The sequence below is a fragment of the Nycticebus coucang genome, chromosome 18 (assembly GCF_027406575.1).
Source record: "Nycticebus coucang isolate mNycCou1 chromosome 18, mNycCou1.pri, whole genome shotgun sequence".
Lineage (NCBI taxonomy): Eukaryota > Metazoa > Chordata > Mammalia > Primates > Lorisidae > Nycticebus > Nycticebus coucang.
The window spans coordinates 2,762,382-2,906,560 of NC_069797.1; the positions used below are offsets into that span (position 1 = coordinate 2,762,382).

Below are 144,179 nucleotides of genomic sequence, written 5' to 3' on the forward strand. Positions count from 1 at the left end.
GGGCCTGGCTGTAGTTTTGGGTGCCCCTGTCACAGTGGAAATATGCATATGCCCTAATGTCATTTGTTCTGGTTATATGCAAACGTAGGTAACTAACTAGGGGAAAAGAAAATAATTATTATATCTCCAAATTAAGGGTAGTGGGCAGCACCTGTGGTTCAGTGGGTAGAGTGCTGGCCCCATATACCGAGGGTGGTGGGTTCCAACCCAGCTCCAGCCAGCTAAAACAGCAGTGACAATTGCAACAAAAAATAGCTGGGCATTGTGGCAGATGTCGTAGTACCCGCTACTCGGGAGGCTGAGGCAGGAGAATCACCTAAGCCCAAGAGTTAGAGGTTTCTGTGAGCTGTGATGCCACAGCCCTCTACCCAGGGTAATGAAGTGAGACTCTGTCTCAAAAAACAACAAACAAACAAACAAAAAAACCCAACAAATTAAAGGTAGCCAAATATAGACAAAGGTAGATTTTGAAAACTCATACTGTATTACTTAATGTGGTTTCGGAAAACTCGTGATTGCTTAGGTTTTCACAAGTATGGGGTCAGAAAAAGAAGGAAACTAACTTCCCAATTTTAACAAGCAAGATTTACTTGGGGTTATCTGTCCCAAACCCAGAACATGTTGAGGTCTTCAGAGCATCGATTTTCAACTGGTGGGCACAGTGGTCGAGGAGGCTCTTAGGTGCATTGTGAAAATTTTTAATGATCTTTAAATTATTTTCAATAGAAGTTCAAAGCACGGTGTATTCTTTTTTTTTAATCTTTTTATTTTTTCAACACAATTTAAGTGTGTTATATGAGTTTAGCTATAGATTTAAGTGTACTGTGTCTTAAAAAGGTTGAAAAGCACTGCTTTCAAGGTTCTGGGGAAGGTGAACATGCAAAGTTCAAAGAACCAGAGGAGCTTTGATCTTGGGTTGGGGCAGTATTCATTTTCAACAGTAGAAAAATTCTGGTATATCACTAAAACAATTCAAGGTTAATTATCATTGTATCATTTTATCCTGATAGCATGCCTGATAGGGGAGAATGTGGTAACCCTTACTGCAGCAGAGAAAAATGTGGTAATTCTGAAATGACTTCCTAAAATGCATGAAAGAAATAACGGATATGGCCAGATGTAAGACCAAGTCTTCTGACTTTAGAGTCTTATCTTTTAGAACTATTCTTCCAAAAAATAATACCTAGAATTCAAGAAAAGTAGAAATGCTTTTAGGACTTTAGATCATCTCATTTAAAGGACATATTATTTGGCCTATCAAAATCTAGAATAGAGATGTACTTTCTCTTACCTTCTGGAAAAATCTCTTCTCCTCATGTTTAACATGGAATGCATTAGGAATTCAATGAATGTGCTCTTTTTAATAAACATATGTGCTACTACAGTAGTGGCAGGGGGATACTTGTTTCAAAAACTAGTAATGAAAAGATAAAAATATAAACAATATTTTAAAACTGGCATGATTTCCTTCTGTTTTCTTTTGTGTGTATGTTTCAGTGGTTTGGCATTTTTTCTTTCGTATTAGATTTGAAAATTGCAAAGTTACTGTACATCTGTTTGCAATCTCATTTTGAAGTTTATTCCATTTGTAAGCCACCCCTAAAGAATAATTCTTACTTTGTTTCTTCAGGATATTGTGTGTGTAGGACTAGGTATATATAATCCTCTTCTCTAAGATTACCAAGTGATAAAGAATACTATTTGGGGGCGGTGCCTGTGGCTCAAAGGAGTAGGGTGCCGGCCCCATATGCTGGAGGTGGTGGGTTCAAACCTGATCCCTGGCCAAAAACTGTTTTCCAAAACTGAAGCGTGAAATAGTAGTAGCTCTCTTCTTGGTACTCAAGACATCCTGATTTGATGATTTCATTTTAGAAACTTTACTGGAAAAGGGTCTGAATTTACACAGCAGGCTTAATTTCTTTCTCGAGAATAGGCCCTAAAATGCTGTGGAATTTTATTGATTTACTCTGAGAATCACTGCACTGCCCTTCAGGAAATCTGAGCTGAATTGAGAGGACACAGTGCGGTTGCTTTGTCAGACTTAGAGCTGTTTGTCTCACAACATTACACAGTATATATCGAGACTGCAGATACAGTTTGCTTGTCAAAAATACAGCTTTTATATTTAAGTCATTTTAATGGCAAGCTAGCATAAAAACTGATAATGAGATCTTCTGATGTAGATTTTATTGTGACAGGTTTATACTTTGCTTGGCATCCAAAATTTGATTCCTTACACAGATAGCCCTTGAGAGAGTGTTATTTGGTTATCCAAATCAGTGCTCATACGTTTTCAAGAAATCTTCTTAAAAAACCCAGTTCCACGCAGTGTGCCGTATCCCATACTCCTAACTTCCTTTAGCTTGGATACTTCTCTCTAACGTTTCCAAATTGCATAGTTTCCCTGCTCCCCTGGTTTGGGCCTGTTAGAGAGACTGAGTCTACTTAGAGGTCACAGCTTCTGATGTGGGCTTGGCCTTCCCACGGGGATGGATAGATACTTGACAGGCCCATGTCTTCACTTCCCTACTCACTGGTGAGGATTTCAGAATTGATGTGAAAATAACTGACCTTTGGCACTGATAATATGATTTTTAAGAGAGTTTATGTGAGAATAAAGAAAATGTAATATCCCAAAGTTATAGGTCAGCTTGGTCAAGCTGATTTCAGTTAGCCAAATTTTATTTAAAAAAATAAAACAAAGAAAAGCATAGCGGGCTAGAGACACCAAAGAGGGACTCTTTGCACTTTATGCGAACAGCTGGTAGGCTGTGCTTTCTGCTGGGGACACCCGCAACCCCACAGCTCACATGCTCCCTCCAGGAAGTCCCCTCTGAGTCCTCAGCACATCTGGCTCCACCTCCCTTCCTGGCTCCACCCCAAGCTCAGTGCTGCCTCTTGGCTGCTTGTTACTCAAGCTTTTCAGCACCTGGCAGGTACCTGGCACACAGCTCTGCCTAAAGCTTGGTGAATCCGGACCCTGGGGCGAGGCAGGGAGCCTCAAGAGAAATCAGATGTATTCTGAGAACCACCCCTTGAAGGCTACCACACATCCTGAATTCCAAATGCTGAGGGCCTGGGGACCTGCATTTTGTCTCTCCTATTGGATGGTTCTTATTCCCAGGCACTGGGGAAATGCAGGGTAAAGGACACACACCCAGGACCTTCTGCTACTGGACCTCTCAGCAGCAAAATCTCTAAAGGGGACAAGAGGACTGGGCCATCCTCCACTACTGAAACTTCCAGGATTCCTCAGAGCTCCTTGTTAGCCCCCTGGGCTCCTTCAAACCCTTAGACCCTTACTGCTTTGGGGTTTACTTCTGATTTTTGTTCTCTGGCCATCTGTTAGTTAAATATTTATTCAAAAATAAAGAGAAATGCATGCCAAATATTTAACAAGTTCCAGAATATAGTTGTAGGGTGGCTTAACCTTCTTAAGCATAGAGCCGGTGGAAGAACACATGATTTATTCTTCCATACAGATGAAAGGGTGGAGTGACGTTCCAGGCCTCAAATCCCACTGCAAGATGGCCATTCAATAAAAGCTCAGGACTTTCTTTATTCATTCATTGGCCTTATTTTTTATTTTTGAAAATTAATACATCCATGGGATGGGTTATTAATAGCTCTTCTCCTTAACCACTGCTCCATAAATGTCTCTGAAAAAGGAATGATTTCATAGCCACAGCTAGACTACTGAGTGAGGCCAAGGGTGATGAAGAGAAAGAGAGCAGGCAGAAGTGTCTTTATTGGCTGCCGCAGGGACCAGGGATACTAGGGAGGGAGACCAGGAAAGCCTTGGGCTGGAGGCCCCAGGTGTTTTTGCCCAGAATGAGTGTTGCTCCTGCAAAATAGTTCCTCCCTGCATGGGGGAGGCTGAGCCCTTGCCAAGGGGGTGCCGGTAGGCCCGTGCTTGTGAAGTGGCTGTAGAAGGCAGTCTCAGCAGGAAAGCCAAGGGCAGGTATATGTCCACTGCTAACAATCTGCAGACTTGATTGGCTTTACTAACCCAGAGCCTCTGAAAGCTTGAAATTGGTGGTTGATGTTTAGAACTCCAGGGATTTCACATAAAAATATGTTTCTGGCTTCTTGGGAAATTTCAAAAGGCTTTGGGCCCTCAAGCTGTTTGGCTGACGACCCATGGTCAGCCAGAGCTGCTGGCCTTGTGACAAAAAGGGCCTGGCTCTGGGTGCCGAGTTCCCCCCAGACCAGGTCAGGAATCGGAGTTACATGCTATATGCTTTGCTGGGTGGGCTTCCTACCACCTGAGCATCTGGTCTTTCTTCACCCACTGGGAAAGACTCAGACTAAGGGGAGGCAGGGAAAGCCAGGGAACATGGGACAAGGCAGGGGTGGATGCTGTCAGGTGGAGTAAAGGAGACACTCGCAGGTCTAAAGGCTCAGGTGACCATCCTGCTCTGCTCTGTTATGCCAGGAGCAAGAGGGGAGAAGGCCAAGACCCATCTGTAGACTCAGCTGTCCCTCAAAGACATTTGACAAATGTCTTTCTACAATCCTTACAGATCCCTAGCCTGCTGGGGGGGCTCTCCACCCCATCCCACCAGTGCAAACCCCAAGGCAACCTTAGTAGATCTGGGACAAATAGGCCTGTATCCTTTAAGGACAGGCAACATCTACTTTAAGGAAGTGAGTGCCCAGGAGGGTCATTACTTGGTTTTTCTGAAGAAAAGGAACCCAGAAAGGTCCTGATTCACCAAGCTTTAGGCACATCTGTGTGCTAGGTCCCTGCCAGGTGCTGAGAAGCTTGAGTAACAAGCAGCCAAGAGGCAGCACTGAGCTTGGGGTGGAGCCAGGAAGGGAGGTGGAGCCAGATGTGCTGAGGACTCAGAGAGGACATCCTGGAGGGAGCATGTGAGCTGTGGAGATGCAGGTGTCCCCAGCAGAAAGCACAGCCTAACAGCTGTTAACATAAAGTGCAAAGAGTACCTCTTTGGTGTCTCTAGCCCGCTATTCTTTTCTTTCTTTTAATAAATTTTTTATTTCAAATTAATATGAGGGCACAAATTTTTAGGTTATATTGTTCTCACTTCCAAACTAAAGTTCAAGATGTAGAGGAACCTCTCACCAAGGGGGCTTGCTAAACACTCTATCATTGTGCACATTAGGTGGGATCCACCAAATACCTTCTCTCCTCCCATCAACTGCCCTTCCCACATCCCCCTCCCATTTCCTTCCTCACCTCTCCCCCTTTATAGACTATATTTTTCTTTTGTCATTTATACAAGGATGTAATTGTTTATATATTGGTTTCATATTGGTACTGAGTACATAGGACTTATTTTTTTGAGATACTTTACTAAGAAGAATGTATCTCCATCCAGGTAAACATAAAAGATGTTAAGTCTCTATCTTTTTATGGCTGAATAGTATTCTATGGTATGCATATACCACAATTTGTTAATCTGTTCATGGGTTGATGAGTGTGTGGGTTGCTTCCATGACTTGGCAATGATGAATTGAATTTCAGTAAACACTCTGGTGAAAATGTCTTTGTGGTAAAATGATTTCATAGATGCCTAATAAGGGGATTGTGAGATCAATGTGAACCTCCATAGAGTTTATATTAGTTTGTAATCCCACCAGCACTGTAAAAGTGTTTCCTTTTCTCCACATCCACACCAGCATCTGCAGTTTTGGGAGTTTGTGATGTAGGCTAATTTTACTGGAGTTAGGTAATATCTCACCTGAGTGGTTTTGATTTGCATTTCTCTTATGATTAAAGACGATGAGCATTTCTTCATGTGTTTGTTGGCTATTCATCTGTCTTCTTTAGAGAAGTTTTTGTTCAAGTCTCTTGACCACATAGAAGTGGGGTTGTTTGCTCTTTTTTGTGGTGTTTAATTTGAGTTCTCTATAAATTATAGTTATCAGGATTTTGTCAGATTCATCACAGGAGAAATTTCCTTCCATTCCTAAGGCTATCTGTTTGCTTTGTTTGTGGTACCCTTAGCTACACAGAAACTTTTAGCGTGATCAAATCCCATTTATTTATTTGTAGTGTTGCTAGATTTGCCATGGGTATATTCCTCATATAGTTTTTCCCAAGGCCAATATCTTGAAGTGTCTTTTCCTCAAACTCTCTTCTAGAATTTCTATTGTTTTATGTCTTAAATTTAAATCTTTTATCCAGCGAGAATAAATCTTTTTCAGTGGTGAGAGGTGCTGGTCCAGTTTCAGTCTTTTACATGTGGCTGACACGTTCTCCCAGCATCATTGGTTAAACAAGAATTATTTTGCCAAGTGGGTCCTTTTTTTAGGCTTATCAAGATCATATGGCTGTATGTGGCTGGGTTCCTCTTTAGATTCTCTAATCTATTCCATAGATCTGAAGGCCTCTTCCTTGCAAGTTTTAGGGCAACACTCTGCCTGGCAGATGCTGGTGGTGTTAAATGGTTTTCTTGAGCTTCTATCTCCTATTGTCATTTTTAGGATTCCGAAAAGCCAGCCTGTTGTCTGGTTTAGGAGGCTGGAGACTCCTGCAAACTTTTCTCATTTGATGGCTCCTAATTACTCAGGAGCAGAAGTGGCTAAGTCTTCAAGGTCCCTTTCCATCCTATAGTCGCTTGGTACCCACCCCCGACGGCATTTCCACTGTGTGAAAAAGAATAGCACCCTGGGAATCCACAGTGGTGTCAGCCAAGCCAATATGGACTCTGAGAGTCATTAACTGTGTCCTAGAGGAGGCTTTCCTGAAGATGTGGTCACTCCACTGTGTCTTCTGTAAGTGATTTATTCATAATTGACCATGAAAAGAAAATGGAAAAAGGCAGGGCAGTCCCAGAAAAGTAGAGTGGAGGGAAGACAAAAGAGCCTGTGTGGCCTTTTGTGGCCTGCTGAGAAAACCAGGAGGAAGGAGCTTGAGGACCACCCAATGCAGACAAGCCACATCTTCAAATCCCCAAGCCATGGGTCTCACCTACTCCTAACCTGGGCAGTCAGGGGATCAAATAATAATTGGAACTCTTAGAACACTCCCAAGTTTTGGGGTTGCCCATGATCCCACCATGAACTGAGGACTGGAGGCAAAGGTGTGTTTCCCCAGTTTAGAAGGATGTATCGAGTGATTATAAGATGTACTGAGAGTTGCAGAGACAGGTGGCTTTTAATTCCATCTTTTCTCCCTTATTTGTAAAATACTAATTACATTACATCATGTCTTTTGATTAGTGAAACTTATTTGGAGTAGTCTATCTGATCCTTCCCATCTCAGGAGGGCAAGTCAGTCCTTCCCACTGACTTTTGAGAATTGAGAGATTTCACTTAAAGCAGAAAAATAGGCCCTTCAGCCAGGAAATTGTGAGTCTGTGATTCTGTGGGAAAGGAGGACTTCACAGAGCTGAGTATTAAAAAAGACAGGCTTCCACCCAGGCCATGCGAACACTGGGCTGCTAATAATGCAATGATCAGACCCTGCAACTTCTTTTCATTCTTCATTTTGTCCCATTTTTGAAAAATCTTACACATATTCCTGACTTGCAAAAGAGTATGTGAAACAAAATTTAATTGAAATAAATTACACATTGCCACATTCCCACATAAAGGTTGTGAGAAGCCAGTGAAATCCACACTTTGATGAATTTCAGCTCTCGCTATGCCAGGAGCCTTTTGCCATGTACAGGACAGGGCATCAAATGGGTGTTTTGCCGTCCTCATCCACCATGAGGAGGTGTTTGTCCTTGAATGCTGAATTAGCAGCCAATATCATGGCCATAGCCACAGATAACGGTGTTGGTCTGTCGGACCTGGCCTCTGTTTCTGAGAAATATGCAAGCATTAGTACCTTTGACAGATGAGCAAACTGAAGTCTTAGCATTAGGAGCTTGCTCAAGAGCATGCAGCTGTTAAGTGCTGGAATTGGAGCTGTCTCCCAAGATGAGAACCAGGTGCTCTCCTTGCTCCTGGGAATCCACAATGGTGGCAGCCTAGCCAGTTCAATCATTTGAATCTGTTTGAAGTAATTTGGGGCTTCAAGCTAATGCTGGACATGACATTAACCTGTTGTTTTGAGATGTTTATCCTTGATGCATAGTATGCTGAAAACTTGTCTGTGTTTGCAGAGAGAGGAGATATGATAGACCTTACCCAGCCAAAAAAAGCCTTTTTTTTTTTGTTTTTTTGGAAGGATGCTCATTGCTCTTTACCCATTCCAGTTTTCTAAACTTCTTTGATAGGGGTGAGGGGGAGGAGTTTAGAGAGTTTAACCATTTGGGTAAGATTTCTGAATGGTTGTGGTCAATGCTGCAACAATATGGCTGTCAGATAGGAAATAAAAGAAGGACAGCATGGGCCTTGGTCAGGTACATGGATACACTTGTGTGTTTGGAGTGACCATCAATGACCAAGATCAGACTTCCTGAGGCTGCATCCCTGTGCATCATGCAGAAGAGTGTGTGCAAAAGCTCTTAGCAAGTGAGACAGCAGGGTGCTAATAGTGATGGTGAAAGGAAAAAAGACATAGAAAACAAAAAAGAAAGGCTGACATGCTTTTTTATTCAGGGCTTCAAGGAACAGAATTGGGTTTTTATTTCTAGATACTAGAAAGTGAAAATTTCAGTGTGGCTTTTTGTTTCGCATGTATTTAAAAAATAAAATAAACTACTGGTTGTTTGAAAGCAAATGAGGCTCCATCTGTCCTTCCTGAAACATTTGCCCATCCCCAATTTTAGCCAAACCGTGTGTGTAAACAGTGTCTTAATTGACTTCAGGTTAAGGAAGTCTGGAAAATAAGTTAAAATTTATAAAACCATAATGGACATCCTTGAGAACTCTTCACAAATCCAACTACAGGGATTTATTTACCAACCACAAACTGGGTGCAGGATGTTTGCTACATATTCAGTGGGTGGAAACAAATAGCAGAAAGATTGGACTAGTGTGCTAGAGGACTACATTTGGGGAGAAAAGATTCTCCCTGCAAAGCAGAGGGCCTGTCCCAGATGATCAACAGATGGTCCCAGATGATCAACCCTCACAATGAAGTTGGTAATGGAGGCTCATTTAGATCTCTTTCATGTCTAATCTCTCTCTGTGTTTAGCGTTGTGTCTATTTTGAGATTCAGAAAAGAAATATTTGAATTTGCAAAGTAAATTGTCTTTTGGTTGTTTATTAATGATCATGTACACTTTTCTGTTTGATCCCTTGGAACTAAATCTCGGCCTTTAGGTTTCACATGTAAAGCGGGATCATGGACTTCTTTGGTAGTTCAGAGAGGCAGCATCTGGAGCCACAACGCCTGGTTTCAAACAACAGCTGCCCCAGTTCCTGCTTCACCTGGGCACATTACTCACTGTCTTTCCTCCTCAGTTTTTGCACCTGAAAAAGGGGAGGATCATAATGGGACTTACCTTTAGGGTGGTGTGAGGGCTGAATGACACACAATCTCTCATCCCATTCTTAAAACAAACAGATAGCATCTGATTAAAAATAATCTCTCACCCATGAATGATTTTTTCCCCCTTTTGGCAATGTTGTATCTTCTTTCCTTTTCATTTTAGTAAATCATTTTGAAGGATTTCCATAGCTTGACTGAATATACTTGCTGGCTACTAGGAGTTTTATGACCTGGGGGTGGGGGTCAGTGAGGCTTCTTATAACAGTCTGAGTTAAAAAAGGTAGAAGAACATGTTTGCAGAGGAGTTTAGGGGGCAGGTAGGGGAGATCAATTTGTGTAGACTAGATGCCTCCTGAACAAAATCCCCAGTATCTTAGAAAAGCAAACTAATCCAGATGGCTGACTGGCTGGACAGGCAGAGTTTAGCCGCCTCTTTCTGTAATAGGAGGTCACCTCTACTGTCCCCCACTTCAAATACACATGCCAAAAAAGACAGACTTAGCATCTGGGACATTTATCCCAAAATTTAACATTTGTAGTGCTCCACGACGACTGCACATTGAAAAGTTTATGCTTCCCCATCATCCCTTTTTATTTTGTAATTGTCTGTTGTTCACAGTACTGATTTGTAGAATTGGGCATGATAAAGAGTAGCTATTTTAAATTTCTCCAACATGCCCATCTATATGTATATATACTGCGGGTATGGACCAAAGTGTCTCATTTCTTTATGAAAGGAGAGATGTGCCATTCCCTCTCACACATTCTAGACTGACGTAAAAACAATACAATGGCCCTGAATGTTGGTAAATGTGACTGCTCTTGTGATACTGTTTTTGGTGAGATGACTGCAATCCATATGGGCTCCAAGAAATACATTAATGTTTTCATGAAAGATGTTCACAGGTAGTAAATTATCTGCAAATAACCTTGGGTATCAGCTTTCAGTGGACTGTATATTTATTTACTTAAAGCATTTCGTGTTGGTGGTTTCATAGGTCTGCTCCTACCTCACATGTCATTTTGGAGGAGGCAGTGCACAGCACAACTTTGGCAAAAGCCAAGTTACAATATTGGCTCCCCTCCCATTTTAAAATTGTATGATGAAACAAACTACAATTAAGGGTTGGTGTGTTCATTTTAAGTGACACAATGCAAAACAGGAAATGACTGAACCAGTAGAGATCACTCACTAGTTTATTTAACTGGGTGTGTACGGGCAGGCAACTCCTCTGCTGAGAGAAAAAGCACACAAAACATCACCCAGTCCTCCTGACATTGGTATTTAGACAAGGGTGCTACAAAGCAGAGATTGGAAACACTTAACACCACAGATGCCTGGCTGCTGAAGACCAGCAGAGATGCCTCTTGGATGCCAGGCAGCACTTATCACTAGGACCTGGCACTGTGGTGGCTGTTTCCAGAAAGTTCTTGCCAGACCTTTTCATTTCTCAGGAGAAAATGGACATCCATTTGGTTATGTGATTTTTTTTTAAGTTAATTTGGGCCATTCATTACTTTTTTTTTCTTTAATAGTTTTGGGGACAGAAAAGTAAAATTAAATGTGTGAGTGTCTCCAGCTTATAACTTTTGGAAAGGATGGATGCATTTATGTGTACAGGAGTGATGGGATCTATGATACTGCCACTGGGCCACCATGGGGAAAAGAATGTGGACTTTGGGGACTCATAGTCAGATTGGGCAGACCCATCCCTGCCCCATGAGGAAGCGTTAAGGTGGAGGGAGAAAGTAGTGAATGAAAAGGCAAACAGACCCTGATTTGCATTCTCTTCCCCATCCTCTTCAGCACCCCCATGAGCACATAGGCCTTGCAGAAATGGGCTATTAAATAAACATATTCTGCTGAGACAGGGGATTAGTCCAAAGTTACAGCAGATCCTTGTAAAAGGGCATTCCTATCCTCAGTTCCCCTGGTAACTAACCAACACCCAACCCTGTAAATCTAACCTGGCAAAGGCTTGCTTTTCTTCCCCATCCCAGCTGAAAGAAAGGTATAAAAACTCTCTTCTTTTGTCATGCAGGTGCAGAGAATTTTCAGATGTGAACCTTTTTTGGTCATCCAGCTGATAAAGGACCTAATACTCAATTGAAACAGTGTGTTGGCTTTTTCTCTACAATTCCACTTGCATTGGGTACAGCATTTGGAGGCCCCAGTGAGATCTCGCTAGCTGGAGTGTCCGAATACATGTGACGCCCCCTGGAGAGGGCAGAAATTAAGGTGAGGCACATCCCTAGATATTCCAGGCCCTGCAATTTCCTGAAATCCTCTTGAGGGCTCTGAAGAAACTCAGATGGATTCCACCAAAATCCTGGGTCTGAAACTCTCTCTCAAGAGGTAAGTGTTCTTATTCTAAGTGTAGTTTATTTATGTTCAGGAAGTAACCTTACATTACCAAGAACAGGCCACCGAATAGTCACAGAGACTCCAGTGCCCTGGGGATGCTGCTAAGTGCCCCAGGGAGCCACGTTAGTGCACAGGAAGAATGACAGGCACCCAAGAAGGAGGCACTGGGACTCCTGAATACTGCCCAGGAGAGACCCATGAGGGAGAGACAGGAGCTCCTGAGAGTTGGCTCATGCTGGATAGACCTGTCCCAGGTTCCTGAAAACAGCAGGATGCCAGTGGGGAGACTCAGCCTCAGAGGCACATTTGATCTGTTCTTTGTTCATGAGTTTGTTTGTCGTTATTGTCATCAGTGTGCTAACTATTCTTAGTGTCTGTTCTGATTTCTATTCTTTTTGATTGGGTTCACAATTGTGGGAACTCAATAAAGTGAACACCTGACACCCCTCCAGTGCATGTTAAAGAACTCAGTGCTGGCTTCTCTGATGATTATGGAGTCCACTATTCTAAGAACCATCTCTGAGTCCTCTGTGAAGTTCAATGGCCCAGATTCAATGTAGGGTGGCCTTCTAATGGCTCCCTTGACCCAACTCTCATGACTGTGGTCCATCAAGTGGTCACTGGGAAGCCAGGTCATCTGGACCAGTTCCCATACATTGATCAGTAATTGATTTTAGTCCACAATCCCCTTCCCTGGCTTTGTGTATGTGCAGTGGGTACAACAAAGCGAGACCACTCAAGGAGAGAATAGGCTCAGATGCACCTTGTAGCTACCAACTGGCCGGAGGAAACTGGCATCTGCCCTGGGAAATATCTAAGACAAAGTAAAATCGATGCAGGGTCCCCACTATTTTAATGGAATTAGGTGTCTGATCAACCCCTGGATGTTAGATTGCTGGCAGGACTGGTGAGAGGTGTAGGAGAGTGTGTGTGTGTGGTGGGATTGAGACTGGACACGAAATGTAGATTTCCCCATTTCCCCTCACAAATCCTAGGAGAGTGTTGGTTTACCTTCTGTGGCTAAGTGACAGTTTGTGTAAGAAATCGAGGGTACCAAGGTTAAGAAATGTGTTGGAATTGTGTGCATGTGAATGCTTGGAAACTAACTGAGATGGGTAATAATAGGCAGGAGGAGTTCATGCCCCCTTCCCCTTTTCGTAGGGAAAATAACTGTGTGCTGGCTGCTGTCTGTATCCCTGTATATAAAGTGTTTGCAGTTTGTCTGAGGGAAAGGGATGAGAAGCATGTGGAGAAAGGCTGCCCTGTTAAGAACTGTGCTGAAAGATTTTGGAAAAGGGCTTGTGGAGAGACTACTGCAACATGTCTCCGGGAAGACTGAGAACTTTAAACAAGAATAACTTACATGCCCTGATGTTCAGGTGATTGTGGCATTATTTAAGATAGAATTTGTTTTAAACCTGTTACTAAAGTTAAAATGTTCAAAGTTTATAGAACTGCTACCTCTATAATATTTCTAAGCTTGCTGGATTTGACCATGAGCTTGTGTTCTTGATTTTAAATCTCTGAATTGGGTGAGCTCATTCCCCTACTTAGGCCAGCAACTGCAGGGCGCAGATTAGCCCACATGACTTTTTTCTTCCCTGCTCCAACTTTTCCCACTGGCTATTCTGAAAGAAACTGGATGTTCCAGGTTTTCTGCTTTCTGTTTTGGATGCAGATCCTGTCCTTGATGGCCATCTTTACTATGTGGCCATGTTTGACTTACGGGGACAATGAAAAGACATCAGAAAGAATACTTATGTTATGGTATTGTTGCTGGAGTTTCTTTCTTAAGTGAATACTTAGTCTCATGGTCTAAGAGTTGAGCCTATGGGACACAGATGAATGATAAATTGTGATTTTGTTGGACGGAGGTGCAGGCAGACAGAGTGAAAAATGCCAGAGCTTCTGGTCGTAGGGAAGAGGCCCAAGACAGAGGTCTCCTGAATGGGTCCTTTTTCTAGGATTAATATTGACACTAAGAGAAATTTTGACCAGGCTTGTTAGATGGGAAGACGCCTTTAAAGCTGATTGAGTGTTTTAATAAATGAATGAATGCAGTCCCTTCACTGGGGCAAGGTTATTAGGTTTTTGTCATAGGGAGGGGATTAGGATATTTACTCTTTGTTCAGGCTGCTTTAATCCTGGATTTGCTTAGTTCAGAGGGTGTAGTCTGCAGGGTGCAACCTGTTTGTGCCTAGAAATGGGAATGTGATTTCTGAGCTCATCTGAGCCTAAAAAATGGGGTGTCCCTGTCTAGCTCTGAGTGGAAAAATCCTGTATCAATATTGTATTCCACAAAATGTCTCTCTTTTGTAAAACATAATAATTTGATTATTTAAATTATTTGGGAAACTAAGTCTTTGTCAAAGAATAAGATTCTTGCCTTCTAAATTTTCTAATTATTAGTTTCGCCAAGTAAATAATTAACTTCATAGTAAACTGTGATCTTGTTTTCTATTAAGTAGTTTTTTTGAGAGTAAAAAACAAATAGGCAGAAAGGAAAATAGCATTGTGTAAGAAAAGGATCTTATGTGGTAAATTTTCTCCTGAAACAGAGTGATTATTTAAGAAAGTAATAGGCAGGAAAATTTAGAACATTTAGAATGTTTTCAATTGTCTGTGCTGGATTGAATACAGTTCATAAAATTATTATTGAAAGAATTTACATATAATCCAGATGACTATCCAGTACTGCCCTTAAAATCTTTTGACTTGTCATCTTGTTAAAGAAATGTTTTCAGCCTGTAATATTTGACAAAACTTCCAAAATAAAAAGTTTAAATTTGTTCTTTTTGAAATATCAAGACCATTGAAAATCTGAGAAAGACATATTAAACTTACTCAATATACCAAAAATGTATAGAAAATATTGTTAAATATGAAATAATTTTATATAGATTATATTTATATGTATATTCCAATATATGAAAAATTAGTCTGTCTTAATATATATTATCATTAATAATTTTAATTCATCACAAAAAGTATGTTTTGTAACTGACTGAGTTTAAAGTTTATCCTTCAAGAGAAATTATTAAAAAAGAATGAGGAATTCTCTCCAATTCAAAATTTTGGTGTCTTTGATAATTAAATAGCATCGGGCTAAAGGCAAACTTCTAAGACTTTAATTAGAAAACTAACCTGTCTGTAAGTGTTCTTAACCTAACTTCAAACGGAACAAAAATCAGTTACATGGAACTCAGCTGGTTTGTTATGTTTTTTTGTTTTAAACATTGCTGATTCTTTCTGTGTTCTGTTTTCCAGAAGTCAAGAAAACCATTTTCTGTCTTTTGAGCTTCAGGAAGGTATATACTTATAGGCAGAATGTGAAACATTTGTTTTTCCTCTCTCCTTAATTTCTCTTGAATTTGAAAGCCATCTGTAAGTATTCCTAATTTCTGACAATACAATTATTTGCATAAGTTCAATAAGAATATATTTGGTTCTATAGGATATTATAAAAACACTGGTATTTTACCAATGCTTTGACTGGAATAGCATTTTCAGAGGTGTCCAGACTGCCTTAAGGAATTAAAGTTGACTTTATAAGGCCAATAAAAAATAAGTTCATTGAAAAAACTGGACAGATACCCATCAATAACATTTCCTGGTCTGTATTAAATAAAGAATGTCACTTTTTGACACGTCTGGGAACCAAAATTTGCTTGGGCATCTCAAAAGACAAAGAATTTATCCAATGCATGTAGGTATCTAATTACACATATGAAATCTGGGCTCATGGAAGGCTTTCAACTCTAACCTGAGATTCCTTATAAAAAGTTTCAGCAAAGGCAATTTTAAAGGGAAGAAAGGCCTAGGTAACTAACAATTATTTTGATGCACTTTATGTAAATGATCACACCCAGTATACTGAAAGTACAGCTTATTTTTGCAATTGAATTAGTTCTGCTATCATTTGTTTTTAGTAAGGTGAGAAATTAGAAAGAGAAAAGTAGTTCAAAGAAAAAAAAGAAACTGTAGCCCACCTGTATTAGATTCCAGCCTTGTCTGCAATGCCGGCTCATAAAATGAGACATAGCTGTTTTACTAAACTGATCTGTTCAATTGGGACTAAGAGACGGGCCAAAGAATAAAAAGCTATATACAGTAATTATATTTACTCTGAAGACTTAAGTGTCAACAAAGGTCACCTGTTGGCCACACTGAAAACAATTGTGTAGTATTAAACGTTATCTGTTTTGTCTATATAGATACCTTGAGAAAAAAAACTGGAACTTGAATGAGAATTTCCCAGTAAATGATGTGAATGTAACATGGCCTCATAAAAGGCCCAATATTCAACTGATGTGCAAGAATATTCACTTCAATTGTCCAGAACTTTGGATCAGTTCCATAGGAACACTTAAACCTAGGTATTATCTTAAAAACTGTGCTAAGTCTGTAGATAAGAATACTAATGTTCTCACTGTGAATTTCCAGGTGAATCTTAGCCTTGAAATCCAGAACTTGCTGATATTTATACTTAACTGCTAAATGGTTTCGTTCTCTTCTACTGAACGCAACTTTGACTATGGCCTTGTCAGTATAACAAAGCCAGAGAGCCGCAAACATATCCAAGGTGGCTGAGGTCAGGCAGAAGCCAGATGAAAGCCCTGAGAATTTCTGTGAAAGACTAAGTGAAACATACAAACTGGCCAACCATTATATGAAATTAGTAAGGGAGGAGAGAAAGGGTCAATTGAGTAAAAATCAGCCAACCAATAGCCTTTAAGCTGCTAAAGGAAAAACTATGAACAGCCCTGGTGTCAGGCCTCCCTGACCTGGCCAAGCCCTTTTGAACTATGCATATTAGAGAGAAATAGAACAGCTGAGGAAGTGCTCAACCCAAATGTATTATCCTTGGCAAGACCAGTTGCTTATCTCTCTAAGCAACTTGCCAAGGGCCCAAAGAGATGGCCTCCATACCTAAGAACACATGTAGCCCCTGCCATACTACTGCTGGAGGCTGATAAATTCACTTTGGGACAAAACTTAAGAGTCCAAGTACCATATGAAATGGTCACTTTTATGAACACCAAGGGTATCATTGGTTGATCGACTCATGCTTCACCAAATACCAAAGCTTTCTGTATGAAAATCAGAGGTTGGTTATAGAGGTTGCATATATGAGGCCATACACTTAGGAAAGAAGCAAAAAGAGAATTAAGAGACTTCTTGAGAGACACTTTTACATTCCTCTACGTACATTTGCTTGATTGTAAGCAAGGAAAAAAATCAATGAAGAAAACACAAACACTTTTTACAGGTTAGCAAATATAAAAAGGAAAGTGGTATATGCTGCGGGGAAATGGATAAAACTACTGATCAAATTGGATTTGGCAGTTACATGAGACCTTCGGTCCTCCTGCCTGTTCCTGTTCTTTGAAAGGTGGTATCTGTGCTTCTATGCTCAGTGAATGTGCAGCATTTGTTGAACACAGCTTCCATTTCCCCAGCCTAGATGATGTCATAGAAAATAAACCCCTGATATTACCAGGACCTGAAAACCTACAGGGAGAACAATGTGTAGGGATATATTCTCTGACTGTTACTTTAGTTCTTTGAATCTGCTTTTATCAGATAAACATTTCATTTTTTAATGAGTCATAAATTTGTAAGGAAAAGCTAAAATTAAACTCCCTTTAGAATTATTGTAGGAATCCAGCAATATACAAAAATTGAAAGAAATAGATCTTGATCTTTAAAAACTTTCTTTACAACAAATGGTGCTGGCACAACTAGATAAACACATGTAAAAGACTGAAACTCAATGCACAACTTTCACCACTTACAAAAATTGATGCAAGATGGAAAAGAGACTTAAATATAAGACACAAAATGATAAAAATCTTGGAAGGAACTGTGGGGAAAACTCTTGACGATGTTGGACTGGGGAATGATTTTATGGACAAAGACTTCAGCAGTCATTTCAACAACAAAACAAAAAGACAACTTCAGAACAGGAAAAGATATTTGTAATGTATGTATCTGACAAAGGGTTGATAACTAGAATCTACAGAGAACTCATATTAATCAACACAACATAAACAATCCCATCTACCGCTGGGCAAGAGATATGAACGGAACCTTCTCTGATGATGACAAATGCCTAACATTTGAAAAAAATGCTCATCATCCCTGATCATCAGAGAAATATAAATCAAAACCACCCTGAGACATCACCTAACCCCAGTGAGAAGGGCCCACATCACAAAGTCTCAAAGCTGCAGATGCCGGTGTGGATGTTGAAAGAAGGAAACACTTTTACACTGCTGTTGTGACTGCAAACTAATAAAACCTTTGTGGAAAATAGTATGGAGAATCCTCAAAGAACTCAAACTAGACCTCCCAGTTGATCCTGCAATCCCATTACTAGGCATCTACCCCAAAGAAAAAACATCCTTTTATCATAAAGACATTTGCACTAGACTGTTCACTGCAGCTCAATTTACAATCACCAACATATGCAAACAACCTAAATGCCCAAACACACAGGAATGGATTAAGAAGCTGTGGTACATGTATACCATGGAATATTATGCAGCCATAGTATTCTTTTGTATTAATTAATTATTATATTAATCTTTTGTATTAACCTGGATTGAGTTGGAACACATTCTTCTTAGTAAAGCCTCACAAGAATGGGGAAGCAAGAATCCAATGTACTCAATTCTCATATGAAGGGAGTAGATGACCTAATACAAGGTGGAGGTGCTTTAAATTAAGTAGGCAAAGTGCAAAAGATACTTCATGATACGCTGTGCTCTTCTGTTTCAGATCTAAGGAGTTACTCTACTGGGTGAATTGTTGGAATGATTACAAAAACATGTTTCTGACAGTGTCTCAGAAGTTGAAGGATACCACCTTATTGGACATAATTTCTATTGTTTCAAATCTAATGTTTAAACAAATAATACTTCAAGATTAAAGTCAAAAATTATTTTACAATGAAATGCAAACAATTTAATGTCTCAGGCTATATGAATTACTTGTACTTGTGGCATGAGCCAAGGTCCACATGGTCCTTGAGACCTCCTCCATGCTGCATACTAGGGGCTACTGGTATAAGATTCCTCGGGCACTGGCAGCTACTTTATCTGGCAGGTTCACTATAAATTCATGTTGCATGTCTTTGAAATTTTCAAAGTTAGTTTTAGAAAACATTATAAATGCACAGGCTGATTTCATTTTTTTTTTTTTTGTGAGTATGCTTACTTCCCATGTTATGTTTAAAAATAAAAGTTACTTTGTGCAGACACGGGAAAGAGATCTGAAGAAATCCAAGACTCTTCAAATCAATATTCCAGTGATTTTAGTCGTAGTTGAAAAACACTTTATAGGTTACTTGTTCATTCACTATGGTGTATGCACAAAATAAAGCCAATGGCAACACACCTTCTTCTACTCACTCTTCACAAAACAGTTACATTTCTTTAAGGATGACTTGATCAGTTATAGTTTAAAATTTTTCATAAAGAACATCTTTGTTCTTGTTGAAAATTGAAGTCAACATAATTAAAATCACCAAGTCATAGGGTCCACTTTAAAATGTACTTGTAACAAAAAAAAGCTACATTTTGAATCATTTTAGCTTTCATAATTTAGGAATCTTGCCAGATGATTATGAAGACAGTTGAAAAGTCCAGTAAATTACTTACTGGAATTAATACAATTTGCATGAAAATATCTTGCTAAAAAGTTTAGAGACCACAGTGAAAGCCAGCAAGAGCCTACACATATTTGAAAGTTGGAAAATTTTATCAGTTAGAGAAAATACATGGCTAATTTTGAATATTTGATTTCTGAAACAGAAAATGCCACAGATAACCTTGAGTCTAGGCAAACACTTAAAACCACATATGGTACTAATGTTCTGTACCTTTCAAAAAGTGCAGGACTTTAGTCCTCTTGGTGTCTTTCTGCTGGCCCTGTGTGATACGATGGCAAAGATGACGACGCCAGGGCCATTTGATGTTATCTCTCCAGGAACGTCCTTCATAGCACTTGTCCAAAGGACCAATTTCATCTAGTAAGGAAGGGAAATTTTCAATTACTTTAGAATATATAAATGTTAACATTTTATGGAAATCCCCATTAAACAGATCAACAGACAGCATGTAAACTATTAACAGGAATGGAAATACTGACTGAGTTCTTTGAAAATGAGACTGTATACAAGAAACTTAAGTTTTAGATTTTTACCAAAGTCTGAAAGTACTCTGCATTGTAACCAACTGAACTACATAAGGGTCTCGAATCACAGATTTATAAAGGATATACCCTTATCATGGAGCAGAACAGTGGGAGGGTCTGTAATATCAGCTGAAATACCACAATCTGGGCAAAACTTCAGAATTAAAATTGTAGATTACAATTCTTTGGAGTTCCTTCGATCTTGCCTGGATACACTTCTGAATCTATCTAGTGCAACGAATAGTTATATATTAAAATGATTCCCTTCAATAAATATTAAAAATTACTCCATAAGGCCATTTTTAATGTGAACACCATTCAAAAGATAAGAAAACCAAGGTGAATTTGAGGAATTTAACTATGTTCATATTTAACAGTTTTCTTTTTTTAAATCTCTGTCTTCCGTGCCTCAATACAATGGACAGTAAATCAAATATGTAGCCACCTCCCCCGCCTAGCATCCCTGGCACTCGTGTGGTCTCTCTTCATCTCTCCTACTCGATGACACCATAGGGAAGCTACTCTCATCTTTCCACTGAAGTATTTTCTTAGGCCAGGGACCTGGACATTTTCTAGGCCTCTTCTTCATCCCTTATTACCATCATTCCCAACAGGGTCCTTAGATACATTTCTGAATGTGAACCATTAGCCCTTTTCTAGTTCCACTTCACCTTTCAAAAACTCACCATCCCTTAACAAATTTTCAGAGGTTTTCTTTTTAACTTTAATAATATTTTAATAATTTTCCTTTGGAAATTATGTGTACGGCCATGATTAACTCCTTATCTTATGGTTATGATTTCAAAGCACCTATTACAAACACTCAGGAATCTTGGATAATGAAAAAATATGCCATACACAGCAGTTCTCAACGTTTGTGGTCATGACCCCTTTGTTCAATTTGTAACAACGTGGCCTTTAGGAAGGTTGAGAACCACCGCCATAAAGAGAGAGACAAGATGGCTGACCAGATACACTAATGCTGGATCATCTGAGAAAGTGTTTTAGATGAAAAATAAAGAATCAATCACAGATTGGGTATAATTTCTATAGAAAAGCATCAAAACCTATAGATGATTCCATAACAAAGTTTCAGAGTAGAACACAAAGGAGGAAGACATCCTAGTGTACAGTGAGAAGGGTAGAGAGTGCAATTTCTTCTCTTTCCCCCACATCTCTGGCAGTTGATGGGCTCTGTACCTGCTGGAGAGACTTTCTCCCCACATGAGCACACAGGCTGCTGCCACCAGTGAGCTGGGAACTGCTTGTGGACAGGTCATGGGCCTCCCAACCCACAGAGAGTACTTTCTGCCCCCAGAGACTCAAAAGGGGATGGCAGGTGCCATACTGCTTCTCTACCTAACTTGGGCAATTGTCCTTCTCAGAGCTCTTCAATTCTTCAGGTTTTGTTCTGTTTATTTCCACACACAGATTTCTCCAGCCCAGACTGTGAAATCCACAGGGTTCTAGGTGATTTGCTTGACTCCAGAACAAGGACCTTCTGCCCAGGGTGGGCATCTATTTGTACTCCTGCAAACAGACTCTTTTCCTGCCCTTCTCACACATGTCACTGCCAAGAGCAACCCAAAGGCAACTCAACACCAGCCCCTTTCTCCCACACATTGTCAGGACCCATTCTATGCAGTCTCAGAGACATGCCCATAAACAAGCACTAACAGTCAGATTAGGCTGCAAGTTCTTCAAAAGGACACTTGCAACATGAATGTTTATACCACCACAGTCCACAACTGGAAAGATGTCAAAACAACCCAAGTGCCTATCAATTTATCAGTGGATAAATAAAATATGATATATGTATACTATAGAGTAGTGATCATTCATTAAAAAAATGGTGATCATCTATGTTTTTTAACAACCTGGGTAGAACTGGAGGCCATTCCACGTGGTATATCACAAGATTGGGAAAAACAGCACATATACTTCACACTAAATTGCAACTAGTAGATCGATAGTTATGTGCACATCTGGAACTAAATAGAAATCAGGTAGGAGGGAGGGGAAAAAGACGTTGAGTAAATTCAACCTAACTGGTCTAATGCACACATTCTGGGTGAAGGGCACACTTACAACTTTGACTTAAAATGTATAAAAGCAAATTATGTAACTAAAACATGTGTACCCCTGTAATATAGTGAAATAATACAAAAGACCTAATACAGGTTCAAATGTAACATATTAAAATTTGTAGGAATGTCAAAATAAAAGCTGACAAAATGCTGACTCTGCATCCTTTAAGCACTCAGCTCTCCCTCACTTACTCCCTTAGTCCTGCCACCTCTGCTTCCTACAATGCTTTAGAGACTCCGGCCGTTCCACTGGCTGCCTCCTTCTCACACTTCAAGTCTCAGCGGACTTGCTTCTTCCTCAGTAGGCCTCCCTTCCTCTGTGATCCAGTCTAAGAAGCGCCCCTGCTCATACTTTCTACTTTCAGAAAATTATTTCCCTCGCACACCCCACCGGTCACCATGCAGCTTGGTGATTTGTTCTCTTAAATGGATGACTTGCCTTCTTTTTAGTTCAATTTTCTAATCCTGGAGGATTTGCCATTTTAAATTGCTGATCTACATTGATTTTTATTTTGATATTTGTTCTTTAGATAGTACATTTATTTTTACTTTCTATGTAATTACTAGAGGATTTATTTTACCTTGCCAAACTTCAGTCGGAGGATTATTTATATACTTAAATTATTCTAGTGAAGAAAATAATGCTCAGTTCCAGGCTACTGCCTAGCTTTTCATGGGGTAAAAAAAAGAACACAGCCCTAAACCAAAAGTTCACTGATTGTTTGGTCATGTGTTGGCATCAAAGCCTTCCTTTTTTTTTGGAGACAGATTCTCACTATGATGCCCTGGGCAGAGTGCTGCGGCGTCACAGCTCATAATAACCTTAAAGCCCTAAAGTCTTAGACTTAAACCATTCTCTTGCCTCAGCCTCTCAAGTAGCTGGGACTATAGGCAACCGCCACAATGCCGGGTATTTTTTTGCTGCAGATGTCATTGTTTAGCTGGCCAGGGCTGGGCTCGAATCCACCAGCCCTGGCGTCTGTGGCTGACGCCATAACCACTGTGCTACAGGCGCCGAGCCAAACGTATGGGAGAGGGCACCTGAATTTGACTTCCTATTTTTTACAGTAACAATAATGCTTTTGATGACTTGCTCATCAGAAAAATTACAGTGTCCCAAGCACAGCTGGAAAAATAAGGGATTACTATGCTGTACATTGCTTTTCCTTATAAAAATTATTTTTTTCAGATACAAACCTTCTGTCACCCTCTTTGCTAACTATCCATACGACATGGTGGGATTCCCTGAGCATGGTTTATACAAAGAGAAAAAAAATCCATTGGGTTATTGTTCTCCTAAACACTAAAATTCACCACATAGGAGTTACAGAGCCTCAGAGTTTCAAATAACTGCTGAAAACAGAGTTCCAGAAAGAGCTATAATTTCTCATGGGACATTAAACAACAGTGACTTCATTGATTCAGCACTTGCATAAATTCTCTGTGGCAAGGGGTAAGACTTGTAAAATATTTACATGGAATGGCACTTTTCTTTCCTTAAAAAAGGCTCAGAGTAGGTAATGAGGTAAAAGATATTCTGACATATGTAGTACATTCATAATTCACTTTCTTTTTCTTTTTTTCTTTCAGATTAATACTATAGTACAAATGATTAGGTTACAGTGTTTCCATTAGTTAGGTAAAGTCCCTGTTGTAGTTGTGTTCTACACCCGAAAGGAGTGCCATATACCTTTATGTTGTGCCTGTTAGTTGGGGGAGTATAAGTCACTGAATTTCAGTTCTTACTATTTGCAAGTATGGACATCTGTTTGAAGCATGGTTCATGGTTCTCTTATATAGTTATGTTTTTTCCTTTTTGTTCTTTGGAGACAGAGTCTCGCTCTGTCTCCCTGAGTAGAGTGCTGTGGCATCATAGCTCACAGCAACCTCAAACTCCGGGACTCAAACCAGCATCCTGCTTCAGTCTCCCAAGTAACTGGGACTATAGGCATGTGCCACCATGCCTGGCTAGTTTTTTCCGTTTTTAGTGGCAATTATGTCTTCTTCTTGCTCAGCCTATTCTTGAACTTCAAGCTCAACCAATCCACCCACCTCAGCCTACCAGAGTGCTAGGATTACAGGTGTGAGCCACTGCACCTGGCCTTGTATAGATTTTATGTGGCCTCATGATATTACATGGGACCTTCACCAGAATCAAGATTTAATAACTATATACAAAAATGCCCAGCAACAAATTCTAGGATAGATCTGTCTCTATGTGTCCACCTGCATCAAGGTGTTTTCTAGGAAAAATAGATCAACACCAATGGATGCCAATACTGCACTGATGAGAGAGCTGTCTTCTTTCTTAGCAGTATCTTGTTTACATTACCTAATTATTTAAAATATAAGTTGTTACTTATTCTAAAATATATCAAGAAATAATCAAAAAGATTTCTGCTAATGAACAGTATTAAAATAAAATTTCAAAATTGATATTACATATCTGTGCATATATACATATAAGTATATGTTTCAAAATTATGTGTACATATGATTATACATATATAAATGGGAATAATCAATGAAAAATGTATTAAAACTATTTCTTCAGGTAGAATATTGTCCATACTAATCACTTTCTCTTACATAGAAATAAATATTAAGTCCTTCATAAGGCATTCTAATTTAAATCTACTTTTAACTCTTTTATAGAAAACGTATTAACCCCAAAGCAGGCCAGGTAATGAGATGCACATATGAAGTAACATCAGTTTATTTCCATGTGTAACTCATATAAAACTACAAATATGTACCTGATTATAATTGCAATAGAAAAAAAATTCACATTTAAACATATCTCCCCTTGGGTTGAAGAACAAATAAATTGATTTCCTTTCTTTTTGTAAAAATGCTGTATTTAAAATTATTCTCTTGAAACAATGAACATTTCATACTATGGGAAGTCTTATAAGCTTCAGTAGGAGTTTTTTTAACTCAAAAATGTGATAATGGTAGAAGTGTTTTATGTTAATTTGAAGTAAGGTGCATATGCTAAAAGCCCTTAGGATTTCATTTATTAATTCAAGTTCATTTATCATTAAATCCAAGTTCTAGAAATTGAACCAAATAAACCACACCATAATCAAGTCTAACAATTCATAAGCAAGAACTCTTAAGGAATATTTTTGTTCAATAAGAACAAAGTTGAGTATCCCTTATCCAAAAGTGTGGGTCCAGGAATGTTTCAGATTTTGGATTTTCTCAGATTTGGAAAACCTGCATTATGTACACTTCCTGGCAGAGCATCCCAAATTCAAACACCTGAAATCCAAAATGCTCCAGTGACCATTTCTTCTGAACACGTGTTGGCATTCAAAATGTTTCAGACCTTGGAGCACTTTGGATTTCAGATTTGGGATGTTCAATCTGAACTAAGAGAATGTATCTTTAGACTGACATTTTTAAAGCACTACAAAATTATTTCCTTGTGAATATGTGTAATGAGCATTTTCTTTACTCAAGGAAAGGAATGGCTATCCCTTTATAGTGTTTCTGGTGACACTGTTAACTAGATCATTATATTCTAACCTCAGTAGTTTCAAGAAAGGTAAGTGAAATCCAAAAGTATCATAAATGTATTTACCTTCAATGAAAGGCGCATAGATATACATGGGAGGAGTACGCTTAACCGTTGGTGTTTCCCTGCGAGTAAAGGCGTTTGCCTGGCAGACCTGTGCCAGGGTCCGGCCACTGTACTTAAATTTGTACCAGGCGAGAAATCTTGCTTTAGGTGCCTGCTCCAGTCTATACGGGAAAGAAAGAACCTAAGTTAGATGTGAGGGCTTAAAGAAACTTTAAAACTACATAGTTTAATTAGATAATATCTCAAAAACAATGCCACCTAAGCTTTCTCATGAGAAAAGAACATTACAAATCCTCCTAAACAGACAGTTGTATGACAGGAATAATGTGAGTAAATTTACATTCGTGGATACACAAATGAGATGTCTTTCTCAACCTAAGCAAAGGAGCAGAGGTTGTCACTGTTTATCAAAGGTTATTTATTTGTATTAGATTAAATCATTTCCATATATACCCACTTGAATTCTTCCTGCCAGCTGTACATGCTAAGTAGCAGTCCATTACAATTACTGTTCCTTAATACTTAAGTCTATTTCTTCTGGGGAAAAAAAAACCTAACTTGGGAATTGGCTCCATCCACTGATTCTTCAAGAACACAACACACAGTTGCTCTGCAGAGAAGCAACTGATGCAACTGGAGGATGCAAGATCCTGTCTTGTTAGCACAATTCTACTTTTTAAACCCTGGGTTTACAATAAAATTCAAATTTCCTTGAGGCCAAATATATCCAGACTTTTGTAAAAGCTTATGTTCAGTAAATAAGACAATCTTTTTGGAATAAAATGGACATTATTTTGTTTTCATTATCTGATCAAGAGCTTACTAAACAAAGACAGTCTCAGAACTCTTGTACAATTCATTAAATAAGACTTCAGTTGGTAACACAAGAATATGGAGAGCTCTTTCAAAATTTTCCTATTGTTTGCCCAAAGAGAGTGATTGCTTAAAGAGCTCTTTACCATTTCAAGTATTACTAGACCTTCAGTAGGATTTTTTAGAAATCTTCTGCAATGAAAGCTCTGGAATTCCAGGTGAGTCTAAATGTCATAAATACAAGAAGGGATCCTCCATCAACTCTATTCACCTGGACAAACAGCATATCAGAAGTAATTGATAAAAAAGAACCCATACACTCTGGCTTTCCTGGCTTGTATCTATTCATGGAGAGGAATAGAGGTGTTTCCTGCTTTTCAAAGGAAACAAAGGTGATGCTACAGAGAAGTGCAATTTGCCAATGGTCAGTGCTTCCAATCGTGCGTTCAAAAGTCTCCCATGAGAATGCTGGAACTGCAGAAATGTAGACTAGTTACAAGACTCCCTTTGTAACATCAAAATCACTAGAGACATCTATCATTTCACTTTGGTATTATAAAAATAACTAAAAATGACTAACCTTTATAAAAAGTTTAAAGGCCTTGAGGAAGATGTGCATATCAATGATGCATCAAAAAGGAATTCATACATAAGAAGTACATGACCATTTGAATTTTTTAAATCTTGCCATTATAAATCAAATATCATTAATAATTTTTATGGAGTATAGAAGAATATTTAAAAATCCACTTATCTGACTCAGCTCCCTTAGCACAGTGGTTATGGTGCTGGCCACCTGCGCTGAGGTTGGTAGGTTCGAACCCAGGCTGGGGTCAGCTAAACAACAATGACAACTGCAACAAAAAAATAGCCAGGCATTGTGCAGGCACCTGTAGTCCCAGTTACATGGGAGAATGAGGCAAGAAAATCACCTAAGTCCAGGAGTTTGAGGTTGCTATGAGCTGTGATGCCACGGCACTCCACTGAGGGCAACATAAAGAGACTCGGTTTCAATTTAAATAAAAATCCACTTACTTACTAAAGTTAATTATACATTTAACTAATACAAGTATTTCCACAGAGCTCTCCATGAAGCCACCAGTGACACCAACACACATGGGATTACTCCGGCCCTACAATGCCAAGTTTAAGAGATAGTTTAATGTTAAGCTACAAGACTGTGGTGTTAATCTCTAGTTCAAATGACAATAAGAACAATTTAGGCATTAAGAAAAATACAAAGAGGATCCTATCTGCTGTTAATAAAACTTAGCAGTATAACATCCTGGATATGTTTACAAACACCTGGAGCCACACTACCTGGGTTTGAATTCTACATCCACCACTTACTACCTTAGGGCATGTTTCATAGCTCTTCTGTTCCTCATTCTCTCCATATGGAAAGGTTTGATATAAACCTTAAAACAATCCTTGTACAGCCCTTACAATTTCATTACATACCCAATCACAAAAAGCAGCTTTATTATATTCTCATTCCACTACTATCAACAGAAAGATTTGTTTATTTGATGACTTCAATCTGCAAGCCTCTATAATTTTCTGGAAAAAAAATCATTTTGCCCTTTGATCTAAAACAAAACAAAAACCACTGATCTGATTCAGAGCTCTGTAGACAAAATACATTTGCCTTTTCTTTGTTATCTATACTGATTTACATAGCTTTGTTACGTAATACAATGCTATACAAAGTTTGAAATGTTAAAAGGGCTGTTGTTAACCATTATCTCAATGGTTTGCAGGATCAAATTGGTTTACTTTTACACTGGAGTCCATGGTACATTAGCAAAAATAATGAAGGAGAATAATGCTAACATATCTCAGAAACTCTTGCTAGAACAATGTAAGAAGAGGACAACACAGTGGTGGAAAGTGTGGGCTTTAGAGTCACAGGGCTGGGCCTCCGTCTCTGCTCAGTGCCTGGCTGCTGTGTTCTTCTGCAGGCACCTGCCTATAAGCACCAGCTGCCTTGCCTGGGCTGAGAAATAAATGAATCATTGTAATAGAAATCAATCAATTCTGTGTCTCACAACAAGCAATGCTCAATGTATGTTAGCATTTGTCAATCCTTTCTAAAAGAATTATTGCTATTATTACCATTATTGCACAGCAAAAGCTGCTGTCATCTGTCTTACATTTGTGCCATAAATGTCATTTACTACCTTTATAGAAAACAGGCTACTCTGGAATTGAGCAGAAATTGGTCATAGCTACCAGGAGAAATTATCAACTTGTCAAAGAATTATCAGATCAGTGTAACTGAATCAAATGGATTCAACGAGTTGTTATGAGTTACATTTCTCCTTCAAAAGAAATATGGATGAGTAGTCTCCAAAATATGGGTTATTTTAATTTTACAAAGGAGTAATTTGTGCCAGCTGATAACTCACTTTCAAAATAACAAACTGTGTTATGTTATCAAACTAAGAATAATGGTGATAATTATAATGAAGATAATCTCTATGAACCACTAAAAATAATTCTGCTTTGTATGTTTTATCCTCATTTGATTTTCAGAACAATCTTATCAGGAAGATATTATGGTTATCACCAAAGATGGATGATGAAATTTGAGGTCAGAGAAGCTGAGCCACTTACCACAGTCACACAGCTAGTGCGTGGTAGAACAGCCTTAGCCCGAAGCCCAGAGCAAAGACCTTAAAGACAAATGATTTAGACACAAAGCTGGGTAGAATGGAGTGATAGAAAACCGCAGAAATGGATAAAAGAAGGATAAGGAAACTACATGTAAACACGTGTCGTTGAAGAGAAGTACGAAAGGAGATAGGACATAGCTAAAGATGGATAGTTAGTCAAAGGAATTTGTTTGTTTGTAAAAAATCAAGACATGAACATTTTTATTGGGCAAGGAAGCCAAATACATGCAATGGAGCGTAAAAATTTTATTGTATAAAGCAGGATTCTTTATGAGGCACGAAATGAGGGATGAAGGCATAGAAATCGCTATCTCCTCTTTGTGACAGGAGATGAGGGGAAGAATGAAAGCTAGTTGGAGAGGAGGAATGATGCTTAGGTGAGGGATAAAGGGGAGAAAGAGATGGTGCACGACACTGACAACACTCATGACCCACAGCTCCTACCAACAGTGACCCACACGATGGACGGCATCAGAGGAGTGTGGCAGGGGGGACCAGGAACTCAAGCTGCCTGTGGACATCTGGAATGGCAAAGTAAGCAAAAAGACTGCTTGATTGTCCAGTTCCACTGAGGATCTGGCTTATGCTGTGACTTACTTATCTGTAATAGCACTAATCCTCAGAATTGTGTTAGGTTCTGTTACAAAGAATACTTTGCCTGTGTTGCCATCACTGTGCTGCTTAAGGTGGAACTGGTAGCACAGGTACAGAAGGGGTACAGTCAGCACAAAGACTCATCCGGGACCAACAGACTGGGAAGGTCAATGTGAAGACAGGGCTGGGCATGAGAAAGGACTGTTCTGACGATGTAGCCAGGAGGCAAGATGACAGGCCTCAGGCTGGTTTTGGAAAGAAGTTAAGCCAAGAAGGAGCTGACAAGATCATCTAAACGGAAGCTAAGATGAGTGACAGTAGAGAGAAAAAAGGTACAAGGTTCAGGGCAGTGTGGTAGTGGTGGGAGGAAAGTGGTTTGAGTCAGGAAGTGGACTTCTGGACAGCTGCAGAGTGACTCAGGTCTGAATGGCTGAGTATAAGACAGGGCTTTAGGCCACAAAAATGGACATGGAAGGGACTGCAGACAAAGGAAATAAGGCACAGAGTAGAAGAGAGAACCCAAGGACACCAGGGTGGATGAACCTAATATACTATCCATGTTACTGTCTCTAAATCAGTAGAGGCTACCAAGGACAATACCACACTACATTTCTAAAATTACCTGAAAAAGGTATGTTGCTCCACACACTCCTTCCAGAACCTTTTGGCTGCCTGGGGACTTGGCATTTGAAATGCAATGGTGCCATCAAATTTGTTCTTCTGGAATAAATACACAAAATCTATCAGCATATTCCCTTAAAAGGCAATGAGAAACTACTGAGAAACATGGATTTAGATGGCTCTATAAAAAGTCTTTCTTCTTGAAAAAGGTAAATATTGTATATCTAATGTACTCATACAAAAAGGACTTTTCATAGATTGATACACCATTTTCTATGAAAATCAAGTAGAAGTTATTCAACATCAACCAACCGACCAACTTCAGTGTCCACTAAACTCCTTTTATTGCATTCCTATTCATCTCCACCACTGAATTAATTTAACAACAAAAACCTATTGTTCCTTCCTACTGTGTGCTAAGATTTGTGACTTTTTCTGTGCATGTCTGTGTGTGTGTGTTTTTAGTAGCAAAAATATGTATATGCAGGCTGATCATCAAAAAGACTGACTTTTTTATAATGGAATAGAAAATAGTTCATTTTCTTAAAATTTTAGTGGGAAAGAATTTATTTAGCTCAAGGCTGTAAAGCAGCAAACTGACGCAAGCGATTAGAAATGCCAACGGTGATGAACGATTGCTTACCTCTTCGAGCCTCAGTCTGAGTAAAAACTCACTGCCCTTACAGGAGACCTTTGCAATGTTACCCCAGTCAAAGCGACAGAACGTCAGCTCTTCCTTATAGATGAACACGCCATTGCCAGACACAACCAGCTTGATGTTCTGCAAAGAATAACCGAATTAACCATAATTAGAGCTGTCAAAGTTATATAATCAAGAGGCTAAAGAGCTCTCTCAAAGAAAGAATGGCAACGTAATGCTTTTGTATTTAAATTATAGTAATAGTACACAAATTAATAGAAACTGTAAGACATAGTCACATCTGAAATCTATTTATCTTAAGGACTCAGATTTGATTTGCCAAACAGTTATTGCAACATGAATATAGGACTCAATATTCTTTCTGTTTGTTCATTTTTTGTTTTAAGACAGAGTCTCCCTTTGTCACACTCAGTAGAGTCCCCTGGTGTCATAGTTTATAGCAACCTCAAACTCTTCGGCTCAAGCAATGATCTTGCCTCATCTTCCCAAGTAGCTGGGACTACAGGCGTCCGGCTGGAGACCTGGCCATTTTTAGAGACAGCGTCTTACTCTTCCTCTGGCTGGCCTTGAACCCATGAGCTCAGGCAATCCACCCACCTCAGCCTCCCAGAGTGCTAAGGTTAGAGGCATGAGACACCACGCCTGGCCCTAGGACACAATATTCTTCAAAAGCCCTAAGACATATGTTCTCCAGCTCTGAACAATGACAAGGAAGAAAGGAAACAACTGTATCAACTATCCTGAAGGTAAAGAAAATAAAATACGCTTTCCTGAAGGCTATTCAAGCCATTAGAAATGATCTGTTGGTCCACCCTAAGATGCACTCCACCATCTTATTTGAGGCCAATTGAATTCAGATAAATCACCCTGAATTATTTATTTATTCAGATAAATAAATTATGTGAATTTTATTTAATTCAGATAAAGCTGTTGAAATGATGTCAGTAGTTCACAAAGCACAAATCCACCACAGAAAATTGCACTGAAATCTCTGAATTCTTTCAAGAACTTTTTCAATAAGTCAGAGTGCTGACATTCACTTCTCATCAAGCATTCCTTTGACTGGCATACTTTAAAAGACTATTATTGAAGCTCTTCATAGTTTTCTTTCCCCCAGAGCTTTCATTTAAAATAGATGATAATTGAGAATAACTAAGATCCTGAAGGGCTTTTAGAAAACTAAATTGATGGACAGCCAAAGTGACTAATTGCCTCCTCACATTTCAAGTAGTGCTAAGGGTCTAAGATGCGCAATCTATAAAGTATATCAATCCCCATGGTCTTTGGGGGAGAACTGGATCTCATCCATGACATATAAAATCCCAATCTTAGGTGCACATCTGGAAGTAAAACTCAATAGAAACCCAGTAGGTAGGAGGTGGGAAGATGGGTTAGGTGAATTCACATTTAACTGGTATAATGCCCCTTTTTGGGGTGCAGAACACTTTTAACTTTGACTGAAGTGATCAAAAGCGTATTAGGGGTAAATCATGTCTACCTCTATAATATTCCCAAACTGAAAAAAGAAATATCATGTCTACCCATTTAGTAGTCCCAAACTAAAAAAAGAAATATAAAATTAAACAATACTAAATAAAAGTATCCACATTCTTAAAAGTCAATAATAGGAAACAAGCTGTCAGAAAAACATGCTGAAACAAACACCATCTTACGTCTACCTGTCACTTCATAAAGCATAATATCTTGACTACCTTTACTAAGAAAAATTCAATAGAATTTACATGTCTAGAAAATACAAGCACAGGTCGAGGAAGTTAATAACAATTGCTTTCTCTGCTGTGATACTTGAATAATTCATACAAACAAAACTATATTAGATCAACCCAAGCATGTTTTTAAAAATCTAGTCTATTCCTTTACTCACCCTGTCCTTGCAGCCACAACTCTCTCTAGAAATAGAATAAAAAGGTGGAGTGAATCAGGTGCATGTGCCCAAGTAACTTTGCCAAAACCATCCCTGCCCACGTACACAGGGAGCAAGATGGAAGATTGCCCACGGTGTCATGTTCTCACCACAAGAGAGGAAGCAACCCAAGTGGAAACACTGCACAAGACATCTCCAGTCCTAAGGAATCTTTGGACAGGACAAGAAAGCCATTTTATCTGACTTAAAAATGAGGGCAATGCAGATTCAAGTAAATTGGTTGATTTTGGTACTGCTCTACAGCATGCTTTTAGGATTATTATCATTTGTGTGAATAGAAATTCAAGATAAGTGCCAGGGAGTAAAAGGGGAAAAGCATGTCTTAACCCCTCATATGTGAGTTCTGCCACCGGGCAGCAAAGGCAGAAAAGGAAAGTCTAAAAAGAAACACCTGCTCTGCCTTGCTCACCACCTCAGGACGCTGCCCCATGTGGATAACAGCGGGTCCCTTGATGGCTGGCTGCCAAATTTCTCACAAGAGATCATGGAGAAGAATGGAGGGGAGGTCGGAGTATTTTACACTCAGATTCCCTCCCTGCATGGTGGCATCACGCTGCCTGTGTTCCTCTGACACTGGCTCCTCTCAAGACAACCATCTCCACACATCTGCCTTCTGGGTTCAGGTATGCAGTTTGCTCTGCCACCTTCAGACCTGGGGAGGTGAAAAGGGATGTTGACACAGCCCGGGGGACCACAGACTATGGTTTGTGCTGCTTTGTGGATTGCTTGCACCTGTGTTAAGAGTCCTTTTATTCCAGACCCTTCTAATTATCCTAACATGAATTCACCAGTAAGAACTCCTCTAACATTGGATATTTTTTCTTCTGTTCTTGAGATACTCTGCTAGAAAGAAAAAGTATCCAATGTACTCAGTACTATTACAAAGCCAATATATAACTACCCACAATTTCACACAAAAGATAAAACACAACTATAGCCCAGGATGAAGAAGGGGAGTGGGGAACGGTAAGGCTGGTGGAGGGAGGGTAATCACTGGGACCTCACCTATGGTGCATATTACAAGGGTACATGTCAAATCTATTAAAAGTAGAGTAAAAATGTCTTAACATAATAAGTAAGTGAGGTGAAGGCTATGTTAACCTCACATATGCTTGATGTAAGCATTCCAAATTGTATACAAAATTAGCACATTGTATCCCAAAATGTATTCATGTACACTGTTATGATTTAATAAAACAATTGTTAAGAGGAAAAAAATATACTGTACAAATTGCCCTGGCTGAGAAGGGCAGATTAAAAAAAAAAAAAAAAAAAAGGACTCCTTTAACAGCAATAAATAAATAAATCTGAACTCAAGACAATAAAAAAGGAGCAAATAGAAAAAGGAACAAAACTATAAAGTACATAAAAACTTCTTTTGAATTGCTATAGAGAGTCTGTTCAATAAGCCACGAACATCTTACTCATCAAATATTATCTAACAAATCAAATAGCTAACAAACACAATGGTGATTACTTTGAGTTTTTTAGTCTTCTGCTCTTAACTACAAAGCAAACACTGATATTATAACAGGGCCTATAACTTTTTAGCTTTCCTTCTAAGATATCACATTTAAAAACAAAATCTTGACGCTTTGTGACATTGTAATCTAAGAACTGGCTTCTCAATGATCACGAGATGCAAGATTTGCATGTGGCAAGCGTAGTAGGGTTTAGAGAAAGAGAAATGTGCTTGGGAGGTCTTTTGAGACCCATGAGTCATAGAAAGGAAATCTATGTTTCAGTGGAAGCTTTCCTAGAGATTTCCTAAATCATGCAACCTGGGCTGCTAAATTGCAGGTAGGTTTTGACAGAGTCCTTTCAAAGCTCACAACTGTGGGTTCCCTCAGTACATTCCACTGACTGTGGACACATTTCTCAAAACCAAATCCATCTTTCACCTGGGCTCCCATTCTCTTCCTTGACTCTCCCCACTATGTAATTACCTAAGCTAGAATCATGAAATAGGTGACATTTGTCACTAGTTATAACCATAGTATGCATTTACAGATTTCATTTTCATTTCTTGATGAATAGGGTTCAGCTGTTCATAACTGTTATTATATCAAAGTGACTGTCACTAGAATATCTGTGTATCTATGCTCACAAAAATAGGTATATTATTGCCTACTTTATTGTATGAAATGGCCTATGAAGTATTCTGTCATGTTTTTATGTTTCTGAATTCAAACTCCTTTTAAATTTACAAATAAATATGTTTTCAATTTTTGTAATTATTTTTTCAGAAATTTGATCTTTAGGATTTTATTTTTCAGGAGTATGGCATTCAAAATCATATCTTCAAGATCATGACCAGTGCTCCACCATTATTTTTGATTCCCTGATCTTACTACCTCTCACATGAGACTGAGGTTCCTTCATCATGTGAGCCTGGGCCAGTGTACTTGATCTTTCACAAAAATCCAAAACAGACCTATAGGAACGAGCCCAAGGCTAGGGCTCCTTCACAGTCCAGAAGCTTTTGGAAGCAGTCAGAACTGTGCCACCTCAGCCCTGTTAGGTTTACTAAGATCGGCTCCCTCTCCTAATACAAATGTGGAAGAGGGAGCGGGGGCAGACACAGCACTTCTCCTAGCAGAAGCTGGGACTCAGTATAAACCAGGATAAGACGTAAAAAATGCTGACAAGTTGTGCTTAGAATAACTACCCATGAAAAGGTATTCATTAAAAAGACTACTGAAAAGAAGAAGTAGGGGGAGAATAAATGATTCCTCCCACTACCAAAACCCCATGATTAACCGAAGAAATATTAGAAATCCTCAAGGGAAGGCCAACAGTCTTTTCCCAATAGTGAACTAGGCCATCCTTTTGTTATTTCCTTCTTTCCTCCCTCCCTCCCCCTTCCTTCGCCTCCCTCTCTCCCTCCTTCCCTCCCTTCCTCCCTTCCTCCCTTCCTTCCTTTCTCTCTCTCTTCTTTTTTATGAAACTAGGCCATTCTAAAGCTAGAGCCCTGGGAAAACTTCAGTGAACACACTGGAGTGAAGTTACTTTCCATGACAATGACAGTACCTTGGCCTCATGCAGATGAACCCCATACATGGGCAGTCCCCTGGCGTGCTCTATGAACTGATAATCAGCTTCTGCTGAAGCTATGCCACTGAGAATAAAAAGAAACAATATTATGGTTGCTTTGAATACATGCAAAAAAGAAGTGTTTAAAACAGAGCCAGGGGTGGCTAAGATTAGATAGTTTGGAGTAGAGGATGTAACCCAGGAAAGTTGGCAGAAGACCAGGAAATGGGAAAACAGACTCAACTCTCAACTCTAGCATTTTTCTCTTAAGATCTTCGCATCTAGGGCAGCACCTGTGACTTAGTGAGTAGGGCGCCGTACCCATATACTGAGGGTGGTGGGTTTGAACCCGGCCCCGGCCAAACTGCAACAAAAAATAGCCAGACGTTTTGGTGGGTGCCTGTAGTCCCTGCTACTCGGGAGGCTGAGGCAAGAGAATAGCCTAAGCCCTAAAGCTTTAGGTTGCTGTGAGCTGTGACACCATGGCACTCTACCAAAGGTGACAGAGTAAGACACTATCTCTGAAAAAAAAAAAGTAAATAAAAAGGATCCTCTCATCTTAACGTGCTAACAGCAATGAGTCACATACCTCCACCCTTATGATTTGTATGTTAAGAGAGTTGATTTTTATTATTTCTACTGGTGAAGAAAGCCACAGAATTAATGGGTATAAGTTAACAGAGAATTTTTTTTAAGTGACTTCATTTCTATGATATAGAAAAATTCTTACTCCCTACTTTTATGTTGCTAGGACTGACCATAATGAACACTGAAATGACTTGCATTTCATTTTATACCTATGATAGATAATCACATTCTGTCCACACTACAAATATTTCTATTCTTAACCCTAACTCAACAAATTTTAAGCTCCTAGAGAACAAGTCCATGTCCCATTAATCTTATATTCCCCAAGGCATTTCAGTACCTGATAATTCATATGAGAACTACACAATAAAGGCCTGTTGATCGCAACTTAAACCACAGTAACATTTTCAGAGTGAAATGTCGTATTTATTTTTTAAAGAAAAGTCAAAAAATGTGGCCTGTTTTCTAATATGTGAAAGTTTCTTGCAGAACATTTACAAAGTATTTTATAAAACTACATTTTCTTTCTTTCTCTTTCTTTCTCTCTTTCTTTCTTCTTTCTTTCTTTCTTTCTTTCTTTCTTTCTTTCTTTCTTTCTTTCTTTCTTTCTTTCTTTCTTTCTTTCTTTCTTTCTTTCTTTCGTCTCTCTCTCTTCCTCTCTTCCTCTCTTTCTCTCTTTCTCTCTTTCTCTCTTTCTCTCTTTCTCTCTTTCTCTCTTTCTCTCTTTCTTTCTTTCTTTCTTTCTTTCTTTCTTTTCGCCTGTTTCCTAATATGTGAAAGTTTCTTGCAGAACGTTTACAAAGTATTTTATAAATCTACAATTTTCTTCCTTTCTTTCTTTTTCTTTTTTTTTTTTTTGCAGTTTTTGGCTGGGGCTGGGCTTGAACCCATCGCTTCTGGCTTATGGGGCCAGCACCCTACTCCTTTGAGCATGAGGCACTGTCCTATAAATCTACAATTTTAAATAACAGAAGAAATTATAATTGTGTAGCTAGGCTTTTAAAAACTTGTGTAAAAACCCATTCTCTTTTCACACAGATAGAAACATTCCCAAAGTATATGGTATTGAATTACTAATGTAATTTTAGTAATCTTTAGCTAAGCCAAAGGGGTCATCTTATGTGCATAAAGTAACTATCTGCTTATTGGTAGGTTCCTTCAGATTTTTTTTTTTTTATTTTGAGATGGAGTCTCACTCTATTGCCCTAGCTAGAGTGCCATGGTGTTATCACAGCACACTGCAATCTCCAAATCCTGGGCTAAGTGAACCTCCTGCCTCAGTCTTCTAAGTACATGGAACTACAGTATCAGCCATGAGGTATGGATAGTTTTTCCGTTTCTAGTAGAGACAGTGTCTTGCTCTTGCTTATGCTGGTTTGGAATGCCTCAGCTCAAACAGTCCTTCCATTGGCCTCCCAGTGTGCTGGGATTACAGTGTGAGCCGCCACACTCAGCCCCACCTCCACATTTCTGTTGCTATTTTCCTGCATCCATCACCACCTACACTTCTAATTCAAATCTCAATACCTTGTCCTTTCTTTTTTATTTACAAATCTCAATGCTTTGTTATCTACCTGGCATTTTACCATAGTAATAAAAACCATTAAAGGGCAGAAGAAATAGAAATGCCAAACATGTATGTGTATATGCTTTGTTTCCAGTGTGTATAGGTTAAAGGAAGAGGAGGTGTCCTAGGGAAAGGTGCATTCATCCAGTAAATGAAGCGTTTGAACATGAGCATAGGGCCTCATATTACAGTCACCCAACCAATGACAGGAGATCGCAGGGGGTGCAGGTTGGCTTGATCAGAGCTAGGTTATCCAAAAAGAAAACTGGATAATCCCCCAAACTGTGCTCAAATGTCTACAAAGTGTTACAAGAGACACTATTTAAATCTACCATGACCAGTCTCCCTCCAGGAAGCATGACAACATACATATGTGCTTTGTAGAAATTGAACACCAATTCCTCCATCTTCTTGGTGTCAATGGACCCAAAATAATAATCAGTATGTGGTTTGATTTTGTTGAGGACCTCATCATCCACATAATTTCCACGTTCCGCTTGGATGGTGTACGATTCCATGAGGGCACGAGTCACAGGGGGGCAGGGCAGGCGCCCAGAAACAATGTCTGCCCGGATCTGGAGGCATAGGAGGTATCTGTGAGGAGCAGAGGGAAAAAAGGGGAGAATAATTAGTTAAGACTGCAGCACTTCTATTCCTTTAATGCTGATGTCCCTTTGGAAAGAAATATACAACATAGACTCCCTTCATATCCATAGAAAAAAAGGGTATTCTCTATCAAGAAGCCTCCTCTCACTCCTTGGGCTTCTGAACTTTGGTTTATTTATAGAAACTAGTTTCAAAGTCTAATGAATAGAATGGTAATGTTATTTATTTTTTTTTTCTTTTGATATAGAGTCCACCCTGTGTTGCCCTTGGTAGAGTGCCGTGACATCACAGCTCACAGCTCTTGGGCTTAAGTGATTCTCTTGCCTCAGCCTCCCAAGTACCTGGGATTACAGGCACTCGCCACAATTCCTGGCCTTTTTCTGTTGTTGTTGTTGCAGTTGTTATTGTTTAGGTTTCCTGGGGTGGGTTCAATCCTGGCACACTGGGTGTACGTGGCCGGCACTGTAACTAACCACTGTACTACAGGCGCGGAGCCTAGAATGGAAATTCTTAACTGCTGTTCTGGTCATAGTAGATGATTACTGTTAGAATAAAGTAAAAATGCCAATCACATCAACTGTCTTCTTCTATTTAAAATGGTAACAAAAATTAGAATGCCACTCTAAAGTTCTGAAGATTAATGAAATTTTAAAAATAATGAGAGTCTTAATCATTGGCTAGAAGAACCTAAGGTTACCCTTCTTTATCATCTCTACCTCGTTCATGTTACTTTCTCTTTTTCCTAAAAGAACTTTAACAAGTATCTTGCCTCCTTTCCTTAACATTATAGGAAGGAGCTTATCCCTTAAGGCTACAAGACTGTCTCTCCATAGCCCCTGCATTTACACCAGAAGTTACCATTCAAATTCTCAGAAACAGTAAATATTCTCTTCTTAATAAACTGAGTCCTTTATTTTTGCAATTGAAGTGGAGTGTGTTTTAATGGCCCACACAATCTCAGAGGAGATGGAATTGAAATAGCTACTGACTCTACAAGGGAAAGCCTACTTAGTTTGGTGGTTTGGGTGAGATCAGGGGACAAAAAAAAAATTACCAGTTTAAATGCCTTTTAAAAATAGTTTCAGTTTTCTATCTTTATATCGCATTTGTTACATGAGACTAGTGCACAGATACACTATCTCTAAAGTAAAAATCACCAGTATTAAAGTTTCAAAGATTAAACATCAGTGACTTTTTAAAAGACCACAAAGAAAACAAAGTTGCTTCATTATATCATTTTTTTATGTTTCCATTTCTCAAATGGAAATCAAAAAGCTAAAGGGATTAAACTTATTTTGAAATTGACAACATTTCAAACTAATTGGGGTTACTCAATTCTAAGGTAACTTTTTAAACTTACCTTAATAAAAAACTGTTAGGTTTCAACCCTGAAATTACTACTATTCTCCCAGAAATAAATAAATGCTATACGGAAAGATTAATTTTCAAATGCAAATATAAAGTACCTGGAAATACTCTCAGTCATCTGAGAAGCACAAGATGGATAAAATTTTACATTAAATGTAAAAAGCCAGGAGCGATCTGCAATAATTAAATATCATGATTATTTAAACAATCAATAGAATGACATTTTTTTTTTTTTTTTGTAGAGACAGAGATTCACTTTATTGCCCTCAGTAGAGTGCCATGGCATCACACGGCTCACAGCAACCTCTAACTCTTGGGCTTACCCAATTCTTTTGCCTCAGCCTCCCAAGTAGCTGGGAATACAGGCGCCCACCACAATGCCCGGAAATTTTTCTGTTGCAGTTTGGCCGGGGCTGGGTTTGAACACACCACCCTCTGTATATGGGGCCGGTGCCCTGCCCACTGAGGCACAGGTACCACTCAGAAGGACATTTTTGATAAAACTTTAAGGTCAATGTTTAAATGGTACAGATCAATCTCACTGCAGATCCGTGTGCAGAATTTTATTTTATTATTTTAAAAATTAACACAATTTACCAAACTAAAAGAAAATAAAAAATAAATTAGAAATCAATTACACAAATAACCCATCACTAACATGAATAGGTTCACTTCCTTAGAAACATTTATTTCTACTTTCATAAATGTTTATGTGGTGATCCATTATGCAAACATTTTAATATGACCTCCAAGTACTAGCTTAGAGATAAGATTTCTTTTAATCACAGGCTTTTCAGTTGCCAAATATTCTCTGCGATTTTCTTAAAAAATAAAAATTAAAAAAAAAGCATTTCAAGATTTCTACTTTGTTGGTGGAAGGGAGTAATACTACTCATTGCATTACTAGTAGGATGCAGTATTTGAATAAAGTGTGAAAGGGATACCAGAAAAGGGAAGGTTTGGTAAAACTTCACAATACTTAAAGACAACAAAATTGTTCCCCAGGCTTTATACAAGAAGCATAAGTACCCTCAAATAACTTCAAGTTTTCTGTGTTGTGATCTAAAGGATAATCATTCATATCATAAATGACTTCTTAAAAATAAATCTTACCATTTATGCATTAAAACTTAATGTTGTGATGTGTCTCATTTTGAATGCTCAAAATAATAAAACTATAGAGAAAGGGGCAGGTGTTACTTTTCTAAGGGGATTCAAATCACTCCATTAGACTGAATTTAGAGTTCTGCTCCAAGTTCACAGGATTTTTAAATAAAAACAAGGCTGTGCATATACACCTTAAAAGATCTTGCCAGATCTCTAATTTCTTGACTTGAAGTTTCTTTAGTCCCATCTTCTTCTTCAATGTGTCATTTTATCTTTTTCTCCCCGCCAGCACACTCCCTTTCCTCCAACTCAATAGTCCACAAATAGTTATTGACTGGCTACTGTGGACATAAATGCACTTTTGCTGTATTTGGGGCACTACGTCACTGTTCTACTAATAATATCAATCCTATGTCAGAGTTCACGTTTACTTTACACATATAAAAATAGGATACTGGGATACAGGATTTTTCTAAGTATTGTTAAATATTATGTCTCTTGCCTTGCAGCACTTTGGTGACAGCATCAAGCATCCAAGCACTGTGTATGAAAACATACGTTTTGGAGGTGACTGTCACTCCAGAGTAAAGCAATATCATCACAGGATTATCGTTTCATAATGGTTAATTGTTGATTTTTTTCTAGGTTTTAACACAGCACTTGAGTGCCTGGCTATGACTACAGGAATAAATTTCTAATAGAATGCCTGTGTTTTCTAAAAGGTAATGAAATGTATCCATAACACTAGTCTTTTTCTAAAGTGACAAATACAAATTGTATATATTTCTGGTTCATAATACTATGTTGTAAAGTATGAATACATTCTGGGATGGCTAAGTCAAGCAAATTAACATAGTTGTTATACCTCAGATATGTTTTTGTGTTGAGAACACTCAAAATCTACTCCTAATCATTTTCAAGTTAAATTTTCATTTCTTTTTATATTGCCACATCATCATTTTTAACCGGCTATATAGCAACAGACCTTCTAGCTATAAACAGTTTATATATTAATCATATGCAAGCATTCAACAGATGGAGTCTTTTCAGGTACTTTGAGAAAATAAAGGTTTTAAAGACAAATTTTCAACACGAACAATGAGGTTGATATTTGTCACAAATAACTCAAAAATTAACGTTTACCTTTGCTAATTATCTTTTGACTGAAAGCTACAATGAAATCTTGGCAGAGATGAGGCTTAGAGAACTCATCTGGTGAGAGTGGATATTTGAAGGCACTCAGAGATTCTATGGGTACATGGGAAGAAAGGGGTAAGCAGGCCTAACTATAAACCCAGATTCAAAGAGTAAAAATAGTGGCCCTTGATTGTGGAACCAAGGAGAAGTAAAGACAGTGAAGGTATCAGAGCCCTGGAAAGATGCTCGAGTCCTCACTCTTCCAGAACATCTGCAACCAGTGTACCTTTACTACTCTGGATCCACAGATATGCTGACTAAACTAATTAGACACTTCCAAATCAAAGCCACGCCCATGGTATATGTCTACTAAGAATCAAATCTACAAAAATCATCACAAGATCGCATGTCTTCTTGCATGAGAAGACTATCTTCTCATTCTTTCCCAGAAAAACAAAGTCAGATACTGTGAGGGATCATTTAGGAATGTGAGTCTAGAACTTCCTAAAAAATAGAAGACCCTAAGCCAAGTTCAAAATAGTCACAATTCTACAAAAATATCATTAGCATTATTTACTCCTAAGATGGTATTACATGCAAAACAGAACTGATTAGCCTAGCACTATATTATTATCCCAGCTTATATTCCTATAAATGTTACAGATAATAAAGGGATGAATAGATGTAATGATTAACTTAACAACCCCAAAATATGATTTAAATACTCACTTCGCATTTGTGTTTTTATCTTTTTTGTGGGATCAAGCCAGATCTGCAGGAGGAGAGAAAAGGTTAATGAACCCAGAAGAAAAACTCCAGAGTCACAAATAGAACCATTTACGATTCACCTACTTGTTAAAGTGTAAGCACAATTTCATAAAGTCTTATTCCAAGCAGCTTTTATCTGTTAGCATTTCACTAGGCTAAGTAGTGACTTGGTTTTCAGTGCATGTGTTTATGTGTGTTGAGTTTCTGTGTGTGCTTTAATTAAACACTAAATGCTTCTAAGGTGACTCTTATGGCCTCGTTATCTTGGATCTGAAATGGAACTACACTTCAAATCTGAGGATGCAACAGTCTTGGTTAACCAAGTCTTCTGACATTTCCCTATAACATTTTAATACAGGTTCTCAGAGATAAAGTGTTCCAAATGAGGCTTGATCCTCTCATGACAGAAAAATCTGGGAAAAGAACGCTAGACAATGTATCCTAATAGCATATGTCTACTCACAGGATACGAGCAGTGTTAGAAAGAACCTCAGAATATATGGTTAAAATGTCCACAGAGAGTGGGATTGGTCAAACTCATGCCTAAGTAGCTATGAATCCGGGCAGTCCCCTAATTACAGATATCTGATTTGCATAAAGCTTGCACTTATGAATGGAGGCTATTACAGTAGGCCCTGAAGTTACAAACATCTCACTAACCTACAACTCATACTTAGAAATGGAGGCTATCACAGGTAATGGGTAAATGTATCTGTTCTATCTTACATACAGATTCAACTTACAAACAAAACTATACAACATACCTCCTTCATAACCTGTGTATTTGAACACTTGTGGGAGCACAAAAAACATGGGCTTATTAGGACCCTATAACTCTCTTGACTTTTGTAACATTTCTTTTTTTTTTTTCTTTTTTTTTTTTATTGTTGGGGATTCATTGAGGGTACAATAAGCCAGGTTACACTGATTGCAATTGTTAGGTAAAGTCCCTCTTGCAATCATGTCTTGCCCCCATAAAGTGTGACACACACCAAGGCCCCACCCACCTCCCTGCTTCCCTTTTCTGTTCCCCCCCATAACCATAATTGTCATTAATTGTCCTCATATCAAAATTGAGTACATAGGATTCATGCTTCTCCATTCTTGTGATGCTTTACTAAGAATAATGTCTTCCTCGTCCATCCAGGTTAAAAAGAAGGATGTAAAGTCTCCATTTTTTTTAATGGCTGAATAGTATTCCATGGTATACATATACCACAGCTTGTTAATCCATTCCTGGGTTGGTAGGCATTTAGGCTGTTTCCACATTTTGGCGATTGTAAATTGAGCTGCAATAAACAGTCTAGTACGAGTGTCCTTATGATAAAAGGATTTTTTTCCTTCTGGGTAGATGCCCAGTAATGGGATTGCAGGATCAAATGGGAGGTCTAGCTTGAGTGCTTTGAGGTTTCTCCATACTTCCTTCCAGAAAGGTTGTACTAGTTTGCAGTCCCACCAGCAGTGTAAAAGTTTTCCCTTCTCTCCACATCCACGCCAGCATCTGCAGTTTTGAGATTTTGTGATGTGGGCCATTCTCACTGGGGTTAGATGATATCTCAGGGTTGTTTTGATTTGCATTTCTCTAATATATAGAGATGATGAACATTTTTTCATGTGTTTCTTAGCCATTCGTCTGTCGTCTTTAGAGAAAGTTCTATTCATGTCTCTTGCCCATTGATATAAGGGATTGTTGGCTTTTTTCATGTGGATTAATTTGAGTTCTCTATAGATCCTAGTTATCAAGCTTTTGTCTGATTGAAAATATGCAAATATCCTTTCCCATTGTGTAGGTTGTCTCTTTGCTTTGGTTATTGTGTCCTTAGCTGTACAGAAGCTTTTCAGTTGAATGAAGTCCCATTTGTTTATTTTTGTTGTTGTTGCAATTGCCATGGCAGTCTTCTTCATGAAGTCTTTCCCCAGGCCAATATCTTCCAGTGTTTTTCCTATGCTTTCTTGGAGGATTTTTATTGTTTCATGCCTTAAGTTTAAGTCCTTTATCCATCTTGAATCAATTTTTGTGAGTGGGGAAAGGTGTGGGTCCAGTTTCAGTCTTTTACATGTAGACATCCAGTTCTCCCAACACCATTTATTGAATAGGGAGTCTTTCCCCCAAGGTATGTTCTTGTTTGGTTTATCAAAGATTAGGTGGTTGTAAAATGTGACTTTTGTAACATTTCAAACTCTCTGATACCTATTTTATCCCCTTCATCAATATTTCCCTAACTTTCAAGTGCATATGAATGAATCACCTGAACATCTAGTAAAAAATGCAGCCTGGAGTTTATCTAACAAGTTTTTACATTGTGCTAACACTGCTGCTCCTGGGACTACCTTTTGAGTAGGAGAGCCCAAAATTTCTTTTGACATGGAAATGTTTGCTTTTTCCCAAAGCAAAATGTACACAGACAGTTTTCAAGTCTTACTGGCTTATCAGCCTACACTGAGTTGTCAAGTCAGCTCCCTACAGAAAGCCCTAGCAGGGAACTGTTTCCACACACTGCTCCCCATCCAAATACTGCTCCCAATAATTATAAGCAGCTCAAAAATGAACAGCAAGATCCAGCTGCCCCCCACACTGATTCACAACTACAAATCCCCACCCTACCGTATTGTCTTCAGTATCAAACCTAATCTCTCTTGTCCATTTCAAATTTCCAGGGCAGTGATCCCTATACCTATCCCTGCGTCCTATTTTTTTTTTTTTTGACTTAGATGACAGCAATTTATTTTCTCACAGTCTTGGAGGATGGGAAATCCAAGATCAATCACTATTGTTGAAACTGCAAGGGTTTGAAACAAAGTAACTCTGATTAAATCAAGCTAGTAGAATAGTAATACGTCTCTGTGGGAAATAAAACAGAATGTTATACAAATCTATGCAGGAAGAAAAAGCATTCTTTGCCTAGGTTACTTTAGGATTAGATTTTGTCCACAACAAACAGGAAGACATTTTTAAAATTTTATGGAACAAAAGTTAAAAAATCAAATTAGATTATATGTGAATAATTTAATTCACTTCCAAATATATTTGAACAATGATTTCCTGAAACCTGCTTTTCTCAGAAAGGACATCACTTTTTATTCCCCAGAAGTTTTCAGTTAAAGCCTAGACACAAAGTGTGTGCCTAATGTTTGTGTATTTTCATCTGACATTTTTCTAAGAGTAACTATGATGTATTAGGAATTATAAATTATTATTTAGCATTAGCATATTTTTGACCAAGAATGCTATGGTAAACCCCACCCAAATTTGTCCTTATGTTAATATCATCTGACTTAATGACCTTAACCTCTCCTTGACTTCAGCCATAGTCTTCATGGCCACAGGCCAGGTCATGTCATCACACTTCTCAGAAACAGTCATTTCCTCTCATCTAAGTTTTCTAAACACTTATTACCACTGTGCCTAATCTTCAACATCTTTGCAATTCTACTCCTTCCCTAAGATATTTTTTTGAAGCCAATCTGCTATTTCAGATTCAATTACTTTCCTTCCTAAGACCCTCTGACTAATCATCTTGATTACATCTCATCAACATATCCAATTTTCTCATTGCTTTTTCCTCTAACTGTAACTACCATAAACACAGCCAAGAGAGAACCTATCAAATACTCCATTTCTCCACTATTATACCCAGTTTGATGAAGGCAGTTAGAGAAAAACGCACAAATATATTCTATTGTCCTCACAATTTTATGATCTCAATTCTCAGTCAATAGCAACCCCTGTGCTAGCTCTTGGGTGGCTGTCTCTCCTGGTCACACTGCAACCCTACTCACTCGTAAACAGATGGATTTGCCACCTGTTTCATAGAGATTTTATACTGCACTTTGTACAACTCAAATTTTTTAACCACTTGCAGACTGTGGATGAGGTCACTCTGTTCACTCGAGGCTAATCATTTTCATGAATTTAGAACATTTTCTCATCATCACTCTCCTCTGTGATCAGCCATCTATGTTTCTTGGGCTTTCTCACAGGAAAGCCAAAGCTATTTACAATAAAGCAAATCCTCCAACCCCCCCAACCGTTAGTCAACTATCTGTATTGTCCAGTATGATAGCCACCACTCACCAGTCATGCCAGCCATATTTCAAGTGATCAACAGCCCCCTGTGGCTCCTTGTGGATACACCTTACAAATAATACTCTAGAAACAGAAACTAATCCATGTCCCAAGAACTTTCTGACATGAACAGACAGATGGGGTCACATGTTATACTAACTTGGGTTATTTTTTATTTTTTTTTTATTGTTGGGGATTCATTGAGGGTACAATAAGCCAGGTTACACTGATTGCAATTGTTAGGTAAAGTCCCTCTTGCAATCATGTCTTGCCCCCATAAAGTGTGACACACACCAAGGCCCCGCCCACCTCCCTTTTTTTAAAACAACATGATTAAAATCCTCCTCTTATATTTCCCTGTAAGAAATTTCAATGTTTTCTAAAAAGCAAAACAGGGGGTGGGAAATGGAGATAAAAGTGGAAGGCACTACGACAGAGTGATCAGGGGGAAACCCAAGCATCACTGCTGGCCCTGCATACTAAAAAGGATACTCACTAGACAGACCTAGTGTCTCAGTCCTAAGTCATATTTAGCAGTGATGAGAAAAAGGCAAGACAGAAGTGCAGGAAACAAAATGTGTTAAAAGTTCCATCATGCAGTTAAAGATAAATGCCTTGTGTTTTCACCCTTACCCTCTGTCTAAGCTTTGCTCTGTGCTCTATTTTCTCATGCCTGAGACTTCAATAAAAGCCTGTGAGGGACATAGAGAGGGGGTGCACCTTTGTCTCTCCCCCCGGAGAGCTGACTGGTGTTGGCCTCCCCACGTCCCTCACTTCAACACAAATGGACTGAGTAGATGTTATTCATTTGCTCTCCAGTTGCACCAACAGCTACTGGACAGAGCAGGTATTCCAAATTCCCACCAAAATGAAAACGTCTATTGGAAGTACTGGGGTACATCCTCTAATGTCGCCTTCCCTTCTGTTCTTTTCATGGCCAGGCTCTTAAAATAATAGTTCACACTTATGATGAAATTCTACACCATTAATTTTCTATGGCTTCACCTACTCCTTGATCCCCAAGCATTATCTAGCCAACAACCTACAAACATGTCCAATTCGGCAAAATGACAATTAAATTTACTGTCCAGTGATTAACTCTACCCAAACTGCTACTTTTCCTCCAAAGACCTATGTAAAGTCTCCACAAACTCCTCAGCGCCCAACTTTGACGTTTGAACTTACCTTCCATACTCAACATCACACTTCAGAGGTGATGGGTCATACAGCCTGCCAGGCACATTCCCCACACAGTGTCTCTGTGTCTTCCTCTTCACCCCTAATACCACCTCCCTGGTATTCATCACCTCGGGGCTAGATGGTCACAATCGTCTCCTGACCTCCCTGTCTCTGGTCTCAACTCCCTGTATAATTGCTTTCAACTCCAGGAACAAGTTCTTTCTGAAATGTAAATCTGACCAAAAATCTTTCTTCTTAAAATCTGGATTCCTTAACATGAGATACAATATATTCCAAAAATCATGTCTGCCTATCTTTCCAGCTGCTTTCCCAGCATCTCCATCAGCACTCCCCACAGAGCCCCCAAACCAACCTGGGATTCCAGCTGAAAGAGAGCACTTGCTGAGAAAACACAGCACTTGCTGAGAAAACACGGCTTTAAAACTGGTCCCCAGTTCCTCTTTCCCATATGCCTGTGCCTCATGGGTCTTTTCTATGTGGAGATGATGGAACTGCCACCTCCGCCATCCCCAATAGACAGCTTAAAATGCCTCATGTGTATCAGGACCTTCCATGCTGGAGCTGCTGCTGCTCTTGTGCAGAATGTCCCTTCCCTGCTCACATCCAGAATATTGCCCCTAATTTTCAGTAGCTATGTCTACACTAAACTGTTCATCTCATTCCCAAAATTGATAGATCTGCCTTTATGTAACACAAAATATTCATGCCAGGCAATAAAACTTCAAAAAGTGTCTCCTCTCTACTCCCTAATAAATGTCAGGCAGGTATTTAGGACAGAGTATAGTAGGCTCTGATAATGAATAGAGTTAGATTATAAGGAGGTTATACACTTGATAATTTTAGCCTCACCAAATTGTTAATCCATTTTCTGTTCCAACATACCTGAGCAATATGACATCTCATAGTCCACCTGGTAACATCTTATAACATCTTTCAATAAATCTCCACTCCTATAACATCTCCTGCTATAATATCTTTCAATAAATTACACAAATTATGCAAATTAAACAATGAGCTAGTATTTTTTTTAACTGGGAAGGGGACAATAACGGCATGCCCAGTAAACATAATCATTCATATGTATTAGTGTATTTGGTGCGTATTTACGAAGAATGGAGGTAGGATGAGAGATAAATAAGATTCCTAATTAATTAATTCCTAATTCTGTCTCTCCCGTGATTCTGATATGAAAAAGGAAGTCCCTTTTGAATAGCACTGGCACAGACCGGCACACTATCACCATCTGTAAGTTAGCTCAAGTCACACATGTATTAATGTCATAATAGAGTGATCAACAGTCAAACTCATAACAGAAACTCTGCCAGCATCGTCCTTCAACACCCTATACAGAAAGTCTTGCAAGAGGACTTTCAGAATTTGATGACATGGAAAATTCCTCCGAGAAAAGATGGTACACTGCTATATTCCCAGTTATGATAGCTACGAAACAGTGTGCCTATTCTTAATGAACAGGAAGTTCACAATTTTGCATTTTGCCTAAAATCTACTTTTTTCTACCTAGTTTTGCCTGAGTTTCAAACTTATCTATAACATTTTTTGCCCTACGCACCTTGGGTTAAATATTCAACTTCTCTATGCCTCACATTTTCACATTGTGGCTAATAATCATTACCTTGGAAGCCTCTTCTGAAAACTCCCTGAAACAACATGTATAAGGTGCTGAGAACTGTGCCGGCCACACAGTGCCAATCCCAGAATGATCAGCTGGTAACAGGAATTTCTATTCTAGTACTAATGTCTTTGTGGTAAATGCCACATCTGATTCTTAAAAAAAATAAATTCTAAACAATTATGCCTGGTTATAAGCCTCAACCCAACAACTGCGGTATTTTCATCCAGAAAAAAAAGCATGTCATGCACTAGGTACATTTGAGATGGATTACACATGGAGCATTTTTCATGCTAGATGCTATCTTTTAAGACACATCCAAAATAAAATTCATTTGTTTACTTATTCTTTCCAGAGGTTATCTGAGCCAAAGTTCAAACTGTTGGAAACTATATTCATTCTATCCCCTTCCACGTCCCATCAAGTCCTCCTTCTAAATAAACTCCTCCAACTTCCCAAAAACCAGGCCTTACTTATTCTTGGTATCTGCCATCCTTTGCTCATACCGGTCAATCATTAGATTGATTCTGTCTAATTGCAAAGACTCTCTTATTCACTTTTCTATTTCCATTGCCACAACCTTAAAGCCATGTTTGTGCTTTCAGTAATCACCCTTATTCAAGTCCCCTTTCATCCCATTCTTAGTGTTAGCACAAGTGTTTTATTTATTTATTTAGACACAGTGTCTCACTCTGTTGCCCCAGGCTAGAGTACTGTGTTATTAACCATCTCACAGCAACCTCACACTTCTAGGTTCAAGTTAACCTCCTGCCTCAGCCTCCCAAGTGTCTAAAACTACAGAAATCTGCCACAAGGCCCAGCTACAAAGTGACCTCTTGAAAGGCAAAAGTGCTCATCTCACATACTTGCTTCATCCTATCAATGACTTACCATTTGGTAGGATAAAAGAAATTACCCAAGTCTCAGTGAATAGCCTAGATACCCAGACATGATCTGACCCCTGCTAATGCCCAGCCCTACCCTACAGGCTTCTTTAGAATTTTCAAGCAGATAGCTTCCCTAAACTCAGGGTCCCATGTCTGTATTTCCTATGTTCTGTTACCCAGCCAAGGTCCACTCACACCATAGGTCTCTGCTCAACATTCCCTCTTAAGAACGGTCTTCCGAGATGGAGTCCCGGCACCCCAGCACCCGTAACATGGTGGTTATAGCGCAGGCCACAAACACCAAGACCGGTGGGTGAGTTCAAAAGAGCCCAGGCCAGATAAACAATGACAACTGCAACAACAAAAAAATAGCCAGGCATTGTGGCAGGGACCTGTAGTCCCAGCTACTTGGGAGGCAGAGGCAAGAAAATTGCCTAAGCCTGAGAGTTTGAGGTTGTTGTCAGCTGGGCACTCTGCCGAGGGTGACAAAATGGGACACTGTCTCAAAAAAAAAAACAGAACAGTATTTCTGTTGAGTGTCCATAATTTTTCCTGTAGAGCAGGAATCAAAATGTAGTAACTGGGTAATTAGTTCTTTCCTCTGTCTCCTCAACTAGAATATAAGCAGAGACATCTAGGAGGCCAGGGTCTTTGTTTTCATGGTTCTCTATTGGATCCTTTGCCATTTTGCCCATAGGGAGGGTTTTTTTTTATTGTGTAAAAAACCACATAGTATAAAACCTTCCATTTTAAACATTGTTAAGGCACAGTTATGTTAACTATATTCTCATTATTGTACAACAGATCTCTAAAACTTTTTCATTTTGCAAAACTGAAACCACTTGAACAATTCCCCATTTTCCTTTCTCACGGCCCTAGGCAACCACAATTCTATTCTCTGTTTCCATGAGTTTGATTCTTCAGATGCCTCATCTAGCAGAATCATACAGAGTTTATGTCACTTAACATTTTCTACATTTATTCATGCTATAACATATGACAAAATTTCCTTTTTTAAGACTGAATAACATTCTCTTATACATATGTACCACACTTTTTTTATCCATTAATGGACATATAGCTACGTCCACCTCTCAGCTATTATGAATAATGCTACAATAAGCATGAGTGTCCAAATACCTCTTCAAGGTCTCACTTTCAGCTATTTTTGATCTATACGCAGAAGTGGGATTGCTGTGCCATATGATACCTCTACTTTTCATTTTTATGACATGTCCATACTGTTTTCTATTAACAGCTGTACCATTTTACGTTCCCGCACACAGTGCACAAGGGTTTAAATTTCTCCACATCCTTGTTGATACCTCTTATTTTCTTGTGATGACAATGGACAGGGTCTGAGATGGTTTATAGGTAATAAGCATTAGTTAATGTCTAGATATGGTGAGGCAACAAAAATAAATAAAGCAAAGTTTGTATCCTCAAAGAGTTCCCAGAGTCATAGCAGGAAAGAAAAACACACACATAACATTTGTACTACATTTGTAGACCACAGGCAGAAAAATTACCAAATCCCCTCTACAGTAGGCTGAGATTAGGAGTAGAATATAAATTAGACACATATATTAGGAGTTATCAAAATAAAATATAATAAATCTCATTATGTAAATATCACTCTTATGCAAAACTAGTGTTCCAGAAATTCTGGATTTCTTAATATAGCATAGTTATTTCTACTAACAGAACACATCAGTCTATACATTCGACAACATACTGAATTTTGTCCCTATTTTCCAAAGATTAAATGCTCATATGAAACTACCAACTGGTAAGTTCAAAAAGTTAGATAACAACAACCATTCTCACCACATTCTCTTTTATTCACAACAAAGAAGCACATGCTTGAAAACACTATTAAGATCAACTTATAATTTATAGCCTCAAAAATGTCCAGTTTAGTCATATATGTTGTTTCTTCTGAGAAGAGCGTTGTACACACAGACCTAGTAAGGGTACTCACACACTCTTCAGCAGGCCGGCAGGCAATTTAATTGCCTCTAGTCTAAACATGAAATTAACACAAACTAAACATCAAGATTAGAAAAGTAAGCAAGTTCAGAAAATGTCCTGTTCTATAATGCCATCCTTCCTACCCTGTATTTTATTAGTGGGACATGGAAATACAAACAATGATGTCATGTAGGCAAATAAAATGCACACTCAGGTTTCTGTACTCACCCTTCTATTCTTCTTTCTGTGATTTGAGTGTTAGGTCTCAAACAGTAATCCCTTTTACTGTCACCATGAGCCTTGGGTATCCTCACATAGAATCCCTCCAATGTGTCTCCATCCCATGTGTCAGGCACCCTTAATACCCACCATGCAGGGGCCTACACAGTGTGAGCTGATTTATCCATCCTTAGCAACAAAAAGGCAGACTGAGACATTGAAAACCAAACGTTTAATGCCGTTTTTAAAACTCTGTGTTGTTTTTATGTCAGAACACCAATTTTCAATCGATGACAATTACATTCTGTCTGCTTACAAGTGTAAAACACACACATACAAAAAAACTCCCAAAACGTATAGATCATTTTCTCTACACAAGATAGTTTTTCAATATTTACCAGATTTCTAAGGTGAAGTCTTGATAACACATAAGTTATTTTAAAGATAAATTTTATACTGATAAAAACTTGTTTTAAAAAGTTCTTAAAAGTAAAGATAGAGTCAAAGTCACTTACCTTCTCCTCAACATTTTCGTAAAACATGAGCCCAAAATAGTCCCTTTCTAGCACATCCAGATGGTCACATACGTTGTCCAATAATGCTTGTCCCACTGAATTTTTCTGAAGAAAAAAAGCAGCATTTTTTACTTTTCAAGCACTAAAGATTTCATGAGTACTGTAACTACAGAACATACTGGCAGATCTAAAATATAGTGTAAAGTAACCTAACATATTTATTTCCCAATTTTATGACAATATGAAAATGATTCATAATGCTTTTCACTTTAGCCCTTATACCTCCCACTCATAAAAAAGCAGAAAATCTAAAGTGAAATCATAATAAAATGCCCTCTGCTTTATTGATACTAGTCCCCATAACAAAAAGGACTAACAAGGCACTATGCGAGCAGTTCCTTTACTAATGTTAACAATGGTACAAAATCTGCTGAGACTGCTTCCCTCTATTCCTTCAGGTGGCTCATGACATATGACTGGATAGTCCCCAGGAAAATCAATCATCCCCATTATTCAATATATCCTAACATCATTTATTCCACCAACATTTTAGTTTGATGTTTCACTTTTTACCACATTTGTAGACAGAATTTTCTTTATTATTTTCTACTTCCAAAACTAACACTTTTATTAAATCAAGGAAAGATTCACTGTAGAAAAGTCAACAAAGGTTTTAACAGAACAAAGTATACCTTTTTACAAAATATGTAGATATTAACAGCAAACTGTTTCTGAGATTTGCTTTTATGTTCTTTTAGCTATTTTAAAGCTAACATAAACAATGTTAATTAGTAGGGAATGTGCTACTAATGATGATTACATGAAGAGCTAATCCACTCTTCATCCTTTATCTGTGATTTAGAACATCTACAAAATACTTTATTATTCCTACTAATGAACTGATTCAAGTTTCACCAAAAAGTAGCAAAACCGAGTGGCTGGTAGAATCTGTCTCACTACATCATACCCGCCCATTATCTTTGAGAATAAGAAATAACCACACCACCATATAAATAGTTAATTTTTGTGTGTGTGTGTGTGAAAAGTCAGTTTTTAGGTTATAACAGTGGCCAACTAGATCAGTTAGCATGTAACTGACATTTTTGTAATTTTCGTGATATACAACATTTTAATCAGAAAACATGAACACTCAGTACCCTGTTGTGTGCCCCGTTTAGAAATCCTTAATAGCAATTCCCTAGATAACGCTGGTTGCTACTGCAGCATAACCTAGTGAAAGTTGGCAGTGATCAAGTAAAGACAAATTAAAATACTAATGTGATTTCCCATACATATGATTGATCAAAAGTAATCAGTTTGATAATAAGATATGTTAATGATAATGTGGTAAAATCAAACTTAAATGACTGCTGGTTACAATGTAAGTTATTGGCACATTCACTTTGGCAGTATCTGTGAAAAGTGAAGTGAAACTTCATCAATAATTTCACCACTGTCTGTCTACCCTAAAGAAACTCTTGCACAGTAGATGAGGAAACTCATCCTACAATGTTCACTGAAGGGCCTTTATTGTACATAAAGAAGGGGAATCAATGGTTCAGTAATATAAAGGAATACTCTACAGCTGTTAAAACAAATTAAGATTTACATATCATAAAATGATATACAAAGCAAGAAGGAAAAGATGACAACGAGATGAAGCAATGTCCCTAATGTTTTATTTGGTTAAAGATCGAAAATACACAATAAGGTAGTAATGGCTGATTAAATGTTTATGGTGGATACCAACTGTCCCTTCTACTGTTTCTGTGTTTTTATAGTTTTTTAAATAATTCATGACTTTTAAGAAAAGATAGAACAAAACTAGATTTAAAAAATAAAGGACAATGGTCACTGCTGTGGTTCACTGATTAAAAGAAATTTATAAATTAATAGGCATTTTGGATCATCTGAATAGTCCTATAAGCTACAGATAAAGAAATAGGCCCAGAGAGATTGAATCAATGATTCAAGGTCACTTAGGATCAAGTTAAATGCTCAAAAATCTAGATTCCCTCACTTTTACGATAGGTAGGAAAAACAAGGGACATGGGGTCCCTTGACCCAAGTTCAGAAAATCATTCTTTTCTATTCTTTTCCCTGTATAGGAGCAGCCTTGTCCCTTCCATCAAGGGAAGACACAGCACTTGTTCCTAGAACTTGGTGAAAATGCAAGAAGCAGCAGCCATCTTGGAAGCAGCTCCTCATCAAATACCAAATTTCCTGGCACCTTAGTCTTGGACTTTCCAATCTCCAGAACTGAAAGCAATTAATTCCTGGTGTTTATGAATGACCCAGGCTAAGGCATTTTGTTATGGCAACAAGAATTAAGACATAGATTTTCAATCCCCTTTCGCTTCTCCCTCTCTTTAAACACAATTGAAATATCAAGCTGAGCACAAGAACCATACATCATCTGAATACATAATAAACTACTGTTCTACTTGATACTCTTAAGATGTTATTGCCAAGCTGAACTCTTTCATCGTTGTTAAAGTATAACTTCTATTTTTAACAAGAATGTCGGAAGTTAGGAAAAATGTTAATAGAAGAACAACTGGAGCACATTTTAACCAGCAAGATCAGTCCCATGTGGGGCAGAAGAAACAGTATCATTCTGTGGTCAGGTCCATGAGCTCTAGAATCAAATTACCAGGGCTACAATATTGATTCAACAACAAACTAGCTGTGAAACATGGGCCACGTTGTTTCATACCTCTACCCCATATTCCTCACGGTAACACTGGCAATACTAATGATGCTCACCTTACACAGAGTCTTATATATATTAAGTGACATAATCAAAGCATTTCAAACAGTTCTTCTGTAAACATTAGCTATTAGTATATGTCATGTGAATTAAGTAATTAGTTGTAAAAAGCACTAAATTCTTCTGATTGACATAAAATGATAAGGTACTGAAGGCTTCAAAAATGACACTGGCTTCTGTCATTGGTTTTTGTCAGGCTTCTGTCAAAGGAATTATCCTTTGTAAATCATGAGTGTTTTCTCATTAAATGAAACTACATAAATAAGCTAGATTTTAGCTATTATCTATCTCAAGGTAAAACATTTGGAGTTACCCTTCATTATTCAGAAATACCAACCTACTACCATAAGGTCTCCTCAGGAGAAACATCTTACAGCCAGAGGTAATAATCAGAATATTTCATTACCATTCAGAACAAACACCGAGTACACAGGACTGGAGGACATTGACCCTGCTTGTTTTAAGGGACAGGTAAATTTTTTTGTAACGGAAATGACTTTTTTCTATTCTTTTAATACAAATGTATGAAAAGTAGATTACAGAAACCTGGTGAAACACATTCACTGTGCCATGCCATGACCACACATCACTACAGCTCTCCACTCAGCTCTGTCTCACCTCTACCTCACAGAGGTATTTGAAACCAGTTAAGAGGACCACAGTACACTTCATCATCTGGGTCTTCTTCCTGCCCTTAGCAGAGGCCTCTGCTTTTATCTCAGTCTTTTCCGGAGAGGCAGAGACTACTTCCGTGATCATCATTACAGCTTCTGCTGCAGATGAAACAAAATCATAAAATGGTTCTTTATAAACTCTCTCAATTATAGTTTTGGCAAGGAGTGGAATAAGAAAGGGTGAGAAGGGGAATAGCAGAGAGATAACAGGGAGAAATCACATAAGAGGAAGGTTCAAAAGTATAGGAGAAAATGAAGACTGGTAGTCTGACTCTCACAATTCTGTCTGAGTCACAGAACCCAAACCAGCATCACAATAGAATTCTAAATCAGGACAGTTACACCTTAAAGTGACCAAGACCATAGGTATTACTGTTCATTGGTTTCAACTAGTTATAAATGACAACTAACCCCCAAAGTCCAGTTTTGTATAGGATACTTACTTTTATGTGTACTTAGTTTTCTTCCTTCTACATGTGGTAATAGGAAAATGTTATCACCAAAGTATTGAAGCCCAATTTTATTGCAAATTTACACATTAAAACCAAAATATACCACAATGCTAGCAGTATGGCAACAGATTTTAAATGTAGTGTGCCTAATAGCAATAACATTAAATCTAGAGTAAAGATATCTCATTTTGTGTTCCAGTCACACCACTTTTGTTGTCACTGTTTCAATGCAAAGGTTAATTTTCTGAGAAAGGTACTCAAACTATAATCACACTTGTAAAACCTCCATCCTGTCCATTTCGCTTACTCTTTTATTTGTGTACATGATGATAAGACAAATGTCTATGGACCCTAATCCAAACCAAATGAAGAAATTCTAGAGGAGAAAAAACATATCTAATGATTGATTTGATCTTGATTTTATCACAACTCATGGAAACAAAATTTAAATTAAATCTGAAAATGACTGTTGGGTACATTTACACAGGCAAAGGGACTTTCAAAGTGTGGGAACAACTGCCATAGAGAATAGGCAGGGCCTGGCAGAGATAGCAGATCATATTTTTTTTGTTTTTTCTCTAACTAGTCATAAAAGTCCTAGCATCCTGACCAAGGAGTAATGCCCCGAGTATCTTCAAAAGTGCTACAAACATAGAAGTAGGTGTGATGGCACATACCTGTAGTCCCACAGAATTATTTCTGAAAATATGTATTATATGTGATACACAATGAAGATTACAATGTAATGTGGTCATATGGGCATTTACGGTGGGTGGCTTTTGGCATTTAGACATGAGGACCAAGTAGACAGGGTAGGGCACCTCAGAGATGGTCCCTCCAGATATGTCTGGAGTCTAAAAGGAGAATGAGACCCAGCTGATTGAGCAGGTCATTGGGTGTCAGGATAGTCTCCACGGCCCACCTTCCCCCCTTTTCCTCAACCCCCTTTTCCATGAGAGACTTCTGCAACTGAAGGTGGCTGGGAGGCACTGACAACACTCCAAAGTTCCGTTTCTCTATCTGGCTTTATATTTTTTGACTTTGATTCCGGTATCTATCTATAGGAGGATGACTACTAATCTTGGAATTGTTTTCTCACATCTCTAGGGATGTGGATATGCCATTTAAACTTTGGGATAGAGATGCTTATTAGGGTTAGCACAGCTCCTCTCCATTTCTTCTGTGTAAAGAGACAAATGGATTTGCCCTTGAGTTTGTTGACTCAAGTGTTCAAGGTGCAATGAGCCTAGAGCCTTAGTGATCCAAAGTAGGTTTTTGTTGCCCCACAGCAAGACAGTGAGCAGAAAGCTCAGAGAGGGAGGTGGTGAACACTCAAAGAACCTTAGTTACAGTGTTCTCTGAGTGAGATTTCTGTTTCTGCTTCATGTTCAGAGGCAATTAGTGAATCTCCACTCCAATTCCTGTGACTCCTGGAAGACACAAAGAAAGATGAGATATTTGTAGACTTTTTGATCTGGTTATTCTTCAACAAGGAGGCATGTTTAGAGCTACAGAGATGAAAATACTCTGAACTTCTCTCTATGAAAGGGATGTTCAATAGTGAGGGTTCACAGAAATGTCCCCTTGCTTTTAAACTCCAAATGATTTGAGAAATTTCTTGACACTTAGAGACTTTTCACATAGGCTATTTTGCCTGCTTCTAGAAAATTATTTCCTTGCTTCTAACTATGCATAATATGAATGCAAACCCTTGTGCATAAAGTCTTAGGCATGCTTATTAGGACTCCATGGCAAATTTGTAGGTATGTAAATCATGTGGCTTTCACTCTCAAAGTCCATTTTCTGCACCACATACCAGAAAGTCATAGGCTTCCTCTTTTCCCCCTGGAGAGGGCGCCCTTGTTATCATCAACAGCATTATTTGGGAACATTTCTGTATTGCAAATATCCCCCATAACTGCATTGCTATTGGAGAAGTGGTTAATAAATGAAGGTAGCACAAAATATGATTTCAAATCATTTAATAAAATTATTCATGTAGATTTAAAATAGTTTTTACAGTTGATTGAAGATTTGTGACTGGTTTATACATGATGATATAGGTTGATTTTGTATCTTTCCAATTTTATTTCAATTTGGAAACAGTACAATTATTATTTTTTTTCCAATAATGAAGCCTATGAGAATTAAGCTTGTCTTTTCTCAAATTACATTTTATGAGAATGATTTTAAATATATTTCTGAGGAACATTTACCGGGAAACTCCTTTAATGGGACTTAAAGAGATGATCCTTTGAGACTAGCATGGGTGTTCTTTAAGGGGAGTTTTTTGTGGGAGAAATGATCTGAGTCTTTTCTAAGGTTGAAGAAATTTCGGAAGTTACCAGAAATGGTTTATTAAAGATTATGAGCCCATTTGAAGTAAACATTCGCTCATACTCAGTTGGTGGCCTGGATCATACTGGGACCAGGCCAGCCGGATCTGTGCAAAAAGACAACTGGCAGGTGCTTTTGGTTTCATGGGCCTCTGAGTGGTTATCTTGGGATTGTTCACGTCTAAGTTTTTGTCTTAGTTCAGTAGATATTATCTTAATAGCTTGGTGACTGGTGTGCAGGTGTCATAGTTGTTCCTGGTTTTTGGTTTCTGAAAGATCCCCTGTTGTCTTGTGGTGCACCTACAGAGTGCAGCATGGGCTGAAAAAACAGGGTTCTTGTCAGTCACGTCCCTGGCCACTGTCAGCTGTACTCAACCATCTGCCATAGTAAGGGGCTGTAGCCACAAGGCCTCCCAGAGTAGCACAGTCTACCTTGGCAAGGACACTCACCACAGCTCCCAGGCCCAGAGCCACAGCAGCGAAGGTGACCCAAGGGAACAGGAGAAGTGGGTAACACGCCGACCCTTTGGCACTATCTGGCACTGCTTCTTTGATGCTGCAGACACAGATAACTGCACTACTTTGTGAATCGTATGTGATTACAAAATGGAGACAATCAATGACTCTGATTCCTTTGTGAATTTATTTTCCCTGGCACAAGAAACCCTTTTAGAATGCCCTGAAGAGGTTGGCACATAAGAAAAAGTCAAATCAGAGTGTTGAATATGAACTGCCTCCTCTGATTCAGGGGAGATTTTGTGAACCCTGAGTGGGATACTCTGCCCAGGAAAGGGAGGAGGAGCTCTAAGAAAAGCGCAGGGGTCCCTGGCAGGGTCAAAGAGACTCAGATCCTGGAGGAGCTGAAAGGAGAGCTGGTACAGTCCAGCCTTTGACTCTGGCTGTAGGCACAGATACCTATGAGGTGCTTTCAAAACTGTAGATTCTGGGCAGAGTTGGCAACCTCCAGAGCCACCATCCTGGTTGCTGGACCCCTGGGACCATATAGGGAACCTCGAGAGAAATCAGATATATGCTGAGAATCATCCCCTGAAGGCTACCACACATCTTGAATTCTGAATGCTGAGGACATGGGAACATGCATTTTGCCCCTTCTTCTAATGGATGGTTCTTATTTATACCCAGTAACTGGGGAAATGCATCCAGGATCCTCTGCTGCAGGAGCTCTCAGCAGCAAAATCTCTAGAGGGGACAATAGGGCTGGGGCATTCTACACATCTGGAACTTCCAGGATTCCTCGGAGTTCCTTCGTAGACCCCTGGGCTTCTCCACACCCTTAGACACTTACAGTTTTGGGGTTAGTTCTGGTTTTTGTTCTCTGGCCATCTGTCAGTTAAATCTTCATTCAAAAATAAAGAGATGGCTTGCGGCCTGTGGCTCAAGCGGCTAAGGCGCCAGCCACATATACCTGAGCTTGCAGGTTCAAATCCAGCCCAGGCCCGCCAAACAACAATGACCATTGCAACCAAAAAATAGCCGATCATTGTGGCAGGCGCCTGTGGTCCCAGCTACCTGGGAGGCAGAGGCAGGAGAATTGCTTGAGCCCAGGAGTCGGAGGTTGCTGTGAGCTATGATGCCATGGCACTCTACCCAGGGCTATAGCTTGAGGCTCTGTCTCAAAAAATAAAATAAAATAAAATAAAACAAGTAAAATAAAATAAAATAAATAAAAAATAATAAGAAATGCATGCCAATGAGAGTATATCTTAGTTAATGGTGTAGAATATAAATGTTTTGGCACAGTAACTGAGATAACGCCAGAAAGGCTATGTTAACCACTGTGATAAAAATGTATCAAATGGTTTATGAAGTGAGTGTATGATGCCCCATAATCATATCATTGTATACAGTTATGATTTAATAAAAAAATTAAAAAAAAAAGAAAAGAAATGCATGCCAAATATTTAACAAGTTCCAGAAAATAGTTGTAGGGTGGCTGTAGCCTTCCTCAGCACAGAACCAGTGGAGACAACAGGTGATTTATTCTTCTAGGCAGAAGAAAGTGTTGGAGTGATTTCCCAGGCCTTAAATCACATTGCCAACTGGCCATTCAATAAAAACTCAGGACTCTCTTTATCCAGGCATTGGCATTTGTTTTCTTGTTTCTGAAAATTAATCCATGAGGTCGATTATCAATAGCTTCTTCCCCTTAACCACTGCTCCAGAATAATCTCTTAACATAGAGTGATTTCAGAGCCACAGCTAGACTACTGAGTGAGGCCCAGGGTGGTGAAGGAAGGAAAAGAGAGAAGGAGGATGTGTCCTTCTTGGCTCCTGCAGGGATCAGGGGAACTGGGGAGCATGCCCAGGAAAGACTTGAGCTGGAAGCCCCAGCTTCTGGTGCCAGGGCTGACTGTGGCTCCTGCAAGAACAGTCCTGCCCTGAATGGGGGAGGCTGAGCCCTTGCCAAGGGGCTGCTGGGAGGTCTGGGCTGGTAAAGTGGATGCAGCAGGCAATCTCATCAGGAAGGTCAAGGGCAGGTGTGTGTCCACTCCTAATAATCAGCGGAATTGATTGGCCTGAATATCTTTGTGGTGAAATGATTTTGCAGATGCTTAGTATGGGATTGTGAGATCAACGTGAACCTCCATAGAGGTTATATTAGTTTGCCATCCCACCAGCACTGTAAAAGTATTCCCTTTTCTCCACATCCACAGCAGCATCACACGTTTGAGAGTTTGTGATGTAGGCTAATCTTACTGGAGTTAGGTGATATCTCACCTAACTGAGTGGTTTTGATTTGCATTTCCCTGATGATTAAAGATGATGATCATTTCTTCATGTGTTTGTTGGCCATTCATCTGTCATGTTCAGAGAATTTTCTGTTCAAGTCTCTTGCCCTCATACAAGTGGGGTTGTTTGCTTTTTTTGTGGTGATTAATTTGAGTTCTCTGTAGATTCTAGTTATCGAGCTTTTGTCAGATTGATAACATGAAAATTTGTCTTCCATTCCTAAGGCTCTCTGCTTTGTCTGTGTTACCCTTAGCTCTGCAGAAACTTTTTAGTTTGATCAAATCCCATTTATTTTTGGTGTCGCTACATTTGCCATGGGAATATTCCTCATATTTTTTTTCCAGGGCCACTAACTTGAAGTGTGTTTTCCTCATAGTCTCTTCTAGAATTTATATTGTTTTATGTCTTAAATGTAAATCTTGTATACAGTGAGAATCAATTTCTTTCAGTGTTGAGAGGTGCAGGTCCAGTGTCAGTCTTCCACATGTAGCTGATTAGTCCTCCCAGCACCATTTTAAATAAGGATTCTTTTTCCCAGTGCACGCTTTTGTTAGTCTTATCAAAGATCATACGGCTGCATGTGGCTGGGCTCATCTCTAGATTCTCTAATCTATTCCATAGATCTGCATCTATGTTTTTGTGCCAGCACCTTGCTATTTTGATCACTATACACTTGTAGAATAATCTGAAATGTGGTAACATGATGCCTTCAGATTTATTGTTATTTCTAGCTGGATTTTCCTAGGATGCTAGCATGGAAGCTGGATGGGCATTCTAAGGCCTCTCCTCTGCAGGTTTTAGTGAAGCACTCTGCCTGGTAGATGCTGGTGGTACTACATTGTTTCTTTGATCTTTTCTCTCCTATTTTCATCATTAGGAGTCCCGGAATTCAGCCTGTTGTCTGGTTAGGAGGCTGGAGTCTCCTGTAAACTTGTCTCATTTGATGTGGCCTACTGACTCAGGAGCAGAAGTGGCTAAGTCCTCAAAGTTTCATTCCATCCAATAGTCTCTGGGTACCGCCCCTTCCCTGATGGCATCTCCACTGTGTGAGAAAGAATACCACCCCGGGATTCCACAATGGTGTCAGCCTAGCCAATGTGGACTCCGACAGTGGTTAACTGTGTCCTAGAGGCTTCCCTGAAGATAAAGTCACTCCACTGTGTTTTCTGTAAGTGATTTGTGCATAATTGACCATGAAAAGGGATGGGAAAAAGGAAGGGCAGTCCCAGAAAAACACACTGGAGGAAAGAGAAGGAAGCCTGTGTGGCCTATTGTGGCCTGATGAGAAAACAAGGAGGAAGGAGCCTCTGGACCACCCAAAATAGAAAAGCCACATCTTCAAATCCCTAAGCCACAGATCTCACCTGCTCCTTACCTGGCCAGGCTGAGGATGAAATAATAATTGGAACTCTAGAACACCCCCAAGTTTGGGGTTTGCCCATGATCCCCCCATGTACTGAGGACTGGAGGCAAAAGAGTGTTTCTACAAAGTAGGAGGATGTATCGAGTGATTATAAGATGTACTGAGAGTTGCGGATACAGAGGGCTTTTCGTTCCATCTTTTCTCCCTTAATTATAGAATGTTAGTTACATTACATCGTGTGTTTTGATTAATGAAACTTATTTGGAGTAGTCTATCTGATCCTTCCCCTCTAACATGCTCCACTGACTTTGAAGAATCGACTAATTTTACTTAAAGCAGACAAATAGGCCCTTCAGCCAGGAAATAGTGAGTCTGTGATTCTGTGGGCAAGGAGGATTCCACAGAAAAAGTTGTCTATTCCACAGATAGGCTTCCACCTAGGCCAAGCAAACACTGGGCTGCTAATAATGCAATGCCGAGACCCTGGAACTTCTTTCCATTCTTTGTTTTGTCCCCTTTTTGGATCTGACCTATCTTCCTGACTTGCAAAAGAGTATGTGAAACAAAATTTAATTGAAATAAATTACACATTGTCACATTCCCACATACAGGTTGTGATATGCCAGTGAAATCTACACTTTGATGAATTTGAGCTCTCGCTATACCAGGAGCCTTTTGGATGTACAGGACAGGACATCAAAGAGGTTGTTTTGCCACCCTCATCCACCACAGGGAGGTGTTTGTCCTTGAATGCTGAATTAGCAGCCAACCTTATGGCCATAACCACAGATAACAGTGTTGTCCAGTTGGACCTGGCCCCTTTTTCTGAGAAAGATGCACGCATTAGCTCCTTTGACAGATGAGAAAACAGAAGTCTTGGCAATTAGGAGGAGCTTGCTCAAAGGCATGCAGTTGTTAAGTGCTGGAATTGGAGCTGTCTGTCCCCCAAGTTGAGAACCAGGTGTTCTCCTTGCTCTTCAAAATCATTTGAAGGTGTTTGGGGTAATTTGTGGCTTTTACCTATTGCTGGACGTGACATTATCTTGTTGTTTTGAAGATTCAATGAGATGTTTACCCATGACGCATAGTAAGAGCTCAAATGCTGAAACTTGTCTGTGTGTGTGGGGAGAGGAGATGTGATAGACATTACCCAGCCAAACAAAAACTTTTTCTTTTGGATTGATCCTCATTTCTTCTTACCCTTTCCAGCTTTCTGAACTTCTTTGATAGGGGTAAGGGGAAGGACTTTGGAACGTTTGGTTTTTTGGGTAAGATTTCTGCTTGGTTCTGGTTATCGCTGTGACAAGGTGGTTGTCAGATAGGAAATAAAAAAAGGATAGCCTAGGCCTTGCTCAAGTACATAGATACACTTGTGTATTTGGAGTGACTATCAGTGACCAAGATCACCAGGCAGAAGTGACTTCCTAAGGCTGCATCCCTGTGCATCATGCAGAAGAGTGTGTGCAAAAGCTCTCAGCAAGTGATACAGCCTGATGGCTTATTCCCACACGGCAGAAATTGTTTCAAAAAATTGAGGAGGATGCAATCTTCCCCAACATGTTCCATGAAGAAACATCAGCCTGATAACAAAAAATGGAAGGGGATTGCGACAAGATGGAGGACTGAAGCCAGCTTTCAACAAAGGCTCCCGTCCAGAAGGAGAGTTAAGGGACAGGAATTTAGTAAGTATCCTGGTGGACTTGAGCCTCACCAAGAGAGAAGGCTGAAGAACGCACATCAACACCGCTGAGGCAAGTTGTGATCACAAGGACGCAAACAAAAGGTACAAAATCCACCACCAAGCGGACGGGAGTCCCCCTCCCCCATGAGACCGGCTCTAGAGCCCCACAATTGAACAAGCGGGCAGAAATTAAAGGCCCTCCCACTACACTCCATGGGAGAGACCTTCTAAAAACTGGACCTACCTCCCCTACTGGGGTGCCGTGGCGTTCTCCTGCCAGACATAGGGCTGAATAAAACTTTGGGAATCCTTTGCTGGCAACCCTGAATCTCCGGTGCTCCCCTCCCGCCCACTGAGGTCTGGAGGCCTGTCCCCCAGGACTTCGGATCCTTGGGTGATTTCTCAAGGGGAGTGGACAGTCCCCGAGTTGCGACTGGTCAGCATTGACTCTGAGGCGCGCAAGTGAGGAGAGGGCACCGGGCTGAGGGGGAGTCACGCCTCACGGCACTTCCCTGCAGTGCAGTGCACCAACCCTCCCCGGGCATACGGGGCCCAAGACTGAATCAGACTCTGGCCTCCCCGCTGAGAGCTGAGAACCCCTACTCTCACTCGGGGTCTGAGGGCCTATCCCCCAGGAGTTCGGCTCCTTGGGTGATTTCTCGAGGGGAGTGCACAGTGCCTGAGCTGCGTCAGGTCAGCGCTGACTCTGGGATACGTGAGCGAGGAGAGGGCACTCTGCTGAGGGGAAATCAAGCCTTGGCGGCACTTCCCTGCGGTGCAGTGCAGGAGGCATCCCCGGACAGTAGTATTGCGTAACGCTGAATGAAACTCTAGCTTCCCCCCACACTCCCAATCGGGGTCTTGGGGCCCATCCCCCAAGAGTTCTGATTCTTGGGGGATCTCTTAAGGGGTGTGGAACCAGCACAAACTGCGGCCGCTCAGTGCTGACTCTGGGGCGTGGGACAGAGGAGAAAAGGTTTGCCTGAGTGCCCACATCAGAGCAGCAGTTCCCTGGAGGTAGTTCAACAGCCGTTTTTTCTTTAACGGCAGAATGCTCACTTCTGGATATCCTGAGGCCACACCCCCTGTCTCCCTGGGCAACCAGAGGAGGCCACCGGTGACACGGCTCACAAACCCGGAAGCTTCCAGGGCGGGGCCGACCCAGAGAGGTGTTCAGATGCAATTCTCCAGCAGCAAAGACGTTTGAACTCAAAACAGCCCGTCTTCTGTAGGCGACGACAGGAACAGAGACAGAACCTCACAAAGTTGTCTGTTCTGTTCTGTTCTGTTAGCAGCATCCATCAGGGACGGGGCTAAGCCTGAGTGAACACCTCCTTCCCATCACCTGCATCAAACACTCAAAGATGTCAGGCCCCATCACCTCCTGCTAGATAGCGGCAGTCTGCGGGGGCCTGGAAGACTTCCTTGCGATTCAGGCAGGTGCAAACCCCTGGAGTGTCTGTTCACTGCAGGCAACTGGGTTAGCCATCTGCAGAGATACCAGTGACTGGGTCCGACGGAGGGGCAAAGTGGGGAAGGAGACGTCAACATTCCCAGACTGCTCTGTTTGCGGGGTGGCTCCTCCTGACTCCACGCTGCATTGGGGTGAGCTGTGTCAGAGGAGTCACCAGGCCCCTGTGATCCAGTTCCCAGAGACCTCTTGAACCCTTCCACCCGAGACAAGTGCCGATTGAGACAGTTGATTCGGACCTTTTGAACTGGGCTAATAGACTGAGGACTGTTCAGGCGGTGCCCTGGGTGTGCGATTGTAGGAAGGTTTGATTCTCCTTTTCCAACTGGGGCCAGAGGTGGGCAGGCGGGGTGACTTAATTGCTGATTTTTCCACACAGCTGAGACTTCAAGCCAGAGTAGAAGTTGCAATAGGATCGAACAGAAACCAGCTGAAAACAAGACAGAACCACTTTGCTCCACCACACCAGACAGGGTCCCAGTTTCTCAGGCCACAACACTGTACGGGCCCTCGATAAAACCCCAGGGGAAAAACCAAAGGGAGTAAACCATGGGGCGGAATCAGCGGAAAAACTCTGGTAACATGAATAACCAGAATAGATCAACCCCCCCAAGAAAAGATACGGCAGATGTGACTGAAGATCCCATTCATAAACAACTGGCTGAGATGTCAGATGTCGAATTCAGAATTTGGTTTGCAGACAAGATTAATAAAATGGAATTAGGACTTCGAGGAGAAATTCATAAATTGTCTCAAGAATTTAATGAATTTAAAGACAAAACCACCAAAGACTTAGACACACTGAAACAAGAACTTACAGCCCTCAAAGATATGATAAATACAGTAGAATCCCTCAGTAACAGAATGGAGCAAGCAGAAGAAAGGATTTCTGACACTGAAGACAAAGTCTTCGAACGCTCCCAATCTCTCAAAGAGGAAGAGAAATGGAGAGCAAAAACGGATCACTCACTCAGAGAACTCTCAGATAATTCGACAAAAAACAACATAAGGGTTATAGGAATTTCGGAGAACGATGAAGTAGCTGCCAAGGGCACAGAGGCCCTTCTACATGAAATTATGAAGGAAAATTTTCCAGACATGCCTAGAGAATCTGAAATTCAGATAGCAGACAGCTTCAGAACCCCAGCACGATTCAACCCCAATAAGCCATCTCCCAGACATATCATAATTAGCTTCACTAAAGTTAACATGAAAGAGAAGATTCTCAAAGCAGCCCGGCGAAAGAAAACTATAACGTACAAAGGTAAGAATATTAGAATAACTGTAGATCTCTCTGCTGAAACTTTTCAAGCAAGAAGAGGCTGGTCATCAACTTTTAATCTCCTAAAGCAAAAAAACTTTCAACCCAGGATCTTGTATCCAGCTAAACTGAGTTTCATCTATGATGGAGAAATTAAATACTTCAATGACATTCATATGTTGAAAAAATGTGCCATAAGTAAACCAGCTCTTCAGGATGTTCTCAGACCTATCCTCCACAATGACCAACCCAATCCTATACCACAAAAGGAAACTCACTCAGAAACTTCGGATCAAACTCCAACTTCCACACTGGCGAAAGGATTAAAAATGTCCACTGGACCTTTGAAAAACTCGATACCCAAAATTCCACCAGACTTATCAATACTCTCCATCAATGTGAATGGCTTAAACTGTCCTCTAAAGAGGCATAGGTTAGCTGACTGGATACAAAAACTCAAGCCAGATATTTGTTGCATACAAGAGTCACATCTCAATTTAAAAGACAAATACAGACTCAGGGTGAAAGGATGGTCATCCATATTTCAGGCAAATGGTAATCAGAAAAAAGCAGGTGTTGCAATTTTATTTGCAGATACAGTAGGCTTTAAACCATCAAAAGTCAGGAAGGACAAGAATGGTCACTTCATATTTGTTAAGGGTAATACTCAATATGACGAGATCTCAATTATTAATATCTATGCACCCAACCAGAATGCACCTCAATTTATAAGAGAAACTCTAACAGACATGAGTAACTTGATTTCCTCTAGCTCCATAATCGTTGGAGATTTCAACACTCCCTTGGCAGTGTTGCATAGATCCTCCAGAAAGAAGCTGAGCAAAGAAATCTTAGATTTAAACCTAACCATCCAATATTTAGATTTAGCAGATATCTACAGAACATTTCATCCCAACAAAACTGAATACACATACTTCTCATCAGCCCACGGAACTTACTCCAAAATTGATCACATTTTAGGTCACAAGTCTAACCTCAGTACATTTAAAGGAATAGAAATTATTCCATGCATCTTCTCAGACCATGATGGAATAAAACTTGAATTGAGTAACAACAGGAATCTGCAAACCCATACAAAAACATGGAAGTTAAATAACTTTATGCTGAATGATAGCTGGGTCAGAGATGAGATTAAGAAAGAAATCAACAATTTTTTGGAACAAAATGACAATGAAGACACCAACTATCAGAACCTCTGGGACACTGCAAAGGCAGTTCTAAGAGGGAAATTTATAGCACTGCAAGCCTTCCTCAGGAGAACGGAAAGAGAGGTAGTTAACAACTTAATTGGACATCTCACGCAACTGGAAAAGGAAGAACATTCCAACCCCAAACCCAGTAGAAGAAAAGAAATAACCAAAATTAGAGCAGAATTAAATGAAATTGAAAACAAAAGAATAATACAACAGATCAATAAATCAAAAAGCTGGTTTTTTGAAAAGGTCAATAAAATAGATAAACCTCTGGCCAACCTAATCAGGAAAAAAAGAGTAAAATCTCTAATATCATCAATCAGAAACAACAAAGACGAAATAACCACAGACTCATCAGAAATCCAAAAAATCCTTAATGAATATTACAAGAAACTTTATTCTCAGAAATACGAAAATCTGAAGGAAATAGACAGATACTTGGAAGCACGCCATCTTCCAAGACTTAACCAGAATCAAGTGGAAATGTTGAACAGACCCATATCAAGTTCAGAAATAACATCAACTATACAAAACCTCCCTAAAAAGAAAAGCCCGGGATCAGATGGTTTCACGTAAGAATTCTACCAAACCTTTAAAGAGGAATTAGTACCTATATTACTCAACCTGTTCCAAAATGTAGAAAAAGAAGGAAGACTACCCAACACGTTCTATGAAGCAAACATCACCCTGATCCCCAAACCAGGAAAAGACCCAACAAGAAAAGAAAATTATAGACCAATATCACTAATGAATATAGATGCAAAAATATTCAACAAGATCCTAATAAACAGAATCCAGCAACACATCAAACAAATTATACATCATGACCAAGTTGGTTTTATCCCAGGGTCTCAAGGCTGGTTCAATATACGTAAATCTATAAATGTAATTCAGCACATAAACAAATTAAAAAACAAAGACCATATGATTCTCTCAATTGATGCAGAAAAAGCTTTTGATAATATCCAGCATCCCTTCATGATCAGAACACTCAAGAAAATTGGTCTAGAAGGGACTTTTCTTAAACTGATAGAGGCTATCTACAGCAAACCCACAGCCAATATCATATTGAATGGAGTTAAATTGGAATCATTTCCACTCAGATCAGGAACCAGACAAGGCCGCCCATTGTCTCCATTGCTCTTTAACATTGTAATGGAAGTTTTAGCCATTGCAATTAGGGAAGAAAAGGCGATCAAGGGTATCCATATAGGGTCAGAAGAGATCAAACTCTCGCTCTTCGCAGATGATATGATTGTGTATCTGGAAAACACTAGGGACTCTACTACAAAACTCCTAGAAGTGATCAAGGAATACAGCAGCGTCTCAGGTTACAAAATCAACATTCATAAATCGGTAGCCTTTATATACACCAACAACAGTCAAATTGAAAAAGCAGTTAAGGACTCTATCCCATTCACAGTAGTACCAAAGAAGATGAAATATTTGGGAATTTACCTAACAAAAGACGTGAAAGATCTCTATAAAGAGAACTATTGAAACTCTAAGAAAAGAAATAGCTGAAAATGTTAACAAATGGAAAAACATACCATGCTCATGGCTAGGAAGAATCAACATTATCAAAATGTCCATACTACCCAAAGCAATATATAATTTCAACGCACTCCCTATTAAAGCTCCACTGTCATATTTTAAAGATCTTGAAAAAACATTACTTCGTTTTATATGGAATCAGAAAAAACCTCGAATAGCCAAGACATTACTCAAAAATAAAAACAAAACAGGAGGAATCACACTACCAGACCTCAGACTTTACTACAAATCGATAGTGATCAAAACAGCATGGTATTGGCACAAAAACAGAGAAGTAGATATCTGGAATAGAATAGAGAACCAAGAGATGAATCCAGCTACTTTCCGCTATTTGATTTTTGACAAGCCAATTAAAAACATTCAGTGGGGAAAAGATTCCCTATTTAACAAATGGTGCTGGGTGAACTGGCTGGCAACCTGCAGAAGACTGAAATTGGACCCACACCTTTCACCATTAACTAAGATTGACTCTCATTGGATTAAAGATTTAAACTTAAGACATGAAACTATAAAAATACTAGAGGAGAATGCAGGGAAAACCCTTGAAGAAATTGGTCTGGGTGAGTATTTCATGAGGAGAACCCCCCGGGCAATTGAAGCAGCTTCAAAAATACACTACTGGGACTTGATCAAACTAAAAAGCTTCTGCACAGCTAAGAACACAGTAAGCAGAGCAAGCAGACAGCCCTCAGAATGGGAGAAGATATTTGCAGGGTATAACTCTGACAAAGGTTTAATAACCAGAATCCACAGAGAACTCAAACGCATCAGCAAGAAAAAAACAAGGGATCCCATCGCAGGCTGGGCAAGGGATTTGAAGAGAAACTTCTCTGAAGAAGACAGGCGCACGGCCTTCAGACATATGAAAAAATGCTCATCATCTTTAATCATCAGAGAAATGCAAATCAAAACTACTTTGAGATATCATCTAACTCCAATGAGACTAGCCTATATCACAAAATCTCAAGACCAGAGATGTTGGCCTGGATGCGGAGAAAAGGGAACACTTCTGCACTGCTGGTGGGAATGCAAATTAATACATTCCTTTTGGAAAGATATATGGAGAACACTCAGAGATCTAAAAATAGATCTGCCATTCAATCCTGTAATTCCTCTGCTGGGCATATACCCAGAAGACCAAAAATCACAACATAACAAAGATATTTGTACCAGAATGTTTATTGCAGCCCAATTCATAATAGCTAAGTCATGGAAAAAGCCCAAGTGCTCATCGATCCACGAATGGATTAATAAATTGTGGTATATGTATACCATGGAATACTATGCAGCCTTAAAGAAAGATGGAGACTTTACCTCTTTCATGTTTACATGGATGGAGCTGGAACATATTCTTCTTAGTAAAGTATCCCAAGAATGGAAGAAAAAATACCCAATGTACACAGCCCTACTATGAAACTAATTTGGGACTCTCACATGAAAGCTATAACCCAGCTACAACTTAACAATAGGGGGAAGTGGGAAAGGGGGGAGAGGGGAGAGGGAGGGGAATCGGTGGGATCACACCTGTGGTGCATATTACAGGGGTATTTGCGAAACTGGTAAATGTAGAATGTAAATGTTTTGGCACAGTAACTGAGATAACGCCGGAAAGGCTATGCTAACCACTGTGATAAAAATGTGTCAAATGGTTTATGAAGTCAGTGTATGATGCCCCATAACCATATCATTGTATACAGTTATGATTTAATAAAAAAATAATAAAAAAAAAATGGAAAATATCCAACTAAAAATGAGAATTTCAGACCAATTTCACTAATAAATATAGAAGCAAAAATTCTCAACAAAATCCTAGCCAGATTACAGCTTATTATCAAAAAACTCATACATTATTATTAAGTCAGTTTCATCCCAGTGATGTTAGGCTTGTTTAACATATGCAGATCCATAAACATTATTCACCATTATCAACAAAAGCCAAACCGAAGACCATTTGGGCCTTTTAATAGATGTAGAAATAGCATTCAATAAAATCTAGCATCCTTTTGTAATTAGAACACTGAAGAGTATAGGCATATGTGGCACATTTCTTAAACTGATTGAAGCTATCTATGACAACCTCACAGCTAATCTATTACTGAATGGAGTGAAACTGAAAGCTTTTCCACTTAGAACTGGACGCAGAGAGGCAAGGGTGTCCTCTCTTGCCACTACTATTCAACATAGTGCTAGAAGTGCTAAGCCAATGCAATTAGGCAAGACAAGGAAATAAAGGGCATCCAAATGGCAGCAGAGGAGATCAAACACTCCTTCTTTGCTGATGATCTGATCTCATACTTAGAGAACCCCAAAGACTGGAACCACAATATTCCTGTAAGTCATCAAAAAATACAGTAATGTCTCAGGATATAAAATCAATGTCCACAAGTCAGTAGCCTTTGTATATGCCAATAACAGCCAAGATCAGAGTCTACTGAAGGACACAACTTCCTTCACCATATCTTCAAAGAAAACAAAATACTTAGGAATAGACCTAACAAAAGAGGTGAAGGAGCCTAAAAAGAAAATTATAGAAACCTAAGAAAGGAAATAGCAGAAGATATTAACAAATGAAAGAAAATACCATGCTCATGGCTGAGAACAATCAACACGGTTAAAATGTCCATACTTCCGAAAGCAATCTACCGATTCTACAACATCCCTATTAAAATAGAAACATTGTACTTTCAAGACTTGGCAAAAAATAACTCTTTGTTTTGTACGAAACCAGAAAAAAACCCCATATAGCTAATGCAGTTCTTAATAATAAAAACAAAGCTGGGGTCAACAGTATACCAGACTTTGGGCTGCACTACAAGGCCATAGTGGTCAAAGCAGCATTATAGTGGGACAAAATTAGAGACATAGACCTTTAAAATTGAATAGAAAATCAGGAAATGAAACTAACATGTTAAAACCACCTAATCTTTGATAAACCAAACAAGAACATACACTGAGGAAAAGATTCCCTATTCAACAAATGGTGGTGGGAGAACTGGATATTCACATGTAAAAGACTGAAACTGGACCCGGACCTTTCTCCTGTCAGAAAAATTGATTAGGGGCAGCACCTGTGGTTCAGTGGGTAGGGCACCAGCCCAAAATACCGAGGGTGGTGGGTTCATACCCGCCCCCAGCCAAATTCCAAGAAAAAAACAGCCAAGTGTTGTGACAAGCATCTGTAGTCCAACTACTTGGGAGGCTGAGGCAAGAGAATTTCCTAAGCTCAGTAGTTGGAGGATGCTGTGAGTTGTGGGATGCCATAGCACTCTAAGTGCAATAAAGTGAGACTCTGTCTCTACAAAAAAAAAAAAAAGAAACAAAGAAACAAAGAAAAAGAAAAAGTAAAGAAAAATTGATTGAAGATGGATAAAAGATCTTAATCTTTTACCTGATATTATAACAGGGCCTGTAACTTTTTAGCTTTCTTTCTAAGATATAACATTTAAAAACAAAAATCTTAAAGCTTTGCGACATTGTAATCTGAGAACTGGTTTCTCAATGATCACGAGATGCAAGATTTGTATGTGGCAAGCGTTGTAGGGTTTAGAGAAGGAGAAATGTGCTTGGAAGGTCTTTTTCGGACCCAAATCTATTTTCTCCTCCCTTCCTTATTTCTGCGTTTTGGCTAAAGCAGACTGTCCTTATCATATAGGAAATGAGCTGTAAAACAGTTAAATGTTCAGATGATTTGTTTCACCTTCTACTAGAATTTATCCATAGGTAACAGCCAGATGAGACCACTTAATAATATATGGTTTAAGTAAGTCATTCTCTACACGCTGCATTTGTTGCAATATTAAAAAAAAATCAAATTGTATGAGAGCATTTTCACTGTGAAAATACTTTGAAAATTAAAGATCCACCACGTCTAGTAGTTACAAATGATGCTGCCAGAAATCATTTAGTGAGATGAAAAAATGTTTATAAAGAAAGTTAAAATACAAAAAAAAACTAATAAGAATGATACTCAGAGTACCAACCTATTTCAGAAAGGCATCAGAATTTAACTGCTCACAATCTCAGAAAAAAATGTATCACAGTATTAACAGTGCTTATTTTCATATGAAGACATGTAAGTACCTTTTATTTTGTTCTGTTTGGCACTATTTTTATTTTGATAAACATTGAAAACCTTAATAATTTAAGAATTATTAATATGAGGCATAGAAAGGAAACCTATGTTTTAGTGGAAGCTTTCCTAGAGATTTCCTAAATCATGCAACCTGGGCTGCTAAACTGCAGGTAGTTTTTGACAGAGATATTTCAAAGCTCACAACTGTGGGTTCCCTCAGTACATTCCACTGACTGTGGACTCATTTCTCAAAACCAAATCCATCTTTCACCTTGGCTCCCATTCTCTTCCTTGACTCTCCCCACTACGTAATTACCTAAGCTAGAATCATGAAATAGGTGACATTTGTCACTCGTAATAACCATAGAATTATGCATTTACAGATTTCATTTTCATTTATTGATGAATAGGGTTCACCTGTTCATAACTGTTATTATATTGAAGTGAATATCACTAGAATGTCTCAGTATCTATGCTCACTAAAATAGGTATATTATTGCCTATTTTATTGTATGAAGTGGCCTATGAAGTATTGTCACGTTTTTATTTTTCTCAAATAAAACCCCTTTTAAATATACAAATAAATATGTTTTCAATGTTTTTGTAATTATTTTTTCAGAAATTTTTTCATTAGGACTTTATTGTTCAGTACTATGGCATTCAAAATCGTATCTTCAGGATCATGACTAGTGCTCCATTATTCCTTATTCCCTGATTTTACTACCTCTCACATGAGACTGAGGGTGCTTCATCATGTGAGCCTGGGCCAGTGTACTTGATCTTTCACAAAATACAAAACAGACCTATAGGAATGAGCCCAAGGCTAGAGCTCCTTCACAGCCCAGAAGCTTTTGGAAGCAGTCAGAACTGTGCCACCTCAGCCCTGTTAGGTTTACTAAGATCTGCTCCCCTCTCCTAATACAAATGTGGGAGAGGGAGTGGGGGCAGACACAGCACTTCCCCTAGAAGCTGGGACTCAGTATAAACCAGGATAAGAGGTAAAAAAGGCTGACAAGTTGTGCTTAGAATAACTACCCATGAAAAGGTATTCATTAAAAAGACTACTGAAAAGAAGTAGGGGGAGAATAAATGGTTCCTCCCATTACCATAAACCCCATGATTAACCGAAGAAATATTAGAAACCCTCAAGTGAAGGCCAACAGTCTTTTCCCAATAGTGAACTAGGCCATTCTTTCGTTATTTTCTTCCTTCCTCCCTCCCTCCCTTCCTTTCTCTCTCTCTTTCTTTTTTATGAAACTAGTCTATTCTAAACCTAGAGCCCTGGAAAAAGTTTAGTGAACACATTGGAGTGAAGTTACTTTCCATGACAATGACAGTACCTTGGCCTCATGCAGATGAACGCTGTACATGGGCAGTCCCCTGGCGTGCTCTATGAACTGATAATCAGCTTCTGCTGAAGCTATGCCACTGAGAATAAAAAGAAACAATATTACATTACGGTTGCTATCAATATATGCAAAAAAGAAGTGTTCAAAACAGAGCCAGGGGTGGCTAAGATTAGATAGCTTGGAGTAGAGGATGTAACCCAGGAAAGTAGGCAGAAGACTAGGAAATGGGAAAACAGCCTCAACTCTAGCATTTTTCTCTTAAGATCATCTCATCTAGGGCAGCACCTGTGACTTAGTGAGTAGGGCACCGGCCCCATATACCGAGGGTGGTGGGTTTGAACCCGGCCCCAGAAAAACGGCAACAAAAAAGAGCCAGGCGTTGTGGTGGGTGCCTGTAGTCTCTGCTACTCAGGAGGCTGAGGCAAAAGAATAGCCTAAGCCCTAAAGCTTTAGGTTGCTGTGAGCTCTGACACCATGGCACTCTACTAAGGGTGACAGAGTAAGACACTATCTCTGAAAAAAAAGTAAATAAAAAAGATCCTCTCATCTTAACGTGCTAACAGCAATGAGTCACATAACTCCACCCTTATGATTTGTATGTTAAGAGAGTTGATTTTTATTATTTCTACTGGTGAAGAAAGCCACAGAATTAATGGGTATAAGTTAACAGAGAATTTTTTTTAAGTGACTTCATTTCTATGATATAGAAAAATTCTTACTCCCTACTTTTATGTTGCCAGGACTGACCATAATGAACACTGTAATGACTTGCATTTCATTTTATACCTATGATAGATAATCACATTCTGTCCACACTACAAATATTTCTATTCTTAACCCTAACTCAACAAATTTTAAGCTCCTAGAGAACAAGTCCATATTCCATTAATCTTTATATTCTCCAAGGCATTTCCGTACCTGATAATTCATATTAGAACTACACAATAAAGACCTGTTGATTACAATTTAAACAACAGTAACATTTTGAGAGTGAAATGATGTATTTATTTTTTAAAGAAAAGTCAATAAATGTGGCCTGTTTTCTAATATGTGAAAGTTTCTTGAAGAACGTTTACAGAGTATTTTATAAATCTGCAGTTTTCTTTTTTGTTGCAGGTTTTGGCCGGGGCTTGGCTTGAACCCACCACTTCCAGCATATGGGGCCAGCACATACTCCTTTGAGCCACATGCATCGCCCTATAAATCTACAATTTTCAATGACAGAACAATTCATAATTGTGTAGCTAGGCTTTTAAAAACTTTTGTAAAAACCCATTCTCTTTTCACACAGATAGAAACATTCCCAAAGTATAATATGGTATTGAATTACTAATGTAATTTAAGTCATCTTTTAGCTAAGCCAAAGGAGTCATCTTGTGTGCACAAAGTAACATCTGTGTATTACTAGGTTTCTTCAGTTTTTCTTTTTTTTTTTTTTTGAGACAGAGTCTCACTCTGTTGCCCTAGCTAGAGTGCCATGGCTTTATCACAGCACACTGCAACCTCCAACTCCTGGGCTAAGTGAACCTGCTGCCTCAGTCTTCTAAGTACATGGACCTACAGTGTCAGCCATGAGCTATGGATAGTTTTTCTGTTTCTAGAGACAGGGTCTTGCTCTTGCTCAGGATGGTTTGGAATGCCTCAGCTCAAACAGTCTTCCCAGCTTGGCCTCCCAGTGTGCTGGGATTACAGTGTGAGCCGCCACACCCAGCCCCACCTCCACATTTCTGTTGCTATTTTCCTGCATACATCACCACCTACAATTTTAATTCAAATCTCAATACCTTCTCCTTTCTTTTTTTATTTACAAATCTCAATGCTTTGTTATCTCCCTGGCTTTTTACCACAATACTAAAAACGATTAAAAGGCAGAAGAAATAGAAATGCCAAACATGTATGTGTATATGCTTGTTTCCAGTGTGTATAGGTTAAAGGAAGAGGAGGTGTCCTAGGGAAAAGTGCATTCATGCAGTAAATGAAGCATTTGAACATGAGCATAGGGCCTCATATTACAGTCACCCAACCAATGACAGGAGATGTCAGGGGGTGCGGGTTGGCTTGATCAGAGCTAGGTTATCCAAAAAGAAAACTGGATAATCCCCAAAACTGTGCTCAAATGTCTACCAAGTGTTGCAAGAGACCCTATTTAAATCTACCATGACCAGTCTCCCTCCAGGAAGCACGACAACATACATTGTGCTTTGTAGAAATTTACCGCCAAGTCCTCCATCTCCTCGGTGTCAATGGTCCCAAAATAATAATCAGTATGTGACTTGATTTTGTTGACATCCTCATCATCAACATAGTTTCCACGTTCCGCCTGGATTGTGTAGGATTCCAGGAGGGCACGAGTCACAGGGGGACAGGGCAGGCGCCCAGAAACAATGTGTGCCCAGAACTGGAGGCATAGGAGGTATCTGTGAGGAACACAGGGAGAAAAATTAGTTAAGACTGCAGCACTTCTAATCCTTCTTGCTGATGTCCCTTTGGAAAGAAATATACAATATAGACCCCCTTCATATCCATAGAAAAAAGGGTATTCTCTATGAAGAAGCCTTCTCTCAATCCTTGGGCTCCTAACCTTTGGTTTATTACAGAAACTGAGTTTCAAAGGCTAATGAATAAAATGGTAATGTTATCTATTTGTGTTTTTTTTCTTTTGATATAGAGTCATATTGTTTTGCCCTTGGTAGAGTGCCGTGGCATCCCAGCAACCTCCAACTCATGGGCTTAAAGGATTCTCTTGCCTTAGCCTCCCAAGCACCTGGGATTACAGCACCTGCCACAATTCCTGGCCTTTTGTTGTTGTTGTTGCAGTTGTCATTGTTTACGTTTCCTGGGGTGGGTTCAAACCCGGCACACTCGGTGTACATGGCTGGCACTGTAACTAACCACTGTACTACCGGCACCAACCCTAGAACGGAAATTCTTAACTGCTGTTCTGGTCATAGTCGATGATTACTGTTAGAATAAAGTAAAAATGCCAATCACATCAATTGTCTTCTTAGATTTAAAATGTTAACAAACATTTGCTTGCCATTCTAAAGTTCTGAAGATTAATGAAATTTTAAAAATAATGAGAGTCTTAATCATTGGCTAGAAGAAGCTAAGGTTACCCTTCTTTATCATCTCTACCCACTTCACGTTACTTTCTTTTTTTCCTAAAAGAACTTTAACAATTATAAGAAATCCCTACTTTGAAGCCCTTACTTGTCTACTCAGTCCAGCTAAAGAGGTGCCTCACTCAGTTTAGTAGAAAAGGCATGGGCTTCGGAGCCAGGAAGAGCTGGCTCTCTATGACTTAGTGCCATGTTAACTCACTTGCCTAAGGTGAATCTCCTACCTATAAGAGGAGAAGAACTTGACATTCTTTTGAAAGGAAGGGTAAAAATTACATAACATTAATTAGATACCTGCCTGGGAATCAATAACTTAGCAAGTTATAAGAATTATTGGCCATAATAGTTATTCTTATTTAATGTTCCAAGTGATGGACTACATGGACAGAAAGAATCTGAAAAGGAAAAAAATGAATTTTTGTTTTCCACCAAGTAACATGCACAAACAAGAGATTTTAAGTGTATTATTATTTTTTTTTCCTTTCAGGCAAACTACTGATCCTGCTGACGTCACCACCCATCCTCTGAAATCAATGACCCTACCCTCATTCCCAAAGATCTTTTGGAGACTACCATTCCTATTAGCAGCTAGCCAGCTTCACCTTATGAACATTTTTGCCCGGCCTAGGTTTGGGAGCCCAGTCTTCTTCCTGCTCTCTACACAAGATGGTCAAATGGGGAGTGCTGGTGCAACTGATCTAGATTGTGTGCACAACCCAGCACACAATCTAGATCAGTTGCACCTGAATTACAACCCAAATCTTTCATCATGCAGGGCAGGGACTCTGCTCGTCATCATCATCCCTGTCCACGGGTAACAAAGTACTTGCTACATGACAATGCTTGATGATTTTCTGAAAGAATAGATGTTGTCTCTCTATCACTAACATTGAGAATTTCTGTGGCTTGCAGGAACACTATTTAGAATGAGGAGTAGATGCTTCCTCAACCCATACAACAATATGAGCATCAGAGGACTTACTTTAGGAAATTAAATTTTAAACTATGGTTCCTGGTTAGCCTCAGATTCTTAGCAATGGTGCTAGTTCACCACACTTTCTCATACTTTTATAACCCAACCACAAAGATTCCATCTCGTTGCTTCTCACATGGCTCCCATCCCATTTTCAAAGCATACATCTAAGTCCTAAAAACATCAGATAAAGATGGCAAGACATTTCTGAATTTTTAACTCCGTCTATTTCACACAGTGCTATGACACATTACTCTAAATAGTCTTCTCGGCTGCCTCAAAATGTTCACCCAAGTCATGAGAATGATTTCCATGGTGACATTTAAGTTGCCAGGCCACAAGGACAAGCAGGTGGTTGGTCTCAGGCTATACCACTAAAGTCTTTAGTGAACTCAGTAGACAGTATCTTTCCTCCCACTAGACAGGCAGACAGTTAAAGCCCCATTGATACAGAAAACCAAGGTCCTTACCAGTTCAATAAACTTGTAATCATGATCATCCCCCAAAATTACAGCAACAAGGAGAATACACATAGTGTGTTGGGTCACAATGCCCCAACTGCAAGCATTCTTTACAGGTACTCCAGGGGCTTCTATGGGGATGCTTCATCTTCTACACAAATAAAGGGGTCAGGTTTTGTGCTCTAGGCAGCTCATTGTGCATAACAAAAGCTCCTATTCATTATTGACTCACTCACGAGAATGCAATCAGAGCTTAATTAGTACATTCCTATTCAACAAGAAGTGGTAAAGAAAGAAAAAGAAAGACCCATCAGTTATTCAATTTTAGGAAGAAATCTCTTATCATTCCTTTTTTTTTTTTTTTTGAATTGAGACAGAGTCTCACTTTGTCACCCTTGGTAGAGTGCCATGGTGTCATAGCTTACAACAACTCCCTTGCCTCAGCCTCCCAAATAGCTGGAGTTACAGGCGCCCACCTCAAAGCCTGGCAACTTTTTTTTTCTTTCTTTTTTTAGCACGCCTGGGACGGGTTGGAACCCGCCAGCCCCGGAGCCTGTGGCCGGCACCCTATCCACTGAGCTATGGACCGCCCAGCCTGTCATTCCTTTCTGACGTTATTATTGTGCACTCTTTAAAGTACCTATCTAACCTGTTACTTGGCAACAAATTTGGCCTAGCAGAGCATCAAAGACACAGGAACCAGAGATGAGCATTTTTTCCCATAAGACCATCTAGTTTCTCAGAAGTGCATACACTGCACACAGTTGACCTTGGCCACGAGATAAGCCATTTTAAAAGGCTGTACATAAAAATGACTGTCACAAAAAGGAAAACACTCTGTAGTTACCATTCAAATTCTCTCAGAAACAGTAAATATTCTCTTCTTACTAAACTGAGTCCTTTATTTGCAATTGAAGTGCAGTATGTCTTAATAGCCCACACACTCTCCGAGACGGAATTGGAATAGCTATTGACTCTACAAGGGAAAGCCTACTTAGTTTGGTGGTTTGGGTGGGGTCAGGGGACAAAAAATTACCAGTTCAATTGCCTCTTAAAAATAGTTTCATTTTTCTATCTCTATTATCACCTTTGTTATGAGACTAGTGTACAGATACGTGAGTTCTAAAGTAAAAATCACCAGTATTAAAGTTTTGGAGACTAAACATCAGTGACTTTTTAAAAGACCACATAGAAAACAAAGTTTCCCATTATATCATTTTTTTATGTTTCCATTTCTTAAATGGAAAACCAAGAGCTAAAGGGAGTAAAATTTTTTGAAATTGACAACATTTCAAACTAATTGGGATTACTCAATTCTAAAGAAACTTTTAAAGCTTACCTTAATTAAAAACTGTTAGTTTTCAACCCTGAAATTACTACTATGCTCCCAGAAATAAATAAATGGTATACGAAAAGCTTAATTTAAAAATGCAAAAATAAAGTACGTGGTAATACTCTCAGTCATCTGAGAAGCACATGATAGGTACAAGTTGACATTGAAGGTAAAAAGCCAGTTGCGATCTGTAAGAATTAAATATCATGATCATTTAAACAATCAATAGAATAACATTTTTGATAAAACTTAATCAAACGGTACAGACCAATCTCACTGCAGATCCATGTGCAGAATTTTATTTTGGTAAATGAATACAATTTACCAAACAAAAAGAAAATAAAAAATTAGAAATCAATTGCACAAATAACCCATCATTAATATTAATACATTCACTTCCTGAAAAATATTCATTTCTACTTTAATAAATGTTTATATGGTGATTCATTATGCAAACATTTTAATATGACCTCCAAGTAATAGTTTAGAAATAAGATTTCTTTTAATCACAGGATTTTCAGTTGCCAAATAATCTCTGCCATTTTCTTAAAAAAATGAAAATTAAAAAACAAAAAGCATTGCAAGATTTCTACTTTGTTGGGGGAAGGGAATAATACTACTCAGTGTATTACTAATAGGATGTAGTATTTGAATAAAGTGTGAAAGGGATACCAGAAAGGGGAAGGTTTGGTAAAACTTCACAATACTTAAAGACAACAAAATTGTTCCCCAGGCTTTATACAATAAGTTTAAGTATACTCAAATAACATCAAGTTTTCTGTGTTGTGATCTAAAGGATAATCATTCATATCATAAATGACTTCTTAAAAATAAATCTTACCATTTATGCATTAAAACTTAATGTTGTGATGTGTCTCATTTTGAATGCTCAAAATAATAAAACTATAGGGAAAGGGGCAGGTATTACTTTCCTAAGAGTATTCAAATCACTCCATTAGACTGAATTTAGAGTTCTGCTCCAAGTTCACAGGATTTTTAAATAAAAACAAGGCTGTGCATATACACCTTAAAAGATCTCTCCAGATCTCTAATTTCTTGACTTGAAGTTTGTTAAGTCCCATCTTCTTCTTCAATGTATCATTTTATCTTTTTCTCCCCCATGTGTCATTTTATCTTTTTCTTCCTGCCAGCACACTCCCTTTCCTCTAATTCAATAGTCCACAAATAGTTACTGAATGGCTACTGTGGACATATATGCACTTTTGCTATATTTGAGGCACTACATCACTGTTCTACTAATAATGCCAATCCTACCAAAGTCAGATTTCAGGTTTACTTTACACATATAAAAATAGGATACTGGGATACAGGAGTTTTCTGAGTACTGTTAAATATTATGTCTCTTGCCTTGCAGCACTTTGGTGACAGCATCAAGCATCCATGCACTGTGTATCAAAACATACTTTTTGGAGGTGACTGCCACTCCAGAATGAAGCAATGTCATCACAGGATTATGGTTTCATAATGTTTCCTTGTTGACTTTTTTCTAGGTATTAACACAGCACTTGAGTGCCTGGATATGACTACAGGAACAAATTTCTAATAGAATGCCTATGTTTTCTAAAAGGTAATGAAATGTAGCCATAACACTAGTCTTTTTCTAAAGTGACAAATACAAATTGTATATATTTCTGGTTCATGATAATATGTTGTAAAGTATGAATACATTCTGGGATGGCTAAATCAAGCAAATTAACATAGTTGTTAAACCTCAGATATGTTTTTGTGTTGAGAACACTCAAAATCTACTCCCAGTCATTTTCAAGTTAAATTTTCATTTCATTTTATATTGCCACATCATTTTTACCCGGCTATATAGCAACAGACCTTCTAGCTATAAACAGTTTATATATTAATCATGTGCAAGCATTCAACAGATGGAGTCTTTTCAGGTAACTTTGAGAAAATAAAGGTTTTAAAGACAAATTTTCAACAAGAACAATGAGGTTGATGTTTGTCACAACTCAAAAATTAACGTTTATCTTCGCTAATTATCTTTTGACTGAAAGCTACAATGAAATCTTGGCAGAGATGAGGCTTAGCGAACTCAGCTGGTTAGAGTGGACATTTGAAGGCACTCGCAGAATCTATGGGTACATGGGAAGAAAGGGGCAAGCAGGCCTAACTATAAACCCAGATTCAAAGAGTAAAAACAGTGGCCCTTGTGCAACCAATGAGAGGTAAAGACAGTGAAGGTATCAGAGCCCTGGAAAAATGCTGGAGTCTTCCAGAACATCTGCAAACAGTGTACCTATTTTACTCTGGATCCACAGATATGCTGACTAAACTAATTACACGCTTCCAGATCAAAGCCACGCCAATAGCATATGTCTACTAAGAATCAAATTTACAAAAATCATCACATGATCGCATGTCTTCTTGCATAAGAAGACCATCTTCTCATTCTTTCCCAGAAAAACAAAGTCAGACACTGGGAGGGAACATTTAGGAATGTGAGTTTAGAACTTCCTCAAAAGAAAGAAGCCCCGTCTCAAGAGCACCTCCCCGGAGAACAAGGTTCTGCCTCCCTTCTTCGCCTTGGGACGCCCGGGCCCACCGCCCACTCGGCTGCCGCCTCCCTCTCCCTTTAGCTGTCCGCCGCCACCGCCGCCTCTTCCCCAGCGCTCGCCCCTTTTCCGGGGGCCTCTGCCCCCTTCCTCCAGCCTCCGCTGTCTCTGCAGCCCCACCCCCCCACGGAAGCCTCCAGTGGAGGCGGCGGCGGCGCCTTTTACCCCGTGCCGTCCCCGCCGCAACCCCAGTGCCGGCCCTTCCCGGGGACGACGCCGGCGAGCGCCGCCTCCTGGCCCAGGGCCTCCTTGGAGCCCGTGCTGGCCTGAGGCGCCGCGGCGGTCCGACGTGCTCGGGGACGCGGTCCTACAGCGCCTGCGCGACCGGCAGTGCCTGGAAGGGGCGTTGGGGACCCCGAGACGGGCCTGCCGGGTGCCGCAGCGCACTCACGTCGGTCCCAGCTTAGTCGAAGTGCGCGCGCGGGTGCGCGAGGTACTGCGGGAGGCCGAGGCCGATGGCGCCGCCTGGGCCCTGCTGCACGCCGAAGCCGCGCTGCTGCCTGCCCAACTGGCCGAGCGGATACAACCACTGACCCAGGCCGCCTACCTGCGAGGCGTGGCGGAGGCTGGACAGGGTCCGGCGCGCTGGCTGAGGCTTCGCGAGATGGCTCGGGAATGGCAGGCCGAGCGGGAGGAGGTGGCCAAACTATCCGCCCCGGCAGCGGGCAGCGCCGCGGATGGATGCTGTGCCAGGAACGGTTGTCGCGTGCGGTCAGGATGGCCAGACCGGTCCGGGACTCACCTCTCGCCTCGCCAGATCACGTGACGCGGTCACGTTGCGCGCAGTCGGACAGGCGGTGACTGAGGGAAGCGGGGCTCCTGGAGGCTGAGGCGGCGAGGCGCGGGGGAGCCGCAGCGGTTGTCACCACCACAGCCCGGGAGGTGAGACTGACGTGGGGACCGTTGTCACCCGCCGCAGCGCTCCGGGGCGCTGGCGCCGTCCCACACCTGTATTCTATTTCCTAGGATTTTGAGTATTGTTGGATTGTATTCATTAGTGAAATTGGTGTGTGTGTGTGTGTGTGTGTCTTTTTCTTAATGGGTCCTTTTTATGGTTTTGGTATCAGAAAGATACTTGCTCCAGAGGATGAATTGGCAGTTTTCTTTCCTTCTCAATGTTTTTGAATGGATTCTGCGGCATAGGTATGAGCTCTTCTTTGAATGTTTGTTTAAATTCTGGTGTAAAATCATCTGGTCCAGGACTTTTTGTTGTTGTTGTTAGAAGCTATTTTATTTTTGCAATTACTGTGCTTGATATCGGTCTGTTGAAGAGTTCTAATTCTTCCTGGTTAAGTCTAGGTAGGTAGTATGATTCCAGGTATTAGTCCATTTCCTCCACAATGTTAAATTTCTGGGCATAGCAATTTTTGTAGCAATCAGAGATAATCTCTTGTATTTCTGGGACATCTATTGTTATTTTCCCTCTTTCATTTCTCAGTGAAGTTATTAGAGATCTTACTTTTCTGTTTCTAGTTAGACTAGCCAAAGTTTTATCAATTTTTTTTATTTTTATCAATTTTATTTTTTATTTTATTTATTTTAAGGAACCAACTCTTTGTTTTCTTAATCTCCTGAATGGTTCTTTTCTTCTCAATTTCATTTTTTCTGCTCTGATTTTGGTTCTTTCCTTCTGCTAGGTTTGGGATTGGATAGCTCTTTCTTTTCCAGTTCCTAGAAATGATGCATTAGATTGTTGATTTGTGCCTTGTATTGTTATTGGCTGTGGGCATGTAATGCAATAAATTTCCCTCTTATGACTGCTTTCTCAGTATCCTGGAGGTTTTTCATCATCATTTTGTTAGACATATCTAATGATTTTCTCCTTTGTCTTCTCCTTGAAATAGTTGTGTTTCACATAAGATCATTTGGTTTTTATGATTTGGGGAATGAAAGTTTTTGTTGGAAATGAGTTCAACCTTGATTCCATAGTAGTCTGTAAGATACAAGATATAATTTCTATTCTTTTAAATTAGGCGAGGTTTGATTTGTGTCCTAGGATATGGTTAGTTTTGGAAAATTATTCATAAGCTAATGGGAAGAATGTGTATTTGGTAATATTGGGGTGGTATGTTTTGTAGCGTCATGTTAAAGTCGATGGTTTCTTTGCTCAGTTTGTGTTTGGAGGGTCTGTCCAGTTCTGTCAATAGGGTGTGAAGTCCCTAGAAATTATGCTGTTATAGGATATTATATTGTTCAGACTTGTTAGAGTTAATTTTGTAAATCTGGAAACATTTAATTAATTTGGGTGCATAAATACTTAGGATTGAGATGTCTTCTGGTATTGTTCCCTTGACCAGTATATAGTGTACTTCGTTTTTATCATTCCTTATCTATTGTGGTTTGAAGCCCAATGTATCTTGAAATTGTGACCCCTGCTTTCTTTTGATTTCCATCTCCCTGAAATATTGATTATAATCCCTCAACCTGAGTCTTGTTTTGTCCTTAGCTGTTAAATATGTTACCTGAGGACAGCATAGAGTTGGCTTGTGCTTTTGATCCAGTCATCTGGTCTGTGTCTCATCAGTGGGTAATTCAAGCCATTCACTATGGCTTGACTATGATGGATTTGTGTTTGTCTTTTGTGAAGGTTGCCGCCTACATTTATCACTTGTACCATTGAGGAAGTTAGGCTATGACCTTTAATTTCTGTGTGTCTTTGCTTGTGGTACATTGTTATGTTCGATGTGTAATATTACTCTGGAATACTTCCTGGACAGGGGGTCTTATAGTGGCAAATTTCTTCAATGTTTGTTTGCAAGGAAAACATTTGATATTATCCATTGAATATGAAACTTAGTTAAAAGTTAAAAAAAAAAAGGGAAAATATTAAAAGTACATGTATTGCGTGGTCCGTAAGTAATGCTCCAGGATTAGGAAAAGCAAAATAAAAAGAAAAAAAACTTTTCTTCCTAATGACAATAGTTGGCTCTTCTTGGTTAAGAGGGGAAAAAAAAACCCCAGTACTCTGTATTCTGCATCTGGTAGGGGTGGGATGTTATCAGCTAGTTGCCAAAGAGATCCAGTCTTGTTTTCCTGATTCATTGATGTTATTATTGGCTTGATAGCTAACTGTATGAGAGGTGAATCCCCATGGGGGTGGTAGAGGCAAATTCCTGAAGCTTATGCCAGACTATGAGGTGGGGAGGTGGGGAAGACTCTGCCATCCAACAGTTCCCTGCAGCCACAGATGGGGCAATGTCGTAGGCATAATCTGCTCACCTCTGCCCATGTGTCCAAGGAAGTCAGCCCTGGGGTAGTTCCAACTGCTGGAGTCAGAAGCATTAACATAATGGGATACTGTGAGGCTGCTCCAAGCTTGGCTCCCTTTGGTGTTAGCCAGCTCAAGGTTTTAGTATTATCCACACCTGCCCTGTCAGTCTCCAGTGTCAGCAGTGGGGACCAGGCTGCCAGGCCTCCCACTGAACAGGCTCCAGTACCAGATCTGCCCAGCCAGTGGCACTAAATTGATAGCCTGGGTTCAGGCCTCTGGCTTTGTCCCTAAGAGGCAGATTATACTCTCTCCAACCCTTCAACAAAAGGCCAGCTTCTGTGCACCTGAACGTCCTGTGGGACCTATATTCCGGCTTGTTTCATATCAGTCTTCAGGCATGGATGGACAGGCCCTCTCAGAGTTCAGTTCAATCCCCAGTCCACTCCTACAGAATGCCATGGTGGGGTGTGGGGAAATCACCTGCAAAATTAATCCCCCAGGGATTCCACAGGCAGGCTCTCTCCCTGCGTTGCTGCCATAGTTTGCATCTGTTTTTCATGCGTGCCTCTCACCCTTCTTAACGTTTTGCTCCTGGTTCTCCATTGTGTCTCACTGTGCCTTTGCAATGTTGTTTCTGGACAGGACAATCCAGATGGAGGCATCTAGAGACTCCGCTCATCAGTTTTACTGAGATCAGCTGATGAAGAAATGTCTCTAGTCTGTCATCATGAAGCCTCCCTTTCTGCATTCTTTTTAAAAATCCATCTGGGTATTTATGGACTGAAAATAGATTAGAAGATTTTTTATATTTTCACAAAAATGAATGGATTATTTTGTTTCAACGTATTACTGGTGTAAAACTATTTCACGTTACATGGATCATTTTTGTGATGCTACAGTCCCGACTATAGGTATGCCCATCACTCATATGATATTCACAGTACCCACTGGGTTGGCTTAGTCCATTTGCCTCCTTCCCTCTACCCCTTTCCCTTGGTTGATTTCCACAGACTTTTACTTCCTTCTATGCACATGTGAGCTCATCAGTTAGCTCCAATTTAATAGTGACTGTATGTGGTGTTTGTTTTTCATTCTTGAGATATTTCACTTAGAAGGATGGTCTCTAGTGCCATACAGATTGTTGTAAAAGGTATTAATTTATCATTTTTTTTTGTTGTTGAGTGGTACTGCATGGAATACATGTACATTTAATTAGTCTACTCATGAATTTGTCAGCACTTGGTTTGTTTCCACATATTGGCAATAATGAATTGTGCTGCAGTAATCATTCAAGTGCAGGTATCTTTTTGGTAAAATAATTTCTCTTCTTTTGGGGAAAAAACCAGTAGTGGGACTACTGGGTCAAATTGTAGGTCTACTTTTAGTTCTTTGAGAAAACTTCATTCTCATTTTCATAGAAGTTTTACAAATTTGCACTCTAACCAACAGCATACAAAAATGCCTTTCTCTCTGTGTCCATGTCAGCACCTGTTGATTTGGGAATTTTAATAAATTCCATTGTAACTGGAGTAAGGTGATAATGTCATTGTCAATTTAATTTTCATTACCCTAATAAGTTATGAAATTGAATATTTTTTCGCATGTTTACTGACCATTTTTTCTTATTTTTGAGAATTGTCTTTTCATGTTTTTTTGCCCACTTGTCTATAAGATGGTTTGTCTTTTCCTGTTGGTTGCTTGAGTTATTTGTAAATTCTAGTTACTAGTCCTTTATTGGAAGTGTAATTTGTGACTATTTCTTCCATTCTGTTGGTTGTCTGTTTTGATCTGTTAATTGTGTCTGTAGCAGTGCAGACGCTTTTTAGCCGAAACAAATCCCAGTTTTGGTTTTGCCATGATTGCCTTTGGGGTCTTTTTCTTAAATTCTTTTCCTAGAATCATATTTAGAAGAGCTTTTTCTACATTTTCCTCTAGAATACTTATGATTTTGTGCCATAAATCTTTTGTATATCCTCAGTTTGAGTGGTGAGAAGTAGTGGTCCTACTTCATTCTGGTGCATGTAACAATCCAATTTTCCCAGAGCCATTTATTAAATAGGGCTTCTTTTCCCCAGTGTATGTTATTGCCTGCTTTGTCAAAGATAACTTTGTTGAAGGTAGGTGGTTTTATATCTGGGTCCTCCGTTCCATTGGTGTATTTCCATATTTTTGTAGAGATACCATGCTGTTTTTTTAAACTACAAAGCTATAGTTTCATAGTATGGCTTCAAGTGTGGCACTGAAAGTCCTACAGATTTGTTCTTTTGGTTAAGATTCAGGCTCTTTTATGGCTCCAAACAAAGTATAAAATAATTTTTTTCTTTATCTGTGAATTATGACTTTGGCAACTTGATGGAGATCGCATTGCATTTATTAATCACTTTAGGTAGTATTGATATTTTAACATTATTGTTTCTACTAAGTCAGGATATTTGTTTATACCCTCTGCAACTTTGTTGTTCAGAGATTTATTGTTTTCCATGTTAGAGAAATTTTACTCTCTTACTTGCATGTAAGTATATCCCTACTTATTTTATTTTGTTTTTGTTTTTATGAATGTTACTTAGTCTTTGATTTGACTCCTGGCTTAACTGTCATTGTTATATAGAAATAGTATTAATTTATGTATATTGGCTTCTTATCCTAAGACTTGCTTAATTTATTAATTCCAGAAGACTCTTGGTAGAACCTTTGGGATTTTCTAGGTACAAGATTATATCATTGGGAAAAAGCGATGTTTGACCTCCACTTTACCAGTTTGGATACCTTTAATATTCTCCTCTTTTTTGTCTTGCCTAGGACTTCTAGCACTATGTCAAAAAAGAGTGGTGATAGTGGGAATCCTTGTCTTACTCTAGTTCTTATGGGCAATGCTTTCAACTTTTCTCCATTGAATATGTTATTTGTGTGTTTTCCAAATATGACTTTTATAACTCTGAGATATTTTCTTTCTATGCCTAGTTTGTTCAGGGTTTTTATCATGCCTTGTTTGCTATCCTTGCATATGGAATGAAGTCATCTTGGAGCTTCATTTTTTTTTTTTTTTTTTAGTATACTGTTTTATTCAGACTGCTAGTTTTTTTTTTTTTTGTTTTAGGGTTTTTACACCTGTATTCATAAGGGATATTGGTTTTTACTTTTCTTTTGTTATCATTGTGTCTTTCCCTGGCTTTTGTATGACTATAACATTAGCTTCATAGAATGAGTTAGGAAGGTTTCCCTTTTTCTCAATATTATGGAATAATTTCTACGTTATATGTGCCCAGTATTCATTGTAGGTTTAACAGAATTCAGTTATGAACATATCTTGTGCAGGGCTTCTCTTTTTTGACTAGATTTTTCCTTACCAGTTTAGTCTCACTTTTCTTTATTTTTTTTTTTTTTTGGTCTACTCAGTTTTATTTCTTTCTGGTTAAGTGTTGGAGGTTGTGTGTTTCTAGGAACTTTTCTATTTTCTCTCTGTTCTCTAGATTATGTGCATAGCGATTTATCTAGTATTCATGGATGATTTTTTTTTCTTTTTTTTTTGTTTTTTTCTTTGTCTTAACTTTTTTTTTTTTTTATTGTTGGGGATTCATTGAGGGTACAATAAGCCAGGTTACACTGATTGCAATTGTTAGGTAAAGTCCCTCTTGCAATCATGTCTTGGACCCATAAAGTGTGACATAGATGATTTTTTTAATGAAAATTTTGAAATTATTAATGTTTTATTATACATATTATATTCTCTCAGAACTGAGGGGGAGGGGAAGGCCCCACTCAAGTGAGGTAGCAAACTTGCCATCAAAATTTAATTATAACTGACAATGTTATGGTTAGTCCTTAATTCCTGAGAATTTGAACATAATTATGTTTCTGTGAACTTAATAACAAATGCTTATAATTTTTAAAATTATATATTTGAAAAGAAATTCAACATATCAACATGAATATGTTAGCAAGGCAAACCATCATCCAACTGTATGTCTGAAAATGTGTGTTTTCTACATTATGTGCATAGTGATTTATCTAGTATTCATGGATGGTGTTTATTTCTGCAGTATGTATTTCTGCAATGTTAGCCTTTTCATTTCTGATTCAGCTTATTTGGTTCATTTTTCTTCTGTTCTTAAGTAAGAGCAAATTTCAAGTTCTCAACTCTTTTGTTTCCTAGATAAACTTTCTATCATTTCCCTCTGTATTCTCCTTCTAGGATTCCTTTCTTAAATATATCGATCAACTTGATTGTGTCTAGTCAGTTTTATACTCTACTTTCAGTTTTCCTTTTTAAAATTTTGTTTCCATGAATCAATCTGTATAACAAATATGTCTTATTTTTTTCTGTTTGTTCTGATTCATTAATTCTACTATTGTACATGCATACTAAATATTTCAACTAAGGTATTAAATTTTTCAGGTCTGCAATTTAAATTGGATGCGTCGTATAGTTTTCATCTCTTTGTTAATATCTCAGTTTCCTCAGACATAATTTTGATGATTTTATTCTCTGTGTAATGCTTTAGCACATAGTGTATGTTTAAGATGGTTATTTTTAATTCTTTTTCAGATAATGCAAAGATCTCCATTTCTCAAGGGTTAATTCCTAAAGATTTATTTTGTTCCAATGGGACATGTTTTCTGTATTATCTGTATAACATCTAATCTTGTAGTAAGTTCAGTTAATAGTGTTTTTTGTAGTACACTGTTACGTTACAAATTTACAATTTTATATTCTTTACTCAGTAGAATGTGTTTCTACTTCATCTAAGTAAACACAAAAAATGTAAAGTCTCCATCTTTTCTTCTATCTGAATAGTGTTCCATGCTATATATGTACCACAGTTTGTTAATCTATTCAGGAGTTGATGGGCACTTGGTTTTCTTCCATGTCTTGGCAATTGTGAACTGAGATGCAATAAACATTCTGGTATAAATGTCCTTATGGTAAAATAATTGTTTTTCTTCTGCATAGATACCTAGTAATGGGATTGTGAGATCAAATGGAAGGTACACTTTTAGTTATTTGAGAATTCTCCATACTTCTTTCCATAGAGGTTGAATTGGTTTGCATTACCACCAGAAGTGCAAAAGTGTTCTTTTCTCTCCATATCCACGTCAGCATCTGCAGATTTGGGATTTTGTATGGTGGGCTAACCTCACTGGAATTAGGCAATATCTGTAGAGTTTTTGCTTTGTATTTCTCTGATGATTAGGGACAATGAGTCTTTGTTCATGTGTTTTTTGGCCATTCACATGTCATCATCAGTGAAGTTTCTGTTCAAGTTTCTTCCCATCTTATGAATGGGGTTGTTTGCTCTTTTTGTTGATTAATTTGAGTTCTCAGTAGATTCTAGTTATCAGCTTTTTGTCAGATTCATAGCATGCAAATACATTGCCCATTCTGAAGGCTGTCTGTTTGCTTTAGCTGTGGTACCTTTAGCTATGCAGAAGATTTTTGCTTCATGACATACGAGTCATTTATTTTAGATGTTTCTGCAACTGCCAAGGAAGTTGCTTAATGACATACGATTCATTTATTTTTGATGTTTCCGCAACTGCCAAGGAAATCTTGTTCATAAAATCTTTTCCCAGGTCTATTTGTCAAGAGTTTTCCTCAATTTTCTGTTAGAATTTTTAGTTTTGTGTCTTAAATGTAAATCTTTTATACAGCAGGACTCAATTTTTGTCAGTGGTAAGAGGTGCTGATCCAATTTCAATCTTCTACATGTGGCTAACTAGTTCTCTAAGCACCATTTATTAAATAGTAATTCTTTTCTTCAGTGCATGCGTTTGTTTGGTTTATCAAAGATCAGATGATGATATGTGGCTGGGTTCATCCCTAGGTTCTCTATTCTATTCAATAGGTGTATATCTCTATTTTTTGCCAACCCAACACTATTTTGATAACTATAGACTTGTAGTACAAATTGAAGTCTGGTAATGTGATGCTTCCAGAGGTAATGGATACCTGCAATACAAATTCTTTATTCCTAAGAATTGTATTGGCTAGATTTTTTTTTTCTGGTTTTATATGAAAGAAAGTACCAGTTTTTGAAGTCCTTTAAATATGACTTGGTGTTTTCATGGGAATTGCATTAAATCTGCAGATCACTTCGGGTAGTATGGACATTTTAACAAGCTTGATTCTTCCCAGCCATGATGATGATATGTTTTTCTATTTTGTAGCATTTTCTGCCATTTCTTTTCTTGGGGGTTCATAGTTGTCTTTATAGAGATCCTTCACATACATTGTTAGATATATTACAAGGTATTTAATTTTCCTTGGAGCTACTGTGAATTACATTAGGTCTTTGATTTGATTCTCAGCCAATTATTGGTGTTTTATGAAGGCTACTAATTTTTGGACATTGATTCTGCATATCCAGACGTTACTGTATTTCTTGATCTCCTCTAATAGCCGTATAGTTGAGTCCCAGGGGCCTTCCAGGTATAAGATCATGTCATCTGCTTAGAACAAGATTTTCCCTTCACTGTTCCCATTTGAATACCCTTGATCTTTTTCTCTTGCCTGATTGCATTAGCTGGAACTACCAGCACTATATTGAATGGCAGTGGTGACAGTAGACATCCATGTTTGGTTTCAGTTGTAAGTGGAAATGCCTTCAGTTTTACTGCATTCAATATGATATTGGCTGTGAGTTAGTGGTAGATGGGCTCTATCAGTTTAGGAAATGTCCCATCTATGACTATTTTCTTAAGTGTTAATCTCACAAAATGGATGCAGGATTTTGTCAAATGCTTTTTCTGCATTAAGATGTACAATTGACACAATCGTTTGGTCTTCACTTTTGATATTTTTTATATGATGAATTACATTTATGGATTAATCTATGTTGAACTAACCTTGCACCCCTTGGATACAGCCTACTCGATTGTGATGTGTAACTTTTTAATGTGTACTTTATCCTGTTTATTTAGATCTTACTGGATATTATTGTCTCAATACTCATTAATGATATTGGACTAATAGTTTTTTTGTATTTGTTGGCTGCTATCCTAGTTTTGGAATCCAGTTGATATTTTCGTTGTAGAATGTGTTAGGAAGGATTCCTTTCTTCTCTATGTTGTGTTGAGATTATTCAATATAGTTTGGTAGAATAATGGTGTGAAAGCATCTGGTCCGGGACTTTTCTATTTTAAAAAATTTTGTATTTTTGATGTAATGTTAGTGCCTGATATAGGTCTATTCAAAATTTCTGATCTTTCATATTGAGTTTAGGAAGGTGGTGTGATTCTAGTTTTGGTTTATTTCCTCTACATTTTCAGATTTCTGGGCTTAAAGTGCTTTGTAATATTTCTGGAGGATCTTGTGTATTTCTGTGGTATCTCTTATTTCCCCCTTCTTTGTTTCTGATTGAAGTTATTTATCTTGCTTTTCTACTTCCTGGCAATCATTTATGAATTTTATCAATCTTTTCAAATTACCAATTTTTTTGTTTCACGGATCTTCTGAATAATTCTTAATTTCTAATTTCATTTCATTCTTCTCTAGTTTTAGCTATATATTTCTTTTTTGTTTGTTTGTTTGTTTTTGGTTGGTTTGGGATTTTATTGTATTTTCTTTTCCATTTCCTTGTGATGGCCCATTAGGTTATTAACTTGCTTTCTCTGTGTTTGTTTCGTAGATGAGGACATCTAATGCTGTAAATTTTCCTCTTAGGATTGTCTTTGCAGTATCAAACGGGTTTCAATAGCTTGTGGCTATCATCATTTTGTTCAAAAATTTTAATGATTTACTCCTTAATCTCATCCTTAATACAACTGTCTTTCTTGAAGAGGTTGTTTCACTTCAATGATTTTATGTGGGTGTGAATATTTATGTTGGTGTTGAGTTCTATTTTTATTCTGTGATGGCATGAGAAGATACATGATATAATTTCTATTTTTTTGATTTTTTGAGATTTTATTTGTATCCTAATATATGACCAATTTTAAAGGATAATCCATGGGCTGATAATGAAACATGTGTATTGAGTTTTATTGAATGAAAAGTTCTGTATTTGTTAATTAAATCCATTTGTTCTAGATTACTTCTTTGTTTAATTTCTGCTTGAAAGATCTGTCATGTAATGTCAGAGGGGCATTGAAATCACTAATTATTATGGAGCTTGAAGATATCATATTGTCCAGATTATTTACCATTCTTTTTTTATACTTAGGAGCATTTAGATTGAGTGGACAGGTGTTGACAATTGTAATCTCTTCATGTTGTATATTTCCCTTGACCAGTATATAGAGTCCATTATTGTTTTTTTATATATTTCTTTGTTTAAAGCCAATTCTATCTCTAAATAAGATTGCAACCCCTGCTTTTTTTTATTTCCATCTGCCTGGAATATTATTTTGCATCCCTTCCCTTTGAGTCACATTTTATCCTTAGAGGTTATGTGCATTTCCTGGAGACAGAAGATGTATACATTTATGTAGTCAGCCATCCTGTGCCTCTGTAGCAGGAAATTCAAGCCATTCGCATTTATTGAGAGAATTGATAGGTATGTGGAGTTTTGTTTGTCTTGTTTTGAGGAGGTCTGTTGCTTTATTGTATCCCTTGTGTCACTGTGGAAGCTAGGCTTTGTTCTTAAATTTCTGGGTGTTTATACATTGTTGATGGATCGTCCTCCTGGTCAGTTGGAAGCAAGGGTCTGAGTATTTCTTGTAGATCTTGGTTAGTTGTGGCAATTTTTCTCAACATTTTCATGTCAGTAAAATGTTTGATTCCTTCATTGCATATGAAAATCAGTTTAGGAAGGTACAGGATCCTGGGCTGAAAATTGTTTTGTTTAAAAAAATTAAAGGTGGATGAACACCCTCTTCTGGCTTTAAACGTTTCAGATGATAGGTCTGCTGTCATCCTGGTATTTTTCCTTTTGTAGGTAAGACATTATTTACTACTGGCTGTTTGCAGGACTTTCTCTTTTAAATTGTCTTTGGCAATATTAACTACAGTGTGTGTAGGAAATGCTTTGTTTGGATTGAGTTGTGCTGGAGTTCTGAAACTATCTATTATCTTAATTCTGTGTCTTTCTTAATGCTTGGGGAAATTTATACCATGATTTCTTGAAGTAGAGCTTTGGTGCTGTTAGGACCATCTTTTTGTCAGGAATCCTGATAATTTGGATGTTTGACCTTTTAGAGTAATGCCATAACTCTCTCAGGAAATATAATGTTTTTTGTTTCCTCTTTTGTCTGCCTGTTTGAGTGATCAAAAGTCTTGTCTTCAATTTCTAAATTTCTTTCTTTACTATGTTCTACTCGATTACTGAAGCTTTGTACTGTGTTTTGAAGCTCCTTGAATATTTGTTTCAATTCCTTAAGTTCTGTTGTATCTTTTCTACTTATAGGTAGATGTTTGGTGACTTTCTCTTTGATTTCACTAATTTATTGAGACAACTTTTTGTATTTTTTTCCTTCTATTCCTCATTTCCATTCATGTCTTTGCCATCTATATTCTAAATTGTATTTCTGACATTTAAAAGATTTCTCTATTTATGGTATTTTCTGCTTTATCTCCTTGAATTCTTTTGAGGTAATTGATCAGGTCCGATGTTTCATGCTGTCAAGATTATTCTGCTGGTTCCTCCCCATGTGTATTTTCAGCATATTTTTCATATTAATTATACTTTTTCTTAGCTGAAATGTTAGGTTGTCCCTAAATAGTTATTGAGAGATAATCTAATTAAGGACATTAAGCAGCACCCCAGAGACCTATTTGAAAACTAAAACCGGTGTGTGAGATCAGATCTGGAGGCCCTAGGAAGTGAAGATTACCACCTCTTCACCAATTATCTGGAGCTCGTGCCCTTTCCCGCACAGCATCATGGATCTCCTTTTGGGGCCTGCTGTGTGGGTATCTCTGACAGCAAGCTTTACTCTCTCCAGTTTTGGTGGGCAGCATAGAGGGGCAGGCCACCAGGTAAGTGTCCTGAGTTGGGGGAGGCTACAAGATAATGCAAACTACTTCTGTTCTGGTGTCAGCCCATTCTCTACTCAGTTTAAAGAAGTCATCATATTTCACTGGAGTCCCTGTTGTAAAAGCCCTGGGTACCAGAGCAGGGATACTGACTCAGTCCAGCATTTGAGAGGACAACTCAGAAAGCAGACCAAGGAAGGGGCTGGGACTTCCCTGGGGAATTTTGGTGTTTGCCTGTGAGCCCCCCTTTTTAGTCTTCATTGGTATAATGGGCATTTTAGCTCCAGGTTACTACTCTCCTGACTCCATCGATGGTAACACCTGGCGTTTGGATTATGGTTGCGGACTTATGTACAAAGTGTTGGCACTGAGGGTGCTGCTCACAGCCCCCTTCACTCCTTGAGGCTCCCTTCACGTTATCCCTGCACATCTGGGAAATTTCACCCAGTACGTTTCCCCCCAGAAGGAATTTGAGGAAGTTTCCTTTCTGAGCTTTGGCTTACCTGAAAATTCCCTCATGCTGATGTCACCCCTGAGGATAAACTGGCTTGGCAGAAACTCCCTGCAACATGCCATGGACAGCCTCGATGCCTGTGGCTTTCAGTCCTGCAGGGCTTCTGTTTCCTTTGATGATTTTTCAAGAGCCTACTACTGGTGCTTGTGGGCTCTTTGCCTTTAACCACCTTATTGTGTCTCATGGAAAGCACCAGCACACTGTTCCCTTGAAAGACATCTTTCCAAGTCATCAAAGGACCACCCCATTCATGACACCCCCTTTGTCCCAAAATCCCTCCCCTGTATGTCTCCTGTTACCACCTGTCCCTCACATTCTTTTTTTTTTTTTTTGAGACAGAGCCTCAAGCTCTCACCCTGGGTAGAGTGCAATGGCATCACAGCTCAAAGCAACTTCCAACTCCTGGACTCAAGCGATTCTCCTGCCCCAGCCTCCCAAGTAGCTGGGACTGCAGGTGCCTGCCAGAACACCCAGCTGTTTTTTGGTTGCAGCCGTCATTGTTGTTTGTCGGGCCCGGGCTGGATTTGAAGCTGCCAGCTCAGGTGTATGTGGCTGGCACCTTAGCCGCTTGAGCCACAGGTGCTGAGCCATGTCCCTCACATTCTTCTCTCCCCCTGAAAACCCCTGAGCACTCACCCATGCTCTTCCTAATACAAATCAACTTGTTGGCTGATCCGAAAAGCCCCCCCCAAAAAAAAATCCCAGAAAATAACAAGGGTTGGTGAGGATGTGGAACCTTAGTGCACTGCTGGTAGGAATTCAAAATGGTGCAGACACCATGGAAAATGGTACAGCAGTGGCTAAAAAATTTAAGCATAGAATTATTATATAATCCAGCAATTCTACTTCTGGATACCTAAGCCAATAAACTGAAAGCAGAGACTCAAACAGACATTGTACCCCCATGTTTGTAATGGCATTATTCTCAGTAGGCAAAAGGTGGAAGCAACAAACAGATGCACAGAACGTGGTCTATCCATACAGTGGAGTATCATTCAGCCTTAAAAAGGAAGGCGATTCTGACACGTGCTGCAACACAGAGGAACCCTGAGGGCTATGCTACGGGAAATGAGCCAGTACACACTGTACGACTCCACCCACGAGAGGCTCCGGGAGCAGTCAATTCATACAGACAGAAAGTAGAAATGGTGGGAGCAGAGGGTGGGGATTATTATTTAATGGGCACAGAGTTTCAGTTTTGCAAGAGGAAAACCGTTCTGGAGGTTGGTTGTACAACAACGTGGAAGTCCTCAACGCCATTGAACTGTACACTTAAAAATGTTTGAGACAGCAATTTTCTTGTTTTTTTTTTTTTTTGAAGTTTTTGGTCAGGGCCAAGTTTGAACCCACCACCTCCGGTATATGGAGCCAGTGCTCTACACCTTTGAGCCACAGGCACCGCCTTGAGCAGCAAATTTTATGTTATGTGTATTTTAGTAAAATTTTTTTTGTTTTGTTTTGAGACAGAATCTTACTATGTTGCCCTGGCTAGAGTGCTGTGGCATTACAGCTCACAGCAACCTCAAACTCTTGGGCTTAAGAGATTCTCTTGCCCCAGCCTCCCAAGTAGCTGGGACTATAGGCGCCTACCACAATGCCCGGCTATTTTTTTTTGTGTGTGTGTATGTGTGTGTGTGTGTGTGTGTGTGTAGTTGTCATTGTTATTTGGCAGGCCCAGGCTGGATTTGAACCCACCTGCTCTGGTGTATGTGGCTGGCACCCTAGCTGCCGAGCCTTTACTACATTTTTTTTTAAAAGGACCTGGGACCAGGCAGGCAAACATAGACACCTTCTTGAGATAGGAGGGAACAGAGGAGTGTGTGGGTGCATCAGGCCGTTTTTTTCCACCCTCGCGTAACCACCAAGTGTCCAGTTGTGCATCTCCAGATTTACGTTCAGTGTTGGTGGCTTTCCATCTGCAAATGCAGACCTTTGTTCAGCCTGGCTTTTCTTCAGGAAAACCAGTATCAACTCTGTTTTCTGTATTTATCTTTTTTTTTTTTTAAGTCTTTGCGTGTGTATCACTTGTATTTATTTTTGAAGTCTTTGGACGTGTGTATCACTTCCTTGGAGGGTCCGGAGTTCGCCTCCTCATCACCGATCTCACATTCACCAGCACTGTCTCCCCAGTCACTAGCATTTCATTTCCTTGCAATTTTCATTTTGCTCCTTAATCTCCCCTTTCATCTCATCCTATTGGTTTTCTTTTCCATCTCAGCTTGGCCTCTTTCAGTGGCCTTTCGTTCTTTTCCCACAAAGTTAATTTTTTTCCGGATCATGCCATAGCTCATTTTCAGAGGTGGGATTCAGGTTCTAGAGTATTTATCCTGTGTCCAGGTTGTTTTCTCCCCTCTTTCTCTCTCCCTTGAAGAAGATGAGACCTAGTGAGAGCCCCATCTATTGGCACATACGCCCCTGTCCTCACCGGTAGGAGCTGAACACACCTCTAGGCACTGGCTTGCTGAGGAGCCCAGCCACAGGCTAAGTCTTGGGTACTGTACTAATACCACTCTGACCTTGAGAAGGGACATCTTCTTCTGCCTCATGACCTGGGTCTCTGATGCTCATAACAGCAGAGCCCGTGGAAATCTGCAGTGGAGTCTGTCGGCCGGGGGATATCCTGCCCGTGGCCAAGCCCACCAGCCACGCTTCTGAGACTGCCCTTCTGCCCTCCCTGCCTGGTGCTTTCCGGGAGTTCTGTCTCTGAGTGATGCAGACAGAGGCAGGGGAGAGGGTGCAGGTAGGAGTGAGGGGAGGCAGCCCTGTTTCTATGCCCAAATCGTCACCTGTGCAGGCAGGGCCAGTTGGATGCTCAGATCAGTGAAGTCCTTGGCCTGAGGGAGAGAGCAGCTTCCTCCCTTTCTTTGGGAGGTCTCAGGTTCCTGAGTTGAAGCCTGGATCCTGTCCTTCTTGGAGCAGTTCCCTGTGTCTGGCAGTGAGAGGAGGTGCCTGTCAGACTGTCCACCTGTCTTTGTTTACAGGGGTCCCCATGTGCTGGCCTTTTTTTGTGCCTTCTTAGGTATTTCAGGGGAAAGCTGGGGGAAGCCACAGAGCAGACTGCCAGGCAGCTGTATTTTAAACTCACCACCCTCCCTTTTAGACACATTTTAAACCCCATTCCCAGAAGGAAGACCCCACAGGAAATTAGCTGCATTTGTCTCTGTCCTCCAGGCATGACTCCACGGTTTCTGCAACAACGGAGCTGGGGACAGAGGCAGGCAGCAGGCTCTGAATATTAACCAGCAGAGGCAGACAGCTTCAGTACGGAGCCACCACAGCCCGAATGTGCAAAGCTGCTTAATGAGGTTGTAATCAAACACAGCCTGGAAGAAGGAAATTAGAGTCCAGAGGGCAGGCAGGGAGGGAACATCTGTCCCCCTCCTGGCTCTGGAACATCCTCAGTTCCCACAAGAGGAACCCGTGGGGGTGTTGGTGGGGGAATACCAGGCCTGAATGGGGGCCTAGACTCCACCCCTTCCTTGTGACATTATGGCTTGCCTTCCAGGGGACTCCCAGGGGAAGGAAGAAAAATGTCAGGTGCTGTTAGGGAAACACAGCACCAGGAAGCCTCCAGAGAGAGAAGCTGGGACACCCCAGAGTTAAGGAGCCAGGTGCAGATAAGACTCGCTTCTCCAGGAAGACAAAGGTCTTTTTGGAGGAAGCAGAGTCATCAAGTACCATGGGGAAGCAGCCCTCTTTCTGCCTCCGAATCAGATGCACACACTGATCATAGCAAATAGATACAGGACGCAGGGGGCTGAATGGTGGCTTCTAAAAGAACCACACACTCCTGTCCCTGGAAACTTTAAATGTGACCTCATTTGGAAGAAGGGTGTTTGCAGATGTGACTAGTTAAGGATCTGGAGATGAGATCATTCTGGTTTATCTAAGTGGGGCCTAAATCCAAAGCAAGTTCCTTAGAGGACACACAGAAAAGACTGACCCAGAAAAGGTCAAGGCAGAGATGTTGCCACCACAAGCAGTAAAGTGGGGAAAGAACGACGTCTTCCCTGGAGCCCTTGGAAAGGGCGCAGGGCTGCCAGCACCCTGATTGTAGACTTCTGGACTCCAGAACTATGAGCGAATAAATTTCTGTTGTAGTCATTTGTTACAGCAGCCTCAAGAAACTAATACACAAGATGGGGACAGAAGTGGCATTTTCTGAACAGGGTACATCAGGCAAAAGGGATAAAAGATTAAGGCAATAAAAAGTATTTTAAAACTAAAAAAAAAATGAAAACAAGTGTGAAGGGAGTGCTGACATGTGCCACAGTGAGAATGAATCTTGAGGATATTATGCTAAGTGAAGTAAGCCGGTCCCCAGACTGTACCATCCCACACATCTGGGGGACCCTACTCGTTCAACGTAGGCAAATCCATAAAGACAGAATGTGGAATGGTGGGTAGTTCCCAGAGGCTGAGGAGGGGCAAATAGGGAGTAAGTGTTTAATGGGTGCAAAGTTTCAGTTTTGTATAACCACCACCACCTTCCATCTCTAGAACACTTTCATCAAAGAGGGGAGGCAGCCCTGTTTCTGTGCCCTTTCATCAAAGAGTTCTAGAGGTGGAAGGTGGTGGTGGTTATACAACAATATGAATGTGCTTAATGCCACTGATTTGCACACTTAACCACAGTGGTAAATTCTATGTTACGTATATTTTACCATAATAAAAAAACTGTGGTGAGTGCAGTCATTAGAAATATTTAAGCAGAGGAGAGAGACTCATCAGTGGGCCCTGCCACAGCAGGGATTCTGTACCATGAGGGAAACCAAGGATCTTGCCTGACTCCCTGGGACTTGGGTCACTGGTGGCGCCTAGGATTCCAGATCCTGTCATTCAAGAGCAGGCTGCTGAACAGCGGGTGGGGCCATCATGGGAAGAACAGGCAAGAACTCAAGTAATAGAACAGACCTAATAGATCAATGGAGCCATGAAGCCCTCTGGATGGGTCGGAGTCTGGTGATGGGGTAGGATGAAGGCTGGAGAAAGAAGAAACAAGTCAATTTTACCAGAAGACACCAGCTGGGACCCAGTGCAAAAGCAACCGTATCTGGAGTGCTTGCACTTGGTATGCTGAACACCAGCCGGGTTCCCAGGAGGGGGCCCTTGGAGTGCAAAAGCAACTATATCTGGAGTGGGAGCACTTTCTCAGTCACAGCAACAAGGCATCTTTAGCCCACAAAGCGTTAGAATGAAACAAGGAGAGAGTGCAGGAAATAAAGTCCAAACACACCTAGGCATCTATAAATCTGGTATTCCACACACCAGTGATGTTCAAGAGAATTAGACCCATCAGAATGTCTAAGACACTGGCCTTCCCATTCCAATTTGAAGTGGGTAACTGCATAATTGATTTTAAGCTTATGATTTTTAAGCAGAACATGGAAAGAGGATTTGGCCAAGTTTGTAACACTTTTGAAAAGTTTCAGAGAACTTAATAGTCACCATATTTATAAGCTTAATTTACTAAATTTTAATAACTGTTTAGGAACCTGAGAAAGTCCTGCTTGTTTTAGGATGGGTATTTATCAACTTAACAAAACAGGATATCTTTAACTTTATATAAAATCACCTCAAGATATTTAAAGAAATTTAATTTCTGAAGTTATAAACTCTGCAGGCTTGAACATGATTATTTAAATTGACCAGATTAGTGACCAGAATAATGAAACTGATGCATTCAACTTAAAAGCTTAAGGAAACACTAGGTTTACATTTTTCCACATGTATATATTTAAAATTTTGTGTGAGAGAGGGTCTTGCTCTGTCACCTAGGCTAGAGTGCAGAGGCATCACAGCTCATTGCAACCTTAAATTTCTGGGCTCAGGTGATCATCCTGCCTCAGCTTCCCTAGTAGCTGGGAATACAGGTGTGCACCATTATGCCTGGCTAATTTTTCTATTTTTTTGGTAGAGATGGGGGTCTCACTCAAGCAGGTTTGAATGCCCAGCCTCAAGTAATCCGCCTGCTCCTGCCTCGCAAAGCCCACTTCAATATATATAAAATGGGAAAATCAAGTAGTTGTAAATTGTGTGTGTGTGTGTGTGTACCCTCAGAGCAGCAAGGATAGGACTAGGCAGATGACGGGAGCCTGCGGGGTCTGGGGTGGGGTGCAGGGGCACGTCTGGAGAAGGAGGACTATTAGGTTTAGAGTCAAAGGCACATCAAAGCAAAGCAAATCAGTGAAATAAAAGCAACCACCACTCTCTCCCTCCCTCTACTCACCAGTGGCTGGGCAACATGGCTCACACCTATAATCCCAGCACTCTGGGAGGCCAAGGAGGTTAGATTGCTTGAGCTCAGGAGTCTGAGACCAACCTAAGCAAGAGAGAGACCTCATCTCTATTAAAAATAGAAACATAAGATTGCCAGGTATGGTGGTGGGTGTGTGTAGTCCCAGCTACCTGGGAGGCTGAGGCAAGAGGATCTCTCGAACCCAGGAGCTTGAAGTTGCTGTGGCTATGATCCCACAGCACCCTACCCAGGGTGAGTCAGATTCTCTCTCGAACAAACAACAAAAATAAAACCTACTCAAGAAGCACAGGAGCCCTACCTGGAGGTGAGGCCTCCTCCCCCTCCTACTGAAGCCAAACACCTGGCCCCAGTCTTGGAGGCTGCCCCCCAACCTGCACAGGCCCATGAGTCTGGCACCCAGGGAGGTGTCTATTAGCACCCGGTGTCACCACCAGGGTGGGGCTGGGGAGGGCTGCTCTGCAGGGGTCCAATCCAGGAAACTGAGGTTTTGCTCAGCCTGGCTAAGGAGTGAGGGGCAGACAGTGGGGCTCCCTCCTTCCCTCCGAGGCCATAGCCACCACAGGTTTCTGAAACCAGGCCCCCGGGAAGGCTGTCTTTCCTCAATAGTGACAAGTGTTGTTGCTGGGTCTACCCTGCCCAGCGGGATTTAGCAGACTGGGCAGCTTTGCTCAGCAAGGGGCTTCAGCACTGCTGTGTTGTTTATGTTTTAACTTGGAAGTCTTTCAAAAATAACCCCTGCATGAAACAGACCTCTGGATACAGATGTCCTGGCTATGCTAAATGTAATTTAATTAAAATCGAAGAAACTGCAGTAGCAACAAATACAACCAAAAGGATGCTTTCCCTTTAGAGAAATCTCAAGTGAGCCAGGAGGCCTGTTGAGCTGCACAGAGGGGTTGGTCCAATTCCCAGAAGCCAAAGCTCCCTCCGGACATGGCTCAGGACCTAGTCCCAGTCTTGGTAACTCACCCCCTACACATCACAGCTTCTGCACCTACAAAGGAGAGGGCTGCACCGCTCCTTCCTGCAGGGACAGGGAGTGGGAGAGAGCAGCAGAAGTGCTGGGACCAAACAGGTTTGGAACACAATGAATTCAACAAATAACTACTTCCTTTCTCCTGTTAGACATTTCAGCTGCAGTGCATTGTAGATCTCCGAAAGGGTGGCGACATTTGCAGCATTTCTCAAACTTATTTCCAAGCCCCTCCCCAACTTCTCCAGAGCATCTTGTGGGACTGGGATTCTGCAGAAAGTCTTGGGCCAGATGGTCCCTGAGGTCCAAAGGCTCCCACATTCCATGAATTCTCGGCAGTTTGTCATCTACCCCAGCACCCTCCTAATCTCTCTGCTTATGAAATAATCGGAATCAGTTGTTTATACCTCTGGTGAATGCACTTAAGCCCATTTGTCCCTCTCTGTGATAAATTTCGCCCCAAGTTAAATGAAATGTTTGGCCCGTCATCAGAAGATTTGTAAGTAATGGCAGAGTCTGCGGAATCACTTCTAGAGGTGCCTTCTGGCTCCCTAACATGCTGCTTTCCGAGTAGGGGACATGTCACGGGAGCAGCCCATTTATTGGAGAAGTTGAGGGCTGTAGCACTGTGTCATACAGAGAGCACAGAAGGGCCTCCAAGCCCCCAGATGTTTGTAACTCTGTCTTTTCTGGCCACCAGCCCTTGCAACGTAAGTGCAGCATATTAGTCAGGGTTCTCCAGAGAAAAACAGCCAATAAGAAACTTGTGTGCATGGGTGGCGCCTGTGGCTCAGTGGGTAGGGCGCTGGGCCCCATATACCGAGGCTGGCAGGTTCAAATCCGGCCCCAGCCAGCTAAAACAGCAATGACAACTGCAACAAAAAATAGCCAGGCATTGTGGCGGGTACCTGTAGTCCCAGCTGCTCGGGAGGCTGAGGCAAGAGAACAGCTTAAGCCCAGGAGTTGGAGGTTGCTGTGAGCTATGATGCTATGGCACTCTACAAAGGGCCACAAAGTGAGACTCTGTCAAAAAAAAAAAAGAAACAAACAAACAAACAAACAAACGTGTGTGTGTGGGGGGTAGGAAGCAGTAATTGATTTATTTTAAGAAATTGACTTACATGATTGTGGGGGCTGGCAAGTCTGAAATTTGGGGGGCAGGCTGGAAGACTGGGGACCCAGGGAAGAACTGACATTGCTGTCTGGAGTCCGAAGGCAGAATTCCCTCTTCCTTGGGGACCTCTCTTTTCTTAGGGTCTTCAACTGATTGGATGAGGCTCACCTACACTATGGAAGGTAATCTGCTTTTTTTACTCCAAGTCTACTAATTCAAATGGCAATCACATCCACAACTTTCCTTCACAGCAACATCTAAACTACTGTTTGACCAAAATTCGGGCAGTAAAATTAACCACTAGAACAAGCTAAAGGGCTTTACTGCTTCAAATTTTGAGGTCAGAGGCAAGGCCAAGGTTGTCGCAGACCGCCAGTCGTTGGGCCTCAGTCCGAGGGTGTTCAGGGTGAACGTTACAGGTGGATTGAAAGGTCGACGCAGGGTGAATTGACAGACTACTACACACCACGGGTGATGAAGAAAGTAGCTGCACTTTATTGATTTTTAAGTCTGGTATTTATACATTTTCTTTCCAGGGTTAAAACAATGTAATCATTATTTTGCTTATGCTTACAAATTATCTTTGTGTCTCCAATTATCTTTGTGTCTCCATATGTGGTTTATCATGCATTATATGTTTTCAAGGTTTTGCTCTTTGGAGGGAGGTGGTTTATTTTTTCAAGGTTTTTGTTCTAGGGAAGTGGTTTCATTAGTAACACCTGGTTGCTTCCCCTTATCTAGGAATGTCAAGGTTTGTAACTTCTCTTAGTTCTGTAATTGTTCTCAGTTTCTTATGATCTTTTTTAAAAACAGCTGAACATATTCTTTTATGTATAATGCTTGACTACTTCTATATATTTTTACTCTAATTAGTAACTATATTTTGATTTATAGTTAATTGTTTATTAAACATTAAACTACTCTATTGATTTGTGTTACATATGAAAATTAGTGAAGTAAGATGTTTTTCTAAGTAAAGTTTTATTGCAGATGGTGATAATGCATGTTGTGTTAGAGAAAAGTTTTTCTGTGAGAGGCACCGTGGATGGTGGGTGTGCATATTGTGATGGAACATTTTGTTTGCCGTGTCTGCATTGTCTCAAGTCACTGACATTCATGGTGGGAGCGTGCTCCCTTGGAGACATTAAGTCTCCTTTGGTTATATGAGATTATGGACAAGTAAGTCATTGTGTTTATCCTCAGTTCCTTAAAACAATCAGGCATTTAAACTTGACAAACAGGTTTTAGACAGGTTTTAGGCTTTTATGCCGCACCTCATGAGTTCCTACGTTCACTAAAAGGCATGCTAGGCAACTTATGCGCTGCTGTTGCAAGCCAGGGGGACTGGGGGTAACGCTCCGGGGAGCACAGACCGCCTAACCACGTACTTTACAACGCGGACAGAGCCATCCCACCACGGCCAGATGCCGGGGGTGCGGCACAAGGTGAGACCTCCAAGAATCTGGACTCAGACCTCTTGCTGCCCTCCCTCTAGGTTAGTAGAGATGAGTCACGCTAGATGAGGAATTCAGCTGGAATTAGCTCTAGGCAGGAAGTGGGGAGGAGGGAGGTCCCAGGATCCCTGGCCGGGGATGAGGCCCTTTCTGTGCCTCCGCCATCTCCCCATGCTTGGCTGCTCTCCCCAAGACCTTTCAAAATGGAATCACCAATGAGCTGTGTGTCACCCTCTGGGCAGTGGGGTGGGCAGGGGCTGCAGACACCCTTCCCAAGAGCTTCTTAGCAGGTTCTGTGGGGAGCACTAAGGAGCTGGCGGATCCCCAGCCAGGCGGAGCTGTTCCTACCTCAGGGCCCAGCTCCTTAGGACCTGCTTCTCTCTGTGGGCAGAAGGAATAGGGGCCACATTGGCAGCAGCAAGGAGCCAGTGAGCCTTCCAGGCTGCTAAGGAGGAGCCTGGGGTGGTAGTGGGGGAAGGAGGGGTCTTTGCTTGGTTTCTGGGAGGTCATGGAGCTTGTAGCACAGCTTGGAGAGATACAGGGAGGGAGGGCCCTGGAGCAGAGGTGGGTGAGGTGGGTCAAAGCCACAGGGCCAGCAGAGGCTCTGAAGCTGCTCTGTCTCAGCCGAGTGTCCGAGCATCCTGCATCCCAGCTCACAGGGTTTCCCTCAGTGGACTTCTTCCTTCGGAGTGTGGCCCATGGAGAACACACCAGGAGGTTCGCAATCGGCCTCCTGCAGCCTCTCTACTTCCCTCCCAATGCCCCCACGCTCTGTGTTCCCATCACCTCAGAGAGCCCACATACAGCCCTGGCTCACAGAGCAGCCTCTCTCTGAGATGTACTGTTCCCAAACCGTTCCCATTATTCCTGCCCTGCTGGACTGACTGTTCTGAAGAGAAGAGAATTCTTGGAAGTGGTAACTTGTTCTATCTTGCATCTGAGTTTCCAAACTCCAAAACGCCCCTTTCTGTGTTCCTGATGGTCTCTGGACCGACATCTGTCTGGAAACCCCACGGGTGCCTCAGACAGTTTTCATTCTGGAATCCCAACTCCAGGATGGAGAAAACATAAGCCAGCAGCTGACAATAATAAAAGTTCTAAAGACTGGAACATCCTGGAAAAAACTCAACTGACTTGAATTACTGAGGTTGGAGAAGCAGAGGTTACTTATGGGGGTAGAACACATCCAGACCTTTTCTGCCCCAGAAGTGGTACGGGCAGGAATATACACAGCCTGGGAAGCTGGAGGGGAATTCCTGCACCCAGGGATTATGGAGACCCTAAGCCTTGGGTGTCCAACAAGGAAGGATGCCCTGATGCCCCTGAACATGACTCGAGAACCACCCAGGAAGTTTTTACTTCTATCTGATGTCCTTTGGGAGGTAGGAGCAATGACCTCAAACTTTCTAGAATTGTGGACCCTAACCCCTAAGGCCATGGTGAACCTGGCGGCCTCACCTGAGCTCTGCCTCCCATCTTATCCTCTTCACACCACCCCTTCATCCATGGAAAAACTGTCTTCCATGAAACCAGTCCCTGGTGCCAAAAACGTCGGGGACCGCTATTCTAGAAGATGCTCAATTGCTTCAGCTTCCCAGTTCAGGAGAAAGCGGGCAAACATCTGGCTGTTTCACTGTTCCTTGCCTCAGATGATCTGAGAAGGCTGTGCCCAAGGAGACGCGTAGGAAAGGGGCTAAGGCTCCTGACTAGCCCCAGCTGATAAAGGCTCTGAACTTTTGTGCATTCTTGCCAAGGTGGCTGAGTACAGCTGTGCAGGGTGAGATGTCTAGGTGGGGCTGAACTCACCGAGCCTGAACTCTAGCTTTGCTGAGCCAGAGAGGTGCCTTCTTCTACTTCTCACAAAGGCACTGTATGGAGTAAAAGCTGCCCTAAACCTCACAGAAGGAAACTGAGGAGATGGATGTCCTTGGGTGACCTGGACTCCGTGAATGTTGTCTACTTCCCAAAGTTCTTGGATTTCCTGAGCTGCCAGTACGAGAGGCATAACCAAGCTCTGATGTGGAGGCAGCAGGCTCATGAAGCTTACCACTTATTGGAACACCTGCTCTTGAGGTCAAGTCCTACTCTGGCTTCCTCCAACGCTCAGTCAGCATTGTCTTAGCCGCCACTCTCGCAACATCTTACATTAAAAAATAAGCTGTTGAAAAGGTGTCACTTGGAGAATGTGCTCAAGGAACAAGACTTCCCACTCCTTCCCTCTCCTGAGCTCTGCCCCTTCCTGCCTCCTGCTCCTGCAACAGTGAAGGTCAGCAAAGGTCCTCCGTGTCCCATCCTACCCTGAGGAGGGGACCTAAGCCACCTGTCCCAACCCGAGGAGACTCAGAAAACACAGAGTTATCCACTGAGACAGACCCAGGCCTCAGCTTCCTGGACTTCTCCAGCAACCACAGTGTGGGCTTGTGCCTCGGGAGTCAGGCACCTGCCTGTCTGCCCTTTGCAGGCCACTACTCCTCTCTAGGCCATCGTGCCTCTGTGGGACATCTTGGCTGACTGTGACCTCCTCACTGAAGGAGTCCTGGGAACTCCTTTTCTTCTGTTTCCTCCACGAAGGGGGAAGAGGCAGATTTGGCCCCTTGGACCTCTAAAGACAAACCCCAGTCCTGCCTGTCTCCTCTGGTGGCAGTGAGCTAACAGGACCAATGCCAACAGTGATCTAACAGGGCCACATGTGCAAGGTGGCCTAACAACACAGTGCTACGCCTCCTTCTGTGTGTACACACGTCTCCAATACTGAATCTGTTTCTCTGGAGAACCCTAATGCTATAGGAAGCACGTCCCCACAGGAAGGGCACTAGGAGCCCTCAGTAAGAGATCACAAATCGATGTTGGGAACACTTTGCCTTCTACTGAGCCTGTTGCAGGAGGCCCTTCCTCAAGAACCCAGAGCTTGAATCTTCAACACCTGGGTGTGGGCAGGTGCAGTGTGCAGGACTCATTGGCTTCCCCTGCTCTCCCCAGGGATGACCAGTGCTGGCAGCTGTCTGTGTGTGGACGAGGAGGCCCAAGCTGTCAGCAGAGGAGGGAGACATGCCACCCTCCCAAACTCTGTGCCTGCCCTCATCCTGTGGCTCCGGTCTGACCATTTACCAGGAAGAAAAATTAGACAAACAGGTTTGGTTCCCTGCTGGGGTTTCTCTGCGAAACAGGAGCTGAAGCTATCCCTCCCAGGAGACCTGCAACCCCTGCCCTGTGGCCCTCCCCCATTGCCCACCACACAGCCCTGTCCCCGGCCTGCAGCCACAGAGGGCTCCCTAGCTGGCTCTCAGCTGAGGACAGGCAGGTGCTAAGGGGGCCAGTGGGAAGGCTGCCAGGTGCAAGAAGTGTGCTGGGCCAGACAGGTCGAAGTCCAGGATGGGGGACTGAGCCCAGAGCTCCGGGAGGCAGTGACTGCATGGACAGAACTAATTGGGTGGGGGAGGGGAGGGGATTTGCAGGCTGCATGTACCAGCTCCCTGCATGTGCACAGTGTGCTTGAGTGGGGAGGGCCTCTGTGGCTCCCCGGGGGTCCTCGGTGGGAGAAGGGTGTCCTGCACGCCTCCTTGGGCAGCCCACAGCTGTGAGTGGTGGCTCCACAGGGGACAGGAGTGGGGAGGTGGGTGATGCGTGCCAGGAGGGGCAGTACAGTGGGCCAAGAGAGAGCCAGCATGCTTCCCATGGGGCCTAGTGTGCTCTGGGAGAACCCTGGGCTGAGGGCCAGGATCTAGCGTCAGGGCTGCCAGGAGGACAGGTGAAGCAAAAGCCCAACTAGGAAGTTGGGGGAAGACGTGGTTCCCTGCAGCTGCTGGGCCTACCAGCTGTGTCCACTCTGAACCTTGTTGGGGGGGCGTTGCCGGCAGCCAGCGCGTGCTGTCCTCATTGTCCTCACGCACGTGTATGTTCCTGAAGCTGCTGCTTCAGGCTCTTGGCTCGGCCTTGAAGTCAATGGCAGGGCTGGAATCCAGCCAGGTATGGCCAGACCTACGGTCACTTGCCAGCTCTCTATGGTGTGGCAGCTTCTTGAAATGAGCACCTTGGTAGAGCCTGATTTCCCTACTTCTCCCAACTGGTGCCAGGCACTACTGTATAGGTGCCCAGGGACTCTGCAGAATGAAAGGACCCAGGACTAGAGCACAGCCAGGCACTAGGCAGGATTCTCACCCTTGAGGACAAAGGTCCCCCAAAGCTCTGCTGAGGCTGGCAGGTCCAGGTCTCTGTGGGCAGCAGCGAGGCCTGAAGTGAGGGCAGACTCCATCCAGACAAGCCGGGAGTTACCCCTCAGAGAAGGAAGACAGAGCGGGAAGGGCAGGAAGAGGCAGACATGAGGGGCCTGGGTGGCCCCATGGAGGATGGGGGAATGCAAGGAAACCAGGTGTTGACTCACACGGTCCTACAGGGTTTTCCCAGGCTGGAACTAGGCCCCAGCCTGGCTCTTACTCTGGGATGAAGGTCTCACACCTCACAGGGCACTCGGGCCTCTGTCTGCACTGGGCCTTGCTCACACGTGAGTATGCAGGTCCTCTGGTCTGGCCCCTGCCCCCAGCATTGGGTGATTTGGTTTTTCAAGCTGTCAGATGAAGGGTAGGTCAGCTAGGACTGCAGCCTGGAGACCAAGTGTGTGGGGGCTGCTGACAGGGAGGTACCCATATCCTCTCTGTGTCCCGGTTCTTGCACTGGCTGATGCCAGGAGGGGTCACTACATGTTCACCACATACAGAAATACCCGACCACATGTGGGAATGACCAGGGCACAGGCACCTGGTGGAACCTGAGTGGTGGCAGGGATCCTCAGTTGTCATCTCAACTACCACCCTTTATTCTAGAGAGGTGGAAACTGAATCCAGAGAAGGAAAGGGATCAGGCAAGTTGGGGTCTCTGCTGGGACCAGAACGGAGGGCTCCTGGTTCTCAGGAAGGTGGCCTCCCTTCTATGCCAGCCTCAGGGTCCTTGCCACCCAAGGGAGGGGAAAGGGTGTTGTTATGGTTTCTCTGTCACGTTGCTTGCTGCATCCCAGTGCCTAGAAACGTGCCTGGAGGGATAGGGACTCGATTATCAAATAAATGAATTAACGCATACTGATTTTCTTCTTTTTTTGAAGTGATTATTTTTATTTTTATTTATTTTATTTTTTTATTAAATCATAGCTGTGTACATTAGCTATAACCCAGTTACAACCTAAGAATAGGGAGAAGGGGGAAAGGGAGGGGAGGGAGTGGGCAGGTAGGTGGAGGGAGGAGGATTAATGGGATTACACCGATTTTCTTCTTTTCCTTATTGGTATTTTCCCATTTTTCTATGATTGTACACTGCTTTTATACTGTTAAAAAGCCCCACCGTTTTACTTTAAACAATATCCTGCCAACCTCAGAAAAGTAAGCAGCAAAATAAACATGAGAAAATGCTTTATGGACTAGAAAGCCCTGTGCACATGGGAGGGGTGTCTCTCAGGCCTGCCATCCTGCCTAAGGAGTGGCCCACACCAGCACAATTGTCATGCCTGGCCACCACCAGCTCCTTCCAGTTCTCAGAGCCCCAATGCCCCAACTCCCAACTTCCAGAGGACAGGAGGGCTGCAGAAAGAAGCTGACCAAGATCTGGCTGGCTAACAGGAAGCATTTTAATTATTTATTTATGACAGTGTCTCACTTTGTTGCCCTCAGTAGAGTGCTCTGTGGTTTCATAGCTCACAGCAACCTCCTACTCTTGGGCTCAAGCAATCCTCCTGCCTTAGCCTCCCAAGTAGGTGGGACTATAGTTGCCCACTACCACACCCAGCTAATTTTAGAGACGGGGGTCTACCTCTTGCTCAGGCTGGTCTTGAACTCCTGAGCTCAAGCAATTCACCTGCCTCCTCCTTCCAAAGTGCTAAGATTACAGGCAGGAGCTACCACACCTGGCCACAAGAATCATTGTTTTTTGGGTTTTTTTGCAGTTTTTGGCCGGGGCTGGGTTTGAACCCGCCACATCCAGCATATGGGGCTGGCACCCTACTCCTTTGAGCCACACACAACAAGCATCTTAAAAAGTCTGCTGCTCACCCAGGGAAGGGAGAGACTCAAAGAGAAGCTGCAGGAGGTGGGAGGCAGAGAGGTGCCAGGGCTTCCCGGGCTGAGGGGCAGCTGTAGACGGGGACAGGGCTCAGACCCATACAAAGCCACCTCTGCACACGTATGTGTGAACACACACACACATACACACACACTCAGCACTCCCCACACTCAGCTGGACTCCTGCATCTATGCTGGTTTAGATAAAGTTAGAAACATCAAAATGCCACATCCCTTTGAGCAGCAGTCATTGGCAGAACTCCATATGGCTGCAGCAGCCAGGAGTCTGAGCTAATAAAAGTTAAAAAAAAAAAAAAAAAAAAAGCTGGGAAATGCTCCCAGAGAGCCACGTGGGCACAGATCAGGGCAGGGTTGGGGGAGGAAAGCAGCACTGGGAGGATGGTCCCCTCTCTGCCTGGCAGCCAAGGTCGCTGTTCTTCATAACACCCAACCTTTCTAGCAATGGTGAGCCCAGGGTGCAGCAAATCAATCTGTGGCTTCAGATGACAGAGGCCCTCTCCATTCCACCTCCAGTTTCCCTTAGTGGGAAAATGTCAGAGCTGAAGTTTTGTCCCCCTTGTTCTCCAAATTCAGGTGTTGATGTCCTAAGCCCCAGGGTGATGGCTTCAGGAGGTAGGACCTTCTTTGGGAGATGATTAGATCAAGATGTGGAGTCCATATCGATGGAATCATTACCCCAATCAGAGAGGCTTTCCACCAAGACAGTGCCATCTATGAACCAGACAAGGAATCTGCTAGTACCTTGATCTTGCATTTCCCAGGCTCCAGACTGTGAGAAATAAATTTCTGTTGCTTATAAGCTACCCAGTTTATGGTACTTTGTTAAAGCAGCCCAAACAGACTAAGGCAGTCGGCAAGAACACAGGAGGAACCACGGAATGGAGCACAGGTGCACATGTGTGTGTGCGTGTGTGTGCGCGCGCGCGCGATTTTCTCATACACCTGCAGCACTGCTCTTGGTGGGGAAGGGGAGCCAGATGGCTGGTGGAGAATCCCCACACTGGAGAGAGAATCTCCTGCAACGTGACTCCACCCCCTGGGTATTCATGGGGAATCTGGAGAAAGACCAGGTCACCTGGGTAACCCTCTGCAAGGAGCCTCTCTCCTGCAGGAGGTGAGTGAGGATGCACAGATGGGCTGCTGGGAGCACAGTGTGGGGAGCAGGCATAGTACCAACCCCCGGTTACTGGGGGATACCCCGGCCCATGCTCAGAGTGGAAACACCAGAGCAGTCTGAGCCAAACCCATCTGTCTCCGGAGAGAAAGCACCAAGGACACAGTGGGGAGAAGGTATCTGACCAGAAGGTTAAAGTCCATTCCATAAAGTACTGGACCTATTGCCTCTGTTTCCAGAAAGCACCCATGGAAATGAAGTGACATTAGGAGAGCCGGGGGACACTCCTCCTACGGTGCATGGCAGAGTACTGCAGGGTTTCTGAGGACAGACAGAAAAGCAGTTTCTGGTAGTCACTGAGAAGGGAGCATTTTTTCTAGGAAAAAGGACCCCCACCTCTGCCTCACCAGACCCTGAAGACAGGACAACTGGCCCAGTGACAGCCACTGCAGTCATGCCTGGCCACTACAGAGGACAGTGTCCCTGAAGCCTTGAAAACTAACACAGCAGGCCCTGACATGGGAATCCTTCTGCATCTTTATCACTGAAAACGATGCCTGGATCCAGCCCAGAGAGCGGCAGAGTTTAAAAAGGGAGGTTTCTCTTTATGGAAGGAACGAACATGATTCAGCACAAGAGCATATTAGGAACGTGGGGGCCAGGCTCTCCCATCAGGCTCCACTCCCCTCCCGCCACCTCGGCAGAGGCCCCAGACTGCACCTGCTGATGGCAGCCCATGGTGCCACGGAGGCTGGGCATGTTGCTACTCCTCTCTCCAAGAACACCACCGCCTGGCAGGCTGCCAGGAACAGCCAAGCTCTGTGGACATCACTCCCAGCAACCCAACCCCATGGAAAGCAAAGATGCCGCATCTCATGACAGTACTAACAAGCCGGGCAAATCAGCCCACGGCTGTACAGCCGAAGCTGGGGACTCCGAGTGTTTGCTGAGGGCACACTGTGGTGACGGCGGCAGATGCACACAGACTTGCTCAGCTGTGTCACAGCCTGCAAGTTTTTAATGTTGTTACTATAGACAATAGTGGTGGTGGGGTCTCAGGAAGCACGTGATTGTCTGACAGACAAAATGGAAAAACTGTGTGGATTGAATGCTACCCGTGTGATGGGACCTGAAAGGCACATGGATCTCAGATGTGCCCAGGAAGGTAGTCTTGGAAGGGTAAGGAACATTCAGTAGAAACAAGAAGATGCAGTTCAGGTGGAGGAAGGAGAGCTGGGTCTAGCGTGGGGGCTTCCCTGCTCTATGGTGGCCCTCCAGCCGGCTCACCTGAAGACATTTTCTCAGGTGGGGGTGTGGGAAAAGAAAGGTAACCTTCAGAGGTCATTTAGGTCATCTTTCTGCCTCCAGGTAGGAAAGAGCAGCCCAGTCTCCAGATCTCCAGGGAGCCCCCAAGTGCTTATCCATTATTCATCTCTTCTTGAGGGGCAAGTGACATAGGTCCCTGGTGGTTTTGAGCATTAGCTTATGTGTCACCTGCTCCCAGGTACAAGCGTGGAGTCAGCCCTGCCACCCTAACAGCAGAGAGAACCAGGACTCCAGGCCTAAGTCACACCACAGGGATAGGTCTACTGGGCAGGCAAATACTGGACAGCTGTGCCAGTATTAGAAGGGGTGCACTATGTAAGTGAGACCCCCCTCATGGGAACAGGAAGAGATGGGCCACCCCAACTGGGGAAATGGACCCCTTGTTCTGGTTTTCCATGAAGTGGGCCAACAACCCAGCCTAAAATATTGGGGACTTGGAAAAACTCCTGAAGAGATGCCACATCACTTTCCAGTAGCCTACACTTGCCCTCCCTCCAGGACAGAAGGTTGCTTCTTCTCTAGTGTTCCTTAAAGATGGTATACCTGAGTCTAAGACTTGGAGAAAGACTCTAGGAAAAGGGCAAGGCCTGGAACTGGGGACAATGTAAGGGGATAAGAATGGCCTTCCCTAGCTAAAACTGGCTTCTTGCATCCGCATAAGACCTGCTTGAGGCTGCTTCTGAACATGCAGGGAGCTTTGGATTCAGACTGAGCCCTGGCCAGTAGACAAAAAGGCAAAAACTCCTTGGGCTGGGCCAAGAAAGAATGCCATGATCCGGCCCCTAGTGTGGCCAAACCCAAAGTAGGGCAGATTCTCCTATTTCTTATCATGGTTTCTGTGAGAACATGTCTTGACTGACAGCACCAAGACTATTTTATGCTGTTTGTAGCATTCCCTCTTTGTAAAATGAGGAAACACACTGCTGGGCCCAAGGTCACAGCAGACCGAGGACTGGAAGGTGAGCCAACTTGATCCTTGGTCCTCTGACTCTTCTCAGATTACAATGCTCCTAAAGGGAAGGGGATCACACTCTGCTCCTTCAAGGCAGCTGCCTGGCATCTTGCCTGCACTCTGCACTTCTGGCCACAGTTCAGGGTCATTGGCACTGAATGAAGAACCCCCCACCCCCTGCAACCATACCATTCTAGCAAGTGAGAAAGTAGAGAGACACCCCCTAAATATTAGATGTGAAAGAGGGGCATTTAATAGAAATAGATCAGCAGTCACAATCCTTCAGCCTACCACGAACTGCCACATGTGCCCCTGGGCCCCTGCTTCCATGTCCCTGGTCTGTAGCAAGTCACAGCAGGGAGACAGGTGGCATCACACTGGAGCAGAGATTCTGAACTTGGAGTTTGTAGATAGGTTTCAGGAGCTCTGTAAACCTTCTGAAATTCCTTGTTAGATTGTGTGTGTTGGTGCATTTGTCTGTGAAGAGCATGTGTAGCTCTTCTAGAGGCTCAAAAAGGTCGAGGACCCTAGGAAGTTAAGAACCACAGGAATTAAGGATTCTGAGTCCCCTCCAACCACCTGGACCCAGGAAGATACAAATCCAGCAGCCCAAACCTATGTTATCAAACATAGCAGTACAAGCTGTGGCAATGGGATGATGGCTACTGTCCTGGCTGCTACCCCTCTGGCCCTGTTCCTGGAGCACATTCCAGCGGGGCTGAGCAGCTGCACACTGCACAGGGGTCTCTGCCTACTGTGCTGCTGAAGAAGAGGCTCTCTGCCTTGTGTACCTCCATGTCTCTCACTGCCTGCTCATTTCCCTTCTGAACATCACCACCTCCGGACCAGAGGAGGAAACTGGAAAGGAAAACACAATCTGCAAGGAAGAGCCGCTACAGTGGACAGCACAAATCCAGCTGGACATCCCTCCAAACTGCCTCAGAGTCCTAGAAAACCACCACCATTTGTCATGGGCATTTGGTCACCCCTGTGCTCTTCTTGAACACTGTCCAGGGCCCATGACCACTTACTTCCTGGAGGGGCCCTGCCCCTATCTGTACATTTCAGGCAACACAGGGCAGCTCTCCAGTCCCCCAGCCCTCACAACACCAGCACACAGCTTTAGGGCAAGTTATTCTGTTGCTTCCACAGAAAAGGTGGACACCTGATAACCCCTTCCTGCCCCCATTAGCCCATCCAAGTCCTGCAGCTGAGGATTCCTGGCAATCAATAAGCCCTATGCTCATACATCTGAGGAGGAGCCCATCTCAAGGACTATGCAGGGGGCTGCAGGGGCTTATCTGCTCTCCTGCAAGGAAGAGGGCAGCTCACTTTCCCCAGGATGTGGAAGCATACTCAGTCCCAGGGGGACTGGGGAGCCCAAAGTATCTGCCACTTCAGGTCCAGCCATCTGCTGCAGGCCTCCAACTGGCCCTGGAGAATCTAGCTTTAATTTGTTCTCTCACCCTCTGAGAAGGGCTTGTCAGTCACTGTACCTCCCAAAGCACCCAACCCAGGGCTGAGGGAACAGCATGTGACCACTAAAACCTTCCTACTGTCTGGTGTGCCTCGTGTGCAAATAGGATACCATGGTCTGGAAAATCCATTTATGTTTGAAAGCAAAATAATTACTATAAAGGTTCCCAATTTTCAAAAGACAAAGAAATATACACCGCTGAAGTTAAGTAGTGCATAATGTCATCTTTCCTTAATGATTCAATTCAGAGGAGGCATCTAGGGATCCAGCCACACTTCAGGCATCATTCTGGATATTGGTTGGAAAGCAGAGGCAGGAGCTGAAGTCCGAAGTCCTCTCAGTCTCTTCTTCCTCTTCCCTGTGCATCACCCATGGGTGATGGGAAAACCTCAGGAAGGTAATCTGACATTCCACCTCTAATCGGGTCAGTCTAGAGAGAATATGGGGCCTGGACGGTCTACCTCCAAAACCAGGCCAAGACAACATTTTTGGTAATACAGGAGGACAGCTTTGTACCCTCCTGTCTCTCTCTCACATGCTACAAAATCCAGGGCACCCACCACGCCCTCCCCCAAAAGAAACCAAGAAAGGAGAATGAGCCAGAGGTGGGTAACAACATCAGCCCCAGGGCAGCCCCAGAGCAGAAGGAACTGGCCAGATCTGCAGAGCCTGATCCTTAACCAGTGGGGCAGGCACAGGCTAGCGGCCTCTTGTGTTCCTGCTGGCCAGGTGATCAGTCACACAGGGAACCAGACCCAGCTCTCCTGTCTGCCTTGCTTCCCGCAGGGGATCCTGGTTGGGGACAAGGCAAAGTTTGTGAGGGGAGGTGAAACAGTCTCCTCACCGAAATGCAATCCAGGATGCCTCCCAGGCGGGTAACCCCAAACCTAGGGATTGGGCTCTCATTAGACCAAAGGTTGCCTTTGGACTCCTCGGGAGGCCAGGTTTCAACGGATAACCCCACCTTCCTTGAGAACCCTTACCTGGGAGTGACTGCCAGCGGGTAGAAAGGAAGAGCAGATCCCTGGCCCAAACCAGGCACGAATCCTTGTATCCCCTCCCAACAACCATCCTGGAGACCAGCCTCCTCCTAAGCCTGCGGAGTAGAAAAGCGGGGACGTTATTCCAACTGGTCCCCCCTTACCCGGCCTCACTCGGCCAGCCTTCCTCTGCCCTGCCCTGCCCTGGGGCCCCAAATTGAGGGGGAGCGCTGAGGCACCTGCTGCCAGATCGGCTCCATTCCCCCGGCAGAGGGCCCCAGGCGGTGGCCCTCGGCGCACCTTCCCGGACACCCTCTCCCCGCGCTCGCCTGGCGCAGGTGCTGCAGCAACGTCCCCGCCTCCACCCGCCGGCCCTGGCGCACCATCCGCAGCAGCTCCTGGACCATGCCCACGCGCCAGTGGTAGGGGGGCAGCCCTGCGCCGGCGCCCGCTCGCCCGGCCTTTGTCCCCGGAGCGCAGCAGCAGCGACGCCAAGAAGTCCGGCCTTTCGCGGCCGGGTCCAGGCGCCGCGCCGGGGCTGGCTCTCTCAGCCAGGCTGCCCTTGGTCTGCCGGGTACCCATGCCGCCGCCGCCGCCCGCCGCGACTCTCGGCGCTGGGCCGCGTCCTCGGCCGGCTGCCCGCCCCTCGGCCGCCCGGGCGCGCCCGCCTCCCGGGGTGCAACTTTGGGGGAACTGTTGCGCGCGGGCGGCGCAGGGGTGGGAGCGGGCGCCCGCGAGCGCTCCTCTCGCTCCTCCCTCCCCGCTCCAGGCTGCGCTTCCCGGAGCTCGCCGCCGCCCCGGCCCGACCCGTCCCGGCCCGCTCCTCCCCGCCCCGCCCCTTCCCCGGCTGCCGCCCCGGCGCCCGGGCTCCGTGCGGCGCGCGCCTCCCGCCCTCCGCGCTCCCGCGCTTCCGCGCCTTCCAGAGGCTTCCCGCCCTCGGCCGCCGGCTGGGGGCCGCCGACGTCCCCTCGGTGTGTCCTCCCGGGCGCCGCGCCTCCCCGGGCCGTGGCGCGGCGGCGGGGGTGGTGGGCAGGCCTCTGGGACCGTCTCTGTCGGTCCCTGACGGGTTCCCTAGATGATTCCGCGACCGCCTGCCTAGTGACACCGGCGGGAGGAGACTGGGGGCGCCCGGCGAGATGGCGAAAGTTTGGTGCATGGGATGGGGGTGTCTCCCAGCCCTAAAGTCGGGGTTCTCAAAGTTGGCCCCACTCAGCGCCGGCGCCCCAAGCATCTGAGGCGCTGGGTGAAAACGCAGGCTCCTGGGCCTTGCCCCCGACCTATTGAATGAGAATCTCCCCGGTGGTGGGGCCTGGGACCTGTATTTTTTAGCCAGCAGTCAGGTGATACGATGCACACTCCTGTGAGAACTGGTTTGCTTGCAGGCACGAGTGGTATTTGGTGAGTGAAGCGGGAAACTGTGTGTAGGCTTGTGTGTTGGGTGCCTGTCCTTTTATGGAGAGGGCCGCCTGCTTCCATAAGACTGTCAAAACGTTGGGACTGAAAAGATATGAATTCCTGTCTTTTCTTGTTCTCACACTCACACCCCTGGATCCTTGGTGGTAGTCCTGGCACAACAAAGCAAGTAGGCCCAGCTCCACACTCCTACAGGCCCAGCCTGTAAGGGACAGGACCCCTGAATACATCTGATGGTGCTTGGGAAAGCAACCAGGGCCCTGCCGGAGAGAAGGCTACGGCACATGGGGACAGTCGTTGTCATAGACCACAGGCCACTTGGTTTCAGCATAGGGATGCAGCAGGGGTGGCAGTTGTGCAGCTTGTCTCGGACCTGGGTGCTACTTGAGGCTGTAAGGACATGTGGGCTGCAGGGGCAGGAGCACTGGATCCCAAATCGCAGACGGCTGGGCTCTACCACTTGCTCAGCACTGAGTGTCACCCACGTCCCCAGCTGCTGAGTCTTGGTTCTTCCTCTGTCAGTTTGGGGAGTGTCAAGAATTCGGAGAATAAAATAGACTCCGTTAAGGAAAAAATAATTTGGTGACGTCTGTCAAAGCATAGTAAGGAGATTTCACGTGGGACCTCGGCTACAGGTGTAGGGACTCTGTAGCTGTGTGGAAAAGAGTTTGGACTCACTCCCCCTACCACATGAGCTGGTGGGGACTTATAGCCAAGGAGCAGGTGGGGACGCCCTGCCAAGGAGCAGGGCGGGGGTCAGTGGGTGGAAAATCATAAGAGGAAACATCTAGGCAAGGAGGATTCTGGCTGAACCCACTTGACAGGATTCCCCCTGGAGACAGGCCACCCAGACACCAGCTGGGGCATAGTGGAGGATGAGGAACCCAAGCAGATATCCAGGGCGATCATCTGTCCAGGGGGAAGAGTTCAGGCTAAAATGAGTCAGCAGGGGTTATTGCTAAGACTGGGTGTTACAAGGATGTGCACAGCTGGGCCTAGGAGAAGGTTCCGGAGGCCCACTAAACGTTGGTCAAGCTGAGAATCTGTGTCAATATATGAACTAGAAGTACAGGCATCCTTCAAGGAGAACTTTTCCCACTCCATGACCACAGGGTCTTCCCATACATGTCTTCTCTGTAATCCCTGAGTACCTTGAGGATAAGGCCTCGTGTCTACCCCATAGCCTTTCTCTTCCCGTTAGACACCCCACTCCCAAATGCCCCTCTCTGCCAGCACAGAACACTTAGACTTCCTACAGCCTGGCTTTGCAGAGCTCAGACAGCATTTTCTAAACTTACCAGAACCCTCTGTGTCCAAGACACACCTGATGGCATCTCCAGAGAACCAGGGATGGTAAAGACTTCTGTGTCTCTCATCTCTAGCTTACAGGACCACCAGGCAAGGTGGCCACCAAGGAAAAGCGCTGACCAGGCCCCTCCCTGGGGACAATGGTCTCCACCTAGCTAGTAGTTGGCCTGCTTGAGACTGTGTGGTTGGGGCAAATGCCTTCTCAGTGGGAGAGGGACCCCCAGTCCCTCACTTGGGTAGGGTCTGAATGGCAGTCCTGTCCTTAGAGACCTGATTCCATCCTCCTTTCCTTGCTCTTAATTCCTCCCCCACTTTTCTCTCTTTTCTGGCTTCTTCTCCTCAGCATATGATCTAGTCAAATCTCTACTCTATTTGGAAAGAAAAGTTTCATTTACACCCACCTGCCCTGGTCACCAGTGCCCCCACTCTCCCCTTCTTTTTCAGCTGAAGTTTTTAGAAATACCTTATATTCATTGCCTCTCCTTCACTTCCATTCACTCCTCATCTGCTTCCACTTGGCTTCTGGCTGCACCTCATCACTGAGATGCTTTTTGCCAGTGACCTAGTTGCTAAATTCAGTGACCACTTTCAGTCTTCATCTTACTTGACTTTTAAGCAGTATCTGATTCTGTTGCTTACTCTGTTTTGATTGAAACTCTACTCCCTCAGCTTGTAGAAAAGTACCTTCCTCCAGGTTCATTCTTTTCTTTTAAATTTCAGATTGATATGAGCGTGCAAATGCTTAGGTTATATTATTTTCATTTATAAGGTAAAGTTCAAGTTACAGTTGAGCCCTTCACCAAGGGGGCGTGCTGAACACCCTCACGTTGTGCACATTAGGTGAGATCCCACCAATTGCCCTCCCCGCTTTCCTCCTCCTTGCTAAACTATACTTGTGTTTTTCTTTCCTGTGGGCTTGGAATTATTTATATATTGGTTTCCTATTAGTATTGAGTGCATTGGACACTTTCCTCCCCATTTTTGTGATACTTTTCTAAGAAGAATGAGTTTCAACTCCATCCAGGTAAACATAAAAGATGTAAAATCTCCATCTTTTCTTATGGCTGAACCATACTCCATAGTATACACATACCATAGTCTGTTAATGCATTCATGGGTTAATGGGTACTTAACCACATCTTGGCAATTGTGAATTGAGCTGCTGTAAACATTCTAGTGCAAAGATCCTTGTGGGAAAATGATTTTTTTTTTTTCTCTTCTGGGTAGATACCTAGTAATAGAATTGCGGGATCAAATGGAAGGTCGACTTGTAGTTTTTGAGAATTCTCCTCTTTCCATAGAGGCTGTCTTAGTTTGCAGTCCCACCAGCCGTGCAAAAGTGTTCTCTTCTCTCCACATCCACGTTTGCATCTGCAGATTTAGGGCTTTGTGATGTGGGCTAACTTCTTTGGAGTTAGGAGATATCTTAGAGTGGTTTTGATTTGCATTTCTCTGATGAGTGGGGATAGTGAGTATTTTTTTCATGTGTTTGTTGGCTGTTCATCTGTCTTTTTCAGAGAAGTTTCTGTTCAAGTCTCTTGCCAATGCCCACTTATAAATGGGGTTGTTTGGTCTTTTCTTGTTGATTAATTTGAGTTCTCTGTAGAGTCTAGTTATCAGCCCTTTATCAGATTTATAACGTGCAAATATCTTCTCCCATTCTGAAGGTTGTCTGTTTGCTTTAATTGTGGAACCGTTCAATGTGCAGAAACATTTTAGCTTGATCATGTCCCATTTATTTATTTTTGGTGTTGCTGCAATCACTAAAAGAGTCTTCATAAAATCTTTTCTCAGGCCAATTTTGTCAATAGTTTTCCCCACACTTCCTTCTAGAATTTTTATTGTTTCATGTCTTAAATCTTTTATCCAGAGAGAGTCAATTTTTGCCCAATTTCAGTCTTCTACATGTGGCTACCCACAAGTTCTCAGGTTCTTTCCTGAGTTCCCCTGGGGAATCCTTTTCTTTATTTAACCCCATCCTTTATTTGCACACATTGATAACTCCAAGTTTCTCTTTCCAACTTATAAGCTAATATTAATTAACCTTACTAAGCCAATAAATTAATCCACAAATTTATGGATGCTGGCAGAAGATTTGAGACTCCAGGCTCAGAAACATAAGACTATATTACTCAGGGCACAGCAAGAAGCATGAGCATCAGCATATTTGCGTCAGTTCCCCTTGCCTCCAAGTCCCGCAGGGTAGAGTGGTGGGCCCAGATGGGTGCTCCACATGCAGCTGGCTACATCACCACTGTGGAGCACTGAGCTGGGGGAATCGACTGCTTATATAAGCAGTTAGCAAGCTGCTCCTCATTCTAGTGGGAGTCGGTACCTCATTCATCAGTGAGGTGGCTCACTGCAAACACAGCACTGATTAGAGGCCCCAGTAAAAAGTGGTCAGGGTCTTATACTGTTGGCACCCACAGGAACCCTCTTCTGAGCATGGAGGTGTCATTGTCAACAAGTGAATGTACACTCCTCCAGGCCTCAAGGCCCATCGACCTCCTTTTTTATTTTTCTTTTTGAGACAGAGTCTCACTTTGTTGGCCTTGGTAGAGTGCTGTGGCGCATCATAGCTCACAGCAACCTCCCACTCCTGGGTTAAGTGATTCTCCTGCCTCAGCCTCCCAAGTAGCTGGGAATACAGGCGTCTGCCACAACACCCTGCTATTTTTTGTTGTAGTTGTCATTGCTGTTTAGCTGGCTCGGGCTGGGTTCGAACCCACCAGCCTGGGTGTATGTGGCTGGTGCCATAACCACTGGGCTATGGGTACCGCTCCATCTACCTACTTTTGCCTTTGGTTTCTGTTCATAACAGCAGGCTGGAAACCTGGACTCATGGGTGCTCTCTGGTTAACCTGCATCTCATTAACCAAGTCTAGTTTACGATACTAGGATGGGGACTCTAATTTGCTGCATGTTCCCTGTGTGCTCCGTCTAGGGCTATGCCATTTGCACATATTATGCCATGTCATCCAACAGCTCTGAGGCAGGCTTTGTTATTGTCCTGATTTCCCAGGTGAAGAAATCGAATCTTAGAGAGGTTAAAGGACTGCCCAAGGTAACACAGATAGTAAAGGGCAGAGCTGAGATTCATGTTAGATCTGTCTGACTTTAAAGCCTGTGTCGCTGATACTACGTCATACCATTGGTTCTACTTTTAAAGCATTTCCTGCACCTACAGCCACTGCATTGGTTGAGGATCTGTCATCTCTCTTTTTTTCTTTTCTTTTTTTATTGTTAAATCATAGCTGTGTACATTAGTGCAATCGCCTGTACCCATTCTAAGATGCACCATAGATGTGGCCCCACCTATAACACTCCCTCCACCAAAACATCCCCCCTCCCTTCCCCTTCCTTGGCCTTTTCCCCATAGTTTTGTGCTATAGTTGGGTTATAGTCTTCATGTGAAAGCTATAATTTAGCTTCCTAATAAGGCTGAGTACATTGGATACTTTTTCTTCCATTCCTGAGATACTTTGCTAAGAAGAATATGTTCCAGCTCCATCCATGTAAACATGAAAGAGGTAAAGTCTCCATCTTTCTTTAAGTATTCCATGGTATACATGTACCACAATTTACTAGTCCATTCGTGAGTCGATGGGCACTTGGGCTTCTTCCATGCCTTAGCAATTATGAATTGGGCTGCAATAAACATTCTAGTACAGATGTCTTTGTTATATTGTGACTTTTGGTCTTCTGGGTATAAACCTAGTAAAGGAATTATAGGATCGAACTGCAGGTCTATTTTTAGGTCTCTAAGTTTTCTCCAAACATCCTTCCAGAAGGAACGTATTAGTAGGCATTCCCACCAGCAGTGTAGAAGTGTGCCCTTTCCTCGACATCCACGCCAACATTTCTGGTTTTGGGATTTTGTTATGTGGGCTACTCTTACTGGGGTTAGGTGATATCTCAGAGTAGTTTTGATTTGCATTTCTCTGATGATTAAGGATGATGAGCCTTTTTTCCTGTGTTTGTAGATCTTGCATCGGTCTTCTTTAGAGAAGTTTCTCTTCAAGTCCCTTGCACACCCTGAGGTGGGGTCACGTGTTCTGTTCTTGTTAATACGTTTGAGTTTTCTGTGGATTCTGGTTATTAGACCTTTATCCGAGGTATAACCTGCAAATATTTTCTCCCATTCTGAGGGCTGTCTGCTTGCTTTACTCACTATGTTCTTGGCTGTGCAGAAGCTTTTTAGTTTGATCAGGTCCCAGTAGTGTATTTTTGATACTGCTTCAATTGCCTAGGGAGTCCTCCTCATAAAATATTCACCCAGGCCGATTCCTTCAAGAGTTTTCCCTGCACTTTCTTCAAGTATTTTTATAGTTTCATGTCTTAAGTTTAAATCTTTTATCCAGTGAGAGTCTATCTTAGTTAATGGTGAAAGGTGTGGGTCCAGTTTCAATCTTCTACAGGTTGCCAGCCAGTTTACCCAGCACCATTTGCTAAATAGAGAATCTTTTCCACACTGAATGTTTTTAATTGGCTTGTCAAAGATCAAATAACAGTAAGTAGCTGGATCCATCTGTTGGTTCTCTATTCTGTTCCAGACATGTACTTCTCTGCTTTTGTGCCAGTACCATGCTGTTTTGATCAGTATGGATTTATAGTACAGTCTCAGGTCTGGTAGTGTGATTCCTCCTGCTTTGTTTTTATTGCTCAGTAATGTTTTGGCTGTTCAAGGTTTTTTCTGATTCCATATAAAACGAAGTATTATTTTTTCAAGATCTTTAAAGTATGACAATGGAGCTTTAATAGGAATTGCATTAAAATTATATATTGCTTTGGGTACTATGGACATTTTAACAATGTTGATTCTTCCCAACCATGAGCATGGTATGTTTTTCCATCTGTTAACATCGTTGGCTATTTCTTTCCTTAGAGTTTCATAGTTCTTTTGTAGAGACCTTTCATGTCGTTTGTTAGGTATACTCCCAAATATTTCATCTTCTTTGGCACTACTGTGAAAGGAATAGAGTCCTTGACTGTTTGTTCAGCTTGGTTATTGTTGGTATATATAAAGGCTACAGATTTATGGGTGTTGATTTTGTAGCCTGAGACATTGCTGTATTCCTTGATTACTTCTAAAAGTTTTGTAGTAGAATCCCTAGTGTTTTCCAGATATACGACCATATCATCTGCGAAGAGTGAAAGTTTGATCTCTTCTGACCCTATGTGGATACCCTTGATCGCCTTTTCTTCCCTAATTGCAATGGCTAAAACTTCCATTACAATGTTAAAGAGCAATGGAGACCATGGGCAACCTCGCCTAGTTCCTGATCTAAGTGGAAATGATTTCAATTTAACTCCATTTAATACGATATTGGCTGTGGGTTTGCTGTAGATGGCCTCTATTAGTTTAAGAAATGTCCCTTCTATACCAATTTTCTTAAGTGCTCTGATCATGAAGGGATGCTGGATATTATCAAAAGCTTTTCCTGCATCAATTGAAAGAATCATATGGTCTTTATTTTTAAGTTTGTTTATGTGTTTAATTACATTTATAGATTTATGTATATTGAACCAGCCTTGAGACCCTGGAATAATCCGACTTGGTCATGGTGTATAATTTTTTTGATGTGTTGTTGGATTCTGTTTTTAGGATCTTATTGAGTATTTTAGCATCTATATTCATTAGTGATATTGGTCTGTAATTTTCTTTTCTTGTTGGGTCTTTCCCTGGTTTGGAGATCATGGTGATGTTTGCTTCGTAAAATGTGCTGGGTAATATTCCTTCTTTTTCTATATTTTGGAAGAGGTTTAGTAGTATAGGTACTAGTTCTTTAAATGTTTGGTAGAATTCTGACGTAAAGCCATCTGGTCTTGGGCTTTTCTTTTTAGGGAGATTTTGTATAGTTGATGCTATTTCAGAACTTGATATAGGCCTGTTCAACATTTCCACTTCGTTCTGGCTAAGTCTTGATAGGTGGCGTGCTTCCAGGTATTGGTCAATTTCTTTCAGATTTTCATATTTGTGAGGGTAGAGTTTCTTGTAGTATTCGTTAAGTATTTTTTTGAATTTCTGAGGGGTCTGTTGTTATTTCATCATTACCATTTCTGATTGATGAAATTAGAGATTTTACTCTTTTTTTCCTGTTTAGGTTGGCCAAAGGTTTATCTATTTTATTGATGCTTTCAAAAAACCAGCTTTTGGATTTATTGATCTGTTGTATAATTCTTTTGTTTTCAATTTCATTTCATTCTGCTCTGATTTTGGTTATTTCTTTTCTTCTGCTGCGTTTGGGGTTGAAATGTTCTTCTTTCTCCAGTCGCTTGAGATGTTCCATTAAGTTATTGACTTCCTCTCTTTCCGTTTTCTTGAGGAAGGCTTGCAGTGCTATAAATTTCCCTCTTACGACTGCTTTTGCAGTATCCCAGAGGATCTGGTAATTCGTGTCTTGATTGTTGTTTTGTTGCACAAATATGGTGATTTCCTTCTTAATCTCGTCTATATCCCATGTGTACTTCCACATAAGGTTGTTTAGCTTCCATGTTTTTGTATGGGTATGCAGGTTCCTGTTGTTATTTATTTCAACTTTTATTCCATGATGGTCTGAGAAGATGCAAGGAATAATTTCTATTATTTAGAATTTGCTGAGGTTAGATTTGTGGCCTAGGATGTGGTCAATTTTGGAATATGTTTCGTGGGCTGATGAGAAGAATGTGTGATCAGTTTCTTTGGGGTGAAATGTTCTGTAGATATCTGTTAAGTCCAGATGTTGAATAGTTGAGTTTAAATCTAAAATTTCTTTGCTTAGCTTCTTTTTGGAGGATCTATCCAGGACCGCTAAAGGATTGTTAAAATCTCCAACTTCTATGGAAGTGGAGGAAATCGAGTTGCTCATGTCTGTTAGAGTTTCTCTTATAAATTGAGGTGTGTTGTGGTTGTGTGCATAAATATTAATAATTGAGATCTCATCATATTGAGTATTATCTTTAACAAAAATGAAGTGTCCATCCTTATCCTTAATTATTTTGGTTGGTTTAAAGCCTATTGTGTCTATGAACAGGATTGCAACACCTGCTTTTCTCTGCTTTCCATTTGCCAGGAATATAGATGACCATCCCTTCACCTTGAGTCCATATCTGTCTTTTAATGTAAGATGCAATTCTTGTATGCAGCAGATATCTAGCTTGAGTTTTTGTATCCAGTCTGCCATCCTATGCTTCTTTAGAGAACAATTTGAACCATTCACATTAATTGAGAGTATTGATAAGCCTTTTGAGAGACCAGTGCATATTTTTAATCCTTTTGCGACTGTGGAAGTTGGAATTTGATGAAAAATTTTTTGGGTGAGTTTACTTTTGTGGTGGCGAATTACGCTGATCTTTATGGAGGATAGGTCTAAGAATGTCCTGGAGAGCTGGTTTAGTTGTGGCAAATTTCTTCAACATGTGAATGTCGTTGATGTATTTAATTTGTCTGTCATAAATGAAACTCAGTTTAGCTGGGTACAGGATCCTGGAATGAAAGATATTTTGTTTAAGAGATTAAAAGTCGATGACCATCCTCTTCTAGCTTGAAAGGTTTCAGCAGAGTGATCTGCAGTTATTCTGATATTCTTCTATTCTTGTAGGTAATGGTTTTCTTTCGTCTGGCAGCTTTCAGAATTGTCTCCTTCATATTAACTTTAGTGAAATTGATTATGATGTGTCTGGGGGATGTCTTATTTTGGTTGAGTCTTGCTGGAGTTCTGAAACTGTCTGCTATATGAATTTCAGAATCTCTTGGCATGTCTGGAAAGTTGTTCTTCATAATCTCATGGAGAAGAGACTCTGTACGTTGTGAAGCCACTTTGTCACTTTCAGGGATCCCTATAAGACAAATATTGGTTTTCTTCAAATTATCCGAGAGCTCTCTGAGAGAGTGGTCTGTTTTTGCTCTCCATTTCTCTTCTTCTTTGAGGGTTTGGGAGTGTTCGAAAACTTTGTCTTCAATGTCAGAAATCCTTTCTTCTGCTTGCTCCATTCTTTTGCTGAGGGATTCTACTGTGTTTCTCAGATCTTTGAGGGATGCAACTTCTTGTCTCAATGTGTAGAAATCGTTGGTCATTTGGTCTTTGAATCCGTTGAATTCTTTTATTTATTTATTTATTTATTTTATTATTATTATTATTATTATTATTATTATTATTATTTTGTAGAGACAGAGTCTCACTTTATGGCCCTTGGTAGAGAGCCGTGGCCTCACACAGGTCACAGCAACCTCCAACTCCTGGGCTCAAGCGATTCTCTTGCCTCAGCCTCCCGAGTAGCTGGGACTACAGGTGCCTGCCACAACACCCTGCTATTTTTTGGTTGCAGTTTGGCCGGGGCCGTGTTTGAACACGCCACCCTCGGTATATGGGGCCGGTGCCCTACCGACTGACCCACAGGCACCGCCCGAATCCATTGAATTCTTGAGATAACTTTTCAAATTCTAATTTGATCTAATTTGCTATCCAGATCCTGAATTCAATTTCTGACATCTCAGCTATTTGTTTGTGCATGGGGTCTTGTGCTGTTTCTGCCCCATTGATCCTTGGGGGAGTTGGTCTACTCTGATTATTCATATTGCCAGAGTTTTTCTGTTGATTTTGCCTCATGATTGTTTTTCACCTTTGCCTCTGGCTGTCCTCAGAGTTGGGGAGGTGTCTCTCCAAAATTAGACCCCAGCGGGATCACTCTATTGTTGCTGGAACTTTGTAGGGAGTGACCCTGTGTAGTTCTTCTGGGGCTGCTCTAGCTAGGGAGTTCTGGGTGTGGAAGCAGCTCCGGTTTGTGCCACACCCGTATCCAGCAACAGGGTTGGGGCTGGTGCGCATGGTTCTGGGAGTGCCAGGAGCCCAGTGACTTTGTCACAGAGAGCTCAAGGCTCCAGCAGTCTCTGACCAGGAGAAGAGCTCTGCGCAGAGGCAGGGAGGGCTCCAATGGTTACGCAGCTACCATAGTCCCTGTCCAGATGAACGGGCTAGTGTGGAAGCTGACAGGACACAGGAGGGAGGACGCAGGGTTGTGTGGCTCCCCCAGTTCCTGGTCAGGAAATCTGAAGGCCCGTTGGATGCAGGTCACCGGTCGGGGGTTGCTGCACTGCTCTTATGGAGGTCTGGGTGGCACCAAGCCCAGGAGTTTGAGGTTGCTATGAGCTGTGACGTCACAGCACTCTACCCAGGGCAAAAGCCCAAGGCTCCAGTGTGCCAAAACGGTCTCACTCTGCCCCTAAGAATTAAGGCTGTAAGGCAGCTCAGTCCCCGCCTTTAGGCTGCTCAGTCAGTAGGTTACTTTGACCCGCCCAATCCTTGCTCTGAGACCCTGAGGGCGGAGCTTGCTGGGGCAGTTCTTTCACAATGGCTTCCTGCACCCAGCTCAGTGGCTCAGTCTGGGGCCCCAGACAATGCCCAAAGTTCTCCACCCTCCTGCTCAAGCTCTCCCCAAGGCAGTTCAACTGAGTGCCAAGTCCAGGAACACTGAAACAGTTCAAAAGTTAAGGCCTTTCTGGTTTGCAGTCTCACTGCTGCTTGTACTTACGGTTGCCGGCGTGATTAGGTTGATCCAAGACACGCAACCACTTGCCAGTTTTCCACTGTTTTTGTCCTCCTCTTGGGGTCCAGAAGTCCCTTGCTGGCTCCCTGTATACTCAAAGGGATGATTATAGGCAGATCCCACTATCCAGAGATGCCTGGAGTCTTGACTCACTGTTCCCAGTTGCAGGGAAGCTGTTACTCGGCCGCCATCTTTAATCTCTCCTCCGAGGATCTGTCATCTCTCATCCCAACTTTCTTTCTACCTTGTCTCCCCACCTCCAGTCTTGCTGCCCCTGATGCGTCTTTTACATAGCAGTTGGAGCTATCATTCCGAGAGGAGGCAATCCCACCCCCCTTCTTGAGTGATTTCTGTCACTTTCAGTACAAACTACTTAACACACCATTGCTGTCTCCCAGGTGCTCTGTCTGCTCAGCCCTGCCTGCCCATCACTGTCCGGCTTACTCTGAGCCTTCGCACATGTGGCATTATCTTTCTAGGGCTTCCTTCACCTTCTTCATAAATACCTGGTCATAAGTTCTGACAATAACTTGGTCAGGTGTCACCTTCTCAGAAAGCCTTCCCCAAGCCCCTCTGCCCTCCTCAGTGTCGGGGACCACAGTTTGAGAAAACCCGGACAAGCTGTGCTGTGGGAAGGAGGCAAGTGAGTGCTTTTCTCTCTTGAGATCACATTAAGATTTCCAAACGGACAGAATAGTTTATAGATTTTAGGGCATCTCCAGATGTACTGACCCTGAGGGGAAGTTGGAAGCACACACACTCACATTTGTATGCAGCAGAGAGAACCCTGTTTCTTAGCTGACGAAGATTCTCTGCTTGACCACATTTTACTCAGGCTCCTGAACCTTCCCCTAGGCCCAGCTGTGTACTGCTTTATAAAACTCGGACCTGGAAAGAGTCCTGCTATGTCAGCCTAGCCATGCCTGGACAGATGATCAGGTGCCTCAGTCTCCACCACCCCCTGGTGTCTGGGCACCCTGGCCTGTCTTTAGCAAGAATCCTGCTTGGTCAGTACAGCCTAGAATCCCCTGACTCCCAAGGTTTCCTCTTTAGTATTGATAATTTTCTACCCATTGACCCTTGCCCTGCTCCTTGGCTACAAATACCTACTTGCCTGGGCTGTAATCGGAGTTGAGCCCAACCTCTGTCTCCTATCCTGTCACAGTGGTGCCTACACCTAGATCGCTGGTCCTGAATAGTCTTCCCTGCAGCACTTTACCAAGTGTCTTAGTCTGTTTTGTGTAGCCATAAGGAATACCATAAGGTACAAATACCAAGGGTCATTTACAAAGAAAAAGAGGTTTATTTGGCTCATGATTCTGATGTCTGCAAAAGTTTAAGACTGGTCATCTGGGGAGGGCCTCAGGCTGCATCCACTCCTGGAGGAGGGGAAAGGGAGCTGGTGTGTGCAGAGGTCACGTGGCAGGAGATAGGGCAGGAAGGGCGTGTGCCCAGTTGCTTTTGACAACCAGCTCTGGCCGGAACTATAGAGCAAGAATTCATTCACCTCCTCCCCAGGGGGAAGAGGGATCAATCTATTGATGAGGGATCTACCCCCATGACCCAAACACCTTCCATTAGGCTCCACCTCCAACATGGGGGATCAAATTTTAACATGAGGTTTGGGGGACAAATATCTAAACCATAGCAGCATGCACTATTGAATAATTTTTTCCTCAAAAAGTTCATTTTCTCCTTAAAAGAAGACTCCCCTTTCTAGGGTGCCCAGGTTAGCCTACTTCTCTCTTGGCAGCTCCTCCCACCCTGGTGCCTCCTTTTGGCAACGAGGTAAAATGCTGAAGTGACCATAGATGCCAGGGATGAATATAAACCCCTATATTTAAGTCTAAAAATTCGTCGATGCAAGCAAAACACCTAAGTGACCTTCCAAACATCTGGCTTAGCTCTTAACCTAGAAGGCAAGATGCCTTGCTCGGGCCTTTGCCAGAGAGCATACTCTCAGGCAGTCAGAATGGCCTCTGAGGGCGAGAGGAGGGAAGGAGAATGAGTCCAGGTCTGCGTGAGTTTTCAGCTCTTGCCTTGCAAACAGAGCATCAGGAGGAACATCCCAGGACCCAGTCTCGAGCACCACTGAGAGCTGTGTGTGGGCTGACTTCATGCCTTTCCCTGCTACTTGGCTAATTATTTCTTTGTTGCTCCATGCATGGCTTGCTTTAATTTAGTTGTTAATTTTGTTATATAACAGGAGCCTGTGAATTTACCAGGCAAAACAAAACTAAGCCAAACCAGATCCTTGTCACTAAGGGCCCCTGGGTCACAGTGTGTCTTTCCACCCCACTGCTCTGTCTCCTCCCTCCACTTGAATAACCTGCACCCTGAATCCTATGTGCACTGTTCTTTGCTTTCCTGTTTATTATTATTATCACCCTTGGTAGAGTGCTATAGTGTCACAGATCACAGCAACCTCAAACACTTGGGCTCAAGCCATTATTTTGCCTCAGCCTCCCAAGTAGCTGGTACTACAGGTACCTGCCACAACACCCAGCTATTTTTAGAGACGAGGTCTTGCTCTGGCTCAGGCTGGTCTAGAACCTGTGAGCTCAGGTGATCACTCACTTTGACCTCCCAGAGTGCTAGAATTTCAGGCATGAGCCACCTCACCTGGTCCCCAAATTTCTTTCTTTCTTTTTTTTTTAATATATTTTTTTATTGTTGGGGATTCATCTAGGGTACTATAAGCCAGGTTACACTGATTGCATTTGTTAGGTAAAGTCCCTCTTATAATCAACCAAATTTCTATTTTTACATTTTCTTTTTTTTTTTGGCTGGGGTAGGGCTTGAACCAGCCACCTCTGGTACATGGGGCTAGCACCCTACTCCTTGAGCCACAGGCACCGCCCAAAATTTCTTTGTTGTTTTTTTTTTATTAAATCATAGCTGTGTACATTAGTATGATCATGAGGCACCATACACTTGGTTCATAGACCGTTTGACACATTTTCATCACACTAGTTAACATAGCTTTCCTGGCATTTTCTTACTTATTTTGCTAAGACCTTTACATTCCACATTTACTAAGATTCACATATATCCTTGTAAGATGCACCGCACGTGTAATCCCATTAATCCTCCTCCCTTCACCTACCTCCCCCTTCCCTCCCCTCCCTTTTCCCCTTCTCTCTGTTCTTAGGTTATAACTGGGTTATAGCTTTCATGTGAAGGTCCTACATTCGTTTCATAATAAGGGTGAGTTCATTGGGTACTTTTTCTTCCATTCTTGAGACACTTTATTAAGTAGAATATGTTCCAGCTCCATCCATGTAAACATGAAAGAGGTACATCGCCCAAAATTTCTATTTTTAATCATGCAGAATTTCAGGTATACAGAAAGCTAGAGACTAGTCACATGGACCTATTTTTCAGGCTTTTGAATTTACAAATCATGCCAAATCTTACTTTATCTTACAACTCCCTTCTCTTTGTTTCCACATTCTTTAGGCGGTTGTGCTACATATATACATATGGGTGTTCCTAAAGAGTTATCATCTATTTTTATTTCAGTTGTCCTTAACTTTATAAAAATATATATATATTGTGGGCAGTGCCCATAGCTCAGTGGGTAGGGTGCCAGCCACATACACCCAGGCTGTTGGGCTCGAACCCAGCCTGTGCCAGCTAAACAACAATGACAACTGCAACAAAAAATAGCCGTGTGTTGTAGCGGGCGCCTGTAGTCCCAGATACCTGGGAGGCTGAGGCAAGAGAATCGCTTAAGTTCAGGAGTTTGAGATTGCTGTGAGCTGTGATACCACAGCACTGTATGGAGGATTACAAAGTTTGACTCTGTCTTTAAAAGTGAGGACAATGTAACCTAAAAATTCGAATCTCATATTAATTTGAAATTTAAAAAGCCTTGCTGAAAAAATAGAGAAAAAATATTCTTCAGTTATTTTACATCATATATTTAGAATAATAAATGTTTTGTGTATTCTGAGATTTGATTTCTCTACCATAAAATATAATATTTCATTAAACCAGTTATGTTTTTAAAAAAAAAAAAAACAGTGTTGCTAGGAATATTTTTACGTGTTCTTTTCATATGTGAAAGCCCTGATATAGCGCTAGGAGTGGAATTGTTTAACTCTAGGATTAATGCTAAATTGTTTCCCAAATTTGCTGCCCCCAAATTAGTATCTCCATTCCCCAGCTTTGTGTGAGAGCTCCTTGCCTGTCCACATCTTCAGTTCCTCTCTAATACTTGTTATTGTTAGTATTATTCTTTTTTCCCAATTACTTAAACAACTAAAATGCAATCTTATTTAGGCTTTAGTTTGAAATTCCTCAATATCTTAGCCAACCCAGGCTGCTATAACAAAATACCATAGACCAGATTTTTGCTTGCTTGGGACCTGCCAGCCTTCTTTCCTATTTCTCCCTTTAGAATGGGAAGCTCTGTCCTCTGCCTGTCCCACCATTGTGTTTTGGGAGCACATAATTTGTCTGGGTCACTGGTTCACAGCTGCGGAGGAAAATTGTCTCAGAAGGAACCATACCATGAGCCTTACTCGTACCTGGTTAGATGATATTTAGAAGGGACTTTGGACTTTATACTTCAGAATTGATGGTGGAACAAGGTAAGACTCCCAGTGATGTTGGCATGGAATAAATGTATTTTGAATGTGGTAAGGAAATAAATTTTTCTGGGGGCAATGCTCTGGCTGGACTTGTGTCTCCTCCAACCCCCAGATTCATATGCTGAAGCCTTAATTCCCAGGGTGACAGTATTTGGAAATGGGACCTTCGGGCAGTAATTAGGTTAGGTGAAGTCATGGGGGGCTCTCATGATGGGATTAGTGTCCTTAAAAGGAGAGACCAGAGAGAGCTTGCTGCCTTCACTCCACTAAAGAAAGGCCATGTGAGGACACAGCAAGAAGACAGCTGTCTTCAAGCCAGGAAAAGGGCCCTGACCAGAACCCGACCTGGTGCTCTTCAACTTCTAATCTTGGGAACTGTGAGAAAATAAACTTCTGTTGTTTAAGCCACCAGCCTCTGGTATTTCGTCATGGCAGCTGAGCTGACTAAGATGACTGGTAATGTTGAATACCTCTTCAGATCTTACTGGCCCATTTATTTCCTCTTCTCTTAAATGTTCATGTATTTTGTCTGTTTTTCTATTAGATTGAATTAGTGTCTCGTTGCTGCTATAACATATTACTACAAACGTGGTGGCTTAAAACAACACAGTTTTATTATCTTACAGTTTGGAGGTTGGAAGTCTGAAATGGGTTTTGTTGGGTTAAAATCAATGTGTCGGCAGAGCTGCATTCATCCTGGAGGCCCTAGGGATAATCCATGTCCTTGCCTGCTGCAGCTGTTAGAGGCTGACCACAGTCCTTGGCTCATGCCCCCTCCTGGCAATTGTATCACTATGACCTGTTTTTGTTGTCACATCTCTCTCTGACCCTCTTGCCCCCCTCTTGTAAGGATCTTTGTGACTATGTTAGGGTCACCCAGATATTCTAGTGTAATTTCCCCATCTTAGGATGTTTGATTTAGTTACAGCTGCAACGTCTTTTTTGCTAGGTAAGGCAACATAGTCAGTGGCTCTGGGGATTAGGATGTGAGTAGCCTTGGAGAATGGGGCACTGTTCTGCCTACTACAGTTGTACTCTTGCCTTTTTTCATGAGCCAGTATAAGAAGATCTGCATATCAGAAAATACCAAGCATTGGTGAGGCTGTGAATAAATAAGAATCCCTGTGCACTGTTGGTGGCAATGGAAAATGGTGTAGCAGCTATGAAAAGTGGTATATACCCAAAGGAATTGAATCTAGGTGTATACTCCAAAGAACCGAAAGCAGGGACTCAAACACGTTTGTAGGTTCCTGTTTTTGCAGCATTATTCACAGTAACCAAGGAGTGTTGCAACCACAGTGTCCACTGGTAGGAGAATGTGTTGCGTGACCCAAGACGCGAACGAGCAGCAGCTTTACTGTAAACTCGCTCCTGTAATTATTAAGTCAAGAAACAGACTATACACCATGAGATGGCATATAGCAAAGTTCTTTATTCCACGTTTAAGTTTTATACTCTTTCAGTCACGTACACACCTAATCCATTATTTATTAGCTGAATTTTAACTTGAAAGGAAATATTTATCATATCAATGTAAACACTAGTGTCATAAATCCCTCCTCTAAACAGTGACTAGTTTTCCGAGCAGGGCACAAAGACGAAAGCAGCAATAGGGTTACAGAATTAATAGAAGAATATCTTCAAGCATTCACTCAGTTTACTCAGTATGAAGTAATGACTGTGACCTTCCTTCAGGGCAGAGCACCTATAGACCTCTGACAATATGTTGTTAACATATGTCAACCCTCTGGCCCGTATCTCTGAGGAAGGGCGGCATGCCCTTGGATCTCAGGCTTCACAGGGTGTACTGCTTCAGAGAAAAGGCCTAAGGAATTTTACAATTCCAAAAAAGCCTAACTCTGCAAGTAACCCAGGGGGATCCAAGCCTCTTAAGCCTCTGGAAGAAAAGCATGTCATTTTAAACTCACACTGAATTTACTTTGTGTGCTTGATGTAGGATAAGTTTATTTCTAAATATTATCATACAGAATGGACATGCAGAATGTGCTCTCTGCATATAATGGAATGTTTATTATTAAGCCCCCCAAAAGAAGGAAATTTTGACACATGCTCCCACATGGATGAACCTTAAGAACATTCATTCTGTTAAAGGAAATAAGCCAGTCACAAAAGGACAAATATTGGGGCAGGTGTGGTGGCTCATGACTGTAAACTAGGACTTTGGGAGGCCAAGGCAGGAGGAATGCTTGAAGCCAGAAGTTTGACACCAGCCTGGGTAACAGAGTGAGACCCTATTACAAAACAACAACAACAACAACAACAAAACTGGTTGAGATGGTAAGTTTTCTGCTATGTGTATTTTAACACAATTAAAAAAAGAGCAATCCACATGACAGCACCTGCGTGTGCAGTAAAATTATTATTCACTTTAAACAATACAATATAGATATAGGATAAACTTATTGAACAAGCATTCTCCAGGTCCTGTGTCAAGACACTGTCCCTGTCCTCATGGCTCATGTGTCAGAGCTCTGCAGCAGACTGCTAAGCCCTGTGTGCGGCACAGTGCTACAGAGAGTTCTGGGTGACAAAGGCTTCCCCGTGTCAAGAAGGGCACCGGAGTGCAGAGAGAGTGGCCAGTTCTTCCTGGGAGGCCACACCGCAAATTGGGTAGCCTTTCTGCAAAGTATAACATGTGACCTGATTCCAGGAACCTGGAAAAGTAATTACCAAGCACTGGGGGCTGAGGAAGGAGAAATCTGAGCAACGCTGGGGCATTACCAGCTCTGCATTGGTTCTCTGGGGCCTGAGGCAATGGGGGAGGACTGAGCCAGCAGCAGATGGGACAGAGAAGGAGGTAAAGGCCAGACCACAGAGGGCCTCAGGGCCTGGCCAGGCGCTTGGACACTCCCTGCGGTCAGTGCAAAGCTGCTGACAGGTCCTGAGTGGAAGGTGACAGGATCACTTTGAGGTTAGAACCATCACTCAGCAACACCAGATTACTTGTCAGTAAAAAAGCCACAGTGTCTAGTGTTTTCAGGCTTGTCTGGAGAGAATGATGCACATGGGTTTGTGAAACACCATCAAACGGTTACTCATAATTGCTCATAATTAGGAGTGCTTAGGAATTTCCACACAGATTCCACACGCACCTGCCACTCCAGCACCAAAGAAAATTTCTCTGATTCTTTAGCAGTGTTTCAAATTGAGCCTTATTGATGATGACTTCGTATTTCATCTCATCCAAGTAGCTTCCAAATAAAAGAAATTCTGTAACCATCTTTACTTAATGTTCAAGAGCCTTGAGTATTCTCAGTGGGTTAGGAAACTAATACTTCATGCTGGCAGCTACGCGAAACCCCGAGTTCATTTTCTAAGACTACAATCCAAACCCAGAAGCTTATCCCAAATATCTCCATGGAGCCTGAAGTAATCCCCATCAGCTGTAGCCAGAAACTGGCATCCTATGAAGTCAGAACAATGAATGCTTTTAGGTTTCTAGGAGATAAAGCAGACTACTGGTGTCCCAAAGCTTCACTGCTTGCTAGGCATGGTGGTACGTCCAGTTTTCATCAGGCTGCAAGGAATTCTCACCCCATATTCAAGGACAGTCGATTTCCTGCAAATATCCCTCCTGTGAGTCTGTCCACCATGTTCAAAGGAACAAGAACTTTCCAGGTGCTTATTCACACCGTCACATTAGTGTTAGGCAAAGGATCAAAATGTCTTGTTTGTCACAAAGTTTCAGGAAATTTGCACAAGTAAATTAGAGTCTGTTCATTGTAGAAAAGCCATTGTGGGCCAGGGTAGGTAAATCACTTGAGGTCACGGGTTTGAGACTAGCCTGTGCAAAAGACAAGACCCCCTCTCTATAAAAAATAGAAAAACTGAGGCAAGAGTATAGCTTAAGCCCAAGAGCTTGAGGTTGTTGTGAGCTATAATGCCATGGTACTTTATCGAGGTTGACAGCTTGAGACTCTGTCTCAAAAAAAAAAAAAGAGAGAGAGAGAAAAGAAAAGCCATGAAATACCTAGGAATATACCTAACGAAGGAGGTGAAGGACCTCTATAAAGAAAACTATGAAATCCTCATAAAGGAAATAGCAGAGGATATTAACAAATGGAAGAACATACCATGCTCATGGATGGGAAGAATCAACATTGTTAAAATGTCTATACTTCCCAAGGCAATCTACCTATTCAATGCCATTCCTATCAAAGAACCTACATCGTACTTTCAAGATTTGGAAAAAATGATTCTGCGTTTTGTATGGAACCAGAAAAAAACCCGTATAGCTAAGGCAGTTCTTAGTAATAAAAATAAAGCTGGGGGCATCAGCATACCAGATTTTAGTCTGTACTACAAAGCCATAGTGGTCAAGACAGCATGGTACTGGCACAAAAACAGAGACATAGACACTTGGAATCGAATTGAAAACCAAGAAATGAAACTAACATCTTACAACCACCTAATCTTTGATAAACCAAACAAGAACTTACCTTGGGGGAAAGACTCCCTATTCAATAAATGGTGTTGGGAGAACTGGATGTCTACATGTAAAAGACTGAAACTGGACTCCAGTTTCAGCCTGGGGTCTGAAAAGGAGATTTTCCCCACTCACAAAAATTGATTCAAGATGGATAAAGGACTTAAATTTAAGGCATAAAACAATAAAAATCCTCCAAGAAAGCATAGGAAAAACACTGGAAGATATTGGCCTGCGGAAAGACTTCATGAAGAAGACTGCCATGGCAATTGCAACAACAACAAAAATAAACAAATGGGACTTCATTCAACTGAAAAGCTTCTGTACAGCTAAGGACACAATAACCAAAGCAAAGAGACAACCCACACAATGGGAAAGGATATTTGCATATTTTCAATCAGACAAAAGCTTGATAACCAGGATCTATAGAGAACTCAAATTAATACACATGAAAAAAGCCAACAATCCCTTATATCAATGGGCAAGAGACATGAATAGAACTTTCTCTAAAGACGACAGATGAATGGCTAACAAACACATGAAAAAATGTTCATCATCTCTATATGTTAGAGAAATGCAAATCAAAACAACCCTGAGATATCATCTAACCCCAGTGAGAATGGCCCACATCACAAAATCTCAAAACTGCAGATGCTGGCGTGGATGTGGAGAGAAGGGAACACTTTTACACTGCTGGTGGGACTGCAAACTTGTACAACCTTTCTGGAAGGAAGTATGGAGAAACCTCAAAGCACTCAAGCTTGACCTCCCATTTGATCCTGCAATCCCATTACTGGGCATCTACCCAGAAGGAAAAAAATCCTTTTATCATAAGGACACTTGTACTAGACTGTTTATTGCAGCTCAATTTACAATCGCCAAAATGTGGAAACAGCCTAAATGCCCACCAACCCAGGAATGGATTAACAAGCTGTGGTATATGTATACCATGGAATACTATTCAGCCATTAAAAAAAATGGAGACTTTACATCCTTCGTATTAACCTGGATGGAAGTGGAAGACATTATTCTTAGTAAAGCATCACAAGAATGGAGAAGCATGAATCCTATGTACTCAATCTTGATATGAGGACAATTAATGAAAATTAAGGTTATGGGGGGGAAGAAGAAAGATGGATGGAGGGAGGTGGGTGGGGCCTTGGTGTGAGGGACTTTACCTAACAATTGCAATCAGTGTAACTGGCTTATTGTACCCTCAATGAATCCCCAACAATAAAAAAAAAAAAAAAAGAAAAGAAAAGACAGTGTGGTTTTGACTTTTGCATTTAGGAAAATGAAAAAATAAAATTCAACAGATCATTTCTTTGCTCGCTGCTCCAGCTGTGATGAACATACCCACAGCATTATTCTCTTTCTAGAGGAGCTGAGGCTCGAGGTCGTATCACTTAGTTCTGAGACTTCTAATCAGCATCTCAGCTATTCTGTTAATTTTGTGAGCAAAAAAAACAGCAACTGGGCTGGGTCTGGTGGTTCCTGCCTGTAATCCTAGTACTCTGAGAGGCTGTGGCAGATGGATTGCTTGAGCTCAAGAGTTTGAGACCAGCCTGAGCAAGAGTGAGGCCCTGCTATACCAAAAATAGAAAAATTTGCTGGGCATGGTGGACGGGGCATGGAAGGCTGAGGCAAGATGATTGCTTTGTGAGCTGTGACACCATGGCACTCTACCCGGGGTGGAAGAGTGAGATTCTGTCTCTACCCCCCACCAAACCAAAAAACAAACAAAAACATAGCAGCTTCACACACCATGAGCTTTCTAAGTGGCAGAAAGCAAGTATGAAGATGCCATTTCATTGCATGTCATCTCTGGGTGACAGAAGATTCTGACCACTGCTCTCGTTGTCTAGAACAAATGGTTTTCAGTCAGCGGTACTTTTGTACCCCCAATTTGACATTTACGGACATCTTTGATTGTCTTTGGGGTGGGGGTGCTGCTGGCATCAGGTTGGTTGAGGGCAAGGATGTTGCTGGACAGCCTACAATGCGCAGGACAGCGTCCCCTCCCTCCAACAAGGAATTATCCAGTCTAAAATGATAATAGTATTTGGCCATCCACACACACCGAGGCTGGTGGGTTCGAGCCCGGCCCTGGGGTTGTCAAAAAACGACAACTGCAACAAAAAATAACCAGGTGCTGTGGCAGGCACCTTTAATCCCAGATACTTGGGAGACTGAGGCAAGACAATCGTTTAAGCCCAGGAATTTGAGGTTGCTGTGAGCTGTGATGTCATGGCACTCTACCAAGGGTGACAAAGTGAGTCTCTGTCTAAATAAATAAATAAATAAATAAATAAATAAATAAATAAATAAATAAAATGCCAATGGTGTTAAGATAAAGAAACCCTGGTCTAGAGCTAGAATCTAAACACCTGCTTGTTTGCCTTTTTGTTCTCTCAGAAAGTCAAATGTCTCTGCCCCACATGTCATGTTTTCCTTTTGTGGTGACGGGAGTTACAGCAACATGCAAGACCAGACTACACTTCCCAGCCTCCTTTGCAATTTAGCGTGACTGAATAACTAGTTCTCACAAATGTGATGTGACCT

General features: G+C 41.6%; 1 protein-coding gene across 1 annotated transcript; it reads right to left on the bottom strand.

Annotated features, from left to right (window-relative positions):
• Positions 1 to 7,648: 7,648 nt before the first annotated feature.
• LOC128570233 (band 4.1-like protein 2) lies at positions 7,649 to 80,238 on the bottom strand. Its single transcript, XM_053569186.1, has 13 exons — positions 80,228 to 80,238; positions 78,700 to 78,923; positions 56,947 to 57,101; positions 53,559 to 53,663; positions 43,032 to 43,074; positions 40,157 to 40,232; positions 38,454 to 38,678; positions 35,927 to 36,014; positions 30,934 to 31,071; positions 30,292 to 30,389; positions 25,588 to 25,748; positions 19,601 to 19,747; positions 7,649 to 7,776 (listed from the first exon to the last, which is right to left on the bottom strand). The coding sequence occupies exons 1-13, from the start codon at positions 80,236 to 80,238 to the stop codon at positions 7,649 to 7,651; spliced, it is 1,599 nt and encodes a 532-aa protein (XP_053425161.1).
• Positions 80,239 to 144,179: the final 63,941 nt, after the last annotated feature.

Coding starts and splice junctions, on each gene's coding strand:
- LOC128570233 (XM_053569186.1), bottom strand. Junction 40,233..43,031: donor GATAAAAACACAAATGCGAA/GTGAGTATTTAA, acceptor TAATTATTGCAG/ATCGCTCCTGGCTTTTTACA. Junction 25,749..30,291: donor GAGCAACATACCTTTTTCAG/GTAATTTTAGAA, acceptor TTTCCCGTATAG/ACTGGAGCAGGCACCTAAAG.